We start from the raw sequence: 142826 nt of genomic DNA on the forward strand, positions 1-142826 counted from the left end.
AGGAACACAGTGCCAGTACAGCTGCAGCCATAGGAGATTGAGCAATCTACAAAGGAAGGGGCAAATGATTTGCTAAAATCTAACAATGTTCAAACAGCTGACACCTCTGCATTGTACCTGGTTAGATGTAAGGGAAGAGGGTCAAGAATCTGGCAGAGCAAGGAAAAATCTGACCCCATGTGAAAGAGGTATGGCGTAGTGGTTTGAAAATGTGTTGTCCTATTTACCATTCACTTTAATTACACGTGGCATCTGTGTGTGGTGAAGCCCAGCTCTGAATGATTTTAATGGGAAATTTGTATTTAGATTGCTCAAGTTCACTGAAATTCATTAGGCCAATTTGCAAGTAAATAATAATTATCCAGTCAAGAGCTCTTAATAAAATGTATTGGGAATAAAGTTGAAGCCTACGAGACATTAACTCAGACCTGGTGTGGCTTTCACCTACTTTATTTTAAAAAGTACAAAACCCCTAAGTGGGCAGGTACACTCACTGCAAAAAGTACAAAGCAAGTTCTTGGAAAGACAGAAGAACTATGCAGGCATTTAAATCAGGACTGTATGACATCACTGAATTATGTGGATTGGAAAAGATCTCTAGGATCATTGAGTCCAACTCTTAACAGCCAAGCCCACTATTAAATCATGTCCCCAAATGCCACATCCACACATATTTTGAACATTTCCAGGGATGGTCACTCCACCACTTCCCCAGGCAGCCTGTTCCAATGCTTGACAACTCTTTTGGGGAAGAAATTATTCTTATATCCAGTCTAAAACTCCTCCGGGGCAACTTGAGGTTGCTTCCTCTTACCCTCTTTAGCAGTCTTGATAACCCAGCTCCCTCAGCTGCTCTTCGTAAGATTTGGACTGCACTGTACTGTGCAGGTCATCTTGGGTTCCAGCTCATGGAGATGGATCTCATCTGGAATCCTGCTTTGCTTGTCTCAGTTACAATCACTTCTTTCATCTTATTGCACTTGCATCTTCCATTTTATTCTTAGTAGCAGGCACCAGGAATGCAGAAAGGCTGTCTTTGCACTTCACAGTTTGTGAGTGCAATCAATTATCAGTGGGACTCCAAAATAAAGTTTGAAGGCTCATGGATGCCAGGCTTTGCACAAATCCTGCCTGATGTCCCTTAAAAATGCTGGTCATGTTGCATTCGGTGTGTCTGTGAGCCTTTTCCAGCCTGTTTGTCCTGGCTGCCAGCTCGCACATGCTGCTGCACAGAGATAAGGGCTGGGGACTGACCCGCTCCGTGGCAGAGCAGCTGGGGTGGAATCTTCTGGCTCCCGGCCCAGCCGCAGCTCGGCTTTAATTTCAGTGTGGGGTGGGAGTTCACTGCCTGCTGGGAGATAGTTTTCCTGGTGGGAGGCAGAGCAGTGGCGTATGTGAGAAATCCTGCCCTATAAAAGTGCATTCCCATGATTTTGGCGATGAGCCCGTAGTTTAACGAATTATTTATGGCTCTAGCTGAAAGCAGCAATTTAACAAGGTTTCTGGTTTGAGCTCTGGTGGAATTTTTGATGAATCAGTCCCAGCTGTTTCCACCATGTACCAAAGTAATTTCAGGCACCAAGAAGGAAATGGGGCTTTCAGTGGCTGGAGCAGCCCAAGTGGAGCAGATGCCTTTGTGGGAACTGACAACGCTGACTCAGGGAGCTGTGACGAGAGCAGCAAAAGAAAGACTTGCAGCAGATAATCTCCTTGTTGACTGAAATTTTGTACTGATGGTGGTGAAACGTAGCAGTTTGCCTTTCAAAACAAATTATTTCTTTGCACACTGCAGCTCCCTGCTTTGGAAGCGGAATCTTCTGTATCCTACAAGCTGCCAAATGAAGAATTAAGAGGCTGCAGCACAAAGCTGGGTAGGGCACACCTCTAAAAGTCACCTGGAAATGCAAAACAGGCTCTGCTCCTCTCATGCCTTTTGGGAGGACAAATCATGTAGCAGCACCAGTATGAGCCCACAGTTTTTCTCAAATGCAGGACCTGGGCTGAGCAGTTTTGGTGAAAGTGGCATCACCATAAAGGTGCCACATTAACATGAAAATATTAAAAAACAAGAACCTGCAGGAGAAAGATAAGGTGTTTGCTCAACTTCTCCCAATAGTGTAATGTGCATTTCTGTTTTTTAAATACTATAGTGTCCTCTGAACCAAAGCCTTACAAAGCTTCTTCAAGGCCAGAAAGCTCATAAAGTAACACAAATATATGAGAACAATCAGGAGAGTCAAACCACCTTCCCGGCAAGATAAACGTTTAATGCAAAAGGTCTTCACACTCTGTGGCTTGGAAGGAACTAGTTCTGGTGCTATTCCCTTGGGATGACCAGTCTTCTGGGTTAGTGGTTCACTTTCTACTTCACACCAGGCAAGTTATTCAGAAAAATACGATGAGCATTTTACCAGCTACTGCATCAGAGAACACAGATGCAGCTGGAAAGGCAGCTCCTGCTGGGCTAGATAAGACTTTGCCTCAAATATAGCTACAGAAAACATTGGTGTAATTAGAAGATTGCAAGATAAAACTTTCAAGTACTCACTTTCCCTTTGCATTTACACCACATTGTATTTTATCAGATAAAAGGGTTTAAATGATTACTACAGCAAATAAACAGAAAAGGAACATAGTATTTTTTGTGTCTTGGGGGAGCCATTGTGTTCTCATATCAGTCTAAGCCTCTCTGCTACTGCTTGGGTAGCGCCAAGGGCCTCAGGGCTTTAAAGCCTCATTTTTGTGCTTTCATTAATACACACAGAATTAATATGTACGGAACAAGAAGGAGTGAGCCTGGTGGGAAAAAAGATCTACAGTAGGCAACTTGTAACTGGCAATATTAATAGAAGCCCACCAAGAACAGCAACCAAGAGAACTTCTAAAATTTTCAGTGTAATAATATGCTTGTTGGCACAATGTTTAAATCATCAGATAATGATGACCAGCACTAATTCTCACATACTTCCCCAGCTTGACAGTAGCTCCTTGCTAGCAGCAGTTTAGACTGCTGCAACCTCCAACTTTCTAACACATCTTTCTGATCATTTTAAGCATGTAGGAACATCAGAAGAGGTATGTATTGGACAACTCAATCCTCACAACTGACAATTAATAAGAACATTCTTCTTATGTTTTGTAGATTTAATGTGTATACTGTGTAGACTTTTTTCCTCCTTCTCAGGTTCAACAAAAAATTTGAAAGTGTTACATTATGTGATGTAACGAATTAGCAAATATCCTGACTGAAGTCACCAGCAGGAGGCAAAGTTGCATGTTCTAGGTTTGCTTTTTAATTTTATTTTATTTTTAACTTATTTATCCAGTGGTGGTAAAGTGCTTCTTTACTGCTTCATATCTACCACCTGACTGTGCCCATCAGCTATCTTAGGGCTGCATTCCAATAGCCAATAATGTAATTTCGGGGCATTTTCTAATAAAAGTATTCAAAATATAATCTTCCAATTTAGTGAACAGGTGAAAAGTTAAGGAACCAGACTATGGCCACCCTTCAGAGGAAGGTTAGAGCAATCTTAATAATAGAAGGAAATTACTCTGTAATTAAATAGTTTCATTACCAGCCCCTTTTTGTGAGCCTTCGATTTATTTAAATCCTGAACTAATAAACTATCCTTGCATTTTAGATTGTTGGCACACAGATGCCTTGGCATAAAAGTTCCCACTCTGTTGGCTGTAATTTGAGTCAGCAGAGGCGTGTCCGTGATTTGGCTGCGGCCGGGGAAGGCGTAGTGAGTCCAACACTTCAGCAGGTTGAATGGAAAACTCCCCCCACTCTGACACCCTGAGCAGCCAGGGCGTTGTACTCCTCCACAGCCTTCTCCGTCTGCAGGACCAACACATCAATCCCATTCTTCTTCAGATAGTCCACGGTGGATGGTGGAACCTCAGAAGAGAAAAGGAAATGGGAAAAGCAAGCGTTAAGATTCTTTTCCCCTTGCACTGTAAGGCTTGGAGAAAAACAGGTACTGAGGTCGTTTGTGAAGCATCACTGAAGTAACTGCTAACAGCCAAAATGATAATATGCTCAGGTATTTCTAAGATTGATTTAACTTTTTCTCTTCAGTAAAGCTACTTTTATATCCACACCTCATATATCTCCTTAGCACAGTTTAAAATGCAGTCCTTTCTTGCAGAAATAAAACAAATTGGAGCTAAAGGTATTTAATCTACATACGGTGTTATTCATCCCACCAGAATACTAGAGAATTGCCTCTCATGAATTAAAGCTCAGCACTTCTGAGCTTTCTGTAGCCAGTTTATCTGCTGAAATGACACCCTGGCAACATTAGTAACAAAAATGCCTAATTATCAAAGTATTCACAGCAGGACACAGAGACAGTTCATCACCTATTACAGGAAGAGGGGACTAATGACATGCTGAAAAATTCTTGTTTCAGTTGCTCCTGTAGCAGATCATAAACCCTTCACTGCTTGACATTGATGCTAACTCAGAGGAGCTCAAATGATGTTTCTTTCAGTGGACCCCCGACAAAAGCTCAGTCATGCTAATCCTGAGTTTCTTCCCTCTCAGTAAAGCATCATCGATTTAATTCTTTTTTCCCTAATCAGAGGGAGAGGGAAAACAAACAGTTCTAGTTTATGCTTCTCACAGAACAAAAACCCACCTGCAAAGCCTCACTCATGCCACGACCAATCACCACCGTTTTAACCCCCTTCTTGACGACTTCTTCAAGGTCAGCAGGCTGCACTCCTGGAGAATGCTGAGTGTCAGGGAAGGAAAATAATAGTCAGGGTACTGACAGCATCAACCAGGAAAGCTGTGCCTGTATGTTCTGAAATTGTTCACAGAACAGCAGGGTAAATTAGCCACACTAAAGTGTAACAACAACCCTCTTTGCATATGCACAGTAGGTAACACTAGAAACTGAATAAGGTATTTTATATGCAGATGAAGGATGAGAATTAATCGATTTACAGCAGTAATTCCTTATTAAACCCTCAAAAATAACAAGATGCATTATACTTTTCTAAGACATTTATGTCTAACTACTGACATTTCATAAATATTAACATTCAAAGGTAAATCAATAAATGGCAACATATTTCTGTTTGATTTCAAATTAATAAAATCTTTTTGTAAGAAAGATTGTGGCAAGGCAAAGTTTACTCACTTTAAATACAAAGGGCTCATCAAATAATTACAATTATTATTTTCTTGTTTACTTTGCAAATCTCATTCACCAAAGAGGACTGAAATGTATTGGGTAGTTTAACTTCAGTCAACAGCTTCCATTTCTGCACTATTTTATGTTGAGAAAGGAATATTTGACACCAAACCCCTCAAAGAAAGAATTTTCACGTTACATTAACTGAGTTTTTCAAGAAGTACAGCCATTTCCTGCTAGGCCACTTTAAGCATATGAATCCATAAATACACCTTCAATGTTGGTATAAAACATTATTAATGTCACACTAATTCTCCTGGATTCAGTTTCTGTGTAGCTCCACAAGATACTGTACAACCTGTGGCTAGAATTTGGCCCCTCTTTGGTGTACATTTTTATTTTTAAACCATAAATATTAATTCTCCCCCTTTTTTAGTGGAATTCTCAAATTTTTTAGAGGTTGGAGATGAGTCTCACTTGAAGTAGGTAATGCCATGGTGGATTTGTGGAGAACAGAGCAGATAAGACACTTCAAGCTCAAACAAACAAATGAGCCCCTGAAGTTGCAGGTGAGGAAAGCCTTCCATGGTTGATTGCCACTTCCAATGAGTGCATTACACTTATTCCACAAGAAAGTCTTTACCTGGATGGTATCTGAAATTTCAGTAACAGAGATGATTCACCTTTATGGTTCACCAAGTTCATAGAATACCTCAAATTGGAAGGAATCCATGAGAATCACTCACAGGACCACCTTAAACTAAACTATAAGACTTGGGAGCATCATCCAGATGCTTCTTGAACTCTGATAAGCTTGCTCTGTGACCACTTCCCTGAGCAGCCTGTTCCAGTGCCCAACCACCCCCTCAGGGAAAAGCCTTATCCTAACATCCCATCTGAACTTCAACCAATGCAGCTTGACTCCATTTCCATGCGTCCTACTGATGGTCACCAGACACATCAGTACCTTCCCCGCACTGTCCCCTTTTTGGAAGCTGCAGACTGCAGTGAGGGCTCCCCTCAGCCTTCTCTTCATGTTGAACAAACCAGGTGGCCTCAGCTGCTTCTCATGTGTCTTACCCTCCCCCAGACCGCTTCCCACCTTGCTCACCCTCCTGGAAGAGGGATTCAGAGTCCAGAGCGGCCTCCTTTACACCACGGGACTGCCCTTAGCATGGTGTAAAGGAGAGCACTCTGGACTCTGAATCCCAAGGACCTGAGTTCCAGTCTCAGTGGGACCGTCCCCTGGCAGTTCAATGCCTCCCTGCCATCCCATCCCATCACATCTTGGATGCTCAGCAGGGTCAGCCCCGGTTAGTACCGGGTGCTGTGACAGTCCCGAGGACTTCCCTGTCACTGTCCAAGCTCGCTCGGCCGTGGCAAATGGACCTCAGGACTGAAACGGTGGGGCCAGTTCTGTGCACGCTGTGCCTCACCTAAAACATCCACTGTGCAGGCTGGAAGGGCACGTGGGGAGAGCCCTGCCCAGAGCTGTGTTCGCCAGGTCTGGCCATACATACATACACATACACACCCTCCTGGGAGCACAGTCTAACAGTCTGATGTCTTTCTTCTTTCTTGCACTGAGCTGCCCACAGCCCTCAAGGTGGGGCCACTCCAGTGCAGAGCGGAGTGGGACAAGCCCCTCCCTCAACTGTGCTGTGCTCGATGCACCCCAGGACACGTCTGGCCCTTTGGGCTGTCAGGGCCAAAAGCTGTCTGTGTTCCCTTGGTCCATTTACATTTGGTATCCTCACCTACAATGCAGAGGTCACTTCAACATTCAGAGCTGTCTCAGACCAAGTCACTGGAGGGAAGTTATAGCCAGGTGGGGGTTGGTCTCTTCTCCCAGGCACTCAGCAACAGGACAAGGGGGCACGGGCTCAAGCTCTGCCAGGGGAAACTTAAGTTGGAGCTCAGAAAAAAATTCTTTCCAGAGAGAGTAATCAGACATTGGAATGGGCTGCCCAGAGAGGGGGTGGATTCACCATCCCTGGAGGTTTTTAAGGTGAGATTGGCCATGGCACTGAGTGCCATGATCTGGTAAATGGACTGGAGTTGGACCAAGGGTTGGACTAGATATTCTCAGAGGTCTTTTCCAACCCAGTCGATTCCATGATTTTATGAAGTACATGTTTATGACAGAATAGACAATGCTCTTCCTTTGGGGATTTTAAAGTAGATTCAAAATTTAAGACAAAAAGAACAGAGAACTGGTGTGTTTTACTGCAAGTACAATAACTGGAATGTTAGGGAGGGTTTGCTGTCACATGCTTAGCACTCCTGAGACATTAAAGCCATGGAACAAAAGGATTTTCTTTGGTTACACCAGACACTTTGATGTGGGGCTTTCACAGGTTTTGTAAGATACCAGCATCACTAAAGGAAACATGCAATGTGATAGAATAAGTGTATCATTGCTAATTTGACAGCAGAATTTCTTCCCTATTCTGTTCTCTGGCCTTCATTTCAGGATACCCGTTTCTTTTCTTCTGCCATTAGCAGATGGCACTAAAATGCAGCCAGCCAGGGAGGGAGGCAGCCATTCATCCCCAAGGGTTAAGGCTGTAATAACTACCAGAGCTTAGTTACAGAACCTTGCAGGGCCAATTATATGATTTTCCTGATGAAAGAATGCTGTCCTAGACAGAAGTGTGATAGCACAGAAGGAAAGGAAACAATCTATTTCCAACTAGAGTGTGGGACATGACTGGCACTGCTTATTTCCCAGACTTCAGTTCCAGCTACGTCAGGAAAAACATCCTCAACAAAAGTAGGACACACTGTAGTCCATGGGAAACATGGGCAGCAAATCCACCTGTTGAACCCTTCTGTTTCCAACGCTGACCAGATTAACTGGTTCTTCTCAAGTTGGAGATGCAGTCTAGAAAAGCTTAGTTCTACTCTTAATATCTGTTGTTTGCTACTAATTTTGAAAGCAAATCACCAGTCTCCTCAGAGCTGCAAGGATAGGACTGACCTAAAGCAGGAGCTTTGCAAGTGACAAACCCTAAACAGGTATTTTTTACTTCCTGATTATATAAAAAGGATGCCAGAAAACCTACCTTTCCAAAGAACCACTATATTTTTTCTTCTCCAATTTTAATTATTTTAATTTAACACACACTTGTTTATTGTTTATTATTGTTTCATTTGGAAAACTCCTCTGAAGACTTATGGATTTAAAGATTTTACCTGTGACATGAAGACATTCTTTGTTAGAAACTTCCACAAGACTTTCTAAATGTCAGTAAGTGCTTATAAGCTGAAACTAAAGTTTTTCAGTGGTTGGAATGAATACCAAAATGTGGTTGAGCTGGGAACGAGCTGGGGACTTTTCAGCTACCATTATCTGTTCTGCTTCTGCAGGCACATGCATATAAACCAGGAAAACAACACAGTCAAACAGTGACTCTCAGCACACAACCCAGCCCATATAATCAGACCATAAGGGAAATACATTTTAAAAGGTTGCATACACAGCACCCTTCCTCTCTGCAAGGTGCAGATATCATTGCATGACAGCACCACCTTTCTCTTGGCATTAAGTACTTGGCATAAACTGACGGGTTCTGTTCCCCCAAAGGTTACAGTTGAAGTTCCAAAACCAAGCGTACTGCACTTCCTCTTGTGTCAAAATGAATTCAACAGAGTTGTATCCTCTGTGTGGATACAGCTGCAGGTGCTGGATCTAAGTCCTGGTCAGTACACAGCTCTTTTGTGCATTAACTTCAGCTTTGAATCATAGAATCAATTGGGTTGGAAAAGACCTCCGAGATCATCAAGTCCAACCCTTGGTCCAACTGCAGTCCCTTTACCAGATCATGGCACTCAGGGCCATGGCCAATCTCACCTTAAAAACCTCCAGGGATGAGGAATCCACCACCTCTCTGGGCAGCCCATTCCAATGCCTGATTACTCTCTCTGGAAAGAATTTTTCTCTGATCTCCAACTTAAATTTCCCCTGGCAGAGCTTGAGCCTGTGCCCCCTTGTCCTATTGCTGAGTGCCTGAGAGAAGAGACCAACCCCCACCTGGCTAGAACTTCCCTTCAGGTAGTTCTAGACAGTGAGGAGGTCACCTCTGAGCCTCCTCTTCTCCAGGCTAAACAACCCCAGATCCCTCAGCCTCTCCCCACAGGACTTGTGCTCCAGTCCCTTCACCAGCCTTGTTGCTCTTCTCTGGACCCGTTCCAGCACCTCAATATCCTTCCTGAACTGAGGGGCCCAGAACTGAACACAACACTCAAGGTGTGGCCTCACCAATGCAGAGTACAGGGGAAGGATCACTTGAAAGTGTAGATCCCAGTGCAAGCCTTAATATGGGGAGAACTACCAACACCGACTTCCTAATGCAACAGAGGCTAAATGTTCTAAATCTGGAACATCAATACTGTTCCAGGCACTTTTATACAATTCTGATTGCATTCACATACAAACCTTAAAAATTACAAGAGCAAGCACTTAGTATATGGCTTCCAAGAGGAGTCACTGTGTGGTTAACCAGATTGAGCTTTTCTCAGAGAAACTAATACATATGACACTGTATCTGCATATTTTTCCTCTGCAAAAAGTACAAGAGACCCCAAGGAAAAGAATATAAACTAAACCACATGCATTGTTGTCTTTCAAACATGTAAGGTCAGTGACTGTTGATTTACTTCTTATAATTTCTTCTCCTATCTCACTCTAGACAACTTTTGTTTATACAGTCTGACGAGAGGTTGCTACCAGCATCTTATGACAACTGCACTCTGAGCAAGACGCAGAATGTTGTTTGAGAGCTGTAAGGTTTGTGATTGTTGTCGGGCCAGGGTCGCTGGGGGGACTCAAGGCAACAGTTGCTACACGCTATTGCATGTACATATGGCCAGACTTGGCGAATGCAGATTTGGGCAGGGCTCTCCCCACGTGCCCTTCCAGCCTGCACAGTGGATTTTTTAGGTGAGGCACAGCGTGCACAGAACTGGCCCCACCGTTTCAGTCCTGAGGTCCATCTGCCACGGCCGAGCGAGCTTGGACAGTGACAGGGAAGTCCTCGGGACTGTCACAGCACCCAGTACTAACCGGGGCTGACCCTGCTGAGCATCCGAGATGTGACGGGATGGAATGGCAGGGAGGCATTGAACTGCCAGGGAACGGTCCCACTGAGACTGGAACTCAGGTCCTTGGGATTCGGAGTCTAGAGTGCTCTCCTTTACACCATGGGACCGCCCGTGCTGTTGCATGTAGGACATTGTGCATCTGCAGCCCTCTGACATCTCCACACAAGTCACCTCCAAAACGTACACTCAATTCCTCCCAGGGAAGTCTAATGGCTAGGTGAAAGAAAAAGGCAGCTTGCTAAATTTCTAGCTGGAACTTCAACACTGTACTCTGCACAGCTCTCAGAGTCCTGTTTTAAATGCAGGGCAGTAAACAGCAAACTCACATTAGTCCCAGTTTCTCGCCAATCCCAGGTTCGGCTTCCTCCTGGCCACACTTTACAGTCCTTATATGTTGTGGGGCAGCCTTTCACCTTCATCTGACCCCAAGAAAGGGAAGCAATTTCAGGGGAAGACATCACAAAGTTGAACCGAAGTCTGGAAAAAGGATATTTAATACATAACATCAGGCCAACATATGCAGCACATTAATAAAAATGTAAAATTCTGTCCTTGCCTCAAGGAGCTAGGAAGGAAATGCTATTACAGACTGTACCCATGTGATTTTGTGACAACAAACTTGAACTGAGGATCAGCAGATTTGGTGAATTATCATTGCTCTTGAAGATTTTGGGCAGGACTTTGGGCAAATCATTTTACATTTTAAATCTGTACAAGTATTGGGTGTTCAACTTTAAAAACTATCAACAGGGATCAGGTCCCAGAATATCCTCCAGATCTGGGTTTTAATCTTCTCCTTAAAATGTAAAATGAATCACAGAATCATAGAATTGATTGGGTTGGAAAAGACCTCCGAGATCATCAAGTCCAACCCTTGCTCCAACTCTAGTCCCTTTACCAGATCATGGCACTCAGTGCCATGGCCAATCTTACCTTAAAAACCTCCAGGGATGAGGAATCCACCACCTCTCTGGGCAGGCCATACCAATGCCTGATTACTCTCTCTGGAAAGAATTTTTTTCTGATCTCCAACTTAAATTTCCCCTGGCAGAGCTTGAGCCTGTGCCCCCTTGTCCTATTGCTGAGTGCCTGGGAGAAGAGACCAACCCCCACCTGGCCATAACTTCCCTTCAGGTAGTTCTAGACAGTGATGAGGTCACCTCTGAGCCTCCTCTTCTCCAGGCTAAACAACCCCAGCTCCCTCAGCCTCTCCCCACAGAACTTGTGCTCCAGTTCCTTCACCAGCCTTGTTGCTCTTCTCTGGACCTGCTCGAGCACCAGATGACAATAATTTCCTAAAATATCAGAGATCTATATTATTACTTTGGCCACCTCACTGAAGTTGTGAGGTTAAAAAGAAATGAGAAACAAACAAACCCAGCAGAAAAGCCATGAACCAGACAGTGGCACTGCCATATTGCTGTAGCAAACAAGACTTTCAGGGGTGCAAAGGGGTCAAGCCACCTTCTTTCCTCAGGCACTCATGACAGAGGCCACGTGTCCCAGGATAGTCATACACCCAAATAACAACTTGTCTAATTGTTTGACCTGTCTCCATTGTTTCAACTTAAATCCATTATTTCTAATCCTTTCTGTTGGGGACAAATAGAACAGCTTAATTTTTGCTTTTTTTACCTTTTTTTTTTTTGTTTTGTTTTCTTGAGGATTTCACTCAATATTTTTTCCTCCTTTCATTTAGATCAAACAAACCTCACTTCCCTTCAGTCATGTTTTCTAAATCTCTGCTTATTTCCTCCTTTTTTTCCTTTGGCAGCCAGCAACTGGTACACATCTTTCTTTGATGTCTGTTGCCTAGCAGGAGACAGAGCCTTATCAGTGCTGCTGGAGACGGACCCTGCTTTTCGGTGTGATGTTTGGATCTGCAGTCACAGCCACTGCTGGGCACCACCAGGGCAGGGACTGCCTCACAAGGCACCGTGTCATCTCCCCACAGAACCTTCCACCCTCACATTTCCCTCACATTGCTGGTGTGATTCTGGCAGTAGACAAAAAGAGAGGAATCACAGGGTGATGGTACCCTGGAAGTGTGTTGGACGAGCATGGCAGGCTACTGACATGTCTCAAGGGTAGAGTCACCTTTCTGTCTGTTAAAGGTTCAAACACAGGAAGGTGGTGTTGGGAGGAGCACCCACAGAGAATTTTTCTTACCCTACCAACACAAAGGTTTGGGCTTGGAGTGCCAGGACTGAGGACAAAAGATGGCTGATGACTTTCAGGTTCCAGCTGAATGGTGGGATGCAGGTGATAAACAGAACCCCAGCACCTGGGGGTGGGGAGAGGTTTTTTTCCCTGTGTGCTGGCTGGACTTTTAGGGGGTTTTTTGGGGGCAGCTGCAGAAAAAAGAGCCACTGCTTGCTGGTGAGAGCTCTTTTTCTGGCTCTGCTCTTTGCTTTTCCCCCTCCACCTCTGGGCACCCTGAGCTTCAGAGAGAGAGAGAGAGAGTCACGGCTTCTTCGGGACACACTGCAGACCTTTTTTTATTCCTGGGTTCTGACTTAGACTGCAAGAAGATTCCTGGGAATTATCACCATTCCTCCACTCCCAGATTTTCCTTTTTTTTTGAACAAAGGACAAGGAGAGAGAGAGAGAGAGAGTCTGCTTTTCCTCCACGAAAAAGGCTCCATCCTGTACCATGTGAATGTTCACTCCTTGTCTCTGCCTCGCTGGGAAAAGACTGAGGATTCACCTCGCAGCCAGCCAAGGTGTGACACTGACACTGTCCATAAATACAACTGCTACAGGCGGAACTTACTGGTTTTTTGATTTGTTTTTTTTTGGGGGGGAAGGGGGGTGTTGTCTTTTTTTTTTGTGCTGGGGGAGTAGTTTGCTCTGGTCTGTTTACAGTTATATCTGTATCTGCATATAAATGTATATATATAGTAGTTAAGAACAGTCATCCTTCTTATATCCATTTTCTAATTAAAGTTCTTTTTTTTTTCTTAAATTTAATAAGGAGTGATGTGATTATTGAGGAGGAATCCTCTCCTCTGGTTTTTGGTAAACATTTTGGTTTTCCCTCAAACTAGGACACCTGGTCTGAAATCCACATTATGAAGAGCAGTAAAGAGGTTCCACCATGGGCTACTCCAGAAAATCTCACATCCTTCCAGATACACAGATGATCATCCTTTACTTTTCGGTTAAATTCACCAGGAATTTAGTTGTTTAAATTCATCATAGGAACCCTGGTGGCACAGATTGAAGGCACTGCCCTTGCAGAAGAGAAATCTTTGGAGGTTCAGGCTTCCAGCCCTCCCGAAACTTCCCTTCCCATCTTGCACATGCTACAACAGACACAGCACAGCCAGACAGGACACACTCTCTTTGGATTGCCAGGAGTGGATCTCAGTATCCCGCTTAAAGGAAAAAACGCAGTATTTGGGATTCAGCACAGGACTCAGTTTGCCAGAGGTGCTTCTCACACAGGATAGTGGGGCAATTAATTCTTTTCCTTTTTGCTCCTGTATGGAGTGAGTGGCACATGTGTCCTGCCGAACAGGAAGCCAGGCAGGCAGCTGTGGGGGACTGAAACTTGCTTGGATTCCGTACATCCTTGCTTGGATTCCATATATTCTACATTCCCTTATCACACACTCACGATGGAATGGATTCAAACAAAGGTTTGTAAGATTCTTTCTCCAAAAGGCTGCCTGAAGGGAGATCATAGCAGAAGAAATAACCAGCAGCAGTCCCAGCAAAATGAAATCGAAGAGTAAAGGCTGAATAAACTACCAGGCTCTGAAGAATGAAAATAATTTTCCCCTGTGCCACTTTCGAGAGGAAATGGTAGAATTAGACCTGGAGGTTTAGGCAGAAACAAATGAATGATAAAATTATCAGGAATATCAGCTTTCCCAATACAAACAGTATCACAAGGCTGGAGCTGTGCAACCAAACAGGCATAAACTGCAAATGGGAGAGCAAGGATTCCATGCCATCATTTTCCAAACAGCATGAAAATAAGTAAACAGCAGAAATGAAGAAACAAAACTCACACAGCATAAATAAAAATTGGTAATTAAAACTATTTCCCATAATACTGCCAGAGAATAGCAGCAAGGTCAGGTAATTTGAATAAATAAGAGGATCTCAGATTAGAGTAAGAATGAACTTATTGACAGGAACTTTGGACATCCTTTGATGGTCCAATCACCAAAGAGTAGGAAAATAGCTCTTGGACAAATTATTTTTTTAAAATTATTGACTGTGAGAAATGTACAGGAACACTTAAGAAAAAGGAGACTTTGAACCAAATGACTTGCATGTACACCCTAAAATAGCAATTTCTGTAAGCTGAAATAGTCCAAGCACACAGAGACAAGGAGGAGAAACGGTTCAAGGCTCTATAAGCAAAGTCACAAGAATTTAAAAACATCAGAAACATCAGGAAGCAGAACTTTAAAGGAGGCAAAATCCAAGTTTATGCCAGGAGACTATACTGAAAGAGAGAAAGCAGTGGCAAAGGATGGCAGAAGACAAAAGCAGTTGAAAACAAAATGGAAGGAACTTGAGACTGAAGTGCAGTCAGGCAAACCGGTGTATTTGAAGGCTGCCAGCACACCTGCCTTCTGCTTCTGAGCATTCCCCAGCAGCAACAAGCAGGATAAAAGCGGTGAATGGGAGCAGTGCACCAAGTAATACTTTATTGAGACACTGCAGAAGGAAAACGTTTCATAAAATCCAAAGGGCAACCCGAGACCAAAGAGGATAAAAGTGACAGAGTAAATTGGTGTACGTGAAGTTTTGGGGAGAACAAACTCCTGTGAGGAGTCAGAAGACGACAAGGTGGTTCTGCAGCGTTGCCGGGAACAGGGTCAGGAGGGGGAGGGGGAGACCTTCCATCCATCCCGGGAGAGGCAGGTCAGGATTAGAAACTGACAGAGACAAGGCACGTGGAAAGGCCGGGAGAAATTTAAGAGAGCTGCGTAGGGAGGAGGAAGGAGTGAAGTTTGTGAAGGAAGAACACATATTGTGGGAATTCGGCAATCCCATTTCTCTGGGGAGCCTGGTCAAGGCGAGTTAATGGGAGAGCCCGTGGTGGAAGGGAGTGCTGGGAAGAGAAGAGGGGGGGAAGACAGCAGTTTGGGAAGGCGGTGGGGAGAAGGAGGCAAGGACAGAGAACCCAGGGAAGCACCACGGGCTGGAGTGGGAGGAAAGGGAAGGGAGACCCCGAAACATGGCCTTGCATGACGGGGAACAAGGACCGGGACCGGAACCCGAATCGGGGCGGGAACCAGAACAGGGACTCGAATCGGGACCGGCAGCGTGACAAGGACCAGGACCAGGACCAGTACCAGTCCAGGGACCGGAATCGGGACCCGAACCAGGACGGGGACCCGAATCGAGACCGGCAGAGTGACAAGGACCAGGACCGTGATCAGGACCGGGACGGGGACCAGGACCAGAACGGGGACCGGGACCCGAATCGGGAAGGCAGCGTAAGAAGGACCGCGGCCAGGACCGGGACCAGGACCAGGACCGGGACCGGGACCAGGACCGGGACGGGGACCGGAATAGGGACCGGAACCGGGATAAGGACCCGAATCGGGACCGGTAGCGTGACAAAGACCAGGACCAGGATCGTGACCACGATCAGGACGGTGACCAGAACCAGGACCCGAATGGGGACCGGCAGCGTGACAAGGGCTGGGACCAGGACCGGGACGCGACAGCCCCGGCGCGGGCCCCCCCCCCGCCTTCCCCCGCACGCCCGCACTCACCGCCCCTCGCGCGCGACCCCGACTGGCGCCGCCCCCACAGAGAGGGGGCGGGGCCTCCCCGCCGCCGCGCTCTTATTGGCCCGCGCTCCCTGCCGGCCCGGCTCCGATTGGCCATCCACACGTCCCCGCCCCGCCTCGGCCCCGCCCCGTTGTGGTTCCCCCGCGCGGCGCGCGGCGGGGCGGGTCCGGCTCGCGCCACCGCCCCCTGCCCGCCCTCCCGCCCCGCCTGCCCCGGCGCGGTGCATTGTGGGGCAGCGGCGCCCGGCCCGGCAGCGCCCCCCCCCCCCCTCCCCCTCCCCAGCTCCTTCTCCATCCCCGGTCCAAGATGGCGGCGGCGGCTCCTGCGGCCCCATCCCCGCCGCCCCCTGCCCCGCCGGGCCCCCGCTGCCCGGGCTCCTGGCCCAACTTCGCCGTCGTCTGCTCCTTCCTCGAGCGCTACGGGGCCCTGCTGGACCTGCCCGAGCTGCCCTTCCCCGAGCTGGAGCGTGTCCTGCAGCCGCCGCAGGAGCCCGGAGACCAGGGTGAGCGACCGCGACACGTCCCCCCCGCCCGCCACGGGGCGGCCGGGCTGGCTGAGGGGGCCCGGGGGCGGGGGGGGCCGGGGCTGTTCCCCCCCCGCCTCCTCCCGGCCCCGGGGGTGGAGCGCGCTCAGGGAGAGGAGGGGCCTGGGATTCCCGGGGGGAGGGGAGCCCTCTCTCCCTGCTTTTTTTAGGGGGGAGCAGGGATTTGGGGAGGGGGGAGGCCTCTCCCCCCACGGTGGGGCACGGGAAGGAGATGGGGGACTCCTCCCCGCTCCCGCCTGTGACCCCCTCCGGCCCTCCCTCCCTGCCCCCCCCGGTTTGGGTTCCCTGGGCTCGTTCCCGAGATCTTTGCGGGTGGGACTCCTTGCAGAAAGGGGGGATAAGCTGAAATAACTATTTTCGTTCATCTTGGCGCTGGCAGCCTCTGTGTCTGCCATTCCTTCCCCTCCCCGCAGCTCGAGGGTCGCCTCGCAGACCCCCCACCCCATAGATCTGATATATCTGTCCGGTTCTGCTTCTCCCCGGAAACAAGGAGGGAACACACACACAGAGGAGGGAATGTCTTGATGCCCAGTGTCCCCCCTTTCCTCTCTGTGTATGCGGGATGAGGAATGGGGGGCACGGGGAGGCCCCGAGCCCTGCTGTGGCCGCCTCCTCCCCCCAGACACAGCCAGCCATTGTGTGCCACCTCCATCCCTCGGCTCTCCCCTCCTCCCTCATCCCTCTGGAGTGCGGGGGGGATAAGCTGTGGCTGCTCCCCCGCCGCCACCTGAGACGTGCGAGGTGGAGGGATGGGTTATGCACTCCGCTGTTTGCTTTCGAGCTGCTCCTCCTCTCCTTCCCTCCCCTCTCCTCTCTCTCTCCAGCAGAGGTTTGGTTGCCTGACTCTCTCTAATTCCAGCCCCCCGCGATGGATGCGGGAGGGCCCGGGCCGCGGGAGCAGCCTGGGGAGGGAAGGAGGGCTGTGTGGAGGCGGCCGTAGGAATACAGAGGGGAGGGAGCTTGTTGCTCTTGATCTCTTGTCTCTGTTATTCGCCTGGTTGTTGCCTCTGCACTCTTGCCACATCGGGCGCCCGTGGAGCTCACGGCGCATGCCCGGCAAGGCCCTTGGAAACTTCCTGCTGCTGGAGAATCCCATCCCGGGGCTGCTCTGCTCCAGCAGCTCCTGCTTTCTCTCCTCCTTCCCCAGCAAACCCACCCTGTCTGCGTCGGGGAAAGGGGTGTGTGCGATTCAATCGGTGTGTAGGTGTTTCCTCATGCAAAGGAAGTTGCGTTCTGCCAAGTGCAGATGTCCTGTCAGTGAGTTCAAAACATAATGAAATAAAACCTCATCACTGTCCAGAACTACCTGAAGGGAAGTTCTAGCCAGGTGGGGGTTGGTCTCTTCTCCCAGGCACTCAGCAATAGGACAAGGGGGCATGGGCTCAAGCTCTGCCAGGGGAAATTGAAGTTGGAGATCAGAAACAAATTCTTTCCAGAGAGAGCAATCAGGCATTGGAATGGGCTGCCCAGAGAGGTGGTGGATTCCCCATCCCTGGAGGTTTTTAAACTGAGATTGGATGTGGCACTGAGTGCCATGATCTGGTAAATGGACTGGAGTTGGACCAAGGGTTGGACTTGATGATCTCAGAGGTCTTTTCCAACCCAATTGATTCTGTGATTCTAATGTGTTGTCTTCTCATGTTGTCTGGTGCCTAGTCCATATGAAAAGAAAAGACAGCTGAAATCCACAAACTTCTTACAACAGATTTAACTTTCTGGAAAATATATATTTGTATTCGATTCCCCACAACTCCTCCTGTATCTCTTGCTACATAAAGGACTCATTAGAAAAAAACGTAGTTTTGCTAAACTGTTGCAAAACTTATTCATAAAAATCACCAACACACTTAAAAGTTTGAATTTTTAATAAAAATAATCCCTTTAAAGTAAGGTCTGTAAGAAAACCTGTGCTTTTACTGTGGGACACCCAGTGTCAATGGGTGTGCAGGAGTAAATTTTTGTTGTGAAATGCAGAATAAATTAAACTGAAAAGTTGAGATAGAGACCTGTGTTCTAAGTATATATGGGTTTGATTTAAAAAATAATCCTGGTGACTTTACTTGCATGATATGAGGAGAGGTTGTCAATAGGATAATGTCTACTGCATAACCCTTTTCTGAAAAAGTTTCTAATTATTTGCATTGTGAGTTGATTTGTTGTTTGCCAAATTTTTAAACTTTTCTCTGCTTGTATTTTCTGTTTGTTTTTTTCCCTTCCTATTTGGCAGAGGTGGGTTCTTCTCCCCTCTCAGATGGGAGGAGATGCAGCTTCTGAAAATGTAATCTCCAAAGTGCTGGGTTTTTTCTTGTATCTGGTGTAGATGATGTATTTTGTTGCATTTTCTCATCTCTAAGAAAGTGTGGAGGTGTGAATCCCAAACTTGGGTGATTCCTGACTCTGTCTGGTAACTGGTGTGACAGGGGTTTCCTTTTCCTCTGATATAACCACCTCGTCCTTGGTCTGTGGTGCCCGTTCTTGTTACCTGGTGTATTTTATGCTCTTGCAAAACCAGCTGCAGTGGCCAGATTTTTGTACATGATTTTTATGTCTACATGATTTACTTTTACTTCAAGTAGTCCCCAAAGTGGTATTTTTAAGGGTACAAGTCATAAAGTTGCTAAACATTGATTGGAAACTGAAGTGGTTCTTTTATCTCTAAACACCTGTTATTTACCAACTGTGTGTAGTTTTCCTTGGAATGCAGAAGGGATTTTGAGTTCAGTTACACAGAGTTATTTCACTTTTCATACCAGTATTGCTTGACTGTGGATTTGCAGTGACAGTGATGCATAACAAAAAATAAGGAAATACCTCAAAGCATTGGGTTTTTTCCTGAATTTATTAGAAATGGAAGCAAATTGTAAATCTCAACTGTCAAATAGCAACTACTTGTAACTCCTCTCCATGTTCATTTTGCAATCAGGGAGGGGAATCAATAGTCTAGGGGTTTTCTAGTCATCTTTGAGACCCTTCTGATGCTTAGCAGTTTGAAAATTTGAGTTTTGTTTGTGATTTTTTTTTTCTTTTAAACATGGCCTATATTGTCTTGTCTGAAGAGTTACCCTTGGGAGTTGCCAGCAGAAGTTATTTCCTTTATATTAGGAGCCCCAAGGAGAGCTGGGAGTTTTGAGTGTTGTTCAGTAGTTGTATAACAGTCATACTTTCTTCCCTGTTAACAATTAGAACACAGAACTTGTTCATTATTGAGGGAACAAGCTATAACTTTCCTTCAGAGTAAGGGATGCTGAGCCTGTGTTGACAGCTGGCAAGTTACCACTTATTTCGTAGAGGGATTTCAGATTTTGGTTAATGTTCAGATAGCACTTAAACTTTGCTGTATTATTTCTCCTTCCTGAGAATTTCCAGACAAATAGTAAGGACAGCAAGGCTCAGGTAGGAATAGTTTTCAATGGCAGTCTGACTCATTTAGATACCAAATTAACTTGAATTAGTGGCAAGCTGGATGTTTGGATGTTTTAACCATGTGTACACAGGTATGATCTTAAAATGCAGAAACCAGTTTGAAATGTTCTCTGGGATTTATTTAGTGGGTAGTTTGAAACATGCTTGAATAGGGAAATAAGAATGTGTGGTGTTGATTTCACCCATCTCTGTTGAATAGTGGGATAAAAGGGTAGCCCTGGAAATAGTCTTCTTACAAAGGCTGGGTGATAAAATAGCTCAACTCTTCCAGCTGGTGGCTCATTTGAAAGTTGGAGCTATTCAAGCAAAGTAATAAGACCTGTGGTTATCTGGTGAAGATTTTATTTTATGAAGAATAATTATCTTGTGTTTATGAATGCTTTAAGTACAGTGTTGTGACTTGGGTTGGAATTATGACAAACTTCTTAGGAAGGAGTGAAGTCGAGTGTCTGTCAAGATGGTGACAATGTTAACTCAAAAATTTGCTACTTTATATGCCTCAAAACTAAATGGTTTCCTGTAGGTTTTATTAAAAAGCAACAGCTGAGGTTTAGCCCCAGTCAGCAACTCAGCCGTGCTTGGCTGACTCCCATGGTGGGATGGGGGAGAGAATGGGAAGGGTAAAAGGGGGAAAACTGTTTTTATCTGCTAAGATAAAAACAGTATAATAGGGAAAGCAACATAAGGAATTCATTCCCCCCCTCCCACTGGCAGGCAGGTGTTCAGCCATCTCCAGGATCGCCGGGCTCCATCACGTACGTGTAAGGGTGACTGGGGAAGACCAAGGCCATCATTCCCAGTGTTCCTGTCTTCCTTGTTCTTCCATCAGCTTTTATTGCTGAGCATGACACTGTATGGTCTGGGATATTCCCTGGGTCACTTGGGGTCAGCTGTCCTGAATGTGTCCCCTCCCAACTCCTTGTGCACTTCCAGCCCCCTCACTGGTGGGGTGGGTGAGGAGCAGGAAGGGCCTTGGCCCTGTGTAGGTGCTGCTGCTGAGCAGTAATGGAAACAGCGTGGTGTTCACTGGTACATCCTGCCCAGAGAAGCTGTGGCTGCCCCATCCCTGGAAGTGTTCAAGGCCGGGTTGGATGGGGCTCTGAGCAATCTGGTTTAGTGGAAGGTGTCCCTGCTTATGGCATGTGAGTTGGAACAAGGTGATCCTGAATGTTCCTTCCAACCCAAACCATTCTAACATTATCAACACTGTTGTGAGCGCAAACCTGAAGCACAGCCCTGTACTGATTGTGTTGTATGGCCAAACTTCACGAACGCAGATTTGGGCAGGGCTCTCCCCACGTGCCCTTCCAGCCTGCGCAGTGGATGTTTTAGGTGAGGCACAGCGTGCACAGAACTGGCCCCACCGTTTCAGTCCTGAGGTCCATTTGCCATGGCCGAGCGAGCTTGGACAGTGACAGGGAAGTCCTCGGGACCGTCACAGCCCCCGGTACTAACCGGGGCTGACCCTGCTGAGCATCCGAGATGTGATGGGATGGGATGGCAGGGAGGCATTGAACTGCCAGGGGATGGTCCCACTGAGACTGGAACTCAGGCCCTTGGGATTCAGAGTCCAGAGTGCTCTCCTTTACACCACAGGACCGCCCCCAGCTCCATACTGATTACTGTGAAGAAAATTAACTCCATCTCCTTGAAACTGAGCACAGCAACCCAAAATTCCATTTGAACTGGAACTTATGAGGTCTGGAAGGTGCCATTCCAACCACATTACTGTGCTTGCAGTTGCAAACTAAGGTAATGATACAGATCCTGCAGTGTGCCATGGCACTGCATCTCCTTGGCCTCTGCTGCTTCCAAAGGCAAAGCTGCAAACTGGAACAAATCATCACAGGAAACCAATACTTGTTCTCCTTGTTCTAACAAACAGACTGTTTGTTTGTTTGTTTTACAGAGAGGTTTCTACTTGCAGCAGAAAAGCAATTGCAAATTTAAATAGTAAATATATGGTAGAAGGGAGCAAGAACTATATCTGTATTTAGGGCTGTGTTTAAGGAACCATGATACCAAGTTGCCACCTCCTTTGTGTCGATAAATAGCTTGAGAATTGGTATAAATGTTAATTAAACACTTGGTCTCTTGTGAATGAAAATATTAGTAGAATGTTAGCTTGCACAACAGAGATCTAATTTTACACATGACTACACAAAACACTCCCTGGTTTGCCGGGTTCCCTGGTGTGTGAATGAAGGAACCTCTCCTGGAGGTGAGTGTTGTCTTCTGAAGTGTAATACTCTGCATGAGCTCAGTGATTTTTTTTTTTTTTGCTGGCCTTTCTTAGCAATGTGGGGTTTGATTTGTTCTTCACTGAAATGGCAGCAAGTACACAGGCTTTGTGTATTCTGTCAGCAAAATTGCATCAAAATCTTGCTGGTAAAGATCATGCTAAAGGTGGTCTTGAAAATGGCAGGTGTGTCTGGTGTGGATTTCCAGTCTGGAAAAGTCTCTCCTGTATTCATAGCTGTCTAATACAGCAGGCAAAAGCCAACTATATCTAATGGCAAGGAGTTTGACAGACTTTCAGGCTAAAGATTAGGTATGTTCCTAATGAAAAGGGTAGTGAAATGGTGCTCTGTTAATGTGATTGATCTTTCTTGTATTTGATATCCAGCACATTTATGCACTGTTGGTCTGAAATTATGGGGTTTGCTGAGACTGGGTAAAGTCGGGATATGTGGCAGTAACTTGTCATACCCACAGTAGATTGGTTTGTATTAAAAGTAGGTGATAAATGTGATATGGAAGTACCAGTAAATACTGTTTCACTTAAAATTTAATAATTGGTGCTGTACATTAAATTTATTATCTGATTTCAAGGCAGAAAAATTAATTCATATGGTGTCCTCTTATGTAAATGCCCAAATTCTTGCATATAACCTTGTCTGTAATACTGGATGGGTTGAGTTTATTCATAGAATGGATTGGGTTGGAAAAGACCTCCGAGATCATCAAGTCCAACCCTTGGTCCAACTCCAGTCCACTTACCAGATCATGGCACTCAGTGCCACGGCCAATCTCACTTTAAAAACCTCCAGGGATGGGGAATCCACCACCTCTCTGGGCAGCCCATTCCAATGCCTGATTACTCTCTCTGGAAAGAATTTTTTTCTGATCTCCAACTTCAATTTCCCCTGGCAGAGCTTGAGCCCGTGCCCCCTTGTCCTATTGCTGAGTGCCTGGGAGAAGAGACCAACCCCCACCTGGCTAGAACTTCCCTTCAGGTAGTTCTAGACAGTGCTGAGGTCACCTCTGAGCCTCCTCTTCTCCAGGCTAAACACCCCCAGCTCCCTCAGCCTCTTCCCACAGGACTTGTGCTCCAGTCCCTTCACCAGCCTTGTTGCTCTTCTCTGGACCTGCTCCAGCCCCACAATATCTTTCCTGAACTGAGGGGCCCAGAACTGTTATATATATATTCACATGTTATATATTGCTGCATCTTCTTTGTTAAATATACCAAGTGTGTGGCTATACTGATATTACCAGCCTGTTTCTGCCCTAAAGCTGTCTCAGCTGGTCAGAGGTAACACTTCATCTGCTCTCCAGGTCTGAGTGATCATGTCTTTTCACACCCTTTCCTTTGTGAGTAAGAAATTAAACTGTGGCTTGGGATCAGTCAAGTAGCTGCCACCTGAACGGAGGCTGGCCTGACTCTGTGTGTGTGGAATATAAGGAGATCTTTGCTTTTCTGCTGCACCTGGGGACTGAACCAAAACATTCATGTCAAAGCTATTAATTCACCACCTGTTAGTAAAATGCTGCATCTTTAACTTAGCAACTATTAGAGCATAAAGGCATAGCCAGTAAACTTCAGAACTTTTCACTTTTGAGTATGATGGAAGTTCTATGCTCATGTTTGTAGCCATCAGATTAACTCAATTATTCAAGGTAGACTCCAGCGGCTTGGAGCTGATATTCTCAAACAGCATAACGGGGTTAAATTCTGAGAAAATAAGTAGCAGGGAATCATTCTTGTACTCAGTTCATGCCAAATAAGTCTCTAATGCAGAATAATCTCATGTTGTCTACACTTCAGTCATGACAGATTAATCTCACCTTAAGGTCAGCATGTCTTATCCACATGTGCTTTTTGGTTATTCATTTAAGAAGTGAAGTTTACTTTGGGATTAATTATCTCATAATAAGAGTATGGATGCATATCTTTGTTTTACCTGTTCCTGTTGTGTTAGTTTTTCCATGGGGAGACTTGATACCTTTACGTGTTGAGCTGCTATGTCAGCTCATCCTGGTGCTCTCATAGTTATGCTGTCAGTGGCACTTTTAACTACACTGCACATCTCATGATCCAGTGGAGAAGACAGAAAACCACTCCTGGGAGAGGTGCAGTTCTCTTTCCAGTAACACTACCCGTGTGAAAGAGATGGCCGAATACCCTATGGAATGGAAAAAACCAACTTGGGACTGCTCTCCAGACACTGGTGAGCCACAGGATATCTGAAGCCTCCTCCCAAAGCTCATCCTTCCTTGAGATTATGCAGGTTGTGTTGGACCATGTGCCTCCACCAAGGAAGAGCAGTGTGTTTTCAGCAGGCAGCTTTATTGAATTCCAGTGTAGGATAAAGGAAAGGTTTTTGAGTTGAGAGAAAGGTTTTAGGACTGCAGGCAGGTTCTGAGGCCTACTAGCAGGTCCTAAATTAGTTCTGTGAGAAAAACCAGCAAGCTTGCAAAACCAAAATGAGATAAGAAGGTTTTGGGAGAAGCAAGTATGAGAAAGGAATATTGAAGAGGTAAAATTCTCACAGCAAAGTGAACATCTGGCCAGAAAGTGTCATCCAATTGAAAGCTGTAATAAGGTTAATAGACACCGTGATACACCCTATAGTACTTGGCTATGAGTGGGATTTAAGAATATATATTGTGTAATTTGAAGTTAGAGTGAGCTCTTACCTTTACCTGTTTTTTCCTTTTTTCCTTTCTTCATGGAGTGATTTGATAAACAGTTTTCTGTGTAACACCTGTGAACTGTGCCCTCAGTAATATTTTTGGCCACCACAACCTACTGTGTACTCTCACATTCCAGTTTTGTTTGGATGGTGCAGAACTGGAGGAAGAGCTTCTGATATTGCTTCAAAGTCAGAGTCTTAAGGCTTATTTCTGGACAAGTGTATTTCTGGACAAGTGTATAAGAACCAGGAGTGTTGGTGGCTGGTGTGAGGTGCTGTTCAGTGAAAGAAGCCCCATGGCAGCACTGTACTGTGGTATATTTGTACCAAAGAACTCTATAAAATACATCAAAGTGAGTTGTGCGTTGACACCATCGTCACTTGTAAGCTGGAAGTTTGTTTTTTCAGCAGTCTCTCAGCACTGTACCTTGTCCTTGGCCCTGGCCAACCTTAGAGGTCTGCAGAAGTGGTAAGAGTTTCTCAGAATACTCTCCCTGCACCCCTGTTTGTAACTCAGAGGCTCCCTGAGTTTTCTTCGCTTAACCTTGAACTTTTTTCTCTTGCTGGGATTACTTAAGCGAGTCTGGTGTAAGGGCAGTTGACTGATACACATGTGGAGTTGTTACTGCCCACTGCTTGGTGCACACGATTCTGAGCTCATCTCAAAGCTGACTTTTGTATCACAGAATCACAGAATGGGTAAGGTTGGAAGGGACCACAGTGGGTCATCTTGTCCAGAATCTCTGCTCAAGGAGGATCATCCTAGAGCACACAGCACAGGATTGCACCCAGACAGTTCTTGAATATCTCTAATGGGGGTGGTTCCACAGCCTCCCTGGCCAGTCTGTTCCAGTGTTCAGTCACATGTGCTGCAAGGAAGTTCTTGCTAATGTTCAAGTGGAACTTCTTGTGCATCAGTTTCTACCCATTGCCTCTTGTCTTACTGCCTGGAACCACTGAGAAGAGCCTGGATCCTTCCTCTTGACACATTCCCTTCAAATACTTACATACATGGATGAGGGCTCTTCCTGAGGCTGAACAGGCCCAGCTCCCTCAGCCTTTTCTTGTAAGAGAGGTGCGCCAGTCCCCTCATCATCTTTGTTGCCCTCCACTGGAGCCACTCCAGGAGCCCCAGGTCTCTCCTTACTGAGAAGCCCAGACTGGACACAGCCCTCCAGAAACAACTCACCTGGGCTGAGTAGAGGGGTGAGATTCTCCCTCATCCTGCTGGCAATGCTCTTCCTAATGCACCCCAGGATACCATTGGCCACAAGGGCACTCTGGGCTCATGGACAGCTTGTTGTCCGCCAGGACCCCAGGCCCTTCTCCACAGGGTTGTTTTCCAGAAGGGCCCCCAGCCTGTGCTGCTTCAGAACCCTGTGTTTGCCTGCGTTAAATTTCAGAAGGTTCTTCTCTGTCCATCTGTCCAGCCTACTGAGGTCCTTCTGAAGGGCTGCACAGCCCTCTGGGGTATCAGCGACTACTCCCAGCTTTGTGTCAGCAAACTTGCTGAGGAGTCACCTGCCTCTGTATCCAAGTCATTGATGGATAAGGTCAACAATACTGGGCCCAGTATTGAAGCTTTGGGGGACATCACAGACCTCCAACTAGACCCTGTACTGCCCATCATGACCCTCTGGGATCTGCCGTTCAGCCAGTTGTCAATCACCTCAGTGTCCACTGATCCAGTCCACACTTACTGAATTTGCCTGTGAGAATGATGTAAGGGACAGCCTTGAAATCCTTGCTAAGGTCAAGGTAGACAGTATAAACTGCTTTCCCCTCATCCATCCAGGTAGTTGTTTCACTGTAGAAGGCGATCAGTTAGTGAAGCATGAATGACCTTTAGTGAGCCCGTGCTGATCACTTGTGATCACAATGACAGAAACAATTCCTTTGTGTAGGGTGAAGAAGAGGGCAGGAGCTACTGGAGGACTGAACTGGCAAGAAGCTGCAGATGATTGGAAGATGAATAGCTATCCTACTGTAGAATATTGAGGGTATGTGCTCACTGCTGCCTCAAAGCCAGTTGTCTTGGAAAGTGTCCATTTTAACATCAAGATGTCTCTCTGGATCCTGCAATGCTTCCTGGTGGTACAGTTGTGTTCCTCCAGGTTTATGGCAGCTGGGAGTTGGACTCAGAATCACAGACTATTCTGAGTTGGAAGGGACCCACAAGGATCATCGAGTCCAACTCTTAAGTCAATGGCCCATACAGGGGATTGAACCCCTGACCTTGGTATTATTAAATGGTATTATTAAATGGACTGGAGTTGGACCAAGGGTTGGACTTGATGATCTCGGAGGTCTTTTCCAACTCAATCGATTCTATGATTACAACCAAGTTTTAACCAGCTGAGCTAATCTCAGAGTGCATGGAGGTATGGAGCACTTCGTGTGTATCTGCCATAGCTGGGACAAGTGTCCTCTGGTATCCTGGCAGGACAACACTTGCAGTGCCACTCTGGGAGGAAATGCAGGTGCATGGCTGGTGAGAGCTGAACTTGCATTCTGGGGTATCTCCTGGTGCAGGTGCTCTGCACTGGCCCTGCAGTGTGCACTGCGGAGAGCCCTGTCCCAGGGAAGCTGCCAGGCTGCCTTTGTGGGATGCAGTGGTGTGGAGCACTCTCCCCTTGTGCTGCAGGCTCTTCAGAGAATAGAATCATAGAACCAATTGGGTTGGTAAAGACCTCTGAGATCACCAAGTCCAACCCTTGGTCCAACTCCAGTCCATTTACCAGATCATGGCACTCAGTGCCACATCCAATCTCAGTTTAAAAACCTCCAGGGATGGGGAATCCACCACCTCTCTGGGCAGCCCATTCCAATGCCTGATTACTCTCTCTGGAAAGAATTTGTTTCTGATCTCCAACTTCAATTTCCCCTGGCAGAGCTTGAGCCCTTGTCCTATTGCTGAGTGCCTGGGAGAAGAGACCAGCCCCCACCTGGCTAGAACTTCCCTTCAGGTAGTTGTAGACAGTGATGACGTCACCTCTGAGCCTCCTCTTCTCCAGGCTAAACAACCCCAGCTCCCTCAGCCTCTCCGCACAGGACTTGTGCTCCAGTCCCTTCACCAGCTTTGTTACTCTTCTCTGGACCTGCCCCAGCCCCTCAATATCTTTCCTGAACTGAGGGGCCCAGAACTGAACACAACACTCAAGGTGTGGCCTCACCAACGCAGAGTACAGGGGAAGGAGCACTGCCCTGGGCCTGCTGGCCATGCTGTTCTTGATACAGGACACTCATCACTCCCTGCTTGAGAACTGATGATGGGGTAGAGCAGTGCCTCGATGGTTTTTACTGTCAGTTTGGTGCCTGGATATTGATGCTTTTTGAGTTTGGTAAAATCATCTACTTAGTTCCAAATGTTTAAACATTGAGCAAAACCAAAACTCACAAAAGATGTGTACATTTTTTGTTTCGGCCAGCCTTTCAGTAGGAGCATAGTTTGTTCCAGTTGTGGAATAACAAGGCCCATGGCTGTTGGTAACACTAAGTGATCTTTCTACCCTATTTCATTACCCTTTCTCCTCTCGCCTTTTCTCCCCAAATCAATGAACTTTCCTTTGCTTCAACTGCTCTACAGGCCTAAACAAATATTTTAGCATTAACAAGTATTCCTCAATAACCTCTATCATTTGTCAGTCTCTCATGTGTACAGTTTGCTGTGATCCTAATACAGTTATTTGTCTCCCCGAGAGCCAAACAAAGCTCTTCAAGCTCAAGCAGTGGAGAATTTCTCAGAACTACAGGAGAGATTTGACCATGTTGATGTCTGTAGTGGTCTGGAGAAAACAAATAATTTCTCTAAGTGAGGGAAGGTGTGTTTCTCAAGATTTCTGTGTTCCAGCAGCTGTTTTAGTATTCAATTTCTTTCCATTATGATCATTTAGATCTTTTAGTACATTGCAGAAAAATGCTGCTTACCCTTGAACTCACAGGCTTGGTTGATATTTGAAGAATGGATAGCAAGTTGCAATTCACCTGTCCTAACCTTGAAAATTCTCCTTTCTAGGAAAATGGTTGTTATCATCATGAAGCTCTCTAGTTTTTTGGGTTGTTTAGGGCTATACCATTTTCCGATCCTCATAGTTGTCCTACACCAGTAGGATGCTGAATGAAGCTGGTTGTTTGTGTGAGTAAGCACTTTATGTCTTTGTCTACTCACTATCCCTCTGGTACTGCCCTGGCTATTTTCCAACTCTTCTACAGCTATCTGGGAGCACAAGTGCCATGTCAAGTTTATTGCCTTTTAGTATTAATGACTTATAAAGGTTTCCTCATGAGAAGGAACTGCGATGGTTCACAAAAGCTGTATTAATTAGGGTGATAAAGTGTGGAAATTTTCGTTTGATCCCAGAGCCTGCAGTGTGGTGTTCTTGTAGTTATCAACAATACATTGCAATAAAGCAGCCAAGGCAGAAAGCTGTGTGGTGGGATACAACATTGTCTATATGTATGGCCAGACCTCACGAATGCAGATTTGGGCAGGGCTCTCCCCACGTGCCCTTCCAGCCTGCACAGGGGATGTTTTAGGTGAGGCACAGCGTGCACAGAACTGGCCCCACCGTTTCAGTCCTGAAGTCCATTTGCCACGGTCGAGCGAGCTTGGACAGTGACAGGGAAGTCCTCAGGACTGTCACAGCCCCCGGTACTGACCGGGGCTGACCCTGCTGAGCATCCGAGATGTGACGGGATGGGATGGCAGGGAGGCATTGAACTGTCAGGGGACGGTCCCACTGAGACTAGAACTCAGGTCCTTGGGATTCAGAGTCCAGAGTGCTTCCTTTACACCACAGGACGGCCCTAGCTGCTCTTAACTAATATATACGTGTGTGTATATATATATGTAGATACAGGTATAACTATAACAATAACTAAAATCCCCACCTAAACTCCACCCAGTATTGCCTGGAGGTGGTAGTTGAAAGGGAACCAGCTTAAGCTCTCCTAAAGTGGCCATGTGGATGCCCTACCATGCCAAGGATACTTCAATTAAGTGGCAAAAGTATCTCTTGAAATGTGTATTTGTGCTTAGACTAATTCTGTAGCAGACAGCATTAACTGACCTGCTAATAACATGTCCAGAGAAGAGCAACAAGGCTGGGGAAGGGACTGGAGCACAAGTCCTGTGGGAAGAGGCTGAGGGAGCTGGGGTTGTTTAGCCTGGAGAAGAGGAGGCTCAGAGGTGACCTCAGCACTGTCTAGAACTACCTGAAGGGAAGTTCTGGCCAGGTGGGGGTTGGTCTCTTCTCCCAGGCACTCAGCAATAGGACAAGGGGGCATGGGCTCAAGCTCTGCCAGGGGAAATTGAAGTTGGAGATCAGAAACAAATTCTTTCCAGAGAGAGTAATCAGGCATTGGAATGGGCTGCCCAGAGAGGTGGTGGAGTCCCCATCCCTGGAGGTTTTTAAAGTGAGATTGGCTGTGGCACTGAGTGCCATGATCTGGTAAAGGGACTGGAGTTGGACCAAGGGTTGGACTTGATGATCTTGGAGGTCTTTACCAACCCAATCGATTCTGTGATTCTATATTTGCGATTTGTATGAAGATTAAGAAAGTTTTACAGTAGGTCAATGAAATTGGTAGGGGAACAAGGGAGCTTTTGGAAGATGTAACCTTTATAAGAAAGGAGACCAGAAGGAGTAGTTGTAAGTCAAAGAATAAAGGCACTGTGTCCTAGATTGAACATGTTGGTAAACCTGCTAGAGGTCTGTGAACTCATGTTTGTCTGACCAGTGGGAGTAGGATGGTGAAGATAAGCCTGAGGGCTAATTGTCCGAGATTGTACGCCAAGTAAAATTGTTTTAAAGGTGGAAATCGAGCCCTAATGAAATCCAGGAGGAGAATGTACTCAGAACTAGCAGTAGAATGAAGGAAGCTGAAAAGTCTGAGGTGGATTTGCAGAGCATTGTGAACAGAAAAGCATCTTACATTAAAAAAAATAGGAAGTGTGTGGCTGAAGTCAGCTGCAATGCAATGATTAAAATAAGAGAGAGAACTGAGAACTTGCTGAGGGCTTAAATAACCTCTTTAATAATCATAAGGTATGATTATTAGGCTAATTTGTGATATCTTTATTCTACTGCCTTTCTGGCAATAAAGATGAAATATGATAAAACTGACGTGTTAGGAGATGGTGTGGAACATGCTAATAATGTGAGTGCATGCTGTGTTGCTGGGATTAGATATTAACTTGGCTGTCTGAAATAGTTCAGAAATACAGCTGGTAAAACATGTACAAACGTGTGTTTGAGTAGAGGTGGAAAACAGAGACTAGCTCATTTTAAAGGGTTAAACAAAGATTTGGGGAATCAAAAGCAAGGAACTTTTACATCCGGTTTTGATAAACTTTATGAAATTGTAATTTCAGAATTCTGGTAATTGTAGTAGTAATTCTCCAAAGAAAAATACTCTGTTTTCTGTTGAAATCATGGATAATTCTTCTGAGGTGTAGACAAGATTGCTCACGTTCTACAGGTACTTAGACACAGATGCAAAGTCTTTTAAGGAGGTCACTGATTAAAGTGGTTGACTTGCATTTTAGAGCAGCCTTACCTGCCATGACCCAAATAGTAACACTCCTGCCCAGCCCTTTCTTTGATGTTATTCTTTGTGTCAGAAGGAATCTGGTGAGCCACAGAGCATGTTTTAGCCATTGCAGGGCACAGCCCAGCATATTAATGCAAACTGATGTTGCCACTGGTCTGTGTTCATGCTGTCGATTTTAACTCAGGCCTGGGTGAGGAGTGGCTTTGCTTTCTGCTCCTCCCTGACAGCTCTCCCTGGCAGAGGGTTGGAAGAACATGAGGGGGTGCATCACTCAAGGAAAGTCAACCCCTGAGCGTGAGTCAGCATCCAGAGCGGTCATCAATTCCCAGGGAAAGGATCCCCATAAACCTTAAACTGATTAAACAGCTGCAAGTTGGTTAGAAAAAGAGATTATTTTTTAGTGGTCACTAGTATAAATAAAGTAAAATTCCTAATTTTTTATTTTTTTTATTGATAGCATGAGCAATTAATATCTTTAACAAGAAAACAGAAGAAGATGAGTTGTTTTTAAAAAAGATCAAGGAGTAAGGTGGCTAATCCAGCCTAAGGGGAAACACTGCTGTGGATAAGAGAGTATTGCAAATGGGCAACAGAACTACAAATAAAGGAGAGTTACAAGTATGTGTTAGAAGGGAAAATGTTTATTACAAATGCATCCCAGAATATTTAAAATTAGCTTTTGGCTCAACAGAATACTCTGGGTAGAATTGTGATAGTTCAGAGGGAAGCAGACCTATTAACATGGACCTGGAGTTTTAACATTAACAAAATACCAGATAGCCTGAAGAATGGGCTGAGAATCTTGGGGGACATGATATTTTTTTGGATGTGTGTATCTACCTCTTGTCTCGTGGTGTGCTGATTTGCCTGTGTCTTGATTTTAGTGCTCAGCTGTTGCAGCTGCATCTTGAAAGATAATGCAAAAGTAAAGAGCACGTATGAAAGGTTGTGCTATTAACTTCAGAGGACATTTCTTAAAAGTGTTCTAAGTAAGACTCCTAGAGTTTTGCATTTCTTTTATAAATGGTGCACTGAATGAAATTCAAAAGTGTTTCACATTTGAATGCCTTTCACATGTTCCGTAATTGGAATTGATTGCTGCAAGTTATTACTGAGGCCAGAGCTCAAAAAGATTTAGATGCTGATGAACATGGAGTTGTAGTGAAAATATTTTTAAATAAAACTTAATAACTTGAACTTCTTTGCTTTTAGGTTGAGCCAGGCTCTATGTAAAAAGATGGTTTAAAGCTCACCTCTGGGCAGGTAATTTTGTACATGTGATGTGGGTTTTCGTTTCCCAAATTCTGGAGGAACAGCTGGTGGTCACTGTCACATCGAGTGATGGATTACACACACTGTGGCTTAACATTTTCTTTTCCAAGTGCCATGCATGGATATGCCTGGGTTTGTTCACCTTCCTTTCTGGCTGTTTTGTTCTCTCTGGGAAGGGCAGGATTTGATGTCAGAAGTCTCATGTTTTTCTGACACTGTTGTGTTTTTGGGAAGCTGGTTCAGTGCAAAGATTCGTGTGTGGGTTATTTCGTGGCACTTTCCTTCTATCTGCAGCAGGAGCTGCCGGGCTCTTGGCTACTCCTGATACCATCTACATGTGGTTGTGTAGGTTGGAGGGTTTGTATCTCAGACGTGAGGATTGAGTGATGGCAACACGCTGGAAACTCAGTGTCCCTTCAGGCTGTTACCCTTGTCTTACTTTCCAGCTCAGATTAAAAGTTGTGTAAGAGGCGACGCAGCCCGAGTTCCATAGCTGTGGAGAGGTGACAGAGCTGCCAGTCTGGCAAAGGGCTCTGCGGCTCTGAGGCCGTCCCGACACACAGGAGATGTCTGTGTGTATGGCCAGACTTGGCGAACACAGATTTGGGCAGGGCTCTCCACACGTGCCCTTCCAGCCTGCGGAGGGGATTTTTAAGGTGGGGCACAGCGTGCGCAAAACTGGCCCCACCGTTTCAGTCCTGAGGTCCATCTGCCACGGCCGAGCGAGCTTGAACAGTGACAGGGAAGTCCTCGGGACTGTCACAGCCCCCGGTACTAACCGGGGCTGACCCTGCTGAGCATCCGAGATGTGACGGGATGGGATGGCAGGGAGGCATTGAACTGCCAGGGGACGGTCCCACTGAGACTCGAACTCAGGTCGTTGGGATTCAGAGTCCAGAGTGCGTCCTTTACACCACAGGACCACCCTTTAAGACAGGAGATAATGTGGACCCAGAGCTCGTAGTCTTGGCACCCCTGAGAAACTTCACTAGCCCCCAGTTATAACCGTTTCTTGCAATTAAAAGAATTATGTTATGGGGTGGATATTTTAATAGTGTTGACAGGTCAGAACATGAGTTTTCTCATAGAAATTTATACTAAAGAGTTGATTGTTTCAAGAATGAAACTTCTCTGAATCTTCACTTTGTATGAGATTCAGTTATCAACTCACAAGAGGACAAAGTTGGTTTGCTTTTTCTTTAAGTTCAAATAAGTCTTTATTTTAGATCTAGACTTAAGGAAGTTGGTCAAAAACCACGACGTGTTTTTATGTGCTATTAGCACTTTGTCAGGCAATTGGACAGTTTTGCTTCTTAATTTTCTGTTCTTGCTTCCTGGGTTTCTTAAGCTATAACAGACAAGAAGTTGCTACTAGCAAAAGTAAAAGCTTCGAAGAAGTCTCAAATTCTGTTTTAATTGGATTAAATTTGCAAAATTCTTCATTTGTGAAGGTGAATTCATCTGTGGAATGACTTTCATCCTGCTGTGTGACTGCCACCTTTCACAGAAATCTTTGTCAGCTGCTACAAATATTGCTTCGTTCTGACTGTTTTGCCCAAGTCTCTGAGAAATGATGTGTCTCATTCCAGATATTGGGTATTCTTAAAAACTATTTCAAATTTTCACTTGCACTGTGGACAGACAGAGCTGATGTTGCCTTAGAGCAGAACAGACGTGCAGTTACTCATTTCCAACTGATGGGGAAGCCTGTCATGCGCTGTGGAATGACTCGTGTTGGCTTTGCCTGCAAAGTTTGCTTATGCTGATCCTTAAAAAACCCTCATGCTCACACAGTGCTGCTGCTTGTCAAATACCAAATGCTTACCGGGTAGTACTCAAATTTTTCTGCGCAAGCTGCACTGCTGGATGTTTGGAAAAATCAAAAATGTACGTCCTTGTACCATGGTTATGTTCTTGTACTTCTTTAGAGTCCAGTAAATGGAAAATATTTATTAAAAATGTTATGGTTTGCAGGACTAGGTTTTCAAGAAAAAGTGTCTGAAATGTTTGGAGGTTACAGAGAGGGTACCAAAAACTAATTACCTGATGCTGTTGTTGAGTAAAATGGTTGGAAAATGAAAGATGAAAAGGTGAATCCCAGAGTATAAATGAGACTTGAAGTGCAGGTTGGATCACTGGTGACTAGAGAAAAAACTGTTTTTCAAGTGATACCTGTAAAAGGGCACAAATGACTTTGTAGTAGATCTCACCTGATGTATGAAAGAGGATAAGTATTTTTGGGGTTGTTTTTGTTGGGGGTTGGTTCGTTGGTTGGTTGGTTGATTTGGGGTTTCATTTTGTTTTCTGTTTTGGGGTTTTCTTGCCCCAGTTGAAGACTGAGGAATGATAACATCAGCATTGGTAATGAAACTTGATTTAGAAAAGCAGTTTTATTCAACCTGCTCTGAATTTTTATTGTCTTTTTATTCAAAGGAAAGGTGTGGGAGAAAGTGATTTTTTTTTTAGTATAATTAACATCCTCTGTTAATGCTGTTCATGTTAACAGTTCGACAGTACCTGGGAAATTTAGCAAAACTGACACCAGAACTAGACAAAGGAAGGGATTAAAATGTGTTTGTCCTTGGTTTCATATAATGAACTAAAAAAGGACTTTCATTCAACTTATTCTCGTAACAGAACACATCGAAAGAAACTTGTTATGTCTATTAAGTGAATAAAGCTAAATAAAGTTGAAGGTTTCTTAAATTCTGATGGATACAACTCTGTGTTCATGTGTTTAGTTTTGATTTTCACTTACTTCACTGCACTAAGGATGCTTTCGTTTAACATAGCAGGATATGAGCTCTTCCATCTGAAGTTATTTGCTGCCATGCTCAGAAGACATTTGATTTTTGTCTCCCAGAAATGTCTGTGCAGGGATAAACTGTATGAACAAAGCCGAAGTCTGCAGTGGTAATTCTTGTCTAATGGGGAGCATGAGAGTTTAGTTAAGGGTTTAAGAGTGAAATACAACACCGTCCCCTTCCCTGTAACTGGTAACACTCAGGTAGCTCCAACATCTTCCCCCAAGACGTTGCTCACATGGGGTTTTCGCTGGAAAAAGTTGCCAGACACTACAAGAGAATTAATCTCTCCAAATGTGTTCAGCAGAGCTCAGATGTTTCACTTTAGAGTGAGCTGACTCTTGATAAAAGTATATTTCTCTCTGTGGACTATAAATGGATTATATGGAATTAGCTCAGGTGTAAATATCTGCATGTGCTTAGATGAATCCTACTGCTATGCTGCTGCCCTTTCCTGGTTTTTAAAGGCAATAGACCTAAAAGATTCCAGTTGGCATAGGGATGAAAGCTTAGGCTCCTTTTCACAGGAATTAGACTCAGTTTCTTCTTCTCCTTTCTTTGGTCCTTTGAATTTTGCTTTTATTTTCTATCTGTTTGCCTTGTGGCAGGGCCACCTCCTGGTAAGGTGTTCTAATTTTGATCCTTCTGAGAATGAATAGACACCAAATTACATTTTACCACTGCTTGAATAGCTGTATGACTACTTACTGTTAGATCAGAGGTGAACTAGATGAACGTTGCCATCTCAGCTTCTGTCACTTACATACTGTTAAAGGTTCAAACACAGGAAGGTGGTGTTGGGAGGAGCCCGCTCAGAGAATTTTTCTCACCCTACCAACACAAAGGATTGGGCTTGGAGTGCCAGGACTGAGGACAAAAGAGGGTTGATGACTTTCAGGTTCCAGCTGAGTGGTGGGATGGAGGTGATAAACAGAACCCCAGCACCTGGGGGTGGGGAAAGCTTTTTCCCCTGTGTGCTGGCTGGACTTTGGGGTTTTTCTTTGGGCAGCTGTAGAAAAAAGAGCCACTGCTTGCTGGTGAGAGCTCTTTTTCTGGCTCTGCTCTTTGCTTTTTCCCCTCCATCTCTGGGCACCCTGAGCTTCAGAGAGAGAGAGAGAGAAGCAGACCTTTTTTTCTTCCTGGGGACTGACTTAGACTGCAAGGAGATTCCTGGGAATTATCACCATTTCTCCACTCCCAGCTTTTCCTTCTTTTTGAGCAAAGGACAAGGAGAGAGTGAGAGAGTGAGTCAGTCCATGCAAGTGTCCATCCCTTGTCTCTGCCTCGCTGGGAAAAGACTGAGGATTCACCTCACAGCCAGCCAAGGTGTGACACTGACACTGTCCATAAATACAGCTGCTCCAGGAGGAACCTACTGTTTGGGGGTTGTTCTCTTTTGTCTTTACGTTTGGTGCTGGGGGAGTAGTTTGCTCTGGTCTGTTTACAGTTATATCTATATCTACATATATATGTAGATATATACTAGTTAAGAACAATTACCCTTCTTATATCCATTTTCTAATTAAAGTTCTTTTTTTTTCTTAAATTTAATAAGGATTGACATGATGATGGTGGAGGAATCCTCTCCTCTGTTTTTTGGTAAATATTTTGGTTTTCCCACAAACTAAGACACATACTTTCTGACAAGTGTGACCTTCCATTATTGTAATGGCCAGGAAGTGCCTCAATCCAGACTGAGGTCTGGATGTAAATCCTCCTTTTGCTACCGATATTTCTGGAGAGGGGTTGCGCTTCCGAGTGTTCTGTGCCTCTTTAGCATTTCTGACTGCAGAGCTGGATCAACCTATTTGATCAACATGCTGCTTTTTTTCATTAGGGCTCTGCCTAACTCTGCCTGCACAGTCTGTAGGACACCTTGCTGAAAATTGTAATTAGACAATTCAGGGTTAAGGAATGAAAAGAGGAGAATTTTTCCTTCTTGGCCTTAAAATCTTGGTTGCATTGGAGGTTGAAGTGCCTGGGCAGGCAAGAGAGGCTTGGAGTCATTTTAGAAGATCATAAAATCGATTGGGTTGGAAAAAACCTCCGAGATCATCAAATCCAACCCTTGGTCCAACTCCAGTCCCTTTACCAGATCATGGCACTCAGTGCCACGGCCAATCTCAGTTTAAAAACCTCCAGGGATGGGGAATCCACCCCCTCTGTGGGCAGCCCATTCCAATGCCTGAGCACTCTCTCTGGAAAGAATTTGTTTCTGATCTCCAACTTAAAATTTCCCCTGGCAGAGCTTGAGCCCGTGCCCCCTTGTCCTATTGCTGAGTGCCTGGGAGAAGAGACCAACCCCCACCTGGCCAGAACTTCCCTTCAGGTAGTTGTAGACAGTGCTAAGGTCACCTCTGAGCCTCCTCTTCTCCAGGCTAAACAACCCCAGCTCTCTCAGCCTCTCCCCACAGGACTTGTGCTCCAGTCCCTTCACCAGCCTTGTTGCTCTTCTCTGGACCTGCTCCAGCCCCTCAATATTTTTCCTGAACTGAGGGGCCCAGAACTGAACACAATACTCAAGATGTGGCCTCACCAATGCAGAGTACAGGGGAAGGATCACTGCCCTGGTCCTGCTGGCCACGCTATTTTTGATACAGGACAGGATCCCCTTGGCCTTCTTGGCCACCTGGGCACACTGTTGGTTCGTGTTGAGATCTTATTTCCTGATTTACACTGGCCAGAATGAGGGATAACTGTGCTGCCGTGCCTTTGCTTTTGTAGGCTGTGGTCCCAGCAGTTTCAGGGCAGGCGTTTGCATGTCCACAAACTGAGGATCAGCAAGTCAAGTGCTCTTGATTTAGGTAGTTGAAGTGCACGGTGTGGTCACTGCACGTGATTTAACTGGGAACAGTGACAATCAAGTGACAATTTCAGATGTTTTCAGTCCCTGTTTCTCAGTGCAACGGCTTGTTTGCACATTGCTGCCACAGCCTGATTTTTCCTCAGTTGCTCTTCACATGTCCTGAGTTTGTGGACTGGAGCCCATTTTTTATTCAATAAATTTTTTCAGGCAGTAAACTGGGCTTTCACTTGTGGTCTTTCCTGGGCTATTTCCAAGTTTCTAAAATAGATCATGCGCTATTTTTTCCTGCATTGTTTTCAAAGGATTTTTTTTCTATCTCAATTTCATCTTTATTGCACAGTACAGCGTGCTTTTCTTCCTAAATTTTATGCTTTATTCTAAAATCAGTGTTACTTTTGTTAACCTTTCTGCTGTTTCTTAATATGTTTCTTAATGAGTCCCCAGCATTCCTGGGAACTTAATGGCCAGGGAATGAAACAGGGGATTTGTGAAAGATTAAACCATCTTCTAACTGCTGAAAGGCTGCTGAAAAACGGCTCTCTGGGGATTTTGTTTATATTGGTATGGTCTTTACCTCCAGCTTCAAGAGTTATGCCTATGACAATGGAAATTACTTTCTTAATCTCAGTTTAAGATATATTGAAAAAATGACTGATAGTAGTGTGGGCATTAGAGAGCACAAGTGTAATCAGGTTGAATCGTGGGCAAGGGAGGATGGTAGAATAACAAAAATGGGAGGAAAGGGTGCTCAGTGCAATGCTGTGGGTTTGGAGAAGAGTGGCTGGAAAGCTGCTTGGTGGGAAAGGCCTTGGGGATGCTGGTTGGCAGCAGCTGAACATGATCCAGCAGCTTTCCCAGGTGGCCAGGAAGGCCAATGGCATCCCGGCTTGGATCAGCAAGGGTGTGCCCAGCAGGACCAGGGCAGGGATTGTCCCCTGTACATGGCACTGCTGAGGCCGCACCTTGAATCCTGCGTTCAGTTTTGGGCCCCTCACTACAAGAAAGACTTGGAGGTGCTGGTTGAGGAGCTGCCCAGAGAAGGGCAGTGGAGCTGGTGAAGGGTGTGGAGCACAAGTCTGGTGAGGAGCAGCTGAGTGGGGGAGTTTAACCTGGAGAACAGGAGGCTGAGGGGGGACCTTCTTATTCTCTACAACCACATGACAGGAGGCTGTAGCCAGGTGGGGCTTGGTCTCCCAGGTAATAACAAGTGACAGGACAAGAGGAAATGGCCTCATGTTGTAGCAGGGGAGGTTTAGGTTGGATATTTTTGAAAATATTGGCGTTGTCAAGCATTGGAACAGACTACCCAGGTAAGTGATGGAATTGCCATCCTTGGAAGTGTTCAGAAATCACGTGAGTGTGGCCCTCAGGGACATGGCTTAGTGGTGGACTTGGCAGTGCTGGATTAATGGTTGGACTAATGCAGTGAAGTCAGAGTACAACTCTGATAGCAAGGTCTGCTCTGTTGCTGACACAACTTACTCAAAGAACTGAGGGTGGAAAAAACATTTCAGTCCTGTTTCAAAACCCTGTCCATGTTGGTTGCAATTAATTTGTGAACCCAGCAAAAGAGGTGGAGTGCTGGGATCCTCCCATGGGATGAGTGGGAGGGGGTTTATTAGCAAGATAAAAACCTTAACTTTAGAATCACAGAATCATAGAATTGACCTCCCGAGATCACCAAGTCCAACCCTTGGTCCAACTCCAGTCCCTTTACCAGATCATGGCACTCAGTGCCATGGCCAATCTCACCTTAAAAACCTTCAGGGATGGTGAATCCACCCCCTCTCTGGGCAGACCATTCCAATGCCTGATTACTCTCTCTGGAAAGAATTTTTTTCTGATCTCCAACTTAAATTTCCCCTGGCAGAGCTTGAGCCCGTGCTCCCTTGTCCTATTGCTGAGTGCCTGGGAGAAGAGACCAACCCCCACCTGGCTAGAACTTCCCTTCAGGTAGTTATAGACAGTGATGAGGTCACCTCTGAGCCTCCTCTTTGATGGGTAGTGTTAGAGTGGCCTGTGATCCAAATAGTCCAGGTAAGCGAGGAGCCTTCTGGTAGGTATTTGTACAGATAAGAGAGATAAAGGTACTCTGATATTTGTATGAAAATTGTGTAGCTGCCGAGGAGCGTCCAGATTTCAAAGCACTTCCCTCGGATAACAGTATCATTTAAATATGAGCATGGTTTGTTTGTTTGTAATGCCTGCCAACAATCTTTCTAGGAACAGGATATAAAACTGCTACTTGGTGACTTGTTCATTCTGTTTTGATCTGCGGTTTAATTACAGCATGTTTAATTGCTCTTTTCATTCACTCAGAAGGCAGAGCAGTTACATTTTTTTCCCATTTCCTGCATGTCTTTTTTTTTATGGGCACACAACTTGGTAGGATAACACCCATCAAGTGACTCAGATAGAAAATAAGGTGTTTAGATTGTCCTTTGGAACAGGAATTACTGCTTTTTATTTTGGGAATCACTACAGAGCTCACATGCCTTTTTTTTTTTAATGCAAGATTGCAGCATGAAGATGGGATTCCTTCTTGCCACAGTTTTTTTTTTTTCAGTGGTTCGCTGTAATTTCTTGCCTGGTTCAAACAAGAGGTTTTATCCTTTCATTTATTTATCATGCCAAGTTCATACCAAGGGTGTAATTTTTCTCTGTGATGTATAAACTTCTTAACACATACCAATTAGAAGACTCCCATTTTCTTTTTACTAAGAGTTGAGTTAAGAAAGAGTTTAGGTAGTTCTTTGAGAAGAAAACTTATCATAAATCAGCGTGGGTGCCAAAGGGGAGATACTGTTGCCATTCTTTTCCTCAGTTTGCAAGTTGTGTAATGAAACAGATGAGGAAATTCTATTTGGTTGAAACTGATATAGAACACAAAGTGTTTGCTGCCTCGGGCTGCTCATGGGACTTCAGACTTCACACAGAAATAAAGGAGAATATTAAAAATGCTGGTAATGTGGTCACTTGTCTGTTGGGGACTCCTGTGCCTTTCATAAGCGATGCAGACAACTGGTTTTAAGCAAATTTATGCCTAAGGGCCTGTCTGTGAAGGGAATTAACTGCATGGATAGTGTGTGGTGGGCTAAGTGGTAAATTATCATAGAATGGTTTGTGTTAGAAGGGACCTTAAAGAACATCTAATTCCAACAGCTCTGCCATGGACAGAGACACCTTCTCTGCACCAGGCTGGTCCAAGTCCCATCCAACCTGGCCTTGAACACTTCCAGGGATGGGGCATCCCCAGTGGGCAGCTGTTCCACCCTGACCATGTACTGAGTCTTTCTTCATTGATGTCTGAGGGGATGGTTTTGCCTTTGGAAGTGCCTCCAGGATGACCCTCCAGCACTCACAGCAGAGGGCCCTGAACACTTGCTTAATGTTGTTTTATTTGACAGTGAAGTTGTGGCATGCAGAGGTAATTTTGGTCAAGGCAGAAAGATGAAAAACAAAATCCTGTTGATGGAAATACTTGCCATGTTTGTCTTATGAGTCAATTTTTTTCTTCCACTTGCCAAAACAAGTTAGCATGGAAAATGTTTTTACCAGGGTAACTGGGAAGACTTGTTTGTGTTTGTGAAACACTAAAACTGCTGGCAGCATTTGCATCCCACAGCTTTACTTTTTGTTCCCTTTCCCTAAATCCCCCCAACAAGAAGGGTTTGGAGTTCTCTGCTGCTGTCCACATCAGTACCAGGTGCTCTGCATATATCGTGGTTCTGATCTTCATCTCTGTGTCGAGCACTCAAAATCTGCTCTGATACCATGGATTTTTATTTGTAATCCATTTCCAAATAACAGATTCCCCCTGCCCTCCCTCCAGACCCAAACTTTGTCATCGATGTTTTCTGTTTTCCTCATCTGTTTCACTTTGTTTAAGATGAGCTGCGAGCATATTCAGGCAGTCAGCAATAGGACAAGGGGGCACGGGCTCAAGCTCTGCCAGGGGAAATTTAAGTTGGAGATCAGAAAAAAATTCTTTGCAGAGAGAATAATTAGGCATTAGAATCGGCTGCCCACAGAGGTGGTGGATTCCCCATCCCTGGAGGTTTTTAAACTGAGATTGGATGTGGCCCGGAGTGCCATGATCTGGTAAATGGACTGGAGTTGGACCAAGGGTTGGACTTGATGACCTCGGAGGTCTTTTGCAACCCAGTCAATTCTGTGATTTATGTCTCACGATCATTCTCTTTGGTACGTTACATGTAGGATAGAACAGTGTTGTAAAAATGATCCTTATTGATACCCCAATTCAATGAACTCTTTTGAAGAATTCTCTCTATATTCTGAACTAAAGTAAGTTAGTTTGAAGTTATGCAGGTTCAATGCCTCTCTGAGGGGACTGAAATGTTAGTTTTGCTAACAGTATGCCAGTTCACTTCTACCCCTTGCCAGGTAAGTGCTCTGGGAAAGGAGAGATTTTCCACCACTCTTTACTTCCTACCGGCTCCCTTAGCTGGTATTTCTGGACAAGTCAGGTGTACACTCCCACATGTGATCCATGTATTATTTACATTTATTTGGATTTCCATGTAGGGTTTGTTTCTCAGCCCTGTAGGCTTCTGCTCCTGTGGCAGTTCAGGCACCCTGACTGTTCAGGCTGCACTTCATGTGCTCTAGACATGAGTTGCCTTCTCCAAACCTCCCACCTCCTTCCTTACAACTGGGAGGACGGGATGTGACTTCTCTTAGTGCTTACTGAGGACCTGGTGAAAAGCCAGCCTAGAAAACCAGTCATTAATACTTTGTGATACCTGAAGAGCATCTTGAAAGGGTAATAAATAGAGAATGGGTTTGAAATGTTTTGTGAAGAATGTGAAAGTAACTGTGTTGATACCTCCTGAAGATCCTAGAAGTGCAACAGCTGGAATGCTGAATCCAGGAAAAGAGATGAGGTTTCTATAGGTACTAACACAACTCACAGGAAGTGCTGACCCAAGGGTGTACAAATTACTCAGTTTTTGTCATTTTTAATGTTCTTCATTTTTTCTAAGACTAGCAGAGTTTTTTGTGGTATCTGGGGATTGGATTACATGAAACAAATCGCCTCTGCTTCTTTAAACTGGGATTCCTATGAGTATGTATCAATAAAAAAGAGATCTGATTAAAAACAAACAAGAAAGATGCAGAACAAAAGCTTTGATTCAGCAAGATTTTGAATACTCTGGCTCAGTTCCATGTCACAGAAACAGAAGCTGATGTTTAATTGTACAAGTTAACTCTGATAGAATTGGTTGTAAAGCGTTTTGTACTTAATTTTGTTAGTGCCAAGTGCTTGGCACTTACTGGGGTTAAGACCTTGATCTTGTTCCTTTCAAAACAGGTGGTAGTTCAAAATCCTGAAAAGCATCAGTTTCAAGGAACAGCAAGGAGAATATGTGTCAGGTGTCTTCAATATGCAGTGGCAATGGAAATATTAAATGTAACTTGAATAAAAGAGAAAAAGAACTAGCTTAGAGTCATGTATGAATTATCTATGTTGAGAGGAGGTGTCTTTTGGGAACCTAAGCTGATACTTTGTGTATGTATTTATTGATTGAAGGATTTTGTGTATAAAATTTCTGGAGCAGTGATGGTTTATTCTGAAACAACACAAGCATTTTCACTGAGCTGGTATTTTACCAACTCAGTACGTTCACCTGGAAATAGAGGCTGAAATAGACTGAAAGACAGAGGTTGGGTGCAGTCTAGTTAAATATTGAGAAGATACACACAGGTATTCAAATGTTGTGTAGGTGAGAAAAGAAAAAACATCTCAGTGGTGTTCAAGTTTAGAACAAACACTTTTGGTGTCCCGGCTGTTTATCCTGTGTCAAATAATGCTACTGGACCAGCAGAAAAACAATAATCATAAATTATGATCATAAAAGTTCTTGGATTTAAAGGTTTTAACATGTCTGTGCATAGAGTAATGAAAAACTGCATTTAGAACATAAAATAGTGTGCAAAGAGTAGAGAAGTAGAAGTTAATTCTTAAGTTTTTCTCAGCAAATTACAGATGAGAAAGTTTTCATCACTGAGCATGTAGAGTTGCATTAATTGTTATCAGTTGCTTATTTTTAAAAGTTATGCTACGTGCTAGCTTATAAAAGCAATGTTCTGCAAATTTGCCACTTGGTGGTGCCAAATTGATTTATAAATCACAGATGTGAGCTAAGATGAGCTGTTGAAGTTTGTTTCTGAGGAGTGAAGACAAAAAGATACATCAATTTGGTTGGAAGACTTTAATTCTGTGACAGCACTGGTGCTCAGCAGCAGTTCTGGCCCCCATTCCTCAAGTCCTGTATCTTGAGTCTTGCTCTGTTCCTCCAGTGCAAAAGAGAGTAAGTGCCTAGCAAAGCTGCATCTATGAGGATGGAGTTTCTGGAATGTTTCTCCCATACCATGTTCCCAGCAAAACTAGTTTGGATTCAGTGATATTCCGGGCCTGGTGCAGAATATGGGTCTGGGGTTTCTGCAGGCACCTGCAGATGTGCTGCAGGCACCTGCAGATGTGCTGCAGGCAGCAGTATTTTGGGAGGTGTTTGACTGAAGTAGGTCCTGTCCAGGTGTGGCTTTAACACTGCCAGAATTTTAATGTATTTATCACTGATGTCTGTTTTCTTGAACTGAAGGAAGGGCAATGATTATCCTAAATGTAAATATGAACAAAAAGGCTCCTGTGATTGAATTAACTTTCCTCCATCTCTCAGTTGTGGGGCTGCTCTTGAGCAGGCTTGAAGTTCTTATGATTTATTAAAATTCAGAATTTGTCACAGTGTTTAGCATTGAAGAATGTTTGCACCAGACTTAACAACTTCTTTTTTCTTTTTTTTCCTCTTTCTCTTAATACTGCAGTTCCAAAAGAATTGGTGGAGCTTCACTTGAAACTGATGAGAAAGATTGGGAAGTCTGTCACAGCAGACAGATGGGAAAAATACTTGATCAAGGTACAAAATGCACGTTGTGTTATTCTGCAATGCTGGAATATGATGGTTATGATGAGTTAGTTGTGTGAGCAATCCCTGGAATGAATTACAGTGAGCCCTGGGCTGTTCTGTGACCAGCAATGTGTGTGCCCAGACTTCAGCTGCATCAGAGCCCACCTTAACTTTCAGTCCCAGTTTAACTTTCAGTCTCTCTAGGCTTGTGTAAAAGTCTCTGAAAATAGACACTATGGTCTGCATGTAAAAGAGTATCCACCTTCATACTTGTAAGGAAAATACTTTTTTGAGCATTAAAACACTAAATAAAGAAGATTTAGTAGCCTGTAAGCAGGCTAAATTGAGCAGAGAGGTTTACACAGTAACAATTCATTTGTGTATCACTTGTCTGGATATGATTTAAGTACTGTCATTTGATTGGTATTTGTACAGGCACTAACCATGCACAGGTCGTGTAGTGTGTGTTAATAATAAAAAAGTGTTGCATTGCTTTATATCTGCATGTTCAGAATGGCACAGCTAAGATGAAAATATATGTATGCATCAGTAAAAATAGAGCATCCTGTTGTTCTGCATAGATATCACAGACTATTCTGAGTTGGAAGGGACCCACAAGGATCATCGAGTCCAACTGAAGTCAATGGCCCACACAGGGGATTGAACTCATGACCTTGGCATTATTACAACCAAGTTTTAACCAACTGAGCTAATCTCAGGTCATATGTAATTCTGTCTTGGTATTTTAATTGCAGCTGTGCCATTGTTGACACTTCACATGCAAATAGTTTTCAGTTTAAATAATTTACACTTCTTCAGAAAATAAAAATATACAGATAGTCAGAATTAAAAGTTTACTGTGTCCTCTCTAGATACTTTCATGTGTCTTTCCATCCACAGAATTGTAACCTTGTTACTGTCTGTACAGCCACAATCCTGTCTTGCTTAGACACACAGCATCATGGTAATAGCAACTGTACAAATAACAGCACTTGGCAAACCCAGTTGCAGTTTTGCCTCCTCAAGGGTTATTTGTAACCTTTACAGAGACAGGGGTTTGTCTTGAGGTTTTAGTAGCCTTAAGATGATGATGTTTTTAGGGCTGAGAATATGTCAGGGAATAACCTGCTGAAGAGCCTTAGATTAATTCTATCCCCTTAACCATTTGTGAAGTATTGATAATAGTGTTTTAAAATAATTATGTAATAATTTATGTTACTTCTGTATACTTTGTGTATTACCAACTACTGTGGTTTCTGCATTGTGTTAAATTCCCTAATGAACCCAAAAACCCTTGCAGCAAGCTGAGAAAACCCAGCTCTGACCCGTGAACTTATGTACCCCATTGAAGCCACTTACCAATTGTGTTGTAAGGAGAAAGCAGAGGGATAAAACAAGTTTATGAGGGAGTAGTTTGGAAAATCTTCTTCAGCAGGCATTGAAAGGATGGGGAAGCAGTAAGGAAACCTTCCCTCACACCCCTGTTCAGACCAAGTAAGTGTTAATAAATTTTACTTCATTTAACAGTCTCCAGGGCTAACTTGAAGCTTATTCTGGACAGTGGTTCAAAGGAACCTTGAAGAACAAAGGAATTTGACTATAACTAATTAGAAAGGTATGCTAATATTGTCCCCATTTCAAAGGAGTATAATTAATTTAGAAAAACAAGAGTATTGGGAAATGCCACAAAAGCCAGGAAAAACTGAAAAGGTGTGAGACCACTGAGGGCATTTTTCCCTGAAGCCTGCAGTGTTGTTCCACGTTATTGATACACTCTGAGGCAAAGTTGACCTGGTTTTCTTTTCTTAGAAACTACTAATTCATTGCTTTGCTAAAAGAGTTTGATATGTTCTGGGTGTGACTATGTTCTTGGGTAAGTAGAAACCTTTTGTGGAGGAGTTACATGCCTTTAATATTTGTGCATGTATGTATTACTATGTTTTGTTTAAATACCAACTGTTTATAAAATGTACTTCATTGTGCTTATAAAGGATATGATAAAATTGTTTCTGAAGCAGTGGCTGCTGTTTTGACAGATGAATATATTTTGGGATAGGGAGTAAACATGGTAATTTAGAGTTCTTTTCCTTCCCTCTTCTGGTGGTGAATCCCCCAAGTTAGATTACCAGCATGCTCATTAGTATTTTTGGGAGGAAATGGCTGTAGGACTCCAGGAGTCTGACTTCTCTCTTCTGTACAGCGAACATCTGTGGTCATGTATGACAGAGGTAAAGAAATGGCTTGTTCTGATTCACAGAAAGACTATTCTGAGTTGGAAGGGACCCACAAGGATCATCGAGTCCAACTCTTAAGTCCATGGCCCATACAGGGGATTAAACCCATGACCTTGGCATTATTACAGCTAAGTTTTAACCAGCTGAGCTAATCTCAGAACGTTCCAACACCTAAGTGGCACTGTTCATCTTAGCTGTTCTTTGAGAAACAGGTAGTTGTCACACTCCACTATCTCCTGACAAAATGTTTTACTTAACTATTGTCAAACATACTTTGCATTTTTATACAGATCAGGTTTCTCTGGACTAGTCCATCTGGAACCTTCAACCCGAAGTCAGCATGTTCTGAGTACACTTGTCTTTCCCAATTGTTGGAATTCAGGTGTCTGTAGTCCCATGCAAGCAGACTCCTCTGCTGTGTCTTTCACCTTCCTGTTTTTGTTGTTTAAAGTGACCATTTGGAACATGGCATCATAACTTCCTTGGAAACATTTAAGGAAGATGTTTCAGCACCTCTTGCAGGGTAGGAAAGTGCTGACCCCTCTTTAGTATGCAGAAGCCAGGGGCTCCTGCAGGCAGCAGGTCTTGTATCAGTTTGAAACAGCCCCTCAGTCAAGGCAGAGACTAAATTTCAGCAGAGCCTGAATCATTGAGATCTGTAGTTCAGGGTTGTGACAGTACTTGTCAGGAGAAAGCACAATTATCTGGTTTTTAATTGTCAAAATGTAGTCACTTCAGTTTGAACAGATGCTTCATCAGCAGCTCTGATGTCTCGGAGCTTTTGCTTTGACAGTCTCACACTTCCACAGCACATGAAGCTTCCCATTATTGCTTTCATACTTAGTGAGTAAGTAATGAACAGCAGCTGGCATGTGCCTTGAGCATGGGGTTTGATATGCAGCCTCCCAGTGTTCTGCACTTTACGTGGTTGAAAATGAGAGTGAAAGTAGAGTAGCCTCATTTTGTGAGCGGGCAGAATTGTCTCCTGCTGTGAGCTTCGGCTTTGCATCGGGAAAGTGCCTGTGTAGTATTCCTTAACCTCAGAGCAGGAAAATCTACTCTTCAGCAGGATCCCTTGTGGCAGAGAGCTCTTCCCTGTTCTCTGTAAGTTGTAGTTTGAAGTCAGAGTATGATCTGTGGTGGCTGAGCTGATCTAACCTGCTGGCTTACCCCGGGCTGCTCAAGAACTGGTGTCAGTATTGGGGTTAGTGGAGGTCAGTAGTGTGGCCATAGGGATAGTGGAGGGGCAGCAGCCCCTTTTCTTGGTTGAAGTCCAGGTACAGTTTTACAATATAAATCTGCTGATCTGTGCTTCTGAAGGGTGAAATTTAGGGTTATTTTTGCTGCTGTTGCCAGAGAAAGCTGCTTTCAGATGTGATTGGCAGGTTTCTAAGTAGCTTGGGGTCTGTTTCTTGTGTTTAATAATAATTTGGCTATTTTGCTTGAGTCCATCCCTGCAGACTAAGGGCAGCAGCACCTCCTGTGTCAGTTTGGTTGTAATTCAGCACTGGCACTTCAAAATAATCTCATCTGGAGGTGCGGCTGTTATCAGCTTTCACCTCTCATGGATATTTCCACTGGAATAGCCTTACTGACTGGAGATCCCACCAGGCTCAACTGATGAGCAGCTTGCCTCCGTTCATGAGAGTTCTCTTAAGCATGTCTGAGTTGTTAGGAGGCAAGGGAATTCTTTCCCCACTGTTATTACTGGAGCTCATGCTGATTCAATCTGTTTATTCTCTATGGCACCTTTTTTTTTTCTGTTAGCTTTTGTTTCCCATATTGGTGTGGTTGAATTTATTTGCTTTAAACAAATTGAAATTGGCTATACTTACAATATTTTAAAATATCTATCAACAGCTTAAAGTCCAAGGTATTTTCTGAAGAATAATAATTGCACCATGTGAAGTGAGTAACAGCCGCATTTGTTATCTGCAGTGCAGCTGAAGGACTTAGGGAGCCCCAGGAGACCCTGGCAGCTTATGTGCTAAATGTTGTAAGGAGATGTAATAAGAAATCATACTGACTTGAGAGAATTTATTCTCAGTAGAGAGAAATAGAAAAATTTGAGATATTTGCACAGCAAAGACAAAAATACCTTACCAATCTAGAGATGTTCTGCCTAATTTAGGATGTTTGGAGAACATGGTGATGATCAGGGCCTTGATGATCTGCTCTTCTTGGAGTCTCACTGGTGCTTGCTAACCTACTTCAGTTTTGTTTTTTATTTTTGTGTGAGGCTTTCTGACTGTAATCCCAAAGAGATCATGCATCATTAGTTAACATAGAAAGGTACTATTTCATTTCCTAATCCTGGAAATCTGCTTATTTTGTTTGTGACAGATATGCCAAGAATTCAACAGCACTTGGGCTTGGGAGATGGAGAAAAAAGGATACCTAGAAATGAGTGTTGAATGCAAACTGGGGATTCTGAAGGTACACGTTTGTCAGCTAAGGTTCTAAATTACTTTTTCCTCACTCCCTTAAGTGTCTTGGAGGTTTTGCTTCCTTATTCTTGCAAATTCAGCTTAACTGAACTGTAAGTGCATGTATTAAATAGAGAGGTGATCTTGGAACAGACATGGTATTCATTATAGTGGGGTGGGCCCAAACTGCGTGCAACACTTTGTTTGCATATTTCTCACACTTTGTATGAAGGTGGGTTTGTGCTTACAGTTTTGTCGACAACTGTTTATTTGTGCAGTGCACACTTTTAAAGATGTTTGTTACTTCGCTGAATTCGAAAGGCAAAGGTGGGTCTTCAACTTCTCAAGTCTTGAGAACTGTCAGAGTTGGTTCCAAGTTATGGATGGGTTTTTGTGTAGAATGAGATTGTGTACTGTGTAGTAAGAATTTAGAAGAAGCCTTCTGAGCTGGCCGGGGAAAACAAACCAAACCTTGTCTGTTGTTTATAAACAACATGGTCTGAAAAAACCCGAAGCTACAGCTGACACACAGATCCAACAGAGAGGCCTAAAAAGAAGTTCCAAATTACACTGAAAAGAAATTAGGTGATTTTCTTCTTTCTGTGCATGTTTTTGATACTTTAACAGCCTTTCTACTTTCTTACTTTTTCAGTATCTCTGTGAATGTCAGTTTGATGACAATCTCAAGTTCAAGAATATCATTAATGAAGAGGATGCTGATGCCATGCGTCTGCAGCCCATTGGTCGGGACAAGGATGGCCTGATGTACTGGTATCAGCTGGATCAAGAGCATAATGTCAGGATGTACATAGAGGAACAGGATGACCAGGATGGATCCACATGGAAGTGCATTGTTAGGTATTTTTTTTTTCAGCTGTTTGTAACTGGGGCCTAAAAATGTATTTCAAAAAAATCTGTGTTTCTCACAGAGTAGGGCTTGTGACAGTGGATTTTTTGCCTTCATATTTGTATGTGTATGTATGGCCAGACTTGGCGAACACAGATTTGGGCAGGGCTCTCCCCACGTGCCCTTCCAGCCTGCGCAGGGGATTTTTTAGGTGGGGCACAGCGTGTGCAGAACTGGCCCCACCGTTTCAGTCCTGAGGTCCATTTGCCACGGCCGAGCGAGCTTGGACAGTGACAGGGAAGTCCTCGGGACTGTCACAGCACCCGGTACTAACTGGGGCTGACCCTGCTGAGCATCCAAGATCTGATGGGATGGGATGGCAGGGAGGCATTGAACTGCCAGGGGACGGTCCCCACTGAGACTGGAACTCAGGACCTTGGGATTCAGAGTCCAGAGTGCTCTTCATATCTTCGTTCTAGTGAAAAGTCATATACAGAAATAACTCGCTGATTTTATGGTAACAGCCATCATGTAATTTTTTTCCTGCTTAATCAGGCTACAATGAATATATAGAAAGGGTACCAAGAGAAGACATTCTTGAGGATGATGGCTCCATACTGCTCACTGACCAGCTAAATGTCTTAGAAAATAGAATACTCTTGCCTCTTACAAGTGGACACATTTGGTTTTGGGGGAATTGCACCTGTTGGAGGGAATTTAGAGGAGGACAAAGAGATGCTCAGAGGACTGGAGTACCTCTCCTATGAAGACAGGATGAGACAGTTGGGGTTGTCCAGCCTGGAGAAGAGAAGAATCCAGAGAGACCTTAGAGCCAATTCCAGTACCTCAAGGGGCTCTGGAAAGGTGGAGAGGGACATTTTACAGAGGCATGTACTGGTAGGACAAGGAGAAATGGCTTCAAACTGACATAGGGTGGGTTTAGATTAGGTATTAGGCAGCAATTCCCTACTGTGAGGGTGGTGAGGCACTGGCACAGGCTGCCCAGAGAAACTGTGGCTAGCCCTTCCCAGGAAGTGTTCAAGGCCGGCTTGGATGAAGCTTTTAGCAACCTGGTCAAGTGAAAGGTGTCCATGCCCATGGCAGGGAAGTTGGAACAAAATTGGTCTTTTAAGGTTCCAACCCAAACCACCTGCAGTTTATTTACTGCCACAGCTTTAGTAAGCAAGGGAGTCACACAGAACTGTTTAAACCACCAGCAATGGGCCATAAAATAATAAGCATTACTTCTAGTTACATGTAGACAGATTCTGTGGGTAAATAGAGTAGAAGTATCTAAACAAAGAGATGAAGAGCTGAGCAGTGTTTATCTCTTTCATGCATTTTAAACTCCAAAGATAATGGCCAAAAGCAGAAGAAATCGGGGTTCTACTGGGAAAGCTCTGACACTCCACACTCACAGCAGAAACCCACAGTAATGCATTGAGAAATCTGAAATGGTTTTAAAACCCATGAGATTCCACATCTTGGGGTTGTTGCAAACTTCCTTTCTTTCTGCAAACCTGGAGAAAACAAACTGAATGTTGTCTTTGAAAAAGAAATGTGAGAGCCTTATTATTGTAGACCATTAGGGTAACAATGACCATTTTCAGTCATGGGTCAAATTCTTTACACATTAAGGTGTTCTTTATAGTTAGATGTGCAGTTTAAATAAGGAGTTACAGTGCAGTGAGATTCACTTTCATACAGATGTGCACCAACATCTTCTTGCTGTCATAACTCCAGTAGCTGCAGTTTTTTAGACAACGTAGTGGTGTTTGCTGCATGAGCTTGGGATGCATACTTGCAAAAAGTGTATAAATTATTTTGCTAGTTGCTTTTGAAAATTTCACATGAATGGTGTGGTCGCTTTGGTGCATGAGCAGAAAATTGTAACTTCTCTGCTGAGAGAAAAAGGAAAGAGCAAAACAATGAGTATTGGCAAGAGGATAATGAATAAAAGAATAATAGTAGTGGCTTGGATCCAGACCCAACAGGAATTGAGTGGAGTTAGATAAGGGCCTTCCAAAAACATCACTTTGTTTTTGTATGGATAGATTGGAAGGCTTCTGACTGCAAAGTTGCAGCCATTCTGCTAGGACAGGTATTTCACTGTGCTTGTGATTCCACTATATAACTCTGTAGGGTTTTCAAGGTAGTGTTCATCTAAGGAGATGGTGTTTGTTTTATTAATCCCTTTGGGGTAGGTAAGTGGCTTATCAGACAATATGTTTTTCGCTTCCAGAAACCGCAATGAGCTTGCTGAGACCCTTGAGCTCTTGAAAGCACAAATTGATCCTGCCCTGTTGAAAAATAGCAATTCTCAGCAGGAGAATTCATCACGTGAAAGTCCAAGCATAGAAGATGAAGATGCCAAAAAGGGTGAAGAAGCAGCTACACAAGGTTTTCTGCCTTCTTATCTCAAATTTTAAATGTTGTCCTGTGGCATCGTTAAAATTTTCAGCTTCATGGAGAGTTACTGTGTTAGATTAGGCCTTTCTAAAAAAGAAAGAAACAAAAAATGTTCAAAGTAAATATTGAATCCTTTGAAATTATACATATTTTTTGAGTTCTTTAGTGTATATTTAAGCTCAAGAATTTATTTATAAGAGGAGACCTATGTACAAATTGTTTCCTAGGTGACTTTTTTTCATTTTTGCTGTACATTTTGTATAATATTGTAAATGCTTATCATTGTATTTTTTTGTGGGGCATTGAACTGTTGCCAAACTTTTCTTGTTCTAGTAACATTAAAATTTGAGAAAGAAAAAAATCTGCTTGTGCAATGCCATGATTGAAATCAATATAGTATTGAGTGTGGTGTTTATTCTTGCCTTCTTAGTTTGAATCAGACAAATATAGGTTATTTTATCAAATATTTCACAATTAACATGATTTTTCAAGAAGACATGAGACTAAGTTAAAACAAAACTACTGAACTACTGTAGGAGTGAAGCTGTCCTTACCTATCTCCACTCTTATTGTTTGTTACTAGAATCATGGAATCTTTAGGTTGGAGAAGATCTGTAAGATCAAAGAACTTTTTTCCTTCCTTATTATCATGTCATTGCACATGTGTACTAATTTGCTGTCTTGTTGGTTTGTGGATTGATTTTACTAAGTTAGCTTGAAGTATTTTATGTTGTAAGAATCTGATCTTTTTTTCAGGTCATGAAAAAGAGCTAAAAGCTTATTTTCCCAAGTAATTTTTCCCCAGTTTTACTACCTCATTTTACTGTTTACAGGAAAGTATTTTCACAATCAGAAATGAGATTTAAGTATTACAGTGTGTTACTAGGTGTTTCTTCAAATATGTATGAGGTAATGAGATATATGGAATAAGCTGGGCCCTGTCTTGGTTCTGAGTATTAATGAGAAAGACCAGCTACTTTATTCACATTCTTTGTGCAACAAACAGTTTAGAACAGAAGAAATAAAATGAAATATTGAGATAAAATTGAAGTTGCTGTGGAAGCACTAAAAGAAGATTTTATAAATAGCAGTAAATTGTGATGATCACCAGCAGAATTACCTTTCAGTCTAAGGTGTTTTCAATATCTAACTCTGCTTGTAAGTGCCAGCACCTGTGTGTTACTGACACTGCAGAATTAATTCCATGGACTGATTTTTGCCTTTGTCTCAGTCAAGCCAAACTGTCTAATTGAGATCTCTTCTTCAGATATGATTTTACTTTACATTGAATTCAGGACCAGCCATTTGAAAACATTTTAATGAATTTACCCACTATAGATAATTCCCCAAATCTTGTGGCACCTGACTCAGTGCTTGCACTAGTCTGTGTATTGGTGCAAAGTCACCTCCAGGGACTAGTCCAGAACCATAGAATAGTTTGGATTGGAAGGGATCTTTAAAGGCCATTTAGTCAAATGTCCATGCAATGAGCAGGGACATCTTAAACTATCCTGTTGCTCAGAGCCCCATCCAGGCTGACCTTGAGTATTTCCAAGGATGGGGCATCCACAACCTCTCCAGGGAACCCATGCCAGTGTTTCACCTACATCATTGTAAAAAACTTCCTCCTAATATCTAATCTAAACTTGCCCCCTCTTGGTGCAAAACCATTCCTTCTTGTCCTGTCACTCCATGCCCTTGTCAAAAATCCCTCTCCAGCTCTCTTGGAGCCCCTTTAGGTACTGGAAGGGGCTCTGAGGTCTCCGTGGAGCTTTCTCTTCTCCAGGCTGAGCAACCCAAACTCTCTCAGCCTGTCTCCATAGTCAAGGTGCTCCAGCCCTCTGAGCATCTTTGTGGTCTGTGGATTCCCTCCAGCAGGTCTCTGTTCCATGTATGTAATGAAAAATGAAATAGTTTACATTTACAGTGATTTAAATTCTGTCAGTGTGTTCACAGAGCACTGCTTAGAGCCTTTCAGTTGAGAAGCTGAAGATTTTCTTCCTTTTTGACAAGGGATTGCACTCAAAGCCCTTTTAAGGTGCAGCAGAAACGTATTGGAAGGCCTAATACCTGTTCGCTTTGGTTGTTTTCCATGCAGTATTAAATTAGTTCATACAAAAATATGGTAAACTGACCCAGTGCTTACATGTTTTTTGCTGGTGTGGTGGTGGGTTGACTCAAATAGCATTAAGAAAACATGTTCTTTGACTGAGTAATTTTGTATATATATAAAAAACTTTACAAGAAGTTCATAGAGTTTAACTGTAGAACACCTGCTGGTTTTCAGTATGGAAAAGTTTTGGGATTCTGGTGATCCTTGATGAAGTTTGGGAGAAAACGGTAGGTTAAGGGAAGGAATGGTTGGACAAAGTTTAGACAGAAGTGTAGGGTAGGTAGAAGAATTCAGACACAATAAAAATATCTCATTCTCACTGTTACAGACAAACACCTTTACAGAGGTAGCTTTTTCTTTTTTCACAAGGGCTTCAAATGGGGATCCACTTCCATGAAGAGGAAAGAACCAGTCTTGAGCCTTGAAAATGTTACCATCTCTGGTGCTTTATAGATGCACCTTTCACTTCTGTACTAATGCTGAGACTTATATGCACCCATGCTTTGTATTTGAAAATATTATAAAATCTGTAAATTCTTCCTCACTGCTCTTTTCTAGAATGCTTATTTTCTTTGAGGTAGTTGTTAGCTGTCCTGTACTTTCCACTGTGTATTTCTAACCACTTTGGGAAGCTTTCATCATGGAAAGAAACTACAGTAGCTTGGTTGGAGAAGGGCAAGGTAGAAGTTAAAAAAATCATCTTTTTGTTTGCAGTTATGGCACACTTGCAGAAACATCTTGCAGGTGGTAGGAGCTGGTGCTCTGGTATATATAATGATAATATACTTACTTTTTCTAATGAGTTCTATTGCTGGCTGACACAAAATGAATGGTAAAATAAAAGAACCTGAGGTATCAAGAGGCTGAGGTAATGACAAATAACAAGTTTAAGCACATAATAACAGATAGCTGTATGTTTTATTCTGAATGCTGGAACTCACTGCAAGTCCTAATGGTCTCAGACTGAGTTAGCAAAGTGGAATAAGCTGATTCTTTAAGCTCTGCATATTTTTCTGGGATATGCTGCCTTTCATTGCTTGTTTTGAAAACAGTAGTTGAAGTGGGTGTAGAATATTATGTCTGTGTAGGAGATGTGGTCATTGCCCAAGAACCTGGTGCATTTTGTCATAAGCCGTAATGCTGAACGTCTTTCCTCCGAACTGTTGAACCATAATGGTTAAGTATATCTTGAAATACAGACTTGTACAATCAGTACTGGTTTCTCCGAGGAATTTCACTGGAAGGCCATGGAATCTTACACTGTGTTCTGTTTTCTGAAATAGTCCAGAAGCTTAAGTGAGACTTAGGTCTCTGCTTAGGTTTTATTTATGCTCTGAAAATACTGCAGTACTACTGAAGAAGGGGCTGAGATGTCTGTTGAAAGAAGCATAAGTCTAGAGTTCTGCTGCTGGCTTCTGAAATTAAGTTTTATCTTGGTATTTAATTAAACACAGCTAAAAATTGTCAGCCCAGTCATTTAATGACAGTGTTAGACAAGCGAGATTTCTAATAATTCAACAAGAGAAGATTCCTTTGTGTGAGACTTTGGGTTGTAAGATATGCCTTTGTTTTGATGATGTTCTTTGTAATCTTGTGGGTCCCCTGGTTGTTTCATAGCTATTTTTCTCTGTTAACAGAAAATCAATTAAAAATCAAAGAAGAAAAGGAGGAGGTGGAGGAACAGTCAGTGGAATCAGAAAGCCTTCCTCCTCCTGTGGTCAAAGAAGATGAAAATATGCTGAAAATTGAGAAAGTGGAAGAAAAAGAAATTATAAAATTGCCAGTAATAGTAAAATTAGAGAAACCTTCAGAACACAATGAAGAAAAGCAAACTGTCAAAGAAGAAAATGACTCTTTTAAAGAAAATGTCAAGCCTGTTAAAGTAGAGGTGAAAGAAAACAAAACAGAACCCAAAGACCTAAAAGAAGTAAAAAGCTGTACGGACAAAATAGCAGTTCATGAACCAGAGAGGTTAGAACTTTGTGTTAATGTCAAAACTCCCCAAGAAACTGTGGAGAAATCTGTGGAAGAAAGTGAAAAACTTAAAAATGATCAGCAGGCAAAAATACCACTCAAAAAGCGAGAGATCAAGCTGACGGATGACTATGACAGTCCGATAAAGGGGCCCCTCTGCAAATGTGTTACTCCAACAAAGGATGTCTTGAAGGAAGAGGGGAAACCAGAAGAAGAAGCTTTTAAGAGAGTCCCTACAATTACTGCTTTATGTCCTGATGGGAAAGTGCTGGTAAATGGAGAGGTTAGCTGTGAAAAAATAACCTCGAGTGTCATACAAAATAATAAGTCAGAACACTCTGCTGGTGCAAAGGAAGACAGCAGCTCACTGAAAGAGAAAAATGGAAAAAGTGGGGAGAAGGTATCAGACCCCCTAAATGCTGTTAGTAAAATTATAAAAACGTGTGAGATTGAGAAAAATGCAGTAACTGTGCTGAAAGAGATCGGAGCTGTGGTCTCTGAGGTTTCTAATCAGAAAGTGCCTTCAAAGGAGGAATCTAGTCCTGTGGAAAAGGAGTCCCTTGACAGCACAACTGCTGAAACAGTAGCAGAGAAGTCTTCGAACTCTGAAGACTGTGCCAAAACAGCTGAAGAGAAACCAGACCCCAGTATAAAAGAGGACAACCTATTGCCACCCAAAGAATGTTCAGAGAAGCTGGAGACATCCCCAAGTGCATCTACTCCTGCAGAACTGCCCACACTTGCACTAGCTGATGAAGAGACTTTGGAAAGTAAAGGTGAGCCAGAGGAGAGGACTGATTCTCCAAAAGCTGCTGAGATACCTCCTGTGTCTACTTCTCCTGTTACTGTGGAGAAACCTGTTCTGGACAAGGAGGACTCTGATAGTAAAACAGCTCTACCTGAGGAGAGCAAAGTAGAGGAAAAATCCAGCCCTGAAAAACAAGAGGAAGAGCCAGATGCTGCCAAAACAGAGCCAGATAGATCAGATGATGCTCCTGCATCTAATCTAGAGGAGTCCTCAGAGAGCAAAAAGGAATCTCCAGTACCCAAAAGCAAATTTAAGTATAAGCTAGTTTCTGAAGAAGAAAGCTGTGCAACAGACAATAAAGAAATAACTTCTGAAAGACAGAAAGAAGGAATTAAATTAACCATCAGGATCTCTAGTCGGAAGAGGAAGACAGAAACACCGCCAGAAGAGGTCAGCATTGGCCGCACATTGCGGCGATCACCAAGAATATCCAAGCCTACTCCAAAAGTTGTGGAGACTCGGGATCAGAAGACTGAGAAGAAGCGAACTGAAGAGGAAGAGGAGAAATCTACAGCAGCACAAAAAACAGAACGAAAAGAAGATGCAAAAAAACAAGAAAAGGAGACAAATTCTAAGGTTAACAAGGTAATACAGTTTTATTCCCTGGGAATAGAGAATACCTGCAGCCTTATCTATAAGGAGAGATACACTGACATAGGAATATGGAGGATTATGTTCCTTTGGTCGGTTTTTGCAAGCAACTAACTTTGCAATCCCATTAGCAGACTTAACCAGTTTTAAAACAGCCCCTGAGATAGTGCTAATATCTGTTAACTTACCAATTTGTAAAATCTGTCTCTTAAACTAACCTAAGTAGACCAAATCAATTGGAGAGAGTTCTTCTGAAAACTGTCATGATCAGACATGAGTCTGTCTGGCCGAATGGAGACTTGTAGCTCCTGTGGATTTACTAGATGAATACCTGCTTGTGTCTGGTTGGTCAGGATGATCATAAGCAAAAAAGGAACCACCAACAAATGGTGAAGGGTAAAAATATTATGACTTCTGTTTCTAGGTGAAGCCAAAGTTACTGTTGCGGTGAGTTCATGATATAATTTAGGTTTTCTCATACGTGGAATATATGTTTTAATTTGGATGAAGGTATTCTTTTTCATTAATAAGTTTTGTTTATGCAGCATGGCTCTTTAGAAATGCATCAGGTAAATGTATCACAGAAAGTTAAACATGTATCTGTATAGTGTGCTTGTGAGTGTGTATTTATAAACACCGTTTATTAATTTATCTTCTTTTTTTGTTTAATATGGAGTACAAAAGAAAAAGGAATAATGAGTTTGCATTTCTAAGTGCACTCTTTTTATATCAGCTTTTAAAATCCTGTCAATTTTTCCACTGCAACACATTTTTGACCAATTTTGTAGTTTTACCAAAGCATTCAGTCATCTAGCAAGTTTCTTTCACATACTGCTATGTTGAATAACCTTCATAAAATGAAGAAACAGTCAATTTTTCAGTGAATGGTAACATCTATACTGAGAAAAACCTTTAATATACATGAAGAAATGAAAAATAAATTTTCCATTTAAAGAAATTAATTAAAAAAGAAAATAAATGCAAGTAATATGATTTTAAGTCCTTTAGGTGCTTCTAATTTTGAAGTATTGTTGCTGCAGGTGTTTTAACTTGATCTCTGTTTTGAGATATCAAGAGATCTAAAGGTGCTTGCTTTTCTAGAGAGGTTTTAACATAATTTTGATAGAGGAAGAAGTTTAAAGTTGTTGCTGCTGTTATTTGATAAAAATGAAAAATATCAGAATCTTTAATGGTCTATTTTATATCTTGGAGTTCCTTTTTAAAGAAGGGTGTTTATAAAACAGATTGGAAATTATTATGATGTATGATGAAGCCAAAACCTAGTCTTAATTCTATAACGGATTTAAAATACCTGTGTTACTGAAGCTTGTGGAACAGGACAATCTCTTAATGGGGTGGAAATTAATGTTAAGAGCCTGAAACAAAGATTTACCAACACGACAAATAACTGCTCTGGTACAAGTTCATCCTACCGGAGAAATAAAATATTTTATACACTTTAGTTTATTCAGCTTTAGTTTATTCAGGTCTATGAGTAGTCAAAATTGAAAAAATATTGTGAGTTGAAAAAGCTGGAAAAGTTAATTTCTTTTTCTTCAATGCCTTTGAGGAGGGAAGAGTTGAGCGAGAATGATGGCTGTAAGAAGCAAGTCAGTCAACAGAAATAAAAGTTTGTTCTATATAGCATGTTGCTTTAAATCTAAAATACCTTTGCACAAAGTGCTTTTAAATAATTCAAAATAGTCTTCTGAATTTTAATTGGAACCTGGTTTTCATTCAAAATATGGTAGTAAGTATGATAAAAAGGGGGTAGTTGCTTTGTTAATTAGCAAAAAAGAATCAACTGAATCACTTTTCACCTAAGAAAAATAATTGGAAACTATTATTGTGAAAGAAGACTTAGATATAAGTAATACACTTTAAAGGTGCAGTGATTTTATTTCAGAAACTAAGTGAAATAAAATGAAAAAAACTATACTAGGGGGCAGCAAGGGAGAAAAAGGATGCTCTTGGGTTAGAGGCAAGCTGTCATCAAAAATCATAAAGTTTACATGTGGAATTTACTATGCTCACTACCAAGTTTATCTTGTCTTCCTACTTCTAAATCTTATTTGAAAATTTCTTTCTGTACCTAGATACCTTTTTTTTATCCCTTTATCCTGTTGCATTTTAAGGATCTTGAGAAGATAATTCGTTCATTGAAATGCTCTGCTGTGAATTTACTGAAGCCAGTCTGACTGAAATCATAGAATCATAGAATATAGAATTGATTGGGTTGGAAAAGACCTCCGAGATCATCGAGTCCAACCCTTGGTCCAACTCTAGTCCATTTACCAGATCATGGCACTCAGTGCCACGTCTAGTCTCAGTATAAAAATCTCCAGGGATGGTGAATCCACCACCTCTCTGGGCAGCCCATTCCAATGCCTGATTACTCTCTCTGGAAAGAATTTTTTTCTGATCTCCAACTTAAATTTCCCCTGGCAGAGCTTAAGCCTGTGTCCCCTTCTCCTATTGCTGAGTGCCTGGGAGAAGAGACCAGCCCCCACCTGGCCAGAACTTCCCTTCAGGTAGTTCTAGACAGTGCTGAGGTCACCTCTGAGCCTCCTCTTCTCCAGGCTAAACACCCCCAGCTCCCTCAGCCTCTCCGCACAGGACTTGTGCTCCAGTCCCTTCACCAGCCTTGTTGCTCTTCTCTGGACTCGCTCCAGCCCCTCAATATCCTTTCTGAACTGAGGGGCCCAGAACTGAACACAACACTCAAGGTGTGGCCTCACCAACGCAGAGTACAGGGGAAGGATCACTGTCCTGGGCCTGCTGGCCACGCTATTTTTGATACAGGACAGGATCCCATTGGCCTTCTTGGCCACCTGGGCACACTGTTGGCTCATGTTGAGCTTCCTGTCAGTTAGTACCCCAAGGTCCCTTTCTGCCTGGCTGCTCTCCAGCCACTCTGTGCCCAGCCTGTAGCGCTGCAGGGGGTTGTTGTGGCCAAAGTGCAGGACCCGGCACTTGGCCTTATTGAACTTCATCCCATTGGAATCAGCCCATCTCTCAAGTCTATCCAGATCCCTCTGCAGAGCCCTACTGCCTTTCAGCAGGTTTACACTCCCTTCCAACTTGGTGTCATCAGCAAATTTGCTGATGATGGACTCAATCCCCTCATCTAAATCATCAGTAAAGATGTTAAACAGGACTGGACCCAACACAGACCCCTGGGGAACACCACTGGTGACCGGCCGCCAGCTGGATGCAGCTCCGTTCACCAGCACTCTCTGGGCCCGACCCTCCAGCCAGCTCCTAATCCAGGAGAGGGTACACTTGTCCAGGCCATTGGCTACCAGCTTTTCCAGGAGTATATTATGGGAGACAGTGTCAAAGGCCTTGCTGAAGTCCAGATAGACCACATCCACAGCCTTCCCCTCATCCACCAGGTGGGTCACCTGATCGTAGAAAGGGATCAGGTGGGTCAGACAGGACCTGCCCCTCCTAAACCCATGCTGGCTGGGTCTAATCCCTTGAATCACTTCAATCTAGAGACAAATGTTTTTTTAAGATCTGTGAAGAAACTCTTGTGAACTTCCTTCCTGTTTTTATTTTCATGTGGTGTCTCTTTATAGAGAAGCAAAGTTCGGTGGACGGGTACACGAACACGTGGCAGGTGGAAATACTCAAGTAATGAAGAAAGTGAGGACTCAGAGAGCGAAAAAAATTCAGAGGAAGAGGAAGAGGAGGAAGAAGAGGAGGAAGAAGTAGTTCCACCTGCTGATGACGATGAGCCGTGCAAGAAGTGTGGCCTTCCCAATCACCCTGAGCTGGTAAGTTATTTGGGAAAGCTTCTGTGGGCTGTTGTGTCAGACGTGGTGGATTGGTTTGGTGGTATCTGAGGGCACATCAGCCTTTAGGATGGCTGTACATAGGGGAGTACTTTTTAAGTTTCAGGGGGTAAACTCATGAGAGTAGATGAGTTGCCTTTACTAAGGAGGGAACAAAGTTATTTTTTCTGTTAACCACCACAAAAATCACAGAATCGTAGAATGGATTGGGTTGGAAAAGACCTCTGAGATCATCAAGTCCAACCCTTGGTCCAACTGCAGTCCCTTTACCAGATCATGGCACTCAGTGCCACAGCCAATCTCAGTTTAAAAACCTCCAGGAATGGGGAATCCACCCCTTCTCTGGGCAGGCCATTCCAATGCCTGATTACTCTCTCTGGAAAGAATTTTTTTCTGATCTCCAACTTAAATTTCCCCTGGCAGAGCTTGAGCCCCGTGCCCCCTTGTCCTATTGCTGAGTGCCTGGGAGAAGAGACCAACCCCCAGCTGGCTAGAACTTCCCTTCAGGTAGTTCTAGACAGTGCTGAGGTCACCTCTGAGCCTCCTCTTCTCCAGGCTAAACACCCCCAGCTCCCTCAGCCTCTCCGCACAGGACTTGTGCTCGAGTCCTTTTACCAGCCTTGTTGCTCTTCTCTGGACCCACTCCAGCCTCTCAATGTCTTTCCTGAACTGAGGGGCCCAGAACTGAACACAACACTCAAGGTGTGGCCTCACCAATGCAGACTGCAGGGGAAGGATCACTGCCCTGGTCCTGCTGGCCACGCTATTTTTGATACAGGACAGGATCCCATTGGCCTTCTTGGCCACCTGGGCACACCATTGGCTCATGCTGAGCTTCCTGTCAATCAGTACCCGATGTAACCCTCATATAACCTTTCATGAGGTATAACACAAATTAGCTCATTAAGAATTAATCTGAGTGAGGCTTTGCGGCTGTGCCTGCAATTGCAATGAATACAGAGGAGACAACATTAAAAAGAACCTCCAGAGTGTCCTATCTGCTTTCCAGTGTCGTGTGACAAGGCCAAAGCTATGTAGTCATCCTCACTGGATGTAGCTGCACATCACCCTGAGGACTGGGTACAGCAAAATCCCAGATAAAAATAGCAGAGTGAACTTTTACTATTACTAATGGTTATGGTTCCCATTCATCAGTACTAGGATATCATCATGAATTCCTCTTTATGTGGGAAATCATCATGTGTACTCCTCATATGAATCCACAGAGTAAGCCTATTCCCAGGTGTATGACAGATACCCTGGCATAGCTGAGGCAAAGTTTGACCTTTAGGATGTTAGGAATATTTCAGTAGATACACACACAGCTTATGCCAGCTTTGTTCCTCAGTTTTATGGAAAGGAGTAGCTCAAATTTTACCCAGCTAAGTATGAGCTTTAACAGTTGCCTAGTTCTGTGTGCCCCTAAGAGCCTGCAAGACTTTGTCCCTACTGTCTGGGTCATAAAATCATCCTGACTGAGGAGAAGGGCCAGGTTTCTTGTGCAAGGATGTCAGTGCACAGGGAAAACAGCTCGTGCCACATCTTGTTCAGGTGGAGTTTTCTACTTAGTCATGGAACTGGAAAACATTACCAGATTCTACACTAAGGGCAGTCTATGTAGTCCAGTTAGTACTAAGTACTGAAAAAGCATAGTAAGAGAAAATCTGGTGTTAAAATGGAAAATTAATGATACATTAACTTACCCATAAAAACGCTCTTGATCCTGGAAACGTGGTCCAGGGGAGTTTTGTTTGTTTGTTTGTTTTGTCACAGTCCAAAGTATAGAGCACTTCTGTGTTGTTTGGGGAAATAGTTTTGTAGCTTCTTACTTATTGTGAATGGTGGGAGATACTTACAATGTGTTTTGTTTGTTCCACAGATTTTGTTGTGTGACTCTTGTGACAGTGGATACCACACAGCCTGCCTTCGACCTCCCCTGATGATAATCCCTGATGGAGAGTGGTTCTGCCCACCTTGCCAACATGTATGTTTCCTGTGTGACTTCACCCTTCTCCTTTACAGCTTTGCTTGTGCTTGCGGAGGGTTCCTGGGACTTTAACAAGTTCTTTTTATGATTTTTTTTTCTATTAACAAACAGACTGGGATGAATGGTAGGACTGCTGATCTTCCCTCCTATCCATTCGTAAAACTGAGTTTTGTGCCCTGGTTTTCTTTTTTCTGCTAGTGTGTGTTGCTGAGTTGTAGATGGGAATCTCCAGCCACACCAATTATCTCCCATCTCTGGTTAAATCACCTCAATACTAGTATAGTATTAAAGATATAATGTCTTAATTTTTCCTAAAAGAAACCTTATGTTATCATCATGGAGATGAAGCAAGGGATGGATCAGTGGCCAGAGCAAGTGGCCAGCTGTTTTAGAAGTGCTATTCCTTTTTCAAAGACATTTGCTCAGAAGCTGGTTACAGAAAGCTGCTATTTCTATTGAGTCTTCTGCTGGGAAAGCCGAAGTTATTCTTGTTAACTAGACAAGTATGAGCACTTTTCTTTCCAGGTTAGAAGCTGCTTCTGCCAAAAAAAATTAATCTGGGCACATGTCCAGTTTGATTTAGTGTACATCTGAAATAGCAAGATTTTCAGGGATGGTACTTGGGAGAATAAGCAGAGTGTGTGTGACACTGTTCTTGTTAAATTAATGGGAAACCACTCGTGCTCGTTTTCAGAATAATCGGCCTGATCCCAACCCCTTTCCTTGCTGTAAGAGAAATTCTTTGCCAAATGGGCCGATGTCCTACAATAAGCTTGTGACGTTGGGCATGACGTGATATGACTGTATTTGACAGTGATTTTTAGTTGTGTTCTTAAGTAGTGATGCTATAAGAATGCTTCCTCTACAGATATTTAGAGCATCTCCTTGCTCTGTGGCTGTTAAGTACTCTTTGATAGGAAAAATGACAGATTTGTAAAAGGGTGAAGATTATCCTTGAAATAATATGAAGGCATTAACATGGAATAAGGCATAGTTTATCCATTAAAAGTAATTTTCACATATTCCTCTTTGAGTATTAAGTAGTGTTCTAACATATGCAACATTTGTTGAGAAAATGATCCTAAAGTGTATCTCTGCTTTTTGCTGCAGTGTCCACAGACTCCTGTGTTCTCCAAAGATTAGGGGACAAACAGAATTCACTCTGTGTATGCACTCAGCTTTGTGTGTGCATATTATGTATGTCTATGCAATCCTCAAATTTTTTTGAGACCAAGTTGTAAATACCAACAAAAATGTGGTACTAATTTAGAAATACTTTTGTTCTAAGTATCATTAATGCTCGCTTTAGGCACACTGCCTCCTACATTAAATGCCAGTTACTGGGAGGATATACCTCTATTCCAGTGCATAGGATTGTGGAATGGTTTTGCTTGGAAGGGACCATAAAGATCATCTAGTTCCAAGCCCTCTGCTATGGGCAAGTACACGTTCTGCTAGACCAGGTTGCTCAAAGCCCCATCCAGCCTGGCCTTGATGGTGAAGCCAGTGTGTTTTAGGAAGACAATCGTTATTGTAAAGCCTTGTCTACCAAAGAGGAGCCTCCAGGTTAACAAGGCGCTCACCCTTCTTCCAGACAAATACATAGCGAATGAAGTGTCTGAACGTTATTTCAATGTCAAAATAGTTGGTTATGAAAGAAACTAACACTGTGTTTCCTTCCTTTAGAAATTACTCTGTGAGAAATTAGAAGAACAATTACAAGATCTGGATGTCGTCTTAAAAAAGAAGGAGCGTGCAGAACGCAGGTACTGTGTGGTACTGACTTTTCTGCAAAGGTCATTCACATTAATGTGAGGTTTGAGTCTTGTGGCTTTAGTTTCTGTTAAACTTCACTAAATTTACAAGATTATGCATTTGTTGTAGTGTAGTGGGTCAGTAAAGTTGCAGGTTTGAATGAAATTTTGTGTCCATCTCTGCCAATACCAAAGACTAAATGCAAATGGATTTACTGCATTTAACAGCCTTAATATTTAGAACATCCTATCTGCAGTTTTCAGACCTGAAAAGGAGGGACATGAAACACAGTCTGCATAATTTATACTTTTTCGGACATATATTGAGCACTTTTCAGGATTTAATAACATCTGTATGCATTATTAAACAAAACTTTGCATGAATTTTATCACAAAAGGCAAATTTCAGAAGAAGGTGACACCCTTTTAAGGAAAGTAATTGAGAAGGCTTGTATTTGTGGCAGGTACTGTAATATTACATGGGATGTAGTGAGTCAGTGCTGGGAAGAGCAAAGCACAATCCACATCTGCTTTCAGCTTCCTTCAAATCTGTTATTGCTGTCGCAGCAACAGCAATGATAGTGACAGATCAGGTACCAGCTGTTCCCAACATTGCTACTTCTGCTCACAGTGTATCTAGATCACACTGTGGTAAAATTATCCGTGGCTTGCCAATTCTGCTGAATTTGTAGCTTTGGGAATGAAGCTATTAGCTATTTTTATGAGTGAACTCAACTTGCCCACAGCCTCCATCTGTGCAGTAGTGGGGGACACACAGGAACTGTGTCTGCTGCTTTGCTTTGTGGTGGGAATGCTCATTACGAGTGAACAATATTTTTGGACCTACTTTGGTAAATATTCTGCTGGCAAAAATTACATGGAATGCAAGATTTTGCCAGTTTGTTTTGCTTTCTTGCATAAAAACATGATGATCTAACAGTAACAGGAGAGCATACAGTTGATATCGTAGCAGTTTTCAGTGTCTGAAACGGATGTTTAACAACTGTTTTGCAATTTGATCCTCTTACCAAATGCATATTGTATATCGTAAAATTGAAGTTTTGTTTAGTTTTTAATGCTTTTTGTAGTTTCCTAAAAAGAGAAATGAGCTTCAGTTAGAATCATAGAATGATAGAATCAATTGGCTTGGAAAAGACCTCCGAGATCATCAAGTCCAACCCTTGGTCCAACTGCAGTCCCTTTACCAGATCATGGCATTCAGTGCCACGGCCAATCTCAGTTTAAAAACCTCCAGGGATGGGGAATCCACCCCCTCTCTGGGCAGGCCATTCCAATGCCTGATTACTCTCTCTGGAAAGAATTTTTTTCTGATCTCCAACTTAAATTTCCCCTGGCAGAGCTTGAGCCCCGTGCCCCCTTGTCCTATTGCTGAGTGCCTGGGAGAAGAGACCAACCCCCAGCTGGCTAGAACTTCCCTTCAGGTAGTTCTAGACAGTGCTGAGGTCACCTCTGAGCCTCCTCTTCTCCAGGCTAAACACCCCCAGCTCCCTCAGCCTCTCCGCACAGGACTTGTGCTCCAGTCCCTTCACCAGTCTTGTTGCTCTTTCCTGGACCCGCTCCAGCCCCTCAATATCCTTTCTGAACTGAGGGGCCCAGAACTGAACACAACACTCAAGGTGTGGCCTCACCAATGCAGAGTACAGGGGAAGGATCACTGCCCTGGGCCTGCTAGAACAGACACTTTGATACAATAGTTGAATACTGAAACCTCCCAACTTCATGATGGTGTATTTCAGCAAATAATAAGGTTAAAAGGCTGAAGAATTATAATGCCAGAGAAAATTATAGTCCTTATTACATCTTGATTGTGTAAGTTAAAGGAAGTTGGTTGTTTGGGGCACAGAAATAATTGAATGCAGTGTTTCTGAAAACTCACAGTATGTGGTGTTCGTCTTTTTGGCCAAGAGAAGAAATCCAGCTCTATCATTATGGATCTCTCTACTTAATAATTCTTTGAAGCAGTGTTACTATCATAATTTTTGAACCAGTGATACTGTTGTGCTCTTTCACTTACTCAGTAGGTCTCAGTTAGCTGACTGTGGTTGATTCAGCTGTGTTCTTGTGCATCCCTAAACTGTTGTGTCACTGATATTTTTTTGTTTATGAAAACTTCAGGTTTCACATTGATTTACAAATACATAGATGAAATCATACCTTTTTTCCCCCCTTTTTCTGTTCCTGAATTCGAGGTGCTACTGCAACAGCCTGGCTTTTCATGTACACTCTCACTTCTGTAATCATGTCCTACCACCAGCTGGAGGGAGTGGACATTAAAGCTTTTTTGGATTCCCTTTTAATTCATGTTAGATACTTTCAGACCTCTTGATGGAAAATCCATCTAGGGACTACTTGTCAAATTCTCCCAGGCCAAATCAGATGAAGAACTTGCTTTTGTGCACATGTTCATGATTTCCCTGTAGCAACTTTTCCAGTTGCTTAATTGAGATAAAATGTTTCTTGAATTCATCTAGTAAGAGTTTATAACCAGTCAGTGCTCATGTGCACCTACCCTTGGAGACTACTTGGCTCAAATGTTTAAACTATTGGCCAAAGTCTTGAGTCCTGTCTACTCCACAGGAATAAGGAATGCATTTGTTACTTCATTTTGCATTTCAAGACCTTGACCTCAACAGGGATGCCTTGTTCCATTTGCTAGTTTCTTAAGCAGTGTGTACTCAAGCCAGGGAGGAAAAAAGCAGACATGGAAAGCCTCACTGATAATGTTTAAAAACAGCTGAATTTTTCTAATCTCTCTTGTCTCTTGATGTTTTGTGTTACAAGAGTAATATGTGGAGTAAACTGTCAAAGACACTTGCTGAATACAAAAACGTTTGCAGTTCTAGTTCATTTCTCATTTCAGCTGTTGTATTCCTTGCCTTAGGATGTTCATTTCCAAGAGCATAGTGATTTTGCATAGTGTATGAACAAATGCTTCCTCCTCATCTAACCAATCTCAGAGTGTTCAGATGGATGAGGATTTGTTTTCAGAAATTTCTTTATCAGTCTGGAGCACTTACATTAGGATTCAAAACAATTACTTTTTTACACAGCTGGTCATTCCAGTTTAGCTACAGTGATCTCGAGTTGTCAAAGTTCATAGTCTTTTTGGCTGTAAAACAACCGAAAATCCATTTTGTAAGTATTACTTTAGGAGCTGTGCGTGTTCATTTTATGTAAGAAACGAACATTATGCTAAATTCTTTCAGTAATAAAGAGTTCTTCAGAGTTTATTTGGATAAAAATGTGTAGTGCAGAAGGCTAGTCAAAAGACATTTAAAATTGACTTAGATTCTTTAGAGCTTATTGAAAGTATTGGAAACAAAATTTTTACACATAGATGCTTCTGTTTTCAAAATGTAACACACATGAAGTAACCGTATCTAAACTTAACACATGTTTTTGGCACTTGTGTACAGGTTGAGTTGACTTAATGAGAGATGTGGCTTGCTTTTACACTCCTTCTAGAGACCAGTAAATGCTGTAAACTTCCATTGCACTCCTAATTTGTTTAAATTATCCCTTGTTTTCCTGGAAAATGGCTAGTAGGGACCTGTGGTGATGGGAGTTTGATCTGGTTTAGTACCTGGCTATTCTTCCTGACAGACTGCTTTTCATGAAAGCTCAGTTCATCACCATGAAGATCAGCACCAGCTGCTGTTGGTGAGGTGTTGGGATACCCATCTGTAGTTGGAACTGACAGGTACAACATGAGTTACATGAGACTTGTGTCCTGGGGCCAGGGCTGTGCCCAGGGCAATTCTGATGATACAGGGTGCTGGTGTTGAGGCAAGCTGTCTAAACTGAATTCTGCTTACTTTGATTTAATCTTGTAACATCTGTGAACAAGGACGACAGCCTGCTTCTTCTTACAAGAGTCTTTCCTGTATTTGAGTACTGCTCTCTCTTCAATCTTCCGCTGTTTTCTAGACCAATCCATCCTGGTTTTCAGCCTTCTCTACAGGGCATGTCTGCTGCCCTCCCACTGGGTAGCTCTGAACTCTTCGGCTGGATCACGTCTTTCTTGAAGTGTGTGTGATGCCCAGGTGGCAGCAAGTACTCCAGCCAAGTGTGAGCAGGTGTCCTTCAGGTGTCCTGTTGGCTGTTCTCCTGTTCACACATCCATCTGTATCATCATAGTTGTTTCTGCAGCAGCTTGACTGCTGATCTTTGCTCAGGCTGCTCTTCTCTGGCAAAGAATGGCTACTCAGGCAGTTGCTTGTTCCCCTGCTGTTTTCTAGAGTTGGTTGTTCTGCACGGGTCTAAGATCCAGCACTTACCCATTTTGGATTACATCCTATCTTTACATAACTTTTCCAATTCAGTGTGATTTTTGAATTCCAATTTTATCTTTCAGCACCTTCAAAATTGTAGTTATGGACCTGACAACATAATCTTCATCACAACATTAACATTTTTCAGTTTTTTACGTGCTTTCATTTCTGTGGTGCTGACAGTCTTCAACTACTGTTGATTGTCAGAACTCTTTGGAAATCTCTTACATTATACATGCAGGAAAATGTATTGATATGAGAATTAGCACATAATCCCAACTAAAATAACTGTTTTCACTTGGGATGTTTCTGCCTAGCTTCAAATGGTGCCAACTACAGCACTATTTGAGATACGTACAGTCTTTCTGTGAGCTTATTTTCACTTTTTTTGTCTCTTAAAGAAAAGAGCGATTAGTCTACGTGGGTATCAGTATCGAGAACATCATTCCACCTCAGGTAAGCTACTGTGTCCGAGTTGTATTATGGTTTTATTTTCCAAACTTCTCAGGGAGTGAGTTTCTCAGAGGTGTGCCAGAAGTTCTAGTAGGATCATGGAGAGGAAAACCAATCTATGTGCAGGTCAGAAATAATTCTAGACCCTTTATTTTAGACTGAAAATAGCAGAGAGACCATGAGAGCTTTATGGTGTTTCTTAGAGCCAACTGATGCCAAACTCAGTCAATGAGTGATCACAGAGTTACCTCCCTACCCATTGCAACTGGGTTTTGAGTTGAATGCTCCAGTTTATGAAGGTGGGATTCAGTTAAGTAACTGGTGTTTGCTGTATTGTTATCTAGGTCTGAGCTCATTGTCACAGCTTTCCTTTGGAACAGATAGAAATAAATGTTTATGGCTTATGATTCAGGGGGAATATCACAGAATCACAGAATTGATTGGGTTTGAAAAGACCTCCGAGATCATCAAGTCCAACCCTTGGTCCAACTCCAGTCCCTTTACCAGATCATGGCACTCAGTGCCACAGCCAATCTCAGTTTAAAAACCTCCAGGGATGGGGAATCCACCCCCTCTCTGGGCAGGCCATTCCAATGCCTGATTACTCTCTCTGGAAAGAATTTTTTTCTGATCTCCAACTTAAATTTCCCCTGGCAGAGCTTGAGCCTGTGCCCTCTTGTCCTATTGCTGAGTGCCTGGGAGAAGAGACCAACCCCCAGCTGGCTAGAACTTCCCTTCAGGCAGTTCTAGACAGTGCAGAGGTCACCTCTGAGCCTCGTCTTCTCCAGGCTAAACACCCCCAGCTCCCTCAGCCTCTCCCCACAGGACTTGTGCTCTAGTCCCTTCACCAGCCTTGTACCCTCTGTATGTCTTAGCAGCATAGCATTTGCCTTTAACAAATGATGTTAAGGTCACATATGATTAAAAACTATAAATATTTAGTGTTTCATTAACAGATGCTTTTATATGGTTTCCCTTGACAGAAGAGGAAAAATACTTTTATTCACAAGGAGAACTGCTTCTTCTCTCTTTTTAAATACATTTTAAAGTGATGCCCTTGAAGTCTTAGCCAAATGCCTTCATCAGGAATGATATAATCTGTTCTGTTCTATTCAAAACAAACCTTTTGTTTGTTTTAAACAGGCTTTCCACTCTGCCTGACTGTAACAAGGCCAAGTTTCTCTCCCTGTCTTCGGATAACAGAAAAATGAGAACAGATTTTACAAACTTGCAAAAGAGTCTATGGCTGGGAGTAAATATTTGAAAAATGCAGCCTTGGGCTGGATTGTTTTTTCTTTTAAATTAATAACTTGGAAACAGTATAATGAAACTAACCAGCATGGAACCTTATTGAAACTGCACCATGTAGAGATGTCCCTGTGCTCAGTACATAGAGATGCTGGACAGTTTGTTTGGATGCCACATTTACTGGTCTTGGGAGTATCACCTGAGGCAGGATCTCAGCATTGCAGCATGAACACAGTGATACAACAGGCTGAACCCTTAAACTCTGTGTTTGGGAAGTTATGTAGCCAGTAAAGGGCCAGATGTGCGAGTGTTCACCTGAACTGATGTAACAAGTCACTATATTAGAAGTCAAACCATGCTGTGTTGGGGATATGGGCTTTCTAGGTGGTATGAATATCTGAATCACATGAGTTCAGTCATAACGAGCGTGAAGGGAGGGGAGAGATAAATCTTTTTGACACTTCTGTCTTACCTGAACAGGAGCCAGAAATACCTGAAGGTCAGGAAGAAAAGAAGAAAGATTCCAAAAAGCCCAAATCAAAACTGCTTGAAAGGAGATCAACCAGAACTCGAAAGTGCATAAGCTACAGGTCAGCAGCTTGTTTAAATGGCTTGTACAGCAAAAGTCATACAGGTGTTTTCTTTCTGAATAATCCCTCCACTTTTCACACACACTTTTACATTTAAAAGAAAAGCCCAAAGTGTCTTTGTTGTTTTCTCTAAATACGGGTTATGCTTCATGGTTGTGAAAGCATGAGGTGGTATAGTGAAGGGATGATGCATAAAAAAAGTAAAAACGTATATGGTACTTTGTTCAGGAATACTGGAGAAGGTCTTGGTGTTACTGCAGTTTCTGAAGTAAATTGAAGCAGGTGAATCAAACCTCTCCTTTCTCTTGCAAGGGAAACTTATGCTTGTGTCTAAAGGCCTTCAATTCCTTGCTCTCTTCCCCCTCCCCACCTTACACCTCCTTTACATGAGAGGGACATGAAGCTTGATAATATAATTATAAGACAGTATATCTAAAAATGGTCTGTAGATCTTCAGAGAAACTGTGATAAAAATGTAATTAGTAAATGAAAATGCCAGATATTTAAACTCTATGCACGCTGAAAGTAGAACAGATCATCTAAGTTTTCCAAAATTCAGCATAATCTTAGTAATAGTACTCAGTGTACTACCAAGGTGTTTTTATAAATCTGAATAATACTTTGAAACACTCCATATCTTCTTCAGTCCACCAGGCAAGTAGGATGCCCTTGGGATTAGAAAAGAATAGGGTTGCCTGAGAGCTTGTGTTTTTTTGTCCCAGATACATCAGGAATATTAAAAAAAATACATTCCAGAACTTAGTCTATGTAGACCTTTATCATCAAAAATTAGAACTTTACAATATTAGAATAGCAAGCCTTCCAACAATAACCATCATTGACTGTGAGTTTCATCTGGGTTTGCTGCTGGGGAGAGATGTGGTGTTTGTATACACTGAGTGTCCCAGCCTGGCCAGAAACTCGGCCTGACCTTGCTTAGCTGTTAATTTTCGGTAACTTTTTAAATGAGCAGCAGAAGTCACACTAATGAAAATGCTGTTGCTGCTTTGAGAAATTAAGTATTCCTGTAAGGAACGTTATGCTACAGGCAAGATTATATAGAATTTGGTATTACATTAATGACAGGTCAGGTGTTGGGGTCCCCTTGTCCCGAGCAAGGGGGCAGCGTGAATGACGGTCAGAAGAGCTCAGGCACAGCAGGCATCAGAAGGCTTGATTCAGAAGGCTTACAAGAGTTTATTCAAGACAGTTTCCTCATAGCTCATAGATCATAGTGGTTCTATTTTCAGTAGCATCCACACCTTTTATATTCTCTCACATCCAACATGTCATGACATTATTGGCTAGCCCATTCACCTCACGTTCACTGAAGCATCTCATTGGTCACAGGACCCCACACACGCTACAGGTAGCTCTCTTCTCTTAAAGGTGCACTCCAAACAGTTTTCCTTCAGGGATATATACTCACAGTCACCCGTACAGTCAGGCAGCATCTGACCAAGAGAAAAAAAACCCTTGCCTGTAGGGTATGTGGCACAAGTGCAGCCCCACCCATGTTGTGCAAAGACAGTAATATTGGAAATAATGTTGTTCTGGAGAAATCAATCTTCTGAGAAATAATGATAGAGTCTTTCCTGCGGACTACATCATACACATAACTTCGAGTGAGTAAAAATACTGCTCATATCAGTGTGTCAGATTTATGTGTCCACAGTGAAGTCCCTCTGGTGTCACTGAGAATTGTCTGTGCTTTCCTTCAGCAGGGGTAAATAAATGCTAAACGTCTTACTCTGCTTACAAACAGATCTGTATTGTGGAGCATTCTGGTTCTCTAAAGGTCTGTAATCCCTTTGTATCCCCCGGGTCATCTGTTGAGTCCTCCTGTGAGCCAGTTAGCAAAACTGCACCACAAATAAAGCAGCAGCAGAAGAAATTATGTTCCAGTACACCTAATGGACAAGCAGCTGTCAGCTGTCTGAGCTCAGGTTATGAGCAGTGATTTGAAGCAATAAGTGATTTCTTTTAAAGAGGTTTTTTGTTTTGTGAGGTTTTTGTAGTTGTATGGAGGGAAAGTAGAGTTCGAGTAATGTGGAACTGATCTTAATGATGGAATGATTTCAGAGTTATTTCCTTGCTGGGTAAAGCTGCCTTGAATGTGATATGCAGTTGTTCTTAGGTAATATAAAGATATCAGAAGTCCATCACTTTATATTTAAAGGAGGAAGTGGTGTGTGCTTTGTGTTGGAATACAGAGTCTAATATTAGATTTATTCTTTCTTTTTCTGCTGGAGATTCCTATGGAGGACCAAGATAAATATAACTGCAATCTTTCTTTCTTGACTGAGAAATGTAACCCTTAATGAATGCATTGTCCAATTGTTAGTTGTTTGTATTTACAAAAATGCAAAAAAAATTACTTTTTAAAAAAGGAGAAGAAAAACTTTCACCTAAATAAAATGTCTTTCCTATATAGTTAATAAATTTTGTACTTTTGCATGTTAGAGCTCAAGGCATCTATTTGATGGAACAGGTAACAATCCTTTTTTATGAGATTTCAGTTCATAATTGAAGACACAAACTGAGGTCATCTGTTTGAAAGGGTTGGATCCCTTTTCCTCCATTTGCCATTCCCTTTAAATGAGTTACTCAGGGTGCAGAGATTTTTGCAGTTTTACAAAAGTTGCTGCAGGACAAACACCCTGAAATATTGTGCTTTTGTTTGCCCATTTTAGTTATGTAACATTGCATGCAGGTTATTTGTACAGAATTGCAAGGAGCTGTGTAAAATATGTTTTGTTTTGTCTGCTCAGCTTAGGATGTCGCAGATCCACAAAGCAGAATTACCGTGAGCTTTAAGAGGAGAAAGCAGCCATGGGAAATGAGTTGTGAAGGAAAATGTAGACAGCATGAAGAGTTTTACCTTGACTTTAATAGATGCTTCTCAGAAAGTCTGTTTTGAAGATTGTTGGAACATAATGTCATCTGATAAAAGCTGTGGAAAAAATGACTGATGCTTTGTGTGAAAGATGCCACTGAAACTGTTAAAGAACTTTTAGATTATATATTGTTAATTCAGGGATATGTTGTGTAAAATGAAAGGGGATTTCTGTTCGCCCAAATCAATCGTAATACAGCCAGGCATTGATAAATAATCTGCTAGCAAATAGAAACAAGAAACACATCTTTAAATAATGGCTATTTTATAATGAATCCAGCCCACTATCTTAGTTACTCTGTTATATATCCAGCTCACTATTTCTGCAGTGTGATTTCTTTGGATTTTGAGACATGTTTTCATAATATAATTTAATTAAGTTTCACTTCAAAGTGGTAAATGAAAGGTGTTATTTTTAGGTTTGATGAATTTGATGAGGCAATTGATGAGGCAATAGAAGATGATATCAAGGAAGCTGATGGAGGAGGTATGTTTCTGATGTTACTTGTTTTTCATTGCAATGGTGATAAGAAGATTGAGACCAAATTTATTTTGATATGAGAAGCCACAAGTGTAATCCTTCCCCTTAAATGTTGTAGTTTACAGAGGTTTTTTTGTTGCTGTATTTTTGGAAGTGAACTAAATAATTTCCATTAGGAGTGGCCATCCCAGGCTGCCAAAAGATGCCAGAAAGTATTTAGCCTTGATGGTTAAATTCAGCTTGTACATGTTTTAATATATGCAATGAATAAGCATGACAAGAAAACTTAAAATTATTTTGCTCAGTTTTGGATTTGAGAATGGAATGGCAGCAGTGCTGTTGACATTTGTGCCCTGTAAAAGTAGGGCTCATAAATTGGTCTGCAGTTGGAGCCCCTAAAAACTGGGGGTACAAAGTTGTCTTAAGAATATTCATCGAGCTCTATAAGCACTTTCAGGGGACCAAATGAGAGATTTTCAGCGCTGTCTGAGAGATGGGAATGGATTTGTGCTTCTGTGTTACCTTAACTTGCCTAGAGATAACAGCCACAAAATACTGTCCCTCAGTTGTTTGGCCTGTGGCATCTCCCTACAGACACCAGTTTTCAGAAGCTCATGGATATACACAGACAGTCTGGAAATCAGGTGTCTGTGGGTGTGTAACACAAAGTCCATACAATAAATGTAACAAAGTCTCAACAGTAAAGCAGCTTTTCAGAAACTCCACTTCCTGGCCAAACAGCAACTCAAACACTGTTTCTCCCAAGAAGGATATTCAACATTATGAAGAAAATGTATTTTCTGCTATCTGCTCTCCCAAAAGACGTGGTAGTAATGTGGGTTGGGATTGAATATCAGGATGCTGAGACTTAAACAGGACCCTCTGCATGGACCTCAGTATTTCCAACATGACCACAGCTAGGTTTTGTGTGTCAGGAACAAGGCCCTGGACAGAGTCTTTCTAGACAAAAAAATACTCTATTTTTACAGCAAATAAGATGAAGCATGTAAGATCTGTACAAAGCTAAATGAGAAAATAAACTTGCTCTCTTTTCCCCTTTGTGTCACGGAATTCAGGCATTGGCAGGGGCAAAGACATGTCAAATATCACAGGTCACCGTGGAAAAGACATTTCCACAATCCTGGAGGAAGAAAGGAAGGAAAACAAGCGACCACAAAGAGCTGCTGCAGCACGACGCAAGAAACGACGGCGACTAAATGACTTGGATAGTGACAGTAATCTGGATGAAGAGGAGAGTGAGGATGAATTCAAGATCAGTGATGGGTAGGTCTGCAGTTTAACTTCCACCAGGCACTGCCTGCTGCAGGCTCCTCTGACTCTGCAGTGCTCCTGAAACAGTCATCAGGAGCGTGTTCCCAGTGCTGGAGTGGCACTGCACAGTACCAGCAGAAGTCATAGAATGATAGAATGGTTTGGGTTGGAAGGGACTTTTAAGATCATCTAGTCCTGAACCCCCTGCCATGGGGTCCTCCTGGCCTAGGGGAAAAACTCTGGATCCAAGTGCTGAAATCATCCAATCTGTATTTTAAGCAAAAAGTGATCTGGAAATGTTACTGGGATGTTTGAGGCCTCACTAAGGGGTTCTGTTAGTGAAGGAGCCAGGCAGGCTCAGTTCTCTGGCTGATGTGAGCAGAAATCCTTAACAAAGGTGTAGCTAAAATGAGGCTGGTTGTTTCTTTTTGTGGGATTTTTGTTGGCCCTGATTGTCATTTAGAAATTGGAAGAGGAAAATGCTCTTATTCAGAGCATACAGAACTTGACAGGTTCTGAAATCAGTTCTTGATTGCTGCTCTCTACCAGATGAGAGTTTGAACATAGCCAACAAACCTGTAGAAAACAAATATATGTAACGTGAAGCTTTGAATGCTAAATGAATATTGCTTTGACTAACTGAAACCCATTTTGCATGAATTTCTTCTTGTACAGTCTGTGCAATTCCTGATGTCAAAAAATTTGATCATTTTAGATGAACTTTATTCCTCAAAGAAGAAACATAATAAAACATGAGGCTGTTGTAGGCTCTTTACCAGCAACATCTAAAGCTTTACAGCAGTCACTGAGCTGATTTACTAAGTGTATGGAAAATCTATACAAGATAGATGCAAATTTTGAGCTTTGTTTTTCACCTGTGACAATGATGAGCACATTTCAGTGGCACCATGAATTACTGAGCTACATGTGCTGGAAATTTCCAATCAACGAGTGTACTGTGTGGAAATCTGGCAGAATTAATAGTGCATTGATCTGTTAAAATGTGGTCATGCATTTTCAACTCCGTCCTCTGCTGAGGGCCTTCTGGATGTAATACTGGAATTTACAGCAAACACAAGTGACTGGGTGGCCTCAGTGCTTAAGGGTTTTTAAAAAAGCCTTGGCTCACTTCTGGAGTGATGGGAGCATTACGAGCTGATGAGGTTCTGAGATGCACAAGGGCAACAGTTTTGTGTTAAGACACAATATTCTGATTCTCAGAAATTGCATAGGACAGCTCTTGGTTTCAATATTCTGATTCTCAGAAATTGCATAGGACAGCTCTTGGTTTGTGAAGGGAGGTCACCTCTGCTAGAAAATGGTGGGTGTTTTTAGCTCTCCACAGTTACTGCTATGCAGATATTACATTGCACTGAACTACATGAACACTATAGTCTGTCCTATGTCAGTTGTGCTGATTTTGACAGTATTTATATCCACCTGCTGCTCTAATCTTCTGTGTAATGTCATGCACTGTAGAGCTCTATCCCAAATATAGAGCTGAAACCTCATGTCGGTGGTGAGTCTTTGCTCTTCATGCTAAGATTTGCACTTTTTGTGTGTGTGTGTGTAAGACAATACTTACCACTTGCTTGTAAAATACAAGTAGTATTATACCTATGTCTGTTGTCTGTGTTTTTTCTTTGAACAGATCTCAGGATGAGTTTGTTATATCAGAAGAAAATCTGGATGAAAGCGAAGATGAGCCACCATCAAACGAGGACAGTGATTCAGAGTTCTGTGCCCGCATATCCAGGCGACACCACTCCAGACCCATGAGGCAAAGCAGGCGGTTACGAAGGAAAACAGTCAAGAAAAAATACTCTGAAGATGATGAAGATGAAGATTCTGAGGAAAATTCAAGCAGAGAGTCTGGTGAGTATAAGCAGTCTTGGCTATATTAAATATGCTGGAGAGAGGAGGAGTGGAAGTCTCTGTTTCCTTTGTGACTGACACTAACTTGTTTGTTTCCTTTGGTCAAGTCAGACGTCACCTTTGCTGTAAAGCGCTTTGCTAATAGTTCTGCTGTCAATATTCTGCAGGAAACTGAGGTAATGAGCACTAGGTTCTTGGCATCTTGAGGTAATTTTGTATTTAAATGGATGCTTGTGCTATGATTTTAAAGGCCACCTTTGTGGGTAGTTGCAGCTACATCCATATCTTCCTGTTTGGCACATGATTGCAGGGAAGACAAAGAATGGAGGCAAAAGTGTACTTCTTTATAGCTACTGGAAGACCTTCTGAACACCTTTGGAAAAGCTTCTGAAAGGAACATTTTCCCTCATTTTGTGGAAGAAAACTCCTTCAGCTGTATGGCATTCTGCTTTCTGATTGGCTTGAATGCGAACAACACCACCTTGAATCTCTCCCTCCTACAATTACCCTTAAAATCTTTAGTAACTGAAAACTCTTGCATAGAGGAGAACCTAATAATTCACTTTATTCTACTTGTCCTTCAACTAGTTCATTTTCTGTTGGCATGGTTTGAAGTGTTAGAATAGTACGTGTGTAATACTTAAACCTTTTCATGATCAGCATCTCTCTCTGAAGACTGTCACAGGCTACAAAGTGCCATATACATAAGCATTTTTACTTACTTCTATTGTGAATTTAAGGTCCTAGCTATAATGGAGTGTTAACTTCCTGTAGTGTGTGTTATCATTCCAGTGTTCTATCTGTCATTTTACAATATAGATGATGAACACATTGGAGCAAGTTGCTTTGGAGCACTGGTTTCCAAGAGGAGAGTCAAGCACAGACAGATAAAGACAGCTATATGCACTGGCAGTGGTTTCTGTCTCCCTGTCCTGAAGGCATCATTGCACTAACCATAAGCTCTTATGTGAAGATACTGGTAGAAGTCTAAGGAGGTTGCTCATCTATCCTGTAACACAGAGGAGCAACTGTTTCCTGGTGGACATACACCTATGATAAAATCAATTGATTCCACTATCATTCTATATATATATATCTGAAGGGATAGCCTTAGCTATGTGTTTCTCTTACCCTCCTTATTGTCTCTCAGGATCCTGTTCGAAGCAGTTTTGAGCTAAGGAAATCAGGTGCCCTGTGAGCAGCTTTGTTTTCAGTCTCCAGAGATGGGATTTCTTTCTGAAGGTGGTTGTTCTTGCTTACTTGCTCCAATTTTTTCTCTAATATTTTAGGAAGTAAAGAGGATGCTACTTTGATCAGTGACTCATGTCAATCACTAAGTTAGGAGCAGAGTGAGTGACTTGTAGGGCAGTCCCATGGTGTAAAGGAGAGCACTCTGGACTCTGAATCCCAAGGACCTGAGTTCCAGTCTCAGTGGGGACTGTCCCCTGGCAGTTCAATGCCTCCCTGCCATCCCATCCCGTCACATCTCGGATGCTCAGCAGGGTCAGCCCCGGTTAGTACTGGGTGCTGTGACAGTCCCAAGGACTTCCCTGTCACTGTCCAAGCTCGCTCGGCCGTGGCAAATGGACCTCAGGACTGAAACGGTGGGGCCAGTTCTGTGCACGCTGTGCCTCACCTAAAATATCCCCTGCGCAGGCTGGAAGGGCACGTGGGGAGAGCCCTGCCCAAATCTGTGTTCGCCAAGTCTAGCCTTACATACATGTGACTTGTATAGAAATGTATCTTGGGATAATTGTTCTGGCATAGCTCAGTGGAAAAGCAGCTTAAGCTGATTTGAGGCTGTTTTCACCTGATGTAAATAAATCTAGCTTTTGGAGACACTAGCTGCAGGAAGAACTGTGAATAATGGTAAGTTTCTTCTGTATGGTTTCTGTTTTAAGCAGACCTATGATTGAATGAAACTGATTATCGTTACTAATTTAAATTCTGTAACAGATCTTGGAGTTTCATCTTGTCAGTGGTTTTTCATCTTAAAAGTTCTTAAAAGTCTTCCAGTAGAGTACAATTTATTTAAAGTTTAAAATAGAATGGACTCCCCGTGTCAGTGGTAGCATGCACCATCAACTCTAGTTCAGTAAGATTGTTTCCATTGTCAGGAATTGTAGAGGTATCTTTGGCACCAGTAGAGATGAGGCAACAAAAACACTGAAAGGAAACCTTCTTCAGGAGGAATTTGAGGGACACAGGAAAAGGGTTTGTGAGAAGCTTTTAAAGTCAAGCAATTCTACACTGGTAAGAAATGGAAGAGCTGGTGTGTGAGCCTGGAATGGGTCCGGATAATGAGGCATGATGGCTGAGACCATCCTGTCCTGGAAGAGCACATGATTTTATTGGGACTGGTCTAAAGCTTATCTAAATACTTTATGTAAAGCAGTTTTGCTTTGATGGAATAATGCATTTCACTGTTTTCTTCTGTACAGAGAGTGGTGAGTACACAGATTACAGTGATGATGATTACCTGGAAACTCGGAGGAGAAGATCAAGACGGAATCAGAAGAGACAAGTTAATTATAAGGAAGATTCAGAAAGTGATGGCTCGCAGAAAAGTGTCCGATACGGGAAAGAGTTAAGAAGAGTTCACAAACGCAGGCTCTCCACTTCAGATAGTGAAGGTAAATTAAACACTCCAGCATTTGCAGGACCTGGTATATAGAATCATAGAATTGATTGGGTTGGAAAAGACCTACGAGATCACCAAGTCCAACTCTTGGTCCAACTCCAGTCCATTTACCAGTTCATGGCACTCACTGCCACGGCCAATCTCAGTTTAAAAACCTCCAGGGATGGTGAATCCACCCCCTCTCTGGGCAGGCCTGATTACTCTCTCTGTATGTCAGCATTAGCATGAAGAGAAAACTCTATATGATTCCGATATTTCAGAGAACCCTTTTGGATGATTCTAGAGCTACTTGGTGTTTCTCAGGAACTGTTTTCTTCTGAAACAGCCCACTGGCACTTTATGATGCACTGTTAACTGAGTCACTTCTCCAAAGTGTTTCATTGTCCCTAATCCTGACTTCCAGGGCTGAATGTACTGTGTCTGGCACAGAGTGCTGGGATTCCAAAATTGGCATTAATGCACACTTTTCTGTTAGGAGATCACAAAGCTCCATCACAGGAGTCTTTAAAGATTCTCTTTTGTAAGAGAAAGGGTATTGCTTCTGGTTCCCTGACTGTGTTTGTGCTGGTGGTTCAGACTCATCCCTTCTCCTGTTTAAGGACCTGTGCTACATGCGGAGGAAGCCCCACTCAGTAATGTCAGTCACACCATGAGTGATTGGTGTGCTTTTTGATTTATAATGAATTATCTTTTACAAAAGCGACCATTGTCTTTGGGTGCCTTGGACTCCTGGTACCCAGCTTATGAGATCTTACGTCTGGCTTTCTGAGTGCTGAGCAGTATTGTTTGCAGTGGATGTCAGGCTTCCTCAGAAAATGAGGAAGGCTGAGCACCTCAGTTTTGGAAGGGCTGCCCTGAGATTACAGGGTGTTAGAGTATCTATCCTCTTAGGTGAAGGGAAAAAAGCACGTGACACAGATGTACAGATCTCGAAAACATGATCATATACTGCAATACAGTCTCTTCTCAGAAATCCACTGTGTGGTGGTTTTTTGCTTCTTGCATTTGTGACTTTTAGCAGTGCCTGATTGACAGTGTCTTTTCTTCATGAAATCCCATTTCCTTGGGTAGATTTGGTCCTTGCTTTCTGCATATTAAAATCAGCACCATTTAGTACCATTCCAGCACTCTCCCACAGTTCCCACATCATACCGTAAAATACATAACATTACTGAAAATGTAATTACATTGAAAACAGAGGAGCACTGACAGAGTCTCTATCAACTTGAACCTACATGATATAATACCCTTTAAATGAAAATTCACATGGATTCCTAATGGAAATCACAAGCAGACAACAAATTACTTGATTTTTAGGTCTCCATGTTTTCTCACCAAAACCATCAAAGATCAGTGCAAAGGCTGTCTGTGTGTAGGCAATATTCCCATTCGCCCCCACCAAAAAAAGAAAAATAAAAGCCTCACATTAAAGGGCAGCAACCTGCAGGTGACAGTCAGGCAGCATTCATATGCTTTGGAAGAAGTTGTATATGATTTTGGGGTGGTCAGGGTATAGTACAGTTAGTATGTGTGTGTGTGTGTGTATGAATTTTATGATAGAGAGAAACCATTATTTGGGTTCTCAGTTTCAGGCAGGGTGTAAATAAAGCATGTGCTGTGAGATGGGAGATGCAGTTCTGCATTATTCCCCACATGGAGTTACCAGTGCTAGCAGGCAACACACCTACCTCCAGAGCCTCTGGTAATCCTCAGATTGGAAGCAGAACATCAAAAAATTGTTGGTATTTGCACTTCGGGAGTTTATTTAAAAAGTAAAAAGTCTGCAACTGTTTTGGCTTGGTTGGGGAACTTGGAGGAGATGGAAGTGTGTATGGAGAGAGAGAGAGAGAGAGAGAGATGGCTTGTTAATGAGTGTGAAAGATGAAAAATTAAGTGTAAAGATTGCACTAAGATTTGCTAATGGCTTTAAGTCTGCTGCTTATTCCAGAGAGCTACACATCCAAGAACTCTGAAGACGATGAATCCACAAAGGAGTCAAAGCGATTGATTCGGAAGCGTCGGCGAAGCACAGATGACTATTCCGAGGAGGAAGGAGAGGAGGAGGAAGGGAAGCCTGTCCGCAAACGGCTGAACCGAATCGAAACAGACGAGGAAGATAACTGCGAAAATGCCAACGAGGATGCAGAAACCCCTGCTCCTGCAAATAAGCTGCCAGCAGCACAAGCTCCTCCAGACAACCCCAAGAAGCACTGTTACCGGATAGAAAGCGACGACGAAGATGACTTTGATAATGTAGGGAAAGTAGAGAGCCCTTTGGACTACAGCCTGGTGGACTTGCCTTCCACCAATGGACAGAGCCCAGGGAAAACCATTGAGAACTTGATTGGCAAGCCAAGTGAGAAGACCCAGGCCCCCAAGGACAGCACAGCCAGCGCCAGCCTGGCACCCAACGGGACGGGGAGTGGGCAGGAGGCAGTGGGGCCAGAGGAAGATGAAGATGAACTTTTGAGAGTGACTGACCTTGTTGATTATGTCTGTAACAGTGAACAGTTATAAGACTTCCATTTTTGTGCTAATTTATTCCACGGTAGCTCATACCAGCGGGCCAGTTATTAAAGCTGTTTTATTTTTCCTAGAAAATTCTCCACTACAGTATCACTTTCTAGAAGCAAGAGTTTCACCAGTCCTGCAGTCTTTCTGTGAAGTGACCAGTTTTGAACTTTGAAGTTGAATTGCTGTAAATTCCCTCTCTTACCCCCCCTTCTCCTTCCAAGTCCATGGTCCTGGGTAATTTCACTCACAAAAACCTTATAACAACAAGAGATTTGTATATTTTTGACTTTATATTTCCTGAGTGCATACAACTTTGTGGAAATGGGTGGCCTAAGAAAGCATTCCAAATCAGTCAGGGCCCAAACCGGAACTGGGGTGGGTTTGGCTCAAGGGGTGGGGGGATGGGAAGGGGGTGGTGCAGAAGCACTTGTGCTTTAGCTTTTTCATATGAGATATATATTATATTTAAATGTTCACAACTTAGATTACAACTTAACAGACAATTAAAAGCAAAATTAATGTCTGTACTGTTGCATTTTGTGAGTTGTAGGTTAACATACCATAGCTCATCTTAGTAATCACCTTCATGGAAGCAGTTTGATTTTAATACTGGAGGCAAACAGAATTATTAGAGGCCAAGAAGGTACCATAAACAAGACCTCTGCTATCCATTATGACTTGCAGACTTTCCTAATAAACATCCTTTAAAGTGTTTGTACAGTGAAGTGTACTGTAATGAAGTTTTTGACAGTCAAAACACGTTAGCCATCAATTTCTAAATGATCTCATGCACAGTTCATCAGATGGTCTTCGATGCACATTGTCTAGTGGGAGGTTGTATCAGTGGCAAGTTAGTCTGTAAGTGGAATGTCAAGTGAGTCTGTAAGTGCTGCTGACTTTTACAGACAAAAGAACCCCGCGGTAGCTGCCCGGCCACGTGCGTTTCGCCATCGTCGGAATGTTCGGAACAAAGTGTGTTTGTACAGATGGCATTGACCACAGAACGACAGTGCATCAGAGGACAGAGGGATTTTCAAATAAACCGTGACTGGTCCATTCATGCCCTTAATATCTACTTCAAATTGAAGTAATCAAATGGAACAGTTTCCCTTTTTGAGGTTTCCTGTTTGGGGTTTTGTGTGCGTTTTTGTTTTGATTTTACTTATCTGCCTGGATGTATTAGCAGGTTTTGAATGTAGTTGTTGGCCTTTGGCCATTAGAATTTTTTTAAAATACATTTTAATAACTGTCATGTGACCAACTAATTTCAAGAAGGCAGAGTTTGAGAGAAAACGTTTGATTCCAAGACATCTCACCAACTTTTGAGCAGGCTTGAAGTGATACGTACTTTTATTCAAGGAAAAAAAAAGACAGTAGAAGAAAAAGAAAACCAAACCAATATGGGGCATATCAAGAGCATTCAGTTTTCTCTTTACTTTGTTTAATATGCAGGCTGTAGCATTTGTACATGTTACAGCACACAAGACAACTCAAACAGATCTGCCAAACACTGAAATCCAAAAAAGTCATGTCTGTTACTCCTTTTGCTCTGAGATTTGGATTTTTGACTGGTGTTTATGTCCATTGCTGGCAATGGATGCACCAAAACTGCTGCTGCCACCAAGGAGTGAGTTCTTCTTTCCTGCCCCACCCCATTCCCTTCCATTATATATTGTATTTACTAGTCAGTCATTAAGCACTTCTGTTTTGTTGTAATAAAACTGGCATTAGGCCTTTACTAAATACCTCTCTAGAAAACCAAGATCTAAAAATTACCCACATTCTGGCCTTTAAAGTCTTGGTTTTGTTTCCCCAGCTCAGTCTTTGCGAGGTCTGTCAGAACCACTCCATGACTCCTTTGGGTTCTGGCACTGCACATACTGTGCTATAAAAGTAGGATCAGAAGGATGCAAAAAGGGAAAATTTACTCATTATCTGCTGTGCTAAACAAGATGGTGATTTAAAAAAAAAGAAATCACTCTCTAAATGAGAATTTAATTTCATCAAAGATTAAATATTTTCCTGTCTTACTGATGTTAACAATTAACAAATTATTAAAACAGGGTAGTGAAAATCCACGGAAGCTTACAACGAGTTCTTAGAAGCATATTTAGTTTAAGCTGTTTTAGTGCTTTTCGTTGCTTAGTTGACCCATAAATGTAATGCTTCTACATTTTTAATATACTTGTGTTCTAGAACAAGTAAGAACATATGGCTTCCACCTGTCCATGGTAGTAGCTGCTGAGCATTTTCAATACTTGCAGTGCAAACTGATTCCCATGCAGCAACAGTGTGCAACCAGTGGTTTCTCATGTTTTGGCAGTGCCGTATTTTCCTTTGCTGCCTGATGGACCCTCTTAGTATCTGATCAGTGTTGTAGCAAACATTCTTGCTTGTGGAGTTAACCCCAAATGTTCAATATTCAGCAACTGTGAATGCAGAAAAACAGAAAAGAGTTACGATACCGGATATACCAATCACGGAAAAAAATCTGAGTACTGAGTTAGAAAGTGATGTAAAAGCACGAAAGACCAGGAAACAGAATGGGAGCTTTGAAGCCTGCATCAGGAGTGCTGCATTTAAAAAATGACTGGTTGTTCACAAATTTAGTTTCTCTAGGTCACTTCTCAAAAACAGCTTCTCTGTCTTCTGAGAAGTCGCTCTTGGTACATGAGACGGCTTCATCCCACAGGACCTAGTGTTCCTCTATAGAACAGTGGGAATGGTGTTCAAGAAAAAACTGCAAAAAATGCCCTGAAAAATGTTACCATTTATAAAATGTATTTTTCTCATTTCTAAGGTCTCCTACTTGAAGGAAAACGTACAGTTTCCTATTTGGGAAGATTACATTGTCTGACATGAGGCCAGCTGACTGCCACACAGGGTTCATGCTGTTGTAGTACATACATGTGATTCCAGAGTGGAAATGTCTTCCTGGTGTCCTTTTAGCCCTGTGCCCTTCTGTGCTTATTGTGAGATCAGAAATTAATGAACTTTGAATTCGGATCTTGAGGTGTAGCTCTGGGCTTACAGAAAGCTCAAACCATATGAGAAACAGGGAAAACAGGCCGGAGATTTTTTAACATAATGGATTTAGAAGTACAAGAACAAGCATCTATTGACTGAACATACATAGAAATTATTCAACAAACTTGTTTATTCCACACAGGTTGTCACTAAAAGCTTTATCTGTTTTAACTGCAAACTCTTTTGAGTGTAACTGATTGGGTGGAGAATGATTTGATTTCTGTGTGCAATCTGAGTAGCATTGTTGAGGGGAAGAACATAGAAATTGTGTGGAGAATTGGACTCTCTCTGTGTCACCAGCGTAGATGCTGAATATTTGTTTTCTTCCATGGGGCTTGTGTGACTGTCAGCGACACAAAGCACACAAGCAGCTCCACTCCACAATTAACGATGTGGTGCATTAACCTGAGCAAAAGGGTGGTAGAGTTAAGTACTCGGTTTCACCGTGCTTGCGGTCTTCTGGTTGTTGAGTCTGATAAACCTGAGCATAGTCTTGATTTAGAAATGGAAAATGGCATCACCAAGACAACTGTTAGCATTGAAATCTTGTAGGAAGGTCTGTGCTGAACAATCAGCTTTTTGATAGTTGAATTTCCTACCTGTTGAACTACCTTATAAAATTACTGCATATTTCTGATTATTTTTTGAATTAAAAGATTGGTCTGTTCTAGCAGCACTTGGTAGAAGAAACAGAGATGCTTTTTTCTAAATTACTCATTTATGAAGTATGTCACCTTCAAGATTTCTTTGTATAAAGTGTCTCAGTTACTCTTCCTATCACAGGAGCTAATGACTTAATTGGACTTGTTTTCTGTTCACTTCTGTTTTCTAATTGCTGTGTCTAAACTCTCAACTAGAGACCTTACTCAAAAGAACCTCAAAGGGGGAAAAAAAGTATGTTCACAAAAGAAAAATTGTGTGGTAGTGCTACACTTGTTCTGATTTCTCTTCACACCTATCGTTTGAACTACATTGGTATCCAGATGCTCCAACTGTTCAGTAATTTTAATCATTCATTGTCAGGATGTCTATTTTGTACCTCTCTTTTCAGGTGCTTAACTTGGTTTTCAGTGTTCCTCAGTAGGAAGTCTTGGTCTAAACTTTCCAATAATTATTTCCACTCACATCTTTTCACAATTTTTTACAAAAAGTAAATAAGGAATTTTTATAGCACGTGTTTTTAAAATTCATTTTGTACACAGTAATTTAAATAAATCATGCCAGTAATGCACCCCACCCTGAGCTGGTCTGACAAAAAGATTTGTATCATCTCATTCAAAATGACAATATATAGACCTTGAAAATTGGTTTTGGTACATGTGCAGTGACTGCTATTCACAGTCTTGTGGTACAGTTCTGATGTGCAGTGTGCACTCTTTAGCTGTATATTCACATTTGGTGTATGCTTCCCATTTGGTGGGTATATAAAATCCTTAAATATATATAAAAGATCAAGCACTTCAACCAAAACACTAACTCTGGGGAAGAATTTGTGTTGAATATGATGGGGAAAACTCTAGAAATGGTGGAGCAGAATTTTGCCATTCCTTAAGTGTTTAAACTTATATTGAAGCATTTAGGATATTGTCTCAAGTGAGGATCAGGACCACATTTCCTTTTAGTCTCTTCTTCTTCCCCTTCTCTGACAGTTGAGATTGGGACTGTATCTCACTTAAAATGTTGGAAGGCAGAGAGTAAAAAAAAATCCCAACAAATTATTTTTTTTCTTGGTATTTACTAATGTAAGAAAATTCTGTGACTAATTTTTGGTGCTTTACAGTTGAGTTCCCAGACTGAAATCTAACAGAGAGCTCTGGCTTCAGAAATATTTACCAATTGAAAATTATTTCTGAACCTGGACACCCATCAGCTGGGGTATTGAGGATGACTGGTCACTTTCAGAAGGTCACATCACTTATTGGGCTTTTGTTTTAGATCAGGTGTAACTAACTGAGATAGTTCCAAACAACAAAAATGTGTGCTTGGGAATTGATTGTCCCAACACGTCAGAGTAATGTAACTTACTTTGTGTATTGCAAAAGATGTATATTGCTTAGTATGACATTAAAAAAAAAAAGAATTGTGTAGAGATTCTGGGGGAAAGAATAGAACACTCTACAGTAGGTGAATTTTTATAAACGTATCTGTGGTGTAAAGCCTCCAGATTCAACTGCAACTAAAAGCAAGTCCTACACCTTGGGGTTTTGACTATCATTTTGTAAATTTTGGCAGCCCACAGCTGAGCTGAGCAGCAGGAGAGGGGATAAAATTGCAGTTAGAGGGGGCATGTGTGCCTGCAAGCATCTTCTATTGCTGCATAAACCCCCAAAGGTTGTTACCAAGAGCTGAACGATGGAAGGGCTCTGTTGTTGGGCTGTTTACTCTGCACTTTGCAGCACTTTGTGTATAGTTGGTCTCACTGGTTCCCCAGGTGCAGACACAGTCACTTGCTCCTGCTGTTTGGATGCTCATTCAAGTAACAGGAGGAGATGGGGAATGGATGGAGGGAAGTAGAGTGGAAAAAAGTGTGTGCAAAGCCATGCCATTTGCAAGACAGGCCTAAAAACTACTTGTGACTTGCCCTTTAAAGACTGTGTTGCCAATGGAAGTTCTCCACTTAGGAGATTCATTCTGATTACCCTCCTTTTCTCATCCTGACCTTCAAAGTAACTGGAAAATCTACTTGAGGTCTTCTTCCTTGAAGGAATAGCTAAAGTTCCATCCATGCAATGCGGATGGGGAAAAAAATCATCAGTCTGTAGAATATTATGACAATGTTTGCCTCTGGGGACGTTGGTCTGCATGGTTTGCTTTCTTCTTTGTTCCCCTTACTGTGTCCCACACAACTAAACTTAGTCCATCAGAACTTGATTTAAATGATTCTATGGGGATAAAGTCCTTCTATGACAACATACGATAGGCCCTAGTTTTCAGTGCACTGTTTGTTAGTTAGAACAGTTACAAGTCCTTAATAGATATTAATCTGCTACTCAGGGTAGTGGTAGAAAAGGAAATCAAATCCTAAGGCTGTAAGCCTTGTTTAGTTTGGCATTTCATACTCGTTATATGGACTCTCAAATCTTGTACAGTATCTTACTCCTATCCTGTATTCATTCAGATGATCCTCCTCCCCCAAACTGCATTAAAATGATGTGTTGTCCGTGTCAATGCGGTTCCTGCCCATGTTCCACAGCCCTCCTGCTGCAGCCAGAGAGGGATGTGACCAATTCCAACGCTAATGTCGCTGTTCTTGGTACACATGACGGTTCTCACATGGGTACAGATCCTGTACCTTAGTCCAACACCAGGTATTTTCAGGGTCTGGGGTAACACAGAACAGGTCCCTTAATAGCAGATGGTTACCCTCCAATATTCTGTGAGAACTGGATCAAATCTGCCAGATAGGTCTCTTTAAGATATGCTTTCATGAAACACAGTTTTGTCTTACTCATTTGTGCTATTCGTATGTTTGCAAAGAAATCTTGAGTTCCTTAAAAATGGTCTCCTTCAAAGCTGGCCTCATTTTTTGTTTTCTTTAAAGAATTAACACGGTGAAGTTCCACAAGCTGAGCTCTTTAGGTAGAGTTTAACCCTTGTGTTTCTTGAGTCTTGAACCTTGTTTTTTTCAGTCTCTCTTCAATCATGACTTGCTACAATATCAAAGGGAGAGGACTGGGGGACACACACTGTGTGTGTGTGGGAAGGGGGGGAGATGTGTTGAAAAAACTGGAAGTGTTATTGTTGCACATAAATTGGGTGGTGCTTTCACTGTCTTTTCCCTCCCACCAGTAATACCACGTGCATGTAAAACATGCTGCGTTTAAACTTTTATAAATGGAAGTCATGGTGGCCTCAGTGCTCAAAGGGTTAACTGCAGTTTATTAACAGCTAATGTTTTTAGATTTGCAGTACACAACTGTTTAAATACTGTATTCCTTGTAAATGAAGAAAAAATTGTTAAGGCTGGTGCCAATATTTTTGTTAATGAATTGTTCAGCGTTGTCTCTCACTACAGTCTGGTCAGAACTCTTTGTGTATAAGCTGGGCCTGAAGCCATTTTATAGCTTGTAGGCCTAATTGTGTAACTTTTCTTTCATAATGGTTTTGTTATAATATCTACTGTCATTTCTTTCATATAAATATGACATGTAAATTGTCATAATAAAAAAATTGAAATAACTTGATCTACAAAGTATGATGTGTATTAAGGATACAAGGGCTTTTTTATGGGCATCACACATGCACATTTCTTTTTTAGTTTTAAAACAAGCACAGAGTAATGGCTGGTGCATATCATTCCAGCCTGTGATGGTTCCCTGTGTAACATTCCCACTGTGTGCCGTAGGAACAGGCAGCTTGTGGTTTATGCTGGTTTTGTTACAGCAGCTCAACTGACTGAGTCTTTCTTTCTTTGACCAGCTCTGGCTGACAGTGGGGAAGACCTGATGGATTTTTTTTTGTAGTCATGATATCATGATTTTCTGCATATGTTCCGTCTTTGCATAATTTTTGTGTCTCATTTCATAGTGATGTGCTCTCGACAAAAACCAGTATGCCTGCAGCCTTCACCATACTCTGGCTGTTCCAGCAGAACTCCATGAAGTTTCCACATGGTGCTAATGAGAGAGGAGACAGGTTCATGGATTTAGCCTGAGATGTGTAAAACCTGGAAAAAAATGCAGGGGAAAAAAGGAAGCTTGCAGAGATGCACTGAAGAAGCAGATGTTCTGACACCTGGCAATGGCAGCAGACACTGATGGTATTTCAGGACTTTAACAGGAGAAAGTCAGGGAGAGATAAGCAAATTGAAGAGGGTGGCTTCTTTCTGAATCACTGAAGCCTGTCAATCTTTTTTTATTTTAACTGTATCTGTGGTTCCAGTCAAGCTACCATGTGTTCCTGTAGTGATGAGAAATTGCTGTGAAATTCATCCTCTTGCTCCAAATCCACTGCCAAAATTTTACATTTGCATTTTTTGGTGGATTTGGGGTATTTTAAGTCTGAACTGGCCACCTTATGGCAGGCAGTGCTGTGGAGAGAAACAGAGGCTCCCTTAGTGGCACTTCCTGCCTTCTGTCCTAAGGTGACTCCTAAACTTGAGAAGGTACTTGCTGCTCTCCATTGCCTCTGAACACAGCCCTGGTTGACTAAATCCCTGCTTGGACAGAGTGTTCAGGTGTTGCTGTGGAGGTGGATCCTGATTCACTTCTTAAAGTTCTTACAGCTGAAGAAAAGGGTTTTGAAATAGTACCACTGTGTTCCATTTGTAAACTTCAGGAAATGTCTGTCTTCCTGCTCTAAACTTCTCAGGTGCAGCACTCAGTACTGGGGTATGAAACGTCTGGATCATGTAAATGAGGAAGATGTGGATTTCTCCTCCTCCTTAATGCCTTGGCCTCAAAACCAACCTCCCTGCCTGGACTTAAATCATCCTTTTTTCCATTTTCTTTTGGAAGAGTGGTATGTGACAGAAGAAAGACTTGCATTTGCATGCAGGAGGAGAAATGAACTCTGTACTGCTCTGCTGCAGTGGCTCAGTTCAACCTCAGCCTCTCAGAAATCTTGTCAATTAGCAATCTAAAGGAGTTTGTGTGATTAGGAGCCAACTACAGAGGTGATGAGGGCACTCTGTGGCTGATACCACAGTCACATTATATAACAGGGGATGGACATAAGCAGGAACATTGCTTTTTAACCCCTAAGTGTGGTGAATGGTGTTTCCATGAATTTGCATCTCTTTCCACCAGCTGCCACAATCTGATCTCTGTTCATGGATGAATCATTTTTGTTTTCAGATGAGCACTTGTCTTGGTGTGGCAAAGTTGAAGATGGTTGAGAAATTTCCTATTCCTCATCTCCTGTTGTCTCTGTTGTTTTTTTCAAGCTATTCCAGTGGCATTTAATTATCCGTTAATTGTGGAATTTGTTTTCATTTTGGTCAAGGTAGTTATTTGTATGAGTAACAATTGTTTGCATGATTAGAATCCAAAACAGGTAGGCAGGGTTGAAGAGCTTTCCAAAGCATTGTCAAAAGCTCAGCCTCAGAAAACCACATTATGTTCTCGTTCCCCCTGGTTGCTTCACATGCTTTCCTTTCCCAGAATGTGCTGCTTTGGCTCTCTGCTATCCAGGACTGTAACTAGGCAAGGCCAGAGAGGGGAAAGATGGAGACTTAATCCTATTATTCATATTTGGTTTGTATTTGTGAGAACCTGGGTTTGCACACAGGTGGGTGTGCAATGACTCCTTATAAATAAATTTAAGATGGTGAAAGGAAAGATTAATAACCATGACAAGATCACAGCTTACATGAGCTCTTAGTCTGCTCTGTGTCAGGAGCATTTCTCATCCTGAAAAGTCAGGCAGAAGGGATGTTTGCAATGATGCTCTCTCACTGATGGAGTTAGCAGGAGCATCCCCTGACAGAGAAGCACTTCACTAAAACATTTGTAATCCCTGTTTCTCACTGCAGTCGCATGTGTCGTAAGAGAAACTTGCAGGAGAAATGGAGTAAATCCAGAGGAAGAAGCAGGGCCAGTGCTCATGAGGGGCAGCAGCCCACCCATCCCTGCAGTGTGTTGTCCCAAGACACCCCCAGCTCACCAGGTACGTACCATAGAACTGCCAGGCTCCTGATCCCCAGTTCATCAGTGCTTGAAGAAGTCAACTGGATACCCTTTATGCAACTGAAGTCCCTCTGATATTCTTTATATTCTGTTATTCTGTGTGTGTATCTGTCAGCATTGGGTGTGGGTCACCCACCTAAAACACCCTGTCCAGCATCTGAAAATGGTAATTGAAAAGCTGCTGTGTTTGTTTTTCCCTTTGGCACCTGTCCAACAGAGACAGACAGGCTAAAATGGGTATGCCAGAGTTCAATTAGCATTTGGACAATGCTGACAGACACACGGTGTCATTCTTGGGCTTGTCCTGTGCGTGGCCAGGAGCTGAATTTGACCTTGTGCATCTCTTCCAGCTCAGGATAATATGTGATTCTATGTCTGGACCCAGTACTGTCAACTATAGAATCACAGAACAGTTTGAGTTGGAAGGGACCTCAGAGACCATTCAGTTCCGAACCCTGCCTTGGCCAGTGACACCTTTCTCTGGAGCAGGTTGCTCAAATCCCCATCATCCAGCCTTGCCTTGAACACTTCCATCTACAGCTTCTCTGACCAACCTGTTCCAGTGCCTCAGCAACCTCACAGTAAAGAATTTTCCTTCCCAATATCTCATCCCTGTGTTCTGTCAGGTTGAAGCTCTGCCAGGGGAAATTTAAGTTGGAGATCAGAAAAATTCTTTCCAGAGAGAGTAATCAGGCATTGGAATGGGCTGCCCAGAGAGGTGGTGGATTCCCCATCCCTGGAGGTTTTTAAACTGAGATTGGCCGTGGCACTGAGTGCCATGATCTGGTAAGTGGACTGGAGTTGGACCAAGGGTTGGACTTGATGATCTCAGAGGTCTTTTCCAACCCAATCAATTCTATGATTCTAAGCCATTCCCCCTGTCCTGGCACTCCATGCCCTCATCAAAAGTCGCTTTCCAGCTTTCCTGTAGCCCCTTTAGGTCATGGAAGTGGCTCGAAGGTGTCCTTGGAGCCTTCTTTCCTCCGGGATGCACAAGCCCAGCTCTCAGACTGTCTCCATAGCAGAGGCGCTCCCGCCCTCAGTGATCCATCCCCTCAGCGCTCTCCTTGGCTTCCCTTCTCCAGGAAAGGGGAATTTCCCTCCCGCATAGGCAGGGGCACATGGGACAGCCCGCACGGCCCGGGGTGCGCACACTGCGCCCGGCCCTAAGGAACAGCGCTGTGTTCCCGGGGCGGCTCCCGCGGCCCTGCCTCGGAACTGCATCACGGCGCGGGCTGTTCCTGTTCCGGCCGCCATGGTGGAGCAGGGACGCGGCGGCGGCGCCATCGCCATGAGCTTCCTCAAGCGTTTCCCGCCGCCCGCCGATGGCGTTCGGCACCGGCAGCCCGACACGGAAGCGCTGCTGGCGGGGCGCAGCCTGGGCGCCGGCACCCTCTACATCGCCGAGAGGTGCGGGGGCACACACGGCCCTGGGCTGGCCGAGGGGCCCGCTGAGGGAGCGCCGAGGGTGCTCTGAGGGGCGCTCTGAGGGAGCCCTGAGGGAGCCCTGAGGGAGCGGTAGAGAGGCCAGAGGAAGCCCTGAGGGAATTCTGAGGGAGCCCTGAGGGGCTTGGGGGGCCGCGGTGAGGGAGTCCTGAGGGAGCCCTGAGGGGGCTGAGGGAGCTGTGAGGGAGCCCTGAGGGAGCGCAGATGGAGTCCGGGGGGAATCCTGAGGGAGCCCTGAGGAGCTTGGGGCAGCGGTGAGGGAAGCCTTAGGGAATCCTGAGGGGCCTGAGGGAATCCTGAGGGAGCCCTCAGGTGCTTGGGGGGCCACGCTGAGGGAGCCCTGAGGGAGTCCTGAGGGGCCACGCCTGAGGGAACGCTGAGAGGTCTGGGGGAGCCGTGAGGGGCCTCACTGAGGGAGTCCTGAGGGAGCCCTGATGAGGGGCCTGAGAGAGTGGTGAGGGAGCCCTGAGGGACCAGAGGGAGGGCTGAGGGAGCAGTGAGGGAGGCCAGAGGGGCCACGCTTAGGGAGCTCTAAGGGAGCCCTGAGGGGCTTGGAGGGCCGCGCCTGAGGGAGCCTTGAGGGGCCTCGGTGAGGGAATCCTGAGGGAGCCCTGAGGGGCCGCGCTAAGGGAGTCCTGAGGCAGCCCTGATGAGGGGCCTGAGAGAGCAGTGAGGGAGCCTTGAGGGGCCACACTGAGGAAGCCCTGAGGGGCCGGCGGGTGCTGCCTCCCCTGAGGGGCTCTCACCCCCGAGGGGCTCCCACCCCTGAGGGGACACGGGGGATCGGATAAGGAGGGCCGTGAGGGGCAGGGGGTGTGGGTGTCCCTCTGTTCCTGCTTGAAATGGTGTTCCAGACAAGGTAAGAGAGAGCCCCACAGGCTGGTGCACTCAGGGCTGGGCTGGACGCGGCTTGGAGCAACCCGGCCTGGTGGAAGGTGTCCCTGCCCATGGCAGGGGGTTGGACTGGATGGTCTTGAAGGTTCCTTCCAACCCAAACCATTCTGTAATTAGAAACACGGCACCTCTCCTCCTCTGACAGAGAAGTGGATGGGGCTGTGGGGCTTGGCTATTATTAACTCCTTGGGTTCTGTGAAGTTTTTTATGTTGCATTAATTACATGGAGACTGTATGTTCTTACTAGGGAGAAATCAGTCTGGTTATTCTGGAAGGTCTTATCTGAGCTCTTTATAGTTTCTTTTAAATCCTCTGCATTGTATAGCTCAAAAAGGCAGCTAGACAATTAAAGCAACATAATTTTCTTTAACCATGGAAAATAGTCATAATATATTCTGCAGTAGAAGAGTGTTGTTAGAACAAAAACATAATTTAAAATGTGCACTGAGGAGTGAATTGGCTTTTAAAATCTTTAGACTAGGAGATATTTATAAAATGGGCAATATTGTTGGTGGGGCTTTGCCCCACCTGAGCTTGTTAGTGGTGTTGTGTTGGAGAGGAATCTCTCTGGAACTTCATTTACTGTTTTGTTTAGTTTGATTGCAGATACCGAGGCTTTTGTTAGCTCAGCATCACCTCTCAAGACCTGTAATGTTGAATTTTCATGTAACTTGCTTTGAATGGATTCTTGTGTGAGGCACAATGCAAGGCTGCCACCTTCCTCCCCGTGTGTTTCGAGCACATCACAGAGGTTTTACCAGAGTCACTCGCTGGTAATGGATAGAAAGCACCAGTGTTTGCAGGAATGCCGTGGGAGAACTGGGCACCCAGGAGGACAGTTTGGCTCTGGGTCCATGTACTGAGTGTCTTAACAGCAGCTGTAAACAGTCGAGGCTAGGAGAGAAATTTCTTGCTCCCACTGCACTAGCTCTTGCTCTCAGCCACATCTTCCGAGGCAAGGAGTCTTCTGTGACCCTTCCATTGGTTCTCTCCCTCCACAAAAGTTTGTGAATGCTGAGTTTTGCATGTGGTGCAGGTCTCACTTTCTGCTCCTCAGTATTTCTGTTCAGTGTGTGACGTCATTGAGCACAGACACCCAAAACAAGCCTGAGTTTGATTTATTATCAGCTAGAAAGATGTCAGTCATTCTAATAGGAAAAGAGGCAGCAGCCCAGTGGTGACTGGAGCACAAGTCCTGTGGGGAGAGGCTGAGGGAGCTGGGGGTGTTTAGCCTGGAGAAGAGGAGGCTCAGAGGTGACCTTATCGCTGTCTAGAACTACCTGAAGGGAAGTTCTGGCCAGGTGGGGGTTGGTCTCTTCTCCCAGGCACTCAGCAATAGGACAAGGGCGCACAGGCTCAAGCTCTGCCAGGGGAAATTTAAGTTGGATATCAGAAACAAATTCTTTCCAGAGAGAGTAATCAGGCATTGGAATGGGCTGCCCAGAGAGGTGGTGGATTCCCCATCCCTGGAGGTTTTTAAACTGAGATTGGCCGTGGCACTGAGTGCCATGATCTGGTAAAGGGACTGGAGTTGGACCAAGGGTTGGACTTGAAGATCTTGGAGATCTTTTCCAACCCAATCGATTCTGTGATTCTGTGACAACCTGTGCTGTCTTGTGCTGTGGTTAGTTAGGGATGAGAGTGAAAATGTGGGGAAGCAGAGGTTATACAGGTAAGTTCTGAGTGGAGAAATACCCATAACCTGGTTTTGTTACCTCTGCTGATCACAGAACTGGCTGTTTTTCTGCATACAGGCTATACCCACATCAGATCTGTAATCCTGTAGAAATTATGACGCTGACTTTCCTTTCAGTGTTCTCCTTGTCCTAAGAAATGTTTAATAGTCTGAGTTATAAACCACACTCTGGAACCTCTGTAGTTATCTTTGGAATGCTAAGCATCTGCAGGGCGGAGAAAATGAAGAGGTGGGAGGGAAATTCAGCATTCAGTGCAACGTGATGAAGCTGCAACATGTTTGGGGTGCTCAGCCTCATGTTCTTTGAGAAAAGGTTTCTTTTCCCTCAGCCATTAGTTAAAGCCATTGCCAAGTCCTGTTTGAGCAGACCCAGGACTGTGTGTGCCCGGAGAGTTCCTTGTCCAGAACTACCCACTCTTTTCGGGTTGTCTTGCTTTTCTACAGGCTCGAGTCAGGCACTGTGGATATCTCTGTCAGTTTGTAACTTGTCTCTTTTTTCCCCCCTTCCTTGTTAGTCGTCTCTCTTGGCTGGAAAACTCTGGAGTTGGCTTCTCCTTGGATTATCCCACCATAAGCTTACACGCCGTTTCCAGGGACCTGAGCGCCTTCCCGAGGGAGCACTTGTATGTCATGGTGAACTCCAAATTCGAAGGTAGGCCCCGAGTGTTGCTGAGTGCTGCCACACAGTCCTGAGTGATGGGAGTTCTTCACAAAGAGTAGATGTCAGTTTTAAAAATTATACTCTTCATTTCAGTAATAGCTTGTGTTTTCATTTCATTGTCACAAAGGATAGTTATCTTTGAAGTGCAGCTTTGCACTCATTCAGAGTCACTTGTGTACAGTTCTCCTCTCAGCATGTGACCATGTGCAGCTCTCTGCTCTCTTACACAATTTTCCACCATTTAGTTCCCCCGCAGTCTCCCTGTGATTCCAGCTTGGGTACAATTTTTTCTGTATTGCATTTATGTTAATGTTGCTGCCCTCTCCAGGCTTTATGAATTCCTGCTGTTTCACAGCAGCCTGGAAGCTTTGATTCATTTTCTCCCACAGCTTACTTAAAAACAAAAAAAGCCACAGTAGGTCAGGTTACCAGGCTTTTTTACTTTTCTTGCTTTGATATAGAAAAAACAAGCTTTCTGCTTCATTGTTTGTATGAAGATTTTCTGGTTTTTTTTAATGTATTATTTTTTTCTTCTGTAGACCTGTGAATATTTTAAGTGTGTCATAAACTACCATTTCAATTGAGCAGTAAGGGGTGTTTGGTCAGGTCTCCTTTCCCCTTCATGTCTACTGGTCATAACAGTTAAAGATGAAAATCTGGCATTTATTTTTTTTAATATATCCAGAAAGTAATGACAAGACTCTGAGTCCTCTGAAGCTATTATTGCTCTTCATTATTTTCTTCTCTCAAGTTACTAATATTCTCTGACAGTCTATCACTACAAATAATAAGAGGATGTGTATATTCCTCTTGGTTCTTCTTCCTCATTTTCTGTTAACTGGTGATTTTGAAGTAAACTGAGCCTTGTCTGAAGAAAGATACCATTTCTAGCTTTTAATTCATTCTGATAATGGTGTTTGAAAATGTGGATATCCTGTGATAATTCTTCCAGAAATGCTTAATAGACTGATTTTTGTGGGGTATTTTTCTGTAATGTTTATATATATATATGAACTCTGCCTACAGTAAATCTTCTACAGCAAGCAGATATTAGTTTTCAAGTCTAGCCCTGGCCTGCAGTTTAACTGCTGAATAGTGTTCAACCCAAACCTTTCCACTTGGCTGCAGGAGTCTTCATTCTCAGTCGGGCAGAGTACATTTTGTTCTTCCTCTGAAAGTTTTTGTTTTGCTCCCCATGAGTGTGTTTTGCTCCCCTTGTCCTCACCCCCTTTATAGAAAAAGGCCCTCAGAGGTTGGCTGCATTGCAAACAAAGAGCTGGACTCAGCAGTAACAGGCTGTGCCTGCGGGTGTCACTTGGAAAAGGATTGGGCAGCTTCCTTGCACACTGCATTTTTGGGGGCAGCTGGCTGGCAGCTTCTTGGCCTCTTCATATTCTTGTGGTGCCAGTTTTGTATGTGATAAAAGCCACTCTCAGAGGAACAGCCTCTTCTTCTGTAGAAAATAGTTATGCACTTCTGAGGCTGTTGGTGCCTGTCCCCAGCCTCAGCGGGATGAACCGCAGCCATCCTCTCTGGGGCTTTTATATTCACAGAAAGTAACACACCGTGTTGTTACTTATTTATCCATGCACAGAAGTCAGGCAGCACTGACTTGCCCACAGTTGTCAATGGCTCTGGGTGCACTTTCTACCTCTGACATAGAATCAGTTGGGTTGGAAAAGCCCCCCAAGATCATCAAGTCCAACCCTTGGTCCAACTCCAGTCTCTTTACCAGATCATGGCACTCAGTGCCACATCCAATCTTAGTTTAAAAACCTCCAGGGATGGGGAATCCACCACCTCTCCGGGCAGCCCATTCCAATGCCTGATTACTCTCTCTGGAAAGAATTTTTTTCTGATCTCCAACTTAAATTTCCCCTGGCAGAGCTTGAGCCTGTGCCCCCTTGTCCTATTGCTGAGTGCCTGGGAGGAGAGACCAACCCCCACCTGTATAGAACATCCCTTTCCCAGCTTGCTGGCTGGGTAGGAGTGTTGGAAATGGAGTAGAGATCCTCAGTAAATGTCAGAGTCCCATGTGAGGGGCCACAGTGGAAGTTGGCTGATTACATGTCAGGAATGTTAAGGATCCGTAAAATTCATGTGATCTAAAAAAATACATGTATAGTGTTGTGCAAGTAAAGGGTAACAATTGTGATCTGGGGGCAGGGGGTGGATGATCACAGTTGTTTTTTATAAAGATCAGGCAGTTTTCATTATACCCTGAGATTAGCTCAGTTGGTTAAAACTTGGTTGTAATAATGCCAAGGTCATGGGTTCAATCCCCTATGTGGCCATTGACTTAAGAGTTGGACTCAATGATCCTTGTGGGTCCCTTCCAACTCAGAATAGTCTGTGAATAAGTCTGTGAATAAGTACATGAATACATGGTGTGATATTGCAGAAATTTTAAGTCATAAAATTATAAATAGAGAAGTTTTTGTGTGTGTTGCAAGTGTTGTCGAAGAGCTCTGAGAGGACCTGATATGTCCATGGGAGTCCTGGAGTCTTAGGGGACTTTTGTGAGACCAGAGTGGATTTTTTGTGTGCCTCCGTCAGGTTGTGTCCAGGTTTCTGATCTGATTACATGTGTGTTTCTGGAAGAATAAACAAATACGGCTTTTTTTTTTGTCTAAATAAACATGTTTCTCTTAAATATCGCAATTTCCCACAGATGAGACAAAAGAGGCTCCCATGGCTGAAGGGGAGGAGGAGGAGGATGACAGCGATGACGATGTTGAACCAATTGCAGAATTCAGATTTGTACCTAATGACAAATCAGCCTGTAAGTGAGGAGGGAATTGTGTCTTTGTTTAAAGTCCTGGCTGTATGTGGGAGACAGTGGGGTACAGAGATGTAAATACCAGTGTCCTTCTCTTAATGCCTTGGTTCCTGTGTGCTGAAAAGATCAAAGCAAGTTGTTTTATCTGACTTGAAGCTGGAATATTTCAAGCAGCTGCTTCTCAGAGAAAACTGCAATGCTTTAAAATAGAGACTGTTGAGTATAAATATACAACACAAACAATCTCACTTATATACATTTGGAGAGAACACGTATAGGAATCTCTTTTTAATTACTTATTCAGTGATATTTGAGTCAGTGACCATTTCATTAGAACATGCCAGTGCCCAGACACTAACCCTGGAAAGCAGTCATACATATCCTGTCCAGTGTGGAGCTTACAGCTGGATTCAGGTTTTAAGAGTTGGATGGATGAGATGCTGCAAGGATTCCTGTAGTTGATAACTGCAGATGAAATTGTCCAGACGTAAACCTTTATCATCAATGAAACAATGGAGGAGTGCTGTTAAGAGGATAAAGCACCAGGCTGGATCCAGGAAACCCAGTTTGTTTCCTGCGTGGCTGCTGGCTTGTGGGATGGTGTTTTCAAATAGGAATTCAGTGGTGGTTCTGCTAAAAGAATATTCTTAATCTCTTTGATCACTTAGTCCAGGGTTTCTTGCCTGTTGTTTTGGGGTATTGGTGGAGAAAAAAGGGAGGTTTGTGTTGGCTTGTGTTCCTGCAGTGGAAGCCATGTTTTCAGCCATGTGTGAATGCCAAGCTCTGCACCCAGACCCAGAGGATGAGGACTCAGACAATGATTACGAAGGGGAGGAGTACGATGTTGAGGCCCGTGGTTGGTAACAGTTGCTTCTTTTGAAATACCTGCCAGCACTTGGATACCTGGTATCTGTCAGAATTGTTTATTACTCCTCTTGCCAAAACATTCTTTTTGTCACAGACACGGTATAGAAACACAAAAATCTGCAGAAAATATGTAGTTTTGCTATCACAAATCACAGGAATTGAGTAAAAGCATTGTCCTGGTTCTCAAAAGCCCACAAACTGCAGCCTTTGCTGTGCCCAGTGGCTGTGCTGGCCCGGGGTCAGTGCCCTTGCTGTGGTGTGGTCAGTTCACTGCACATTCTGTACCTCATGGAAGCAGCTCCTTAATCTCAGTTAATCTGAGCACAATTTGCTGTCTTGGGTTGAGCTGGCAAAATGCCAACTGCCCAACACAGAGTTAGTCTCCCTTCCCTTCCCAGCTGAGAAAAGGGAGAAAGGGAAAGAAAAACTTCAAAACACGTTAAACTCAAAACTACATGTATATTTATACAGAAAAGAGAAAATTAAAAGCAAACTACAATATAACACACCCTTACACAAGTTAGATATAACAATTTTCTACCTCACACCGAAAACAGATTCCATCACTAGATCTATAAGCACCCCAAAAGACACCCAGCAAGAAACAGAAAGTATAACAATAAAATGTTTCTACTTCCCTGAAACTAAAACAAAGTGCAAGTAGCGGCAGCAGCAACAGGGCCCAGACAGCAGCTGCATGTCCTGCCTCTACTTCAGCCATGATGGAACTGAATGAACACTTCCCACTCCTGTATTCCTATCTCAGGTTTGCATCATCTGGTATGAAATATTTCTTTGGTTGCTTAAGTCAGGTGATACCTGTCTGTCCTAGGCAGTTAAATGCCTCCCTAACATCTGATCCCGTCCGATCTTGGAAGCTAAGCAGGGTCAGCCCCAGATTAGTACTTGGATGGCAGACCTCCTGGGAAATGCCGGGTGCTGTAGGTTCTAGTCCTGAGGACTTCCCTGTCACTGTCCAAGCTCGCTCGGCCGTGGCAGATGAACCTCAGGACTGAAACGGTGGGGCCAGTTCTGTGCACGCTGTGCCTCACCTAAAAATCCACTGCGCAGGCTGGAAGGGCACACCCACGTGGGGAGAGCCCTGCCCAAATCTTCGTTCGCAAAGCTGAGCCACACACACACACCTCTCTGTCCTAATCTATGTAGATTCTCTGAGCCTGCTAATTTGAGGCCTGGCTAAAACTACCACATTTGCCTAGCTGTTATCCTGTTTCTCCACCCTGCATGTTGCAGGCTCCTAAACTCAGGTCTGATAAACACAGTTTATTTTTGTTTTTGCAGAGCTAGAACAAGGTGACATCCCAAGCTTTTACACATATGAAGAAGGATTGTCACATTTAACTGCAGAAGGTCAGGCCACGTTGGAGAGATTAGAAGGCATGTTAGCCCAGTCTGTCAGCACTCAGTACAACATGGCTGGAGTGAGAACAGAGGACTCCATAAGGGAGTTTGAAGGTAAGAAATGCTTTTGTTTTACTAAAGAATATATGTCTTCATCAATGACATAGCCAGTGGGGCTGAATGCACTCTCAGCAAGTTGCAGGTGACATGAAGCTGAGGAGTGCAATTGATACTCCTGAAAGATGGGATGACATCCAGAGGGACCTGGACAAACTTGAGGAGTGGGCCCATGGGAGGTTCAACAAGGCCAAGTGTGAAGTGCTGCACATGGATTGGTGCAAGTCCTGGCATCAGTACAGGCCAGGGAATGAAGGGATTGAGAGCAGCCCTGCCACAAAGGATTTGGGGGTGCTGGTGGATCAGAAGTTGGACATGACCCAGCAATGTGCGCTCACAGCTCAGAAAACCAACCATATCCTGGGCTGCATCAAAAGTATCATGGCCAGCAGGTCAAGGGAGGGGATTCTGCCCCTCTGCTCTGCTCCAGTGAGGCCCCATTGTGCTCTGGGGTTCTCAGCACAAGAGGGACATGAGCCTACTGGAGTGAGTCCAGAGGAGATCATGATCATCGGGGGCCTGGAGCACCCTTGCTGTGAGAACAGGCTGAGAGAGCTGGGGTTGTTCAGGCTGGAGAAGAGAAGGCTCTGAGGACACCTTATTGAGGCCTCTCAGTGCCTGAAGATCAGGACAGACTTTTTGTAAGGCTGATTGCTGTAGGACAAAAGGGAATCACTTCAAACCAAAAAAGAGGAGATTCAAATGATAAAAGGAGAGATTTTTTTGCCATGAGGGGGATGAGACTCTGGCACAAATTGCCCAGAGAGAAGCTGTGGATGCCCCATCCCTGGAAGTGTTCAAGGCCAGGCTGGATGGGGCTTTGAGCAACCTGGTCTAGTGGAAGGTGTCCCTGCCCATGGCTGCAAAGTCCCTTCCAACCCAAACCGTTCTATGATTCTGGGATATGAAAGCAGTGGTTCTCCAGTCTGGCTATTCCATAAACACCAGGACACAGCAAGTGTGATGCTGAGTGATACCTTCCTGCACATGGTGAGGTATCGCCCACATGCCTGCGGGGTGTTGCCAGCTGTGTATTGAGAGCTGCTCTGTTAAAGAGTGAGCACTGCTGTGTTAAGAATTCTTGATTCTTCCTGGAAAGGGGGTAGTGTGAAGTTGATTTAGGATTTAAAAAAAATCAAACTTGTCAGTCTACACTGGGGTTAGGAAGCAGTTTCTACTCTAAATGAGTTGTAGTTTTTGTTTGTTTTTTTTATACCCTAAGTTGTAAGTTAATAATTCCATTTACACAATTCAGGGTGAATTCAGAAACATTGAAACACATTGAAATGGATTTTAAAAAAAGATCTGTTTTTCTGAAGGATTCTGTCTTTTAATTCTACTGATTGTTCGAATACGTATATACGGAGTAAAATTCCTTTTTGTCAGGTGAAAAAACCCAGATCTTTCAGACTTTGCCTTTTCTGTATCCTGTTTTCAATGGATCAATATATTACCTGGGAGACGAGCAGGGAAGTAGTTTAGTAGCATTGCTTTCTTATATATATATAAATCACAGTGCTTCTAATACACCAGGGTTTTTTTAAAAATGGAAAACGATGCAGCAGTTGTAGATTTCTAGCTATCAGCTTGTGTGGAACAGTCAGCAAAATGATAACTAACTTGTTCTAATCCACAGGGAAGCTTCTTTAATTTTATTTGCTTTGTCAGTTGTTTACTGGTTCTCTTTGTTCTGCAACTTCAAATAAATTTATGTAATGCAAAGACAACCTTAAGTGATACACTCCTGTTTTAGCAGTGCCCTTTGTTTGAAAATGTAGTCAGGCTTCTGAACCCCAAAATTTTGAAAATGAATATAAATTTAACAGCAAATATGTCACGTCTCTCAGTCATCTTCATCAGTTTTGTTTACTTTCCTAATCTTATTTGCTGTGGTACTGCTGCTTGGTTTGCTGCAATTATAAGTATCCCCAGGGCTGCTCAGTTTCAGAATTATATTATTTTTTGACATCATAGCACAGAGCAATTGTTCTTTTTTTTCACCTTGATGATTGTTGAGACCATTTTCAGAACACAATCCAACCTCTTTTTGCTGGAGAATAATTCAAGTTATTCAAAGGGATTGTTACACCATTTGTTACATTGAAACTTCATTTAAAACATGAAATAGTTTAAATCCAGTGTTTAATAAGACAGGGCGAGATGCAGTTGGAGGAAGTGGTGACATCTTTAAGTGACCAACTAAACAGAGCTGGAACAAACCCAGAAACTTGTGAGCACGAGTGTTTCCTTAAGCCGCTTTGAGGAATTCAGCAGAGTTTTCTGTCCTCCCACCTCTTGTCAGCAGAGGGCGGCTGCTCCCTTTCCGTGAAATCACCATCTGCTTGGTTATTGAGCATGCGCTGTTTCTTCCAGATGGAATGGAGGTGGACGTAGCACCAGTAGTGGCTGGGCAGTTTGAAGATGCAGAAGTTGATCACTGAGGAGGACTCACACTGCTGTAAGTTCCTCTGACTACCAACACCAGTGCTTTTCAGTCCTGTGTAATTTGTGTAATGTATGGGATCCCACATCTCCTACAGGAAGTGTCTCATGGTATCAGGATGATGGGGATTTAGAGGAAGGAAAATGTAGCTGTAGTTAGCACAAGTGTGGAAAGATGTTCAGATGATCTGTCCAAAAATGCCTATCGGCATAAACCATCACCCTGCAGAGGCAGCCTGTGTGGATGTGCCTGTCTGGAAGACAGGTCAGGCCTTTAGTTGATTTAAGAATTCTCAATTCTCAAAAGTTCTTAGATGCTGATATGTTGGACCCATCCTTGGGAAGTTGCTGTCCTTTGTATCTGTTGTTTTGCCCTTAGCGTGCAGGATTTATCAGGCCATTTGGGGGGCAGGACACTTCACAGCACTGCAAGTCCATCTCTTCCTTTGCTATAAGCAGAGCAGGAACAGTTCCTGGGAAAGTTACCAAGCAATCTGGATGGGATTGCTGTCAGGAGTGCACAGCTTAGAGACAACACCCTGCTCAGGTGGTTGTGCCAGTGTGCCCTCTTGCCTACTGTCACCTGTGCTGGTTTTCTCCTGTTATGAGCATTACAAATGTGCCAGTGTTTCCTTGCTGCTGGGTGAGAGAGGAAGAGCAGCTTTTTCTGGGACTGTCTGTAGAGATGCACAGGCACAGTGGGAGTTGTGATCTCTAGTGCACCGTCTGCACGTGCTGCTCAAGGGGTGCTGTGAAGTCCCAGTTTTTGTGCCTGTCTTGGAAGTGAGACTGACAGCTCTTACCTTAAAGTGAGTGCCAGACTATCTCACTTGAAATGCTGGAGCAAACAGTTGTAGAGGAGACAGCCAAAAGCTTGGCAGAGGAAGGACGAAAGTGCCACAAATAGAAAGATGACACACTGAAAAAAATCAGTGGAAAACAGTCGATTGGGACTTACAGTATCACTAAAAAAGAGGCTGCAGTCCCCAAGGAAGGTGACAGGTGATGCGCAGCTGATTTCCTCCTCTGTTGCTTGATTTTCTTTGCTGCTGCAGTTCTGAAAGTCTCTGAGTAGCCCTTGTTCTATTACTGACCTCAACCACTGCCACTGGTCCTGAATTGGTCTTTATTGTGCAAGAGCTCAAGCTTTGCTGCAGTCACACTTCTGCCCTGGGAAGTACTTGCAGAACAGAGAGGGGTGTTTCCAAAAAAGTCCAGATACTGGTTGTCCTGACACTGGATGGTTATCCAGTGTAAGGACACCCTTTAAAATGAACGAAAAGCCTTCAGTTGTAGAGCAAGTGCCTGTTAATGAGTGAATGGAAAGTTTTTCTCTGATGACTCCATCTCCAAGATTACTTTGGTCTGTGGTTTATTAGAAATCATGCTGTTGAAAAATTCAGATTTGAGTGCTCTAATTATTATCCTGGCTTAAACTTGAGCTTGGTTAAGGAGAGTTGGTGACTGGAGATCCCCAAGGAGCCTGAAGGTGCTGGTGGAAGTGGTGTACACTGATGTAGCAAATGCAAAACACACCAAGTAATGAGTAGTTTTGGTCAGTAGAATTCTTCCTGCTGCTTACTCAGTGCCTTCCATGGTGTGGCACATGGCTGTGGGAGATTAGTGCTGTGAGAGGTGACTGGAGAGAGATGCTTTCTGTCTTTCACTTGTGCTGATCAGAGCTGACCATCTGATCCCTGTCAGAGCAGATGAGTGACCCGCATGTGCAGTGTCAGGTGTTGCAGTGACGTCACTCCAGGTGGTGGTTCAGGAGCCGTGGGTGTGATGGCCCTTTTTAGGTAACCGTGAGCCTGAATGCGCTGAGGTAACATAAGGAAGTTCAGAAATCTGGGATCTAAGGCAGCAATAAGCACTGAAGGTGCAGAGTGACGAGAACAGCTCTTGGAGCTCTGTGCTAGACCCTGCTAACAAGTTTGAGCTTGAGGGTGGCTTGGCTCTACACTGTGAAAATAAAAGTAAGGACGGAGAGGGAACCTGCTCTGATCTTATGGTACTCTGTGGAACAACTCAGCCCTTTTAACCTCTTGAGCTGAAAGTGATCTGTGTGAACATCTTGTTGGTGATCCTTTAGAGCAGTGCAATGCTCTGCCTCTAAAGCGATGCCCTTGTGGGATGCTCATGTTGTGTTTCACTGCTCGTTACCCAAATGAGATGTGACAGTCTCCTGCTGAAGCTCCTGGAATACTGGCTGATGGTCCATGTGGGACATTCCCACTGTTCCTGCAAGTGTTTTGTCTGCTGCATCACGAGGCTGCAGGAATTGTTCCAAGGCAACTGGTGTGTGTGTGTGGCGGTGCAGCAGGGTCTGCCAGGGCATCCCAGTCCCTGCTGGAGGCACATGCTGTCCTTAGCTGACCTCAGTTCAGAGCTGCTGGCAAAGGGAAAGATGCTCAGCCCTTCTGAAAATCAGCAGCTTTGCAGTAAAGTGCTGCCCTCTGACTGCAAACAACGGAGAGCTACTACTCTGTAAAGGTTAATATCCTTTTATTTTAATGCCAATTATTTAAACTTGGGTGTCTTGTCTTTCAGATTCCTCTTGTGGCACTTCCAGAATAAGCTGTAAAACCGAAGGCATTGCAGTGACTATCGGGAGTTAACCTTTCTTTTAATGACCTAAGCTTAGACATCTAGGTCAATAAATGCTTTTAGAGATGTTTAAAACAGGGTTTGACACTTGTGACCACTATGGGGTTATTTAAAAAAACAAAACAAACAAAAACAATAAAACCTCTTGCATCTAACACTTGAATGGGGCTAATCAAAGGTAATTTCATGGTATCACAGAATGATTTGGGTTGGAACTGACCTTAAAGATCATCTGGTTCCAACCTGCCTGCCATGGGCAGGGATGCCATTCAGTAGATCAGGTTGCTCAGGGCCCATCCAAACCTGGCTGTGAACACTTCAGGGATGGGGCAGCCATAAGCTCTCTGAGCAACCTCTCTGGCCTTTTAAAGGAGCCTTTGTAGGAATTCTGGGACTTCAGAAATAAAACTGTTAGAACAAAATTTTAGATTCTCCTGGAATTTTTTGTATTTTTTTACCTATTCATTGAATCCGTGGAGTAGAATGGAAATAGAAATGTTATGGCTAAAAGAAAATAGGGTTGGCCAAGGATTAAAAGCAAAACTAAATTAAAAGCCCCTCAAAGTAACTGGCTTTATCATTTCAGTGCTATCCCTTTCATTTCTCTGAGAGCAGAGTTTGGGTGTAGAGGAGATGGAATTAAGTCTGTAAAGCCCGGAGAATGAGAACTGTTTTGTGTCTTTGTATTAAATGTTAACATTGTTAAATAAACTAAGATTTTTATATCTCACAACCAGCTCTGCATTGCAGTTCTCAGTCCTTTACATCAGCAAACAGCTTGAGTCCTTGACTTTCAGCACTATTCTGTAACAAAAAACCTCCTGTGAAGCAATTTTCATCATTTACCTAGATGTGAGGATTAAAGGGCAGAATATTTGCAGAGTGTGTCTGTGATGGAATTAGTCTGACATATCTGAAACTTAGTTAAATTACGAAGATCCTGGTTGGAGCTGTTCCTGTTTCAGTCTCTATGGGGTGGTGTTTTTGTCATTAGGCATTGTTAGCAAATTCATGGTGTTCCACACCTCCTCCCAGTATTGAAATGAAAGTCTGATAACAAACTTCTTCCATTTTATTTTAATTTGAAGTTGACTTGTGGTTCTTTTTTGGGGGGTATTGTTATGTTTGTTGATACATGAACAGCTTTATTTACTGGCCCTGTGCTCTTGGAATCATATTGAGGGGTCCTGCCCTGCTTAGCATATTAGGATGTGCTTTGGTTTCAAGGTACATGATAATTATAACCACCCTTTGTTGAATATTCATTAGGAATGCCAGTCAAATTAGGGATGTCTTAATAGTGTTGTCAATCATAGCTGAATAAATGGGGTATTCAGCATGTTAACACAAAAGGACAGTCTTCAAGAATGTCTTTACTGGCCTCTTTATATACATATGTATATGTCATAGAATGATAGAATCGATTGGGTTGGAAAAGACCTCCGAGATCATCAAGTCCAACCCTTGGTCCAACTCCAGTCCCTTTACCAGATCATGGCACTCAGTGCCATGGCCAATGTCAGTTTAAAAACCTCCAGGGATGGGGAATCCACCACCTCTCTGGGCAGCCCATTCCAATGCCTGATTACTCTCTCTGGAAAGAATTTTTTCCTGATCTCCAACTTCAATTTCCCCTGGCAGAGCTTGAGCCCGTGCCCCCTTGTCCTATTGCTGAGTGCCTGGGAGAAGAGACCAACCCCAGCTCCCTCAGCCTCTCCCCACAGGACTTGTGCTCCAGTCCCTTCACCAATCTTGTTGCTCTCTCTGAAGCCATAAATATGTAAATATGTTTTTGTTAGGGATGCAGTGATGAGTTGATTTTTGCACTGGGATTTGGCAAATCTTAACATAGTGAGATTTTGGGACAGGTAAATCTCTACCAGCACTGTATTTTAGGCAAAAGGCTCATTTGACTCTAAGTAACCATTCACTGTTAAAACACACTGGTGCATTCTATGTGTGCGTGTAAATCTGAGTTGCAGTGTGGTATTTCTGTTCTTTCCCACACTGAACTGCAAACTGTTACATACCCCGGCAGATGGGCACAGCTGACCAGAGGGAGCTGGACTGTGCACAGCTCCTCTCAGCACTCCCACCATATCCAAGCACTGGGAAGCTCCAAAGAGAGACTTTGTGTTGTACTAACATGGAGCTCCAGGAGCAGACACCCTGTCTTCCAGTCAAATCAGTGGAGCCATTTGGTGAGGTGGGAACAAACCTGGATGAACCCTAAAGGTAGCACTGAGAAGTGTCTTGTGTTGATTGATGAGTTTTATTTGCAATAAAATTTTGTATTTAGGCTCTATGTCAAGTGTTCTGGACTTCTTAAGCATTCATTTTACACGAATGTAAAATACCCACTTTTGCCTGTCCTACCAAAAATTAAATTCTTCAGTTCCTGTTACAGGTTTATTTTTCATTCCTTCTCCTGCTTTTTGTTTTGTTGTTTGGGAGTTTTGCTGTTGTTGTGCATTTATTTAGTCAATTTAAGTCTTGTCTATTTTTTAGTGATATTAAATTTTATATTCTACTTCAGAAGCTATAAATAGAGCAACTGCTTGTTAATCCAGCAGATCTGGACCAACTTCTTTTTAAACTGTATGTTGTGCCAAAAGAAACAATGTAGGCATGGAGAAGTCAGATCTGTTCCGACCTCTTCACGTCAAGGACTTTACCTTTTGCAAGCCTTCAGAAATTACATGGAAGAAGGGCCTCTAATCAAACAAATACTGGCTGCCCTGTAGGTTTGTAGGTCTGCTTTCTCTTTGTCCTGTCTGTTTGATATGCTCTCTGAGGTTTGAGACCTTTACCCTGTGGGCTCCACGGGCTCAGAGGAGACATCAGATCATGTAAATTATGAAAGGTTTGTTTCCATGAGACTGAAAAGTGGGGGGGAAATCTGTAATATGTGGAACACTTTAAAAATAGGTAAAAGGGATAAAAAGCAGGAAAGGGAAGGTAGACACCCCCCCTCCCACCTTTACCCCGAGCATGTTTTACAAGCAGAACATGGTATCTAAGTAAGTATTTTTTCAGAGGATCACCTCTTACCAGGCCCAGTGTGCTGGTGTGCGGCCCTTGCCAGAAGAGTTTTACCAAAGACAACTTCCATTAGTAGGCCTGTCATAACCCAGTTATCTAGTTCAATGTATTAGCGGGCTAATTTATCATTATTATTATTTTAATGACTGAATACAGGGTCATGGATAGGACTCTTGTATGTAAAGCACATTCAAACCGTTGATTTCATTTTGCAATATAATCTAAAGGTACCTTGGAAATTAAAATGAAAAGACATTTTATTGCAACAAGTTATAAATTACATGAAAATATTTACTTCCTGAACTCTTACAAAAAAGATAGCTGGCAATAGTAGCTGTTAAATACTTGGTTCATAATTTTCTTGTGAAAAACCCCCATCTGATTCCCTTTCTCTTAGAAATGGTTTGTAAGGTGACTTGGATGCTGAGCTGGGGGGCATGCTACTGAGATCTTTGTAGAACTTGTTACCCATCTCTCCTTCTACACCTAGTAACTATAACTGAATTTACTCCTAAATTTGAAAAATGCATTTTGGCATAGTTTAAAATTAAGCTGCTTCTGTAAGAAGAAATCTCATGCCAGAAACAGAACTTCCAAGGGTGGTACCTCTCAGTAGTGTTTGCCTCAGCTGAGACTATAAAGGGCATGTTTGTGCCAGTTTGTATTTTTCCTGTAGTTCCTCTGTTATCTATTCTCCTATGTTGCAGATTCATTTATTTTTTTTTTAAATTGGCAAGAGCTACATAAAATCAAGGACAGATTGAGCACTGCATGACTCCTCCCTGTATACTGTGTCTGTGTGAAGAGGCAGCAGTAATCTCTGAGACAAAGGAGGGGAAGTTGCCTAAAAAGCCCTTTTATGTGTGTGTCTACAGAATGTTATGGTACTTTATTACTGCTTTTTCCAACCAAGGTAAACATTCAACAGTCTACAGTGGGACAGGATGGGGCAGAGCCTTCCTGAGAGGAAGTGAGAGGTTACTTACCTGCACTCAGGTACTACTAAAACAAGGCTGGTCCTACAGACTCAGTTTTGGTGTGGGATGCCTCTAGGATAGTGCTGTGGAGACTCTTCTAGGGAGTAATGTGGCCTTTCCTCCCCTCAGAAGTACATACAGGGCAAGTAGGAATATGATGATGTCAGTATAAGAAATCTTCAGCTCCTGTTTTTTGCAGGTGCCTTTTATGGGAAGAAGTCCAATGAATTCAAACCTTGAAAGGACTGGCTATTTCTCTAAAATTAGTTTTGCATGCTGTTGTAATAAAGGTCAGCAAATGGCACTTATGGCTAAAGTGACAAAGTTTCAGTGTCTTAACAGTCCTTTACATTCATATGGCTTAACTGAAAATGGTGGCAGGTATTCCCAGAATCCCAGTACACATTTACCAAACTAGTATCTGAATACAAAGTGATAAGTTAATGTTTCAAACATGAAATCTGAAAATGCAGCTGAGAGGTGGCATGGAAGTCTGTGTCTACAGTTCTCTGAAAGGTTTATGTCTGAAGATGTTGAAAATACTTTTTCATGTAGTCCTGCCGGATTTCAGGATTTGATGTCTCAGGATATCTGATGAAAGATTTCATCCCATATAAAAGCCACAAGTATTGTACCTGAAATGAGAAATTACAGAAAGGACCTTTATTTAAATGTGTTTGAGCAGAACACTGGTACTGAAAATAAACACACGTTCAAGTATTTGAGTGTGTAACACACAATACAGTGGGGACTGCAGAAAAATGGAATTGCCTGTCCAAAGGGTTAGAGGCAGTCAGCACTTCTTCCAAACACAACTTTTTTTCCCAAAGAAAGCTTTACCTGATCAGCAAGTGGTCCTTATGACTTAATAATCTTGTTTTTCTTAATATATTTAATGTTTCAACTCTGTTCTCCATGAGCCAAGCTAAAGGCAGAGCAGTTTGACTGGGTGAATCACAAACGTGCACCTTCCTATTCCTCTATCAGGGCTCCTTTCTTTGTAGCTGGATGTATAAATGACTGAACCAACAGCTTAACCTCCACCTCTCAGTTTATCAGCAGTGTCTGTTTTGGTGCTGCCCAATCACGCTGCTGATCATTTTTAGGCACTGCCAATTTGCTATAGAGTAGCAGGTGTATTTTTGAAGATCATTCTGATTTGGGATTCGAGTCTCAGTGGGACTGTCCCCTGGCAGTTCAATGCCTCCCTGCCATCCCATCCCATCAGATCTCGGATGCTCAGCAGGGTCAGCCCTGGTTAGTACCAGGTGCTGTGACAGTCCCGAGGACTTCCCTGTCACTGTCCAAGCTCGCTCGGCTGTGGGAAATGGACCTCAGGACTGAAACGGTGGGGCCAGTTCTGTGCACGCTGTGCCTCACCTAAAAAATCCCCTGCGCAGGCTGGAAGGGCACGTGGGGAGAGCCCTGCCCAAATCTGCGTTCGCAAAGTGTGGCCATATATATATATTCTGATTTAGGGTTTATTCTGAAGCAGAAAAAATAGTGAAGTTAGAGACTGTAGTATCTTCACGAGAATTGTACACTGTCACAACCTGGAAGGGACCCATGAGGACCACTGAGGCCAAAGGGCATCCAAATACAGTTTATTATGACGAGTTTTTGCCTCCTGGGAAAAAAACCCCAGTATATTCTCTTTCAGAAATTAAGATGATCCCAGTTGACAGTGTTGCCCACCCATAGCTTGCATTTTATGAAGCTTCTTAGATCACAAAAAAAAAGTTTATTGGAAGGGATAGGGATTCTCTCTAGTCCGGTCTCCTACTTGGTGCAGGACTTTGCCTCTGCTAGATGGGTCAGGGAGGCTTTCCCTAAAACCTGAGTCCCTAAACCCTCCATGCACTGTAGCACTTCTCCAGATAACTAGTTCCAAAGTTGCTGCACCCTCCTGAAGTCTTTCTTGGAGACTAACCTGAATTTCCCATGCGCACATTTGGGGTGCTTGCTGTTACTTGTTGCCAACAAGAACAGGTAATCTCTGTTGTCCTTGTAACTGCTCTTGACATAATGGTTGACTGTTCTTAAAACACACTTTCATCTTATTTTTGCAGCCTAAACAAGTCTGTTTCCCTCACCATCCCCTTCACATATCAGGTACTCTGTCTAGGCCCTTTACCCTATTGTTAGTTCTCCACTGACTGTATCCTGTTTTGTCCACGTTGCTCTTGAACTGGGGGCTCCAGACAGCCACATTCCAGGTGCCACCTCTCAAGCACAGAGAAGGAGGTGATGAAGTCCCATGGTGATCCCAATTTGCTAAATCATGTGCTCTGTCTTTCTTGCAGACAACAAATCATTGTGAATGAACTTTAATTCAGGTCACTGTTAAATGTACTGAGGAATATGAACTCCTGAACTCCCAGTACTGACACCAGCATACTCTGCATGTTATTGGCCCTCAGCCAGGTGTCAAACCATTGATTGTTACATTTTGACGTCAGTGGTTTAGCCTCTTTTTATTCCATCAGTCTTTTCATGTGGCTCCACTTCTTTGACTTTGGACCAAGAATCCTGTGGGAGATGGTAACAAGAGCCTTCCTAATGTGAAGGTATATTACATCCCTTCTCCCCCATCATTCCCACATGCATTCATCATGGAAGGCAACAAGGCTGGTCCAGCATGGATTATAAAATCATAGAATCGATTGGGTTGGAAAAGACCTCTGAGATCATCAAGTCCAACCCTTGGTCCAACTCCAGTCCCTTTACCAGATCATGGCACTCAGTACCACAGCCAAGCTCAGTTTAAAATCCCCCAGGGATGAGGAATCCACCCCCTCTCTGGGCAGGCCATTCCAATGCCTGATTACTCTTTCTGGAAAGAATTGTTTTCTGATCTCCAACTTCAATTTCCCCTGGCAGAGCTTGAGCCTGTGCCGCCTTCTCCTGTTGCTGAGTGCCTGGGAGAAGAGACCAACCCCCACCTGGCTGGAACTTCCCTTCAGGTAGTTGTAGACAGTGATGAGGTCACCTCTGAGCCTCCTCTTCTCCAGGCTAAACAACCCCAGCTCCCTCAGCCTCTCCCCATAGGACTTGTGCTCCAGTCCCTTCACCAGCCTCGTTGCTCTTCTCTGGACCCGCTCCAGCCCCTCAATATCTTTCCTGAACTGAGGGGCCCAGAACTGAACACAACACTCAAGGTGTGGCCTCACCAATGCAGAGTACAGGGGAAGGATCACTGCCCTGGTCCTGCTGGCCATGCTATTTTTGATACAGGACAGGATCCCATTGGCCTTCTTGGCCACCTGGGCACACTGTTGGCTCATGTTGATTAACCTCACTAAAACTGCGCTGACTGTTCCTGTGATTAATTTTGTGTTGTTTACATGGCTGGAAAGGGGATTTCAAGACAAGGTACTCCACCACCTTCCCACTGATTGAGGTGAGAAGCTAGCTTATAGTTCCCTAGCTTCTCTCCTCCTTAAAAGCAGGCATGGTGTTACCACATTTCCATTGGCAGGAACCTCCTCCAACTGCTGTAACTTCTCATAAATGAAAGACAATCCTAACATCGACAAACTCTACCTGCATTTCTAGGTGATTCCCAGTAGAGTCAATGGATTTGCAATCATTGAGCTTATCCATGTTATTCCCACCCTGTTGCTCCCTTGCTATTTATTGCCTCCTTTCCTAAACCTTACTTATTTACACAGAGGTTTGGAAGCAACTTTTTCTTGGGAAGACTCAGTAGTTAAAGACATGCAGTACCTCAGCCTTTTCCATGCCATCCATCACTAGGTTGTCTCCCTCCTCCACCAATGGACCTGAATTTTCTCTGGACTTTTTTTGTGATTAGTATAGTTGTAACTCTGCATGTCCTTAGTCTTAGTTCTAGATGAGCTCTGACCTTCCTGATTTAGTTTCTAGGTGCCTGTGCAAAGCTCTTACACTCCTTCTTTGCTGCCTGTCCCTGTCTGACTTCTTACACACTCTCCTTTGTTCACAGGGAAGCTCTTTGACTAGCCAGTAGGGAAAGGCTTTCTGTCAAAATTCCTAGTCTAGGTGACAGATTCCTCCTGCATATCTAAATCTATAACTGAGTTCTCAGAGAGCTGTTTTGAAAATCACCTTTCCATAGTATACTTTTCTCATTTATGGGAGCTTCCAGGGGAATTCCTACTAACTTAGCAATTCTCTACACAAGCAGAATTTTGTTTTGAACTCCAAAGTCTGAACAGCTCTGCTATTTACCTTCCCAGTCTCTTTCTGGACCCTGAGCTCTTGAGAGGATTCCCACTCACTGGCCCTTTAGTATTTAATTACTGACAGTTTTCTAGAAACTTCATAGATTGCATTTCCTCACTGCATACGAATTTTGCTCTGTTAGATGATTTCTACAGAGCTGAAAACCCCTAGGGGGACAAGGGTCTGGGAGTAGGAGACTTCTAGTTGTTGAAACTCTGCTTTGGTACTGCACACAGACTTGGCATTATTGTTTCTTTGCCAAGTTCCATGCCTCAGTGTTCTCAGCTTGCTGAAAGCCTGTAAATATCTTCTCCCTTGCTTACCTCCTCCATTTACCTCTGCTGCTAAGCACCTTTTGTGACACTTACTTTCTCTCCTGATCAACTAAGGAACAGTATTAGTCTTTCTAGTAAAACTGATCTAAAGTGGGCCTTGGTTCTGGTTTTATAGTGTTAGGAACCTACCAGGATGACAGACCAGGCTGGATGGGGCTTTGAGCACCTTGGGTCAAGGGGAAGGTGTCCCTGCCCACAGTGGGAGGAACCTGATGGTCTTTAAGGTCCCTTCCAAGCCAAACCATCCCACAATACGATTCTATGATATGCTAAGCTGGCACCTGTCCAGGAAAGACCATCTCATTTTTTGACCTCATGACTATCTTGTCACCAACGCTTCCATTCATAGCTGCCATTTCCCTGGTACGGAAGGAGCAGAATTAGCTCAGTCCCCATCCTATAATGCCTGGACAAGTAACGTGAATTCTTTTGGCAGTAAAACAGAAACTGTCTTTGTTCCACTGGTACTTACTGTGTCTATGTCCACAGTGCAGAACTTGAGCCTGCCTGTGCTAAGTGATACACACTTGCTGACATTTATTCTTATTACAGGAATTAGCTGTTCAAAGCTACAAGAGAATCACTTCACCAAAATGTCAGTGAAGCCATTTTGAAAAATAAGTAATTAACTACAGTCCCAAGATTATATTCCTGAAAGACCATAAACCACCAGTTTGTTTGTTTATCCTAAAAGAGAACCACCACTTGCTCTTCCTCCAGTGAAGGTGATAATCAATCTTCCTTTTGTTCCAAGTGTTCTTGCAAAGAAAATTGTTTTGAAATTGACTCAGTTACAGCCAGATCAGGGTCCCTGTTACATAATGAACACCCTCCGTTTCCTTGGCCTCGTGGGTTTTTGCTGTGGCCATAAATGAGAACATACTCCACTTTGCCCTGCCAATTTGATGTTTCATGGTATGCTAGTCCATGGTTCTGCATGTGGTAGTTAGTACAGAAAATCACAAAAAAAGCTCATAGACTCATAGAAGAATTCCCCAAAGGAAGAACAAAGTAATTGAACCATCTAAGATGCTGATGCTGTGAAAAGTAAGACATCAAATTAGGATATCACTACAGCTTTATCGGTTTGTAGAAACACCTGTATTTCTGCTGACATGTGGATTCTGAAAGTAATTTTTACAAGTAAATGTAAGATATCTCTTCCCTCATCATCTACTTTTGTGACTCTGCTTAGAGGTTCTTTTCACAAGAATTCTATTTGTCATCAGAACAGGCCATTTTCCTAGACACTTGATCATTTGGTCCAACTGTGGAAGAAAAGATTCTATTCCTATTATTTTCTTATTTTCAGAAAAAATTCACTTCATGTTAGATTTATAGATCTGCACTCCCATTGTCATCACCTCAGTTATCAAATGCAGCATCTCCTCTAGACTCACACCTCAGACATTACATTTGTTCACAACTCTTGGTTTGTAAGTTAAGGTCTCCATGTATCCATGAAGCATCCTTGCTTTTTAATGAGACATTCGCTGTCACCAACAGACTACTCAGCACTTCAGGTGATCCACGGACCGGGATCTGTAACTAAATGATCATAGAATCATAGAATCAAGTGGGTTGGAAAAGACCTCCGAGATCATCAAGTCCAACCCTTGGTCCAACTCCAGTCCCTTTACCAGATCATGGCACTCAGTGCCACAGCCAATCTCAGCTTAAAAACCTCCAGGGATGGGGAATCCACCCCCTCTCTGGGCAGCCCATTCCAATGCCTGATTACTGTCTCTGGAAAGAATTGTTTTCTGATCTCCAACTTGAATTTCCCCTGGCAGAGCTTGAGCCTGTGCCCCCTTGTCCTATTGCTGAGTGCCTGGGAGAAGAGACCAGCCCCCACCTGGCTAGAACTTCCCTTCAGGAAGTTCTAGACAGTGATGAGGTCACCTCTGAGCCTCCTCTTCTCCAGGCTAAACAACCCCAGCTCCCTCAGCCTCTTCCCATAGGGCTTGTGCTCCAGTCCCTTCACCATCCTTGTTGCTCTTCTCTGGACCCGCTCCAGCCCCTCAATATCTTTCCTGAACTGAGGGGCCCAGAACTGAACACAACACTCAAGGTGTGGCCTCACCAACACAGAGTAGTACAGGAGTGACATTGCACAAGTGTCCTGTGTATCCACACCTTTACAACTGCTCAGTCTGGACTTCCTTTCCCTCTTAAATTAGGAGACAGCATTCAATACATTCCTAAGTGTTTTCTAGATGTTAACTAATGACAAACCCCTGTTTATGAATTTTCATAGAAATGTAACATTACTCCCTAATCACGTTCAAAATTCCTCAAGTCAAGGGTCCATTTGAGTTCACACCAGCTGATTTTCTTACGTCAAAAGCACCTGGAGGCTTTCTGCAAAGCTGTTCTGCAGGACACATCTTGGCAAATAAGCAGAACGTGGGGTTTCAGAGTGCCTCCTGCTTCTTTAGTTCACTTGCCAAAATATACTGACAACCTGGAAAATCTCCAAATGGTTATCAGGTTGAAATCAGTTAATACACCAGGACAGCTAAAGCTGAACTGTTAGAAATTGTATGTGTTCTGTCAGGACCCAAGTGATACCAATCAGCTTTGCCTGAGACATTTCACTAATGACTAACTGAAAAGTTACCAAGCTTACTCTACTGTTCAGTCACCCTGCTTGAAGATCTAATTTAACAAAATGGTATTAAAGTAAATTTTACTTCTGCTAAAACTTCTGTCTTCATTCTGACTGAGAGTCAAGGCAAGTAGAACATGGCCAGACGTGACCTTCAGAAAAGGAAGTTGTTTGTTATAATGGGAGTCCTTTGTTATGTTTCCTGTGTACATTTCACATCCTGTTGTGCCTTGATCACTGTTGCACCTTCTAATAGGATTAACAGTCATGAAAGAATTTAGGATTAGCAGACTGCTTCTTTATATACCCTCTAAGTGGAAAGCTCAAGATTTGTAGGGACTAACTGTAAACAAACAGCATGAAGTATCACATGGAGCATTTTCATCTGCACACAACTAGAAGTTAAGACCAACAGCTTCCAAATTAAAGCCATAATTTAAGTTAGAAAAAATCTAGTTGCTAACATTCCTAAAATAAAAGATTATTTCCAGCAGTGACTGGGGGAAAAACACAGAATGGGAACTGCAAAGTTTAGAAACCAGGGAGAGAAAGAAATATTTGGTATTATAAAAGTAGTAATTGAGAAAGCATATTTAATGCACTTGTCCAAATACCTGTGGGTGGGTTTTTTTTTTATTTATCATCCCCATGTTCTTGAATATTGTCACAAAACAAGACAGAGACTGCCTGCTTGTCCTAGTTCAGCAGGTCGGACTAGTTTATCACTGTGTGGGGGAGACCAAAGCTATGTATTCTACCCCCTCTATTCATTTCCCAAGAACAATGGACCATTTTCAAAAGCCCAGGGCACACCAGACTTCTCAGGGTGTGAGCTGGGTGTGAAAGACACCTGTGAGATAAGAGCTGTGATAACTCCCCTCCAGGAAGTTGTTGGCACCCTGAGGGGTCGTGTCTGCCAGTGGGCCATCAACAATTCCAAAATACCCCATGACTCACAGTCAGATCACCCATTGTGTGACTCCCCGCCCTGGGGGAGGGACTGGGTGCTCCCACCTGGACCTGAGGGTACATAATCTTGGGGTTTGAAGACCTTGGGGAACCACTGGTCGGATCCAGAGGAGGAACAGGACCTCGAGAGGAGGAGACCATCCCTTTCAACCAGACTGTGACCAACACTCTCAACTAGACTGGGAGCATCATCTGCATCAACAGGTTTCTCGCTTCCTTTTACTTTGGACTTAGAGGAGCCACGTGGCGTTTGTACCCCAAGGTGCTGGGTCATACTGGGTTTTGTGGGTTAAAACCATTTTCTCTTTGTGCCATTGCATTTATTGTAATATTGTTATTAAATTGTAGCTCTGACTTACAATCTCTTTTGTGTTGAGTTTGTTTCTCCTGCTGGTTTACCTTTAAACCAGCACAGTGCTAATGGGTATGTTTCTCTTTTTGAAGTTAATCAGACTAATATTTACTTTCATGTAGCCTCTTCTGCTGTTTAATATTCTGCTGGAAGCTACAAGTGGGCCTCTGGTTAGTGTGATCCCTCAAACAGGCTGGACTTTAATACCAAGGCACAAAGTCCCAAACAACAAGCAGTTGTTTGTATCAAGCTCCAGAGTAAACAGGTGTTGGAACTAATTGGTTAACCCCAACCTAAACATCAAACTTCTTCCATCTACAATTGTGCTATTGTGGTTCTTTTGTAGGTACATTTTCTTGCTCAAACTATCCCAAAAGTACTTAGACTTTGACCATGGCATCTGAACTAAATTTTACAGCATAATATGGTTGTTTCTGAAAATAAACTGATCAGAACAGGAGGTATTATTTTGTGAATAAAACTGGCATTTAAAACAGTGTTAGATGCTTCATGGGTTCATGGGACAGGGAGTAATGGTTTTAAACTAAAACTGGGCAGATTGAGACTAGATGTAAGGAAGAAGTTTTTCACAATGAGGAGGGGAAATACTGCCACAGGTTGCCCAGAGAGGTGGTGGGTATCCCATCCCTGGAAACATTCGGGGCCAGGTCGGAGGGGGCTCTGAGCAACCTGATCTGATTGAAGATGTTCCTGCCCACTGCAAGGGGGTCAGACTGGGTGATCTTTAAAGGTCCCTCCCGATCCAAACCGTTCTATGATTCACAAAGCAGTGGCACAAGGTACTCTGCATGGAACACTGAAGAAGTTTAAAATACACAGCCTGCATTTGCAAAATGAAACCATGATTCTGAATGACTTTTACACATACATTATAACTTACTATTTTCTGGATTTTATTTAAAGCTGAAAACAAGAGTACTACCTATTTCCTGATTTTTGAACCACGTACTAAATAACACTTTCTCAAACGCATAAAGTATTAAGAACTTACCTAAGGCTGGTGCTATCCAATATACTAGTGAGTAACTCAAAAATTTGTCATAGAAACAATCTGCATGTAATGAAAAAGCCAGTGCTGGGTTAAATATTGCTCCTGTGAGATTTCCACCTGCAAAAAGATGTAAACAACATGAAATCAAACCATCTTTCTTAAATTAATATTGAAGTGCACATACAAAACACTACAAGAAATATACACCCTGCAATAAAATAAATTAGCAGAAACTATTTGAACAGATAACTTCAGAAGAGTTTATTTACTAGCTGACATGGTTAACAGTTTAACTGTTTCCTAAAAGGCTTTAAAACATCTGAAAGGTAGGCTGTAACCTCCTTTATCTCTTTCTAACAAATATTATTTGAAGAGATAGGTTTGGCTAATGCTCAATGTTTCCATTGATAAAACCGGAAGCTGTTTTACTAACTGACTTTCAGAAGAGGCAGAAATTGCACAAATATTAGTAAACAAGTACTGAGCCTTCATTACGTCCCCAGTCACAGGAAACACAGGTGCAGGATAATAGAGGAAATTTGTCAAGCACTGTTTTTCCTAAGCTGCTGACCTCTATACTTTCCTATGAGAACACTAATATCAATGTATAGAATGTTATCATATGGTTTAACAGCTTTAAAATCATTCTCTATGCTGTCTGAGGAAAATAAAAGCAAATGCCACTGCACTGTCTTATAACAGGAAGCCAAGCATCTTTCCCTGACTCTGATTTCAGCTGTAAATGAAGTTGCCCAACATTTCCTAAAAAACTGAATCCAAACACTTCACACTGTGGGGACTAAACTGTAATTACACTGCAGATGAACCTGGAGCTAAGTGTGTGTAATTGTGACATACATTGTACTTCTCATTGCAATCCTGCAGAATAGCATTTACTCATAGCAAAATTATCTGTATTTCTGTGCTATCAGTTACTAACCACCCAATATCTCTTTCATCTATTAATATATTCCCACAAAATACAATTGTGTCTATTTAATTCCTTAAAGCTTACTTTTGATTTCCCCCAAATAAGCCAGTGTGAGTTTTGAACTTATCCTTTGTACAAAGACTGTGCTGCTGCAACCCTCATTTGCTATATACATGCAATCATTTACCTGAAGTTTTAATAAGGTCTTTGTCATTCTCTTCTCCTTTATTTCTTCCTATATTCTCCTTATTATTTCTTTTACTGTTACTCCAGTTGAGGGAAATTTTAATATTTGTTTACCTGCTCAGTTTACTGTGGTTTTACAATTGTTCTCAAGAGCAACTCAGGTTTGCTGTGCAGTCTGTTATTCTGCACAATGGCCTATGAGCAACATCCATGGTTGCCAGGAAGCCCAGCTACAGTAAATTACTTTGCTTTAATCTATTTATGAATTCACTGCTTCTGCTTTTGATCAACAAACATACAGTTGAAACTAGAATTTCACTCTCAGGATGCAGTTGCTGAGTATTAAACATTAGACAGAGTTTTAACTGCTGTATTTCTTCAATATTCATTCTTGACAACTAGTGGAATATCAACCATAGGCCAGGGACACTACTATAATCTTATTTAAAATTATTTATTAAGCACCTCAGTGTGTATACCAGAAAAAACAAATTATTTTATGGCAAAAGAAATGGAACCTCTTTGATGTGGTACACATAAAAACTTTAAAAGGGGAAGTAATGTGTGTGCTCCACACAATGTGTAAGAAAGTAATTTTACCTTTTTGCCTTTACAAGGCAAATCAAGGTGAAAGAAACTCAGAATTAAAAATATGTATTTAATTTTTACCCTGGTATGTTCGGTTCAGAAAAATCTAACCAATTTCATATAATTCTGACTTAACTGTAATACTGCCTGTAAATGAACAAGACCTCAAAAGGTGTATTTTTTTCTTCCCCTAATTAATTACTTTCCCAAAGGAAATATCTAAAAACATTCTTTATCATCTTGTATATCATCTGCATCCTTAGCTACTGAACATTTCCTTAATATGTAAAGGCAAAATGTTCTTTTTCTCCTTCTATTTAGTAGAGAGGGAAGCAGTACTGGAGCTTTGTGTACACTACGTACTGCTATAAAAATTTGCTCTGTGTAAGACTAAATATAAAAAAAAATCCAAATATTCTAAGTATGAAAAAGTATAAGAAAAACTACAGAAACAGCCTGTAATTTTGGTAATACTGTATAAGCTGATGTTATTTGTTGGAGCAAACTGCATGGCATCCCTAAGTACTTTGTATCAGCACACACAACACTGACCTACCAAACTTGGGCGTTTTTTCCAATAGCTTCATCACTTAGTCAACCATAAAATTACAATTTAATGTTTTTGAGCCTTGTCTCTGCATCAATACCTTTGGAAGGGTGTGAGCCACAGGGATGTGGCTGTCCTTCAACATTTTACCCAAACCAAACCAAACTGGAGTAAGAAGTATTACTTCTTATAGTCCCTTCTTAGACAGCAATCATTCCCCTTACAGGATACAGCTTTCACGCTCATAGTAGAGCATAATTCATGGAATGAAATATGATATACTATGTACAAGATGTTTTTTCCCAACATTTCTGATTCACTCATAACTGTAACAGACACAGATCCTGAAGGCACAATTGACTCGGTCTTTTACAGATTATAAAGAGAAATCGTTATCATGAATTTTATTTTGTAAATTTAATGCACCTGAGTTCCTAGCCAGAACACTCTATCTGCCAAATTAAAAATTTTAAAAAATCATTATTCATACACTACTCCAGACTCTGAATCCCAAGGACCTGAGTTCCAGTCTCAGTGGGACCGTCCCCTGGCAGTTCAATGCCTCCCTGCCATCCCATCCCGTCACATCTCGGATGCTCAGCAGGGTCAGCCCCGGTTAGTACCGGGTGCTGTGACAGTCCCGAGGACTTCCCTGTCACTGTCCAAGCTCGCTCGGCCGTGGCAAATGGACCTCAGGACTGAAACGGTGGGGCCAGTTCTGCGCACGCTGTGCCTCACCTAAAACATCCACTGCGCAGGCTGGAAGGGCACGTGGGGAGAGCCCTGCCCAAATCTGCATTCGCCAAGTCTGGCCATACATACACAGTTTTGTAGAAAAGGGGAAGAGTGTTACCAGTTTGCCTAAATTAGCATTGCCTTGCCCAGATTTGTGCTGGTTGCCTTGCCCTTTGGTGCTGGGTGTGCAAGAGAAATCCATTCGTCTTAGAGAAGCACTCAAGGTCCCTAAATACATATATAAACATATATATATATATTTAAATGTATAAATAGTAAACAAAGAGTTGTAGAAGTTTTCCTGAGAATTATCCAGCCCAGCCTAGTTATGCATCTGTCAGTCTTCACAGCCTGTAGATGAGACCTTGGCCTGCTGGAGGCCACTCTGTGACACCTGATTTGCAAGCCACTCTTCCAGCTGCGTGTAAGAAGCACTGATATGGAACACACCACGAGATCCATAGGATTTACAGGATACATGCACCAGACATAGTCCATGGCTTGCCTACCAGGCCCTTTGCTATTGCCTTACATAATTCCATGTTGTGGGATGCTTGTGGGAAGAAGGTCCCAATCAGCAGCCCTCAAAATCGAGGAGTTAACTTTCCACTGGAAAAAGAGATCTGTTACAGTGCAAACCTGTGACTTCATCACAATAAGAAGTTAATAGCAGCAACCTGCCCCCACCCACACGTGTTGTATAATAACTCAGTGGTTGGAATCTTGGGGTTTATACTTCAAAAAGCTCCAATCCACATCTTGGGAGTGAACAGTAAACACCAGGCTCAGGCCTCGTGCCCTGGAGGATAACACCTCTCACCTTTCCTTTTGAAGCTGAGCATAGAGCCAACAGTGCAAACCTTAGGAAGCTTGGAGCAGAGCAAATGAGAGAGTTAGGTTAGGATCTGCTCTCTGGAATACCCATAGTAGACTTGAAAGAAATGCAAAGAAAAATGTCCAGGTAGCACAAGGTGTTCTGCACACAATACAGACAGGAGGTGCAAGTGAAAGAGGCCTGGGTGCAGCAGGTTGAGTTTCCCTGAAGTACATGCAGACCAATTGCACTGGATAGTCTTAACGAGCCCAAGTTTGTGACAGGGAAGGGGACACGGTACACAGCCTTCTCCTGCTAGGAAAAGACAGGAGCCTGGCCAACAACACTGGGAATGAATTGTGTATGAACTAGGGGAGAGAGGCAATGTGACATATTATTTTACATGAGAATTTTCTAAGCAGAAAAAGAATGTTAAGATCCAGGAATCCAGATTTCTGTGCTTACAGAAGAGGGAGGATAATATTTGGCTACACTTTCATTGAGCAATTCAGAAATATATTTAATGTCCTCAAATGCACTGACACCTTGCTTCTGCCTTCAAAAGTTAATTTTGGAAAGTAGTTAACTGCTAAATTAATTCTCAAAATTCCCCAAGGACTTCTTTTATCGTTTAGGAATTAGCTAATTTCAGCTAAAAATAATGAGAAAAGATTTTTTCATTACTACATCTCAAAATTTGACTGTACGTTGTTCTAGATGCTATTATGTTAAATAGCATAATACAGGTAAACCCTTTGGACACGATTTCAATGACACCACGAATGTTTGCAGGTTAGAGAACCTCTCTCATAAAAGCATTTGATGATTCCCTAGATAACTTCTTGTGTGGTAGGGGTAGTAGCACAATCAAGAGGTTCCGTAGCCCTCTCTCACCTATCCCAACTATGGCATCTCCTTGCCAGCAGAAGGACTCCCCGCTGGGCAGTCCTCAGGTGACCTGACAACTCATGGTACTTCACTGGGGACAAAAGGGAGCATCGAATCTGGCAGAAGTTCAGACTGACTCCCCTCCCCTGTTCCCTCCCACTGCCCCAGAGAGGAAGCACAGGTGAGTGTCCCAGCTCTGGGAAGCACGAGGTGACCATCAGGTAGAGGCAAGGATAAGGACACACACGGCATTACAGACACAGGAGGCTCTAATAACAACAGACACCTATTTTTTTCCTTTCTTTACATTTGGTTTCATGAGGTATTACTTTATGATTTCTTTATGCATTCTATAAATAACCATTCCTGTTTCTGATTTAAGGAAGTAGTTAAATAAACTGCACTGATATGAATTATGCATTATTAAATGCAGAGCTTCCTCCTGCTAGTCTGTACCCTGCTATTGCACAATCAGCACTTTTTCCTGATGCAACCAGCAGCGCTCTCTCGCAATGCCACTTCGAAATCAGAGCACATAGTACGAAATCTCTCACACTGTATAAATAGTTGGATTATGAAACTATCCTTCACTGAGATACTTTAACACCTAACCATCTTTACTTGTAGATTTGACATAATTTTCAATTCATAACTCATCTCATTCTTAACCCCCCACCTGTCTGAAATCCGTGAACTTTATATAAACTCCAAATGAACTCTCCATATGTAGAAGACTTTCCTTGATTGTTTTTGTAATCTACGAAAAAGAATTTTGCATCTTAACACTTAAGAAAATAATATAACCCCCTTCCATTACAACTGTATTGCAGGAAAAGAGAGGTAAAAAAAAAGACTAACCTGCATACACGAGCATGGTGATGAGGAGAGCAAGCAAATGGACTCTGTACTTGGGAGTAACGCTTTCTGCTCGCAGGACTGCCAGCTGGAACACGACAGAAAAGAGCAGTTCTATGCAGAACGCCTGCATCTCTGTAGTCTGCATGGGGCTGCTGCAGCCCTGCGAGAGTGCGCCGAGATGTGGCTCTGCCATCTCCAGACTCCAGATAAAGTGCATGAACGCCCTGGCAAGCACTGCAGCCACGAACTGCGCGGCGATCTTGAGTCCCCCCATCCTGGGGGAGGTCGCGCCGCCCCACATGGGCTGCAGGGTCCCGCAAGGATTGCAGGTGCTGCCCGCCAGGGTCAGGCCGTGCAGGACGGTGAAGCCGTAGGTAAGGGTGAGTGCTGTGTGCGGCTTCGGCTCCACGTTGCCGAGCAGGCTCAGCTCGTTCGTGCAGGCACATATCTGGAAGGTGCTGAACATCTCCAGGAGGAAGGCGAAGAGGCGCGGGCGGGAGCGCAGCCGGCGGCGGGTCAGCCTTCGGCACAGCGCCACGGCGCCCACCACGCCGGACATCAGCAGCAAGGAGCTCCCGAGCCCACCCACAGCCATGCCCGCGGCGTCACAGGCCCCACGGCTCGCAGGAGGTCCAGCCCCGCCACCTGCGGGGAAAAGAAAGCAAGAGCGAGAGGCAAAATGCCCACCCTTGCCCTCCGACGCAGAGACAGCTTCTGCCCCCACCTGCGAAGCACCTGACTCACCCCCGGCTTGGCGGAGCAAAGGGCAGGGCTGCGGGCACGGCGATCCCGCTTCCTGCCAGGGCAGGGGTAGGAGAAGGGAGGTCTCTCGGTGCGGTGCAGAAGCGCGGCGCGGGCAGGGGGCTCAGCGCGCCCTCAGCCCCTCCGCCCCGGGGCGGACGGAGCTGCCTTCTCTCTCCCCGCAGCCTGCCGGGCCTGCGCCGCCGCCCGCGGGGAACGGGAGGCGAGCCGATGTCCCCGCGGGACCGGCGGGATCGGTGCGCGACGTCCCCGCGGACTGCGAGCGCCGACCCGGCACCGGCAGCGGCACCGGCACCGCTCAGGGCGCGCCGCCCCCTCCGGCGGCACCGCGCATGCGGCCGGGCGGGAGCGGCGGCGGGAGGGCAGAGCCGGGGGGCAAGCATGGGGGGCACCGCCGGGCCGGGGCAAGCACGGGGAACACTGCAGAAGGCAGACTCGGTGGCACCGTCGGGCTGGGGCAAACACGGGGAACACCGCCGGGGACCAGTCCGGGTGTCACCGCTGGGGCCAAACACAGGTGGCACCGCCGGGGGTGGTCCTGGGTGCCACCGCCGGGCCGGGGCAAACACGGGGGGCACTGCCGGGAGCAAACATGGGTGGCACCGCCAGGGGCAAACACGGGGAGCACCGCCGGGCCGGGACAAACACGGGGGGCACTGCAGAAGGCAGACTCGGTGGTATCGCCGGGGACAAACATGGGTGGCACCGCCGGGGTGGGGCAAACACGGGTGGCACCGCCGGGGGTAGCCCTGGGTGGCACCGACGGGGCAGACATGGGTGGCACCGCCGGGCTGGGGCAAACACAGGCATCCTCTCCGGGGGCAGCCCGGGTGTCACCGCGGGGCTGAACAAGCCCAGGTGTTACCGCCGGGGCCGAACACAGGTGTCACCGCCGGCAAAACTGAGGTTCCTCAGCCCGCGGGGCGCCACAAGGCAGTGACTGCGCGCTGGAGAGAGAGACGCATTGATTGACTATTTCGGAGTTGCCCAGCCCGGGTGCCGGCTGCTGGTGACCCACGAAGCAAGCATGCCAACTCTCAAAAGGTTTTTTTCCTGTTTATACATTTTAGCAAACAAAAGGCGTTAAAGAATCACGGGATCAATTCAATTAGAGAACACCTCTGAGACTGTCGAGTCCAAGCCATGACTGAACAACCACGATGCAAACTCGACTATGGCACTGAGTGGCATATCCAGTCTTCCCTTAAACACCTCCAGGGGTGGCAACTCCTGGGCAGCCCATTCCAATGTCTGATCACCCTTGCAGGGTGACAAGGCTGGTGAAGGGTCTGGAGCTCAAGTCCTGTGAGAAGCAGGTGAGGGAGCTGGGGTTGTTCAGCCTGGAGAAGAGGAGGCTCAGTGGAGACCTCATCACTCTCTGCAACTACCTGAAAGGAGGCAGTAGCCAGGTGGGTAGTGGTCTCTATCCCAGGCAACAAGCAGTAGGACAGGAGGGCACAGTCTTAAGGTGCACCAGGGGAAGTTTAGGTTAAACATTAGGATGAATTCATAGAAAGAGTGATTGGGCATTGGAACAGGCTGTCCAGGGAGGTGGTGGAGTCACTGTTCCAGTAGGTGTTCAAGAAAAGACTGAATGTGGCACTCAGTGCCCCTTGGTCTTAGTAGACAAGGTGGTGTTGGGGGGAAATAGGTTGGATTCAATTACCTCAGAGGTGTTTTCCAGCCTAGCTGATTCTGTGAAGAAATTCTTACTAATGTCCCACCTAAGCCTCCCCTGGCACAGTTTAAGACTGTCCGTTTGCCCTGTCGCTTGTTACCTGGGAGAAGAGACCAACCCACACCTGACTACAACCTCCTTTCAGGTAGTTGTACGGAACGATAAGGTCCACCCCCAGCCTTGTTTTTTCCAGGCTAAACACCCCCACCTCTCTCAGCCCCTACTTCTAATACTTGTTCATTGGCTACAAGTTACATAGTTCTCTTATTAATTAGTACTCTACCTTCTGTTGCTTAATGATTCTCTCCCTTCTCATGCTAATTACTCCACATGTTCAATCTTCCTCTCCCTCTGGGTCTGTGGGTTTCTTGGGTCGGTGGTGCCTGAGTTGATAATCCTGATCTCCCCCTGCTGGAACTCCCTTTCACCAGCCAGAGCTGATTCAGCACAGCTGCTGAGTTGTCTTTATTAGTTTATTCCTTATCTTGGGAGTTGTGCCAAGTGTCCTTGTGGCCTGTGAATTCTGCATTCTTTGAGTCTGCTATCAGTAGTACATCCTTCTCCTCAAGCTTTGTTACCCTCCCCCTGGGTCTGAGGTCATTGAAACACGTGGAGCCCTAAACTCTTAACAAGGTAATTCTACCCATAAGTAATGTGTCTTTCTAACACCTGTACTTCACTTAGACCTTGCTTGTCAGCTGCTTTTGGTTTCACAGATTAAATCTCCTTTCCTCATGACTATGTTTGAAAGTATACAAAGATTAAACATCAAAGAACATTCTTTCTTAAGAAAACTTATATTTTCCATGTTTTGCAAGAAGAGGGATTTCTTTTCTGCGTTCCTGGGAACCTGGCAGTGAAAAAACCAGGTGCACATGTTGCTTCAGACTCTTCCTCCCACTCACTTGCTGGGAGAAGGCGTTTGACAGAATGCCCAGAGAAGGCAGGTGGTGATTGTTGGGCTTCTCCAGTGGAAGTAGCACTAAAAATAGGCATCGTCCTCATCCTGCAGCATGTTGGTATGCTGCCTTTCATAGAAGGTCCCAAAGGGCCTTGGGATGGTCCTAGAGAAACAGGCATGGCCTCCTTTAGGGTAATTCTTTGAGCCTGGTAACTGAGAAGGGTAACTGGGAAACACTTCCTGTCCTGTTAGGCAGGCCAGGGCTGGGTTTTCCTTCAGTCTCTCTCTGCAGTGCTATTTTGCAGTGTTCAGAATGGGTTGTACCTCTCAACAGAGTGTTTTTCTGGTGGGGAGAGAGAAATGCCTGGGCTCCGAGCACACAAATGGCTGTGCCATGTGACCCTGGATGTGTGCTAGTTTTCACCCTCATAAAATAAGAATAAATGTATTTTGTTGTGCTTTTTTCCTGCTTTTCATCCTGTCACTGACTGGTGATTTTTTAGGATTGCTGAAATCCTGATGTTATGAACTCTAAAACTGAAGCACTGCAAGCAGCAGTAACCACTGTGCTGCAGTTCAATGCACCTGTGAGGAGGGGCAAATGCTGAATATTTTTTCAGAATTCCTGTATCCGGTATTTTTGCCACAAGGTGGCATCATTGACAGCTTATTAGGCCTCACAGAAATGACTTTTTGCCCGATCAAGGTCCATGTATCACTCAATACAGTGTATTTCTTGCAAGGAGGCAATACGCAAATATATTGTTTCCAAGCAACAAAAGCAAACCCTTACTTTTAGTTGAAGGTCAGCCTACTATAAAGATCAAAGTTGAAAAATGCAGAATTATTTTCTAGGAGGGAGTGAGAAGCTCTTTCTCATTGCCAGAAATGTAGGACCATCAAGACAGCTGGGCTTAAAAAGTTTGAGGATAAAAGAATATTTGGAAGGCTCAGTTTCCCAGAGGATCATTTGGCTTTGAGAAATAGGGGTGTTTTTAACAAGCCAGGGGAAAAATCAGGAGTTGAACAGTGATAATGTAAAGAGAGGAAAGGAGAAAATGACAGAGTGGTTAATATTTGGGTTTTGTTGTTTGTACAAGACTAGATGTCAAGAAACGTGAGTGAGGCAAGGCAGCAGATATGATTGTGTTAAGTCATTACATAAGTCCCAGTGCACCTCTGTGGAAACCATGCATTGAAGCAATTGCTTTTCTCAGCAGAGATGTTCTGTAGCTGTAAGATGGAAATAAAAATCCCAATCATATCCTTTACATATTTAAGACTTTGGACGAAATTACGGAATGTCCTGTTAGAAGTAAGGCTCAGAATAAGAAAACAGGCTTTTAATATATACCGAGACTCCTCTGTTTTCTTTGGGGTTTTGGTTTTGGGATTTTTTTCTCTCACCACAGCTTTATGCACTCAGTTCTGAATTCACTGGTGACCATGTACAATTATGGATGTGGTCAGCACTAACTTGGAAAAACTATCTTCCATTTTTTATTTCCTACCAGTGGTATTGCAGTTTTTATTAAATTCTTGAATTAAGGTGACATGTAGAGACTGGAGTGTGTTGGTCTAGGAGCATTCTTGCACATGCTAAAAATGAGTCTCAGAAGAGCTTATTTTCCAAGGCAATAAAGCAGAAAAATGCTGGTAATAGCTTTATGTGTTATTTGGGAATGATTTGGGAATTTGGTATTCCTTTACTTAGACAGCTAAGCACAGTCACGTGTGTTGTTCCTGTCCTTAAAGGTTGCCAAAGAACATACAAATTATTGCTAGTCTCCTTCTGAGCCTTAGTTACTTATGTATGTCACCAGTCATGAATTGATCATTTTAAAATAGACTAATAAGGTAGATTTTGATTTAATAGCACACTCTCGAGGTGGATTACTGAAGTTGGAAGTGATTGTTTGGGGTTTTTTTCCTTTTTTTTTTAGTATAGTTGGTGCTAATGACGTGAATAAAGGGTCAAACAAGCTCTAATTATCTGTATGACCAGCTGCACCTTCCCAGTGTGCATAGAACTGTATTTTTTTACCACCAGAGGGTAGTGTCATCCCAAACAATTGCTGTTGTGTTGATGTACTCCTATAGCAGCTTTATTTTGTGTTTTGCCACTGGGAGGGGAGAATATAGATCTTCTACATACAAGTTCAAGCCCTTAATTTTGCAATTTCTAAAAATGAGTGTTCAAGCTTGAAATGTCTTTTAAAATTCATTTTACACTGTATAGTTTTTTGATACTGAATGAGTTTGGCTCATCAGTTTCTTCTTCCTTGTGGCACTGCTGGCTCCATGTCTCATTCCAGGTTGTCCTTTGGTCTGCTCTCTCCTCTGTGTACAAGATTCCCTCAGATTCCTGCCTGCTCTATACCAGGGCATATATAGCTTCCCTTTTCCGTGAAACATCCCATTTTCTTTTCTCCTCATTTCAGAGTCCTTCCACATCCTTTTCTCCCATTTTCCCTTCCATGCATATCAGTCCTTGAATTTTCTTTCCTATTTGTGTGTATTCCTACTTTCCTACTTTGTATTTCCTACTTCTCTTCTACTTCCTGCTTTTTCTGTATGCAGTTAACTGTTCTTAGCTCTGTGTATGGTTGCAGCTCCCTTCCTTCCTAAAATTCCCTCACCTATTTCCTTTCCCCATGGGAGGCTGAGTCATTTGGAGGGTATCAACATGCCAAGAATTCTTGAATGGATTTTGCAGAGGTGAAATTGGGCATTATCATGCTGGAAAATGCTGGCAAACGCTTCCATCACATTAATGTTAATGAGTAATTGCAGAGGAGCTGAATCTGTAGTTTAAGTAATTATATGCCAGGGAATCAATGCACCCCCGTTTTCTTTGTTGTGGTTTAGCTGGTTTTCCCCCAAATTAGTAGATTTCCAATGGTATTTAAAGCTTTATTGGAAATTGATTAGTTACAGAAAGTAAAAGTAGTCACAGTGCCTCCAAACAGAAAATCCTTGTTGAGCACAAGCCTGAGCAAGCTCAGGCACAACTTCAGAACAGTCTTTCTTAGCAAGCCCCTGCAGAGGCTTAGGACATTTTCCCTTTCCGGCTGCTTTTCCCAGCAGTTGGAGGATGGTGCCAGGATCTGCACCAGAGGGCAGTGGGAAGCTCCACTGTCCCTGTACTGCTGTGCAGACAGGAATCCTGGTGCACGGGCGATAGGAAAGAGCCAGGGATGATGTCATCAGGGGAATTTCTCAGGCTGAGCTCTCAGACAATACACTTCAGAGTGTTTGGTTCGAGGGCAAGGAATGCCACTGCCTGTGTGGGCTGTTGCCATGAGGGTCTGGAGAGGGCATTGCAGAAAGTGCACAGACTCTTTCGAACTCTGATGGCCCCAGCAAATTAAACAGCACCAGGGATGTTCCTGAGCATGGAACTCAGTTGTTTCTACTCTCATTAATCCTTACATGGTTTTAACCTGGGCCAATGAAGAGTGTTCCAAAATCATAGAATAGAATCATGGAATCAGTTGGGTTGGAAAAGACCTCCGAGATCATCAAGTCCAACCCTTAAACCAACCCCACTTTGATTACCAGATCATGGCACTCAGTGCCACGTCCAGTCTCACCTTAAAAACCTCCAGGGATGGGGAATCCACCACCTCTCTGGGCAGGCCATTTCAGTGCCCGATTACTCTCTCTGGAAAGAATTTTTTTCTGATCTCCAACTTCAATTTCCCCTGGCAGAGCTTGAGCCCGTGCCCCCTTGTCCTATTGCTGAGTGCCTGGGAGAAGAGACCAACCCCCACCTGGCTGGAACTTCCCTTCAGGTAGTTGTAGACAGTGATGAGGTCACCTCTGAGCCTCCTCTTCTCCAGGCTAAACACCCCCAGCTCCCTCAGCTTCTCCTCACAGGACTTGTGCTCCAGTCCCTTCACCAGCCTTGTTGCTCTTCTCTGGACCCGCTCCAGCCCCTCAATATCTTTCCTGAACTGAGGGACCCAGAACTGAACACAACACTCAAGGTGTGGCCTCACCAATGCAGAGTACAGGGGAAGGATCACTGCCCTGGGCCTGCTGGCCACGCTATTTTTGATACAGGACAGGATCCCATTGGCCTTCTTGGCCACCTGGGCACATTGTTGGCTCATGTTCAGTCTCCTGTCAATCCATATATTCCAGAGTGCGGCTTCGGGGGTACATCCTGCTGTCCCCAACAGGCAGACTGTGTGCTTTCACTGACTTTCTGAGGCTTTCCTAGAGTGGACATTGGATGTCCTGAGGCAGCTGACCTCAGGGGGAGAGACTGGGCACAGGCTTGTTTAATTTACTAATGTGAGTGTAATCACAGTGACTAGGCCCAGCCATTGGACTGAAGATTTGTTTTTGCAAACCCTGTTTGGTTTAGGCAGCAGCAACTGAGGGGAGGTTACCCCTGTCTGTTCCCCCACTCTGCTACCAAAGGTTACTGCTTCTTACAAAAGGGCCAGAAGGTTTATTTGCTCTTCAGTCATGACTGGCCACCTTGCACCGTAATTGAGTTAGACCACTGATTCCTGTTTCCTGGTCATGCTGTTAGCTTTGTTGTGAAGGACTTTTTTTTCTAAAAATGTAACAATGTTATTTGATGAGGTGAATCATGGAGAATGAAGTTTCTAAACCACCTGGCGTTCATAATCTCTGAAGCAACAAGATATATACAAATTAATATAAATAAAATCACTATTCCACAGTAATAGACACAGCTTTCTACATTATACCTAACCAGATATTTTGTTGTAGAAACCTACCTATTACCACAGTAGGGTGTGTGGAATTAGGATTCTAAAGAACATTTCTAATACAGTTGGAGCAAAAATAAATTAATTTTAAGTAATGATGGTTCAAAGGCAGGTCCTGTTGGTAAAAGATCATTGCATTAACTGATGCTTTATTTTCTTATGACCTCTACAGTATTTCTCTTCTTCTCCTGAGACCAAGATCCAGAATTCAAGTAAATCTGACAGTTTTGAATTTAAAATCAGAAGGATCTAACTTTCCTGGTTTTGAAGACAAGCTCACAAGCAGAATCCTAGAATCCTAGAACGGTTTGGGTTGAAATGGACCTTAGGGATCATGTCCTTCCAACCCCCTGCTATAGGCAGGGACACCTTCCACTAGACCAGGTTGCTTAGGGCCCTCTTCAGTCTGGCCTTGAAAACTTTCAGGGATGGGGCAGCCATAAATTCTCTGGGCAACCCATTCCAGTGCCTCACCACCCTCACAGGGAAGAATTTCCTCCTAACATCTAATCTAAATGTACCTTCTGTCTGTTTAAAGCAGTTTCTCCTTGTCCTATCACTACATGCCTTCAAACAAAGTTCCTCTCCAGCTCTGTTGTAGCCTGTTTAGGTACTGGGAAGTTCTGAGTATCTCCCAGAGCATTCCCTTTTCTAGGCTGAACAGCCCAAACTAACTCTTTCAGCCTGTCTCTATAGCAGAGGTGCTACAGCTCTCTAAGAGTCTTTGTGGCCTCCTCTGGACCCGCTCCAGTGGGTCCATCTCCTTCTTAAGGCCCTAGAGCTGGATACAACACTGCAAGTGGGGCCCCACCAGAGCAGAGTAGAAGGAGGAGGTCTCCTCCCTTGCCCTGCTGGCCGCACTGCTCCTGATACAGCCCAGGACATGGTTGGCTTTCTGTGCTGCAAATGCATACTGCTGGCTCCTGCTGAGCTTCTTGTCAACCAACACTCCCAAGTCCTTCTCCTCAGGACTGCTCTCAGTCCCTTCATCCCTCAGCCTCTCTTTGTGTTTGAGACTGCTCCGCTTCATATGCAGGACCTTGAACTTGGCTTTGTTGAACTTCATGAGGTTGGCATTGGCCCTTAATCCACCTTAATCAGAAACAAAAAAGCTAAGAGCAGATAAAAACTTCACATTTTTTAAAGGTTCTTGATTTTTAAGGCCGTTTCTGGTCTTCTGTTTGTTTTTTTCCCCTTGTCTGGATAATGTAATACAGAATCATCCTTGGCTTTGCCTTTCTTAACTGTTCATGTTAGCTGTCACAGCCCCATTCATGATAGCACAGTGACAATTGGTAATGAAAATTGCACAGTGCACAGTCCTTCATATTTTGTTCCCATCACGTTACTTTCCATCTGTTTGAAGCTTGTTCCAGAATCAAACTGCTTGCCTTAAAACATGGTCCTATATTGAACAAGGAGTTCATGATGTGAATCCTTACTCTCTCGATATATCTGTTACATCCAACATTCTAAGTGTTTTTTAAGGTGCTTATGAACATACTGTACTTCATTATGTGAGGTAACACAGAACCATATTTTAAGAATTGTGAATGCCGAAAAACTAGTAGAAGACCCTGAGCTGATATGACTCATTTACAAGTGTATTTAGGACAACTGACTCCAAAACAACCAACTGAGATCTCTGTTTTTGTTTATTATGCACAGTGCCATAGATCAACAAAAATTATCATTGCTTTGTTATCTTTTACCTGTGTGTCCTAGTTCAGCAGGTGGGACCAGTTATCACTGTCTGGGGGTCATCAAAGCTGTGTATTCTACCCCCTCTATTCATTTCCCAAGGAGAATGGACCATTAGCAGCAGCTCCCCAGGGAGTCATTAGCACCTTCACACCCAGCCTGAGGGAACGGCTGTTAATGGGCCATCAACAGTTATGGGATACCCCGTGACTCACAGAGTTCATCACCCATTGTGTGAGTTCCTGCCCTGGGGGAGGGACTGGGTGCTCCCTGGGGGTACATAAGTGGGGCGGTAGGAAGACCTCGGGAACCATTAGTCAGATTCAGAGGAACAGCAGGACCTCAACAGGAGGAGATCACCACTCTCATCCAGACTACAGCCATCACCTGCACCAACAGGTTTGTTCACTTCCTTTTGGCTTTGGGGGAACCATGTGGATCTCAGCACAAAGGCTAACAAACCCCTTTGGGTTTGTGCCCCAGGACACTGGGTTATACTGCTGGGTTTTGTGAGTTGAAAGCAATTTCTCCTGGTGCTGTTGTATTTATTGTAATATCTTTCATTAAATTGTAACTCTGACTTATAATCTCTCTTGTGGTGGGTCCATTTCTCCTGCTGGTTTACCTTTAAACCAGCACACTGTGGTTGTTTCCATATAAAAAAAAAGTTTAAGAGCAAAACACAATATTCTGCTGAACTTGTGAAAAAGATACATTACTGAATTCCAGTTGCTCCCATGGATAATTAACTTTCTCTATAACGTGCCATAGAACAGAACCAACAAAGAAACTGACATTGTGATTTAGAGTAGCTCCAGTGAATATTTTTGTACAAATATAGTTTGAGGGCTAGAAAGGTTAAGAGGGTCTGTATTGTTTCATGTCACTCTAAAATATATTTAATATGTATTTGTGTTTTGCATGGCTGGGTTAGAGACTTGGAATCCCAGCAGTCTTTTAGCATTCTGTCTTAACACTCTGGAAAGTTTTCAGCCTGGTTCACTCTTGGTTTCATCTTTCTCTTTCATGTATCTGAGTTGTGAGTGGCATTCACTATATTCTGTGATTAGGAGGGCTTGTACTAGCTGTGTTCCCTCTTGCACTTGCTACCAAAGCAGTGTTTTGGCCTGGGCAAAGCACTTCTTGAATTAAAGTTTGATTGTAAGTAAACTTTGTACTCAAGTATAAATTGTCTCCCTCTAGGATGTTGGCACACATCTGTCAAGTGCCCTTCTGAACCAGTAATCAGACATCACATTCGCTTGACATGTATAAGAGCATTTATCAAAAATATATGTTAGAAAGCGTGGCAGAAACTTCTTTGTGGGAAAGAAGTGAGTTCTTTTATTCTCCCTCTCTCAGTTGTTAGTGATAATGACTCATGTGTTGCTTATAGCCTCAAAAGTACAATAGCAGTAGTTCAGAAACCAAATGGGAGCTCTGCTTTTCTTTATGAACAGGTGATGAAAGATTTTAAGAGAAGAAAGGAAGCAGCCCATCTTAGAAGGATTTGAGTCAGACAGCTGCAGCAGCAAGCTTGACCAAAGGTGAGTGGAAAACCAGACACAAAGGGAACAATCACAACGTTTAGTTGTCTCTGATGTTGTCTACCTCTGGTGTCAAAGAAAAGATTGTGTAACTGTGGAAAAGGAACATGACTCTTACTTATGCCTGGTTTTATGTTTGTGCCCTTGCTTTGAGCTGTACCATGTCTATGTCCGTTGTGGTTCCCTTTGGAGAGAGCATTTTGTAAGTTCATCTTTGCTGGCATCCTTGTTGATAAGAAGGTACATTTGTTCACTGCTCCTGATGCCACAAAGCTGAAGAAAAGGAAAACTTCAGTGTCAGACAGGAAGGTCAATTTGAGTGAGTGGCTCCCTGTGGCAGAAGTTTATATTAGTGAAGTTGTTGCTTCTAGCAATAGGAGACATCTCATGCCTGTTTATCATTGCATTCATGTGATTGCTTTGGAAGTTTAATAAGATTAAAGCTTTATTAACACAACTGTGTTTCTTTCGCTTCACTCAAGCAGATACAGTACTTTGTGGGGGATTATCACATCTTTTGTTTGCTATTCTTTGTACTTAAATATATGTACTTTTTTCCAGTGTAAGAAGAGTTGTTGAGTGGATGACCCTTTCTATAAAGGCATCCCAATTTATTTGTGAGAGATGAAGTAATGTAGTAGCACAGCATGTATGCTAGTCAAGAGAGGTGCAGTCTAATCCTATTGCATAATCATGTATTGGGGACCTTTTTTGATTCACGCTTTGTCTGCCTGCAGCCTTCTACTTGTCAATTGGCAGTGTCAGCTCTTGGGTGGATGGGTCATCATTGCCATATAGCATGCAATCAGATCTCAGATGGGATCTCTCACCCTAATGTAATATAAATAATTAGAAATTACAATGATAGTGGAATATTTCATGAACATTAAAATCATGTTTCACAACACTGGTACAAGATGCAGTAAAATATTGCTCATTTTACTGAGTAATAAATCAATAGATAGTTAAATGCCTTGTCTGGGATGACAGTAAGGCTGTGGATTATGTGGAGCAGCATCTAGGCCTCTTGGCTCCCAAGTTTGTACTGTAATCACTAAATCAAAGTATCAACACCCCTGCCCCCTCCAGATATTCCCTCCAGCCACTTCAAGTTCTTGGTAAACCTGAGAACTGTGATATCACAAAGTGTAATAGAGCTTGTGTACGTAGAACACATAGTCTGTGCTCAGGGACTGGGTATGATTTAGTTGGCTTTTCCTTACCTTCAGCTGCTCCTGCTTGAATATTCTGGGCCTAAAAAATGAACAGTGGGTTTGATATTTGCTGTGGACATGCTGGGTCCAAGCTGAATCACCTGGAGTTTTGGAAGTTTTCATAAGGGGGAGAAGGCGGCACAGAGTACCAAGAGACTTTTTTTTTCCTCAGTAAGATGTTAGGCATCATCCTTCAAGACAGATAATAGGAGGTTACTTGAAGGACAGCATTGAGACACCAGATCTTAGAAACAAGTTCTGTGTCAAGCCTGCCAATTCTCAATTATTTTGTTTCTACCTTTGTATGAGTTTTAGCCTGTTGAGAGGTGCCACATTAAAGTCTCTGCAACCTGAACTTCCATGTCTTTAAACAAAGACTGGGTTGGTGTGAAATTCAGCCAGTGCATAACTAAAGAGATCTGCTAATTTTCTGTAATGCCACTGGTTTCCCAGAATTGAAGCTTTTGCTATAAACACGCAGTTTCTTCCACCTTCCTGATTTCTATCCTGCAGGATTTAAAAAAACAATTCAGGATGTGACTGAAATGAGTTTCCAGAAATCTTTGGGAAAAATAATTCTGACAAATGTGAATGGATACCTTTCTGCTCAATGGGTAACACTTCTGAACTTAACAAGTGAAATAGTTTCATTTTAGTTGGAATCTCATTCAGGAATGTGCCATCACCATTTCCCAGTCTGCTTAGGGGCCAAGTAACCCTGAAAAATGACAATTTAAAAATTGATAGAAAGAGTGGCAGGAGCAGTGACAACTGTGCTGCTTAGATAACCACTTAGATCTAATAAAAAGAAATGTCTTTATAGGCTTGTCAAGAGAGCAGTAATACAATACAAACTTATGAAAACAATAAATGAACAATATTTTCAGAAGTAATTTTCAGGCAAGACAGAATTTGCTAATTAAATTTATCAAAGACATGGAATTGGAAGACAATGTCAAAATGAAGAAGAACTGACACATCATATAAGAAGCACTGCATAACCTCTAGGACTGGAGTAAAGAAATCACAAAGCCATTTACTTGGGATGAGGGAAAAAAAGTCTGAAAGAAGAGAGGAGATTTGCAAAAAAGTAGCAATAAAACATCTGGATTCAGTTGCCAGCTGCCAGTGTGCTGGGGACCAGCTGTAAGATGTGCCCAGATGAAGGTAAATGAAATCTTGAAATGTCTCTGGTTGCTTTTTCAGAATATGTGGAAGAAGCCAATGCTCCACAGAGAGGTGACCTGTTTACTGTGAAAGACAATACTGACACAAGAAGAAATGGAAGGATGTAAGTGTGAAATGCAAAGTAGGCGAATATTTCTAAGCCAAAACCCAAGCACATTTATTTTAAGCTTTGATTCCCATGCCTCTAGTAGCAGAAAACATGAATTCATGCAAGGATTTCTTTCCAGTCATGTTATGTTCGCAGAATCCCAGCTGAAAAATGTGCAGACTTATTTATTGTCAATAATACTTTTCCTTACTAAAATACAACAACCTCCAAGGAACCTGGGAAGTAACCTTACCAATTCTATCAGGGTTCACGAGGCTGTGCCAGAACACAACTGACCCTGTGTAGTTTGTCTAAACAATAAATATAAATGGAAAGTGGGCATTTTAATTCAGCTGAGGATCACACAGAGGATCTCAGTAATGCAATGTCTCTCCCTGTCTCCTCTTGGCAGAATCCTCAGCCCAACCTCTGAAAAGTAAAATCAGACCCAAATAGGACAGGGGAAAACGACTTGCATGTCAGAGCAAAACCGAAACTGAAGGTCAGCAAAGGGAGAAAGGTGTGTGTTTTCTTCTAGGAGTAAATGTACCATATACCTTAAAAGAACAGAACCTGAGCCTTTTTTATGAGTTAATGCTTAAAAGAAGTCTTAGTTATGGAGGATTCTGCATCAGGGTTTGCAAAAGTGCTCACTCCAGACAAAATCCACAGTCTCAAACTAGTCAACAACCAATAACAAAGATAATAAGTGCTTAAAATTCCAAGACATAGATTTATAATGAACCCATAGTTTGTTAACATTACATGGAAGTTGAATCCTGCTGGCTCTGATGAAAACAGTGTGGAAAAAGAAATAATTTAAAAGGTAGCCTTTTTTTTTTTTTGCTAAAAGATGCAATGCATTCAAAACATACTTAAACATTTTCAAAACATAATAATTAGCTGCATGGATCTCCTTGGGTGGAGTATTCAATAAGTATGTACGAAAACCTAATTCCTTCTTTTAGTGCCTAC

The 142826-nt window shown here is 43.2% G+C and overlaps 4 protein-coding genes across 6 annotated transcripts; 2 read left to right on the forward strand and 2 right to left on the reverse strand.

Moving 5' to 3' along the window:
- Positions 1 to 434: 434 nt before the first annotated feature.
- Positions 435 to 16037, reverse strand: AAMDC (adipogenesis associated Mth938 domain containing). 2 transcript variants are annotated; one of them, XM_071556981.1, is made up of 4 exons: positions 15992 to 16037; positions 10577 to 10727; positions 4647 to 4742; positions 435 to 3904 (listed from the first exon to the last, which is right to left on the reverse strand). In XM_071556981.1, exons 2-4 carry the CDS (start codon positions 10706 to 10708, stop codon positions 3764 to 3766), a joined length of 369 nt encoding a protein of 122 aa, XP_071413082.1. In that variant the 5' UTR covers positions 10709 to 10727; positions 15992 to 16037; the 3' UTR covers positions 435 to 3763. The 2 variants fall into 2 exon arrangements, with proteins under 2 accessions (XP_071413082.1, XP_071413072.1); XM_071556971.1 differs by lacking the exon at positions 15992 to 16037 and adding an exon at positions 11184 to 11396.
- A 250-nt stretch (positions 16038 to 16287) lies between these two features.
- On the forward strand, positions 16288 to 85178 carry RSF1 (remodeling and spacing factor 1). Its single transcript, XM_071556995.1, has 16 exons — positions 16288 to 16512; positions 45174 to 45265; positions 49834 to 49926; positions 50569 to 50774; positions 53006 to 53163; positions 56923 to 58652; positions 62240 to 62437; positions 64335 to 64439; positions 66129 to 66208; positions 70890 to 70944; positions 72670 to 72779; positions 76095 to 76162; positions 77233 to 77440; positions 79080 to 79303; positions 81745 to 81936; positions 83893 to 85178. Exons 1-16 carry the CDS (start codon positions 16317 to 16319, stop codon positions 84459 to 84461), a joined length of 4284 nt encoding a protein of 1427 aa, XP_071413096.1. The 5' UTR covers positions 16288 to 16316; the 3' UTR covers positions 84462 to 85178.
- A 10176-nt stretch (positions 85179 to 95354) lies between these two features.
- Positions 95355 to 109718, forward strand: CLNS1A (chloride nucleotide-sensitive channel 1A). Its single transcript, XM_071557031.1, has 7 exons — positions 95355 to 95521; positions 98663 to 98799; positions 101480 to 101590; positions 102333 to 102443; positions 103757 to 103930; positions 106307 to 106391; positions 108926 to 109718. The coding sequence occupies exons 1-6, from the start codon at positions 95367 to 95369 to the stop codon at positions 106372 to 106374; spliced, it is 756 nt and encodes a 251-aa protein (XP_071413132.1). The 5' UTR covers positions 95355 to 95366; the 3' UTR covers positions 106375 to 106391; positions 108926 to 109718.
- A 1906-nt stretch (positions 109719 to 111624) lies between these two features.
- AQP11 (aquaporin 11) lies at positions 111625 to 129096 on the reverse strand. Of its 2 annotated transcripts, XM_071557009.1 has the most exons (4): positions 128772 to 129096; positions 128028 to 128672; positions 122481 to 122597; positions 111625 to 113636 (listed from the first exon to the last, which is right to left on the reverse strand). In XM_071557009.1, exons 2-4 carry the CDS (start codon positions 128620 to 128622, stop codon positions 113584 to 113586), a joined length of 765 nt encoding a protein of 254 aa, XP_071413110.1. In that variant the 5' UTR covers positions 128623 to 128672; positions 128772 to 129096; the 3' UTR covers positions 111625 to 113583. The 2 variants fall into 2 exon arrangements, with proteins under 2 accessions (XP_071413110.1, XP_071413118.1); XM_071557017.1 differs by lacking the exon at positions 128772 to 129096 and having other exon boundaries at positions 128028 to 128733.
- Positions 129097 to 142826: the final 13730 nt, after the last annotated feature.

Source organism: Pithys albifrons, chromosome 1, assembly GCF_047495875.1.
Source record: "Pithys albifrons albifrons isolate INPA30051 chromosome 1, PitAlb_v1, whole genome shotgun sequence".
Classification (NCBI taxonomy): Eukaryota; Metazoa; Chordata; class Aves; order Passeriformes; family Thamnophilidae; genus Pithys; species Pithys albifrons.

Excerpts from the sequence above, each read along its gene's own strand:
- AAMDC (XM_071556971.1), bottom strand. The coding sequence starts at position 11,233 with ATGGCCTGCCCAGAGAGGTGGTGGATTCCTCATCCCTGGAGGTTTTTA. Across the intron at positions 4,743-10,576 it reads GGCGAGAAACTGGGACTAAT|CATTCTCCAGGAGTGCAGCC; the intron begins GTGAGTTTGCTG and ends CCTGACACTCAG. Across the intron at positions 3,905-4,646 it reads GCATGAGTGAGGCTTTGCAG|GTTCCACCATCCACCGTGGA; the intron begins GTGGGTTTTTGT and ends TTCTCTTCTGAG.
- RSF1 (XM_071556995.1), top strand. The coding sequence starts at position 16,317 with ATGGCGGCGGCGGCTCCTGCGGCCCCATCCCCGCCGCCCCCTGCCCCG. Across the intron at positions 62,438-64,334 it reads TTCCCAATCACCCTGAGCTG|ATTTTGTTGTGTGACTCTTG; the intron begins GTAAGTTATTTG and ends TTTGTTCCACAG. Across the intron at positions 79,304-81,744 it reads AAATTCAAGCAGAGAGTCTG|AGAGTGGTGAGTACACAGAT; the intron begins GTGAGTATAAGC and ends TCTTCTGTACAG.
- CLNS1A (XM_071557031.1), top strand. The coding sequence starts at position 95,367 with ATGGTGGAGCAGGGACGCGGCGGCGGCGCCATCGCCATGAGCTTCCTC. Across the intron at positions 95,522-98,662 it reads ACCCTCTACATCGCCGAGAG|TCGTCTCTCTTGGCTGGAAA; the intron begins GTGCGGGGGCAC and ends CTTCCTTGTTAG. Across the intron at positions 98,800-101,479 it reads GGTGAACTCCAAATTCGAAG|ATGAGACAAAAGAGGCTCCC; the intron begins GTAGGCCCCGAG and ends AATTTCCCACAG.
- AQP11 (XM_071557009.1), bottom strand. The coding sequence starts at position 128,622 with ATGGCTGTGGGTGGGCTCGGGAGCTCCTTGCTGCTGATGTCCGGCGTG. Across the intron at positions 122,598-128,027 it reads CACCATGCTCGTGTATGCAG|GTGGAAATCTCACAGGAGCA; the intron begins GTTAGTCTTTTT and ends ATCTTTTTGCAG. Across the intron at positions 113,637-122,480 it reads TTGGATAGCACCAGCCTTAG|GTACAATACTTGTGGCTTTT; the intron begins GTAAGTTCTTAA and ends TTCTCATTTCAG.